At 41.8% G+C, this 144,179-nt stretch overlaps 1 protein-coding gene across 1 annotated transcript; it reads right to left on the reverse strand.

Annotated features, from left to right (window-relative positions):
• Window positions 1–218: 218 nt before the first annotated feature.
• Window positions 219–77,712, reverse strand: LOC126204192 (serine-rich adhesin for platelets-like). Its single transcript, XM_049938594.1, has 3 exons — window positions 77,552–77,712; window positions 68,177–68,367; window positions 219–7,305 (listed from the first exon to the last, which is right to left on the reverse strand). The coding sequence occupies exons 1-3, from the start codon at window positions 77,633–77,635 to the stop codon at window positions 219–221; spliced, it is 7,362 nt and encodes a 2,453-aa protein (XP_049794551.1). The 5' UTR covers window positions 77,636–77,712.
• Window positions 77,713–144,179: the final 66,467 nt, after the last annotated feature.

The following is a 144,179-nucleotide window of genomic DNA, read 5'->3' on the forward strand; positions in this document are numbered from 1 at the left end:
TTTCTCCCAGTCACTTTCTTTCTACTCATGTAGTTTGCAGAGGGCAATAACAAAACCAACTGCTAAAAATGCATTGTCCTGAGTAAAACAGTTCCTGTTATTCCATTTCAACAAATTAGTTATGAAATTAATGATATTTCACAAAATTTACAGTATTTACAAGCAATACAGAAAACACTGAAATACACATATACTTTCAGAAGCTCAGTACAACTGAGCTATCTTTTATTTCTTGGCCTTTTCTTTTTTGATACCCTGGTGTCACTCAACTGTTTCATGATATTTTTTTTAGGATCAAAAGTATCATCAGACGTATTTTCAGATGATGAACTATTCAAAGACATTTCAAGTTCTTGAGGATCTTGATAGTCATTTTGTGGCTTATGAACAGCCATTTGAGATTTCTTTTGATACAATCGCCTTGCAGGTGTGGCACGGAGGCACTTCAACATTTTCGTATTATCATTCTTGTCACTCTCTTCCTGTTTTCCACTGGTGCTACTCTTTGAACTGCCAGACACACTACTTCTGAGACTTGAACTATTACTGCAACTGCTGCTGCAGCTACTTACACTGCTGCTACTGCTGCTACTATCTGAACTGCTGCTAGAGCTACAGCTGTTATCATCATGTTGCAGACACAATGGAACTGAGGGTGTCACACAAACAGGAGAGCTGTTATTGGTATGGGGTTCATCAGCAGTGATGGCAACTGAACTTCCAATTAAACCAGATGGACTGGTATCATCATGTGGCTTAATTGTGATGAATTTCATTGGAGCCTCTTCAAGAATACATTTCCTAGATCGGCGCCGTACAATTATATTCTTTTTATTTGTAGCACTTGGTAAATTTGTACTGGTAATTATTTCAGACTGCTGTGGACATGACATCACAGCATTTTCCAGTTGCAGACTGTCAGATTCCTTTGCTACATTTTCACTCCCACCACTTTCATTTTCAAATGAGCCTTCCAGTATTTTCAGCAGTTCTTCACCAGAGAGGGGTTCCTTTCCTCCTCTACCCTCTGCATAACCGTCAGCAGCCATTTCCATACTATCTTTCCCTAAAGTCTGTCTTCTTTGATTTATAGTCCCCTCCGAAATTTCCTGTAGTCCAGCTTCACCTTTCCTGTTGTCATTTTCTACCTGAAAATTACCACTCTTCAGTTCTCCAAAAGTATGCACACAGGTTGTTTCATTTCCAAGATGTGTACTAACATTAAGATCATCCACAGCAATATAGCTGCATATAAGGTCAGTGTCTTGTAGCTCTGACTGACAAAGCTGTGGTCTCATTTTACATGACCCCTCCTCAAGTTTAATTTGTTCATTTTCAAAATTCATCAATTTTTGCAATTTCTTCTTGGATGATTTTAAACTCTTTTTGGAATTGCAGTTTCTTTCATCTGGCCTGCAGCCAGGAGAAGACAACCTAGTTGTTTTAGATCTTGTGATTCTTTGACTTTTACTGTTGTGTTTATCACCTGACTGCATATTTATTGCACTTTTGCATGAGTTAAAATTTAGTGACTCATTATCATTATCGCAGCTAGCACCACTTGCAATTTCTTCACTGTACTTGGTACTTGAGGGAACACATTCATCATGAATACCAACTTTATAAGGTGAATGAGTCTGCAATAAATTTGCCATTAAAATTTCTGACTGTAGTGAACTTTGTGATGTTGAGATTGTCATTCTCGCATTCTTTTTCCGCCTAGGAGGGGAAACTAGCTTAGAACTCAATGGAGCACCAGTGTCTTGTACACTGGTATGTTTACTTGCCTCACTGGTTTTTTTATTGCTTTCTGAATGTAGTTTCTGATACGACTTAGGCTGAGTGTCTTTGTGCACACTAATGCCACTTACAAGTGAGGTATCAATTTCTGGCTTCTGTCTGTTACTAACATCCACATCCTTCATGACAGTATCACCTCTTGATAATGCTTGAATGCAGCTACTAGCTAGTTTTGTTTTAACTGTTTCATTCTTTTTATCAGATTTTCTCTCGTCAATTTGTTTACAGATCTCTTCAGATTCGACATGCAAAGAAAAATTTACATCTTCTGAGACAGTCGCCTCCTTGTCACACAGAGAAAAACCATCTTTCAAAGATTTAGGATTACTAGAAGATTGTACTTCACCTTTACATTTCATTTCATTTCCATCCGAATGATTGTCTGACTGTTTGTTACTTTCTGTACACTGACAAGCATTACTACATAAACAAACACTTTTTGATACCTCAATAGAAATTACGCTATCAGTAACTTGATGATTTACGAGCTCTCTTTTCTCAAAGAAATCCTTATTATCAGCATTACATGTAATATTATTTGTGCCACAACTTTCTTTTTCAAATTTTGCACCCAAGAGAACTGATTCAATATCCTCTGTCTTTTTGTTCATAGTAACACTATCTTTTACTTCCCTAGCCTTCGTACACTGGGATGATTGTTTCCTAGCTCCACCTGACTCTTCAGAGTCATTATTCTGAAACTTCTCTAAGACTTTATACCTATTGCTGGTCTCAAAGTCAGCAATCTCTTGTCTTTCATATGTATCATGTTGCCGTTCTTTAGCCAACAGATGATCTCCCAGAGAAGGCTTGCTACATGAAGTGGGATTAATATTTCTATGACATGGCGGCTCTGATGTCATGTTGTGCACTGGTTCAGAAAATTTTGACACTGCAGGGGAAGTTTTCACAGGACTACCATCTAAAATTTCTCCTTCCTCTAGTTCTTCCCTCATATCCTCAATTCTTGTTTCCCTTCTGCTCTTTCTTTTACTGACAAGTTCTCTTTTTTCTGGCCGTTCAACTCTCAAATTTGTAAATCTCAGTTCATGGTGATCTGCAAAGTCTTTCATGGAACAGAGCAAGCCTTCTTCATTAGCAGACATCTTAGCCAATGGAACATCCTGCAGGATGCAACCAACTTTACCAGCCACACTGCTTTCTACATTTAATGATGGAGCAGAAACAGTGGTAGAATTATTACAGACTGACACTGGATTTTTAATTTCTGAAACATGTTCTGAATGAAGTGCAGTATTACTAGCTTTTTCCTTGTGAGTTTTAACATCTTCTAGATCAAGTTTACGATCAAGCTTACCTAAATCATTAACTGATGCGTGTTGTTTATCTGTGGTGCAACTAATGTTCTGCACTCTCTCTGTCCTTGATCCACCAATGAAACTTTGTACAGGAGAAATGACATTAGTTTCAACAGAGGCAGTTTTCTCCACAACTGTCTGCTCACTCTTGGTAACAGTGCCATCAAGTACTGTCCTTACTGAATCAGTAGTTGTAGCAACAATTATTTTGTCATTATTATTCAGTCTTTGTCTTTTTTCCTCAGGAGAGTCTACATCACAGGATCCAGAATTTCTCTTAGAACGTATCACAACAGACTTCCTTTTTCGTGATGTACTAAAATCGCATGTTTCACGGAATATGCTAACAGAAACACCATCCGTTTTAAACACTGCTGAATTACAGACTCTCTTCAGTTTCCCTTCAGTGTCATTTGATGCCTGACTAGTGACACTCTGTGCATCAGAGGTTGGCACAATATTTTCTTTCCTTTGTTCTTCAGCGGGACGGAGAGCACTGTCCGAGCTACAAAGTGGATTTGGTTCATTTGTTGCAGCATGAAATAGTTCCGGAGTGTCTGGGATTTTATCCAATTTGGAACTTGAATTAGAAACTAACCTACGGCACAAATCTAAAACAGGTTTTCTACATTCCTTGTTCTCAAATGTAATCTTCTTTAATTTATATTCATATCCCTTGGAAGTATTAAGATCCTCTGTTTCCATTCTTTGTGTTTTCCTTTCATTATAATTTTCCGCTGTCACTTTCCGATATTCAGGTATTATCTGAGAGTGTTTACAATGTTTGTCATCTCCCAGAATAGAATTGGTTGTGCCACTTTTGCCAGTGACTATCTCTCTTCTGTAATCATCCAGTGAGAAATCTACATTTCGAGACTGCTTCTGACAGTGTACAACTTTTTCTGCCTCTACAATGAACATTTTCTTTTTCAACAAATCATTAGCAGTTTCCATTCTAGTTGAATCAGACCTTTTAGATACATTTTGGTGTCTAGTTGCAATATGCCTCTTGTCTTTATCATGAAATTTTGTACTGCCATGTCTTCTTTCGTGCCTGGAATGAGATGAGGACCGCCCTCGAACAGGTGAAGAGTCACGATGCTTATATTTTCGATGGTCTGTGTAATGCTGACTATCTCTAAATGATTGTCTCACACGTGAATGGCTACTGTAAGATGTATAAGATTTATGGCTATTATGGGCTGAATATTGTCTGGAGTATCTTGTTCGCGCACTGTCAGACTCACTGTCAATTTGCTCTAAAACAGAAGATCTCTCAATGCGCACCCTCTGCTTTGATGATAGTTTTGGAATTTTGAAACGTGAGCTGTCAAATGGAGTTTTCGATCTTGATCGTGAATACTTTGATTTTACACTGTTTGCAACTCTTACACTGGGAGATGTCTTAGGCCTAAGTTCCGTTTGTTTCCCTCTAACATGATAATTTGTTTTTACATCCTGTTTTGCATGTTTTGAACTCTCTCTCAGTGAAGACTTCTGTGCATTTTCGCGTTCTTCTGACTGTATCACACAGGAATCAACTGATGAACTTTTTGTAGAAGAGCTTTGAGAGCTTGATCTATGGCAATTTTGAATGACAGGGTTGTGAGATCCAATATCTGATACATGAGAATGGTATTTTTTAGAATGAAAAGTGTAACTACACTGTTCATTAGAAGTTCTTGCATTAACATGTTCAGGTCTTGTATCTTTACTACCATTATCGAGATCTGGATTGCCAAATGATGTTTCTTCTAGGATATTAATTGCATCAGCAAATTTTCTTTCATTTAGAGCTACTTCTTTCACATTTGTGGTATTCTCAAACTTCTGAACAGTCTCATGCTTATCTGTAGCAAAATTTATGTCTTCTTCCCCCTCATTGACGATAATGTTGTCATCGTGACTTCCGGAGCCATCTGGTTGTTTAGTACGTGCATAAGCAAGTGTTTCTTGATCATCCTTCTCTTTGGATGCATTTAAATACTTTTTCAATTGCATAATGGGCACCGTCTCAGTCCCTTCATATTGAACCTCTGGGGTACAATTATGGTCCTGTTTTGCACCCGCAAATTGGAATTCTACAGACTGATAGGAACTTAATTCCTGAGACACACTATCTGCATTAAGAAAAGTTCTTTCATTACGAGACACTTCCTTCAAATTTTCAATGTGCTCAAGTTTTTTATGAGTATTATGCACACTTGAATCATCATTTTCATCTCTTTCTTTTTTACTGCTGTTTACCTTCACATTACAATTCCGAGAGTCACATGGCTGTTTAGCACCAGTACAGACAAGAATATCATTACATTCTACCTCAATGGAAGCACTGAACTGCTTCCTCAATTGTGTACTAAACACAGTCTCGGCCACATTCTTCTGACCATTTGTGGTACAATAATAGTCTTGCTTTGCATCCACAAGATGTACTTCTATAGCTCCAGAGGAATCTGATTCTAGTTTACCAATTATATTACTTGCGTTAACAGAGTCTCTTTCTTTTTGAGTTGCTTCTACCTCCATTTCCTTGGCCCCAAGCGCCTGACAAGCATTATGCCTAGAAGTCTCATCTGTTTCTCTCTCCTCTTTACTGCTATTTATCTTAACCTCATCAGTTTTAGAGGCACATGACTGTTTAGTACCTGTATAGACAAATATGTCTTTATCATCTTTCTCTGTAGAAGTATTCAATTGCTTCTTTCTCACTTGTTCAGTGAAAACAGTCCCAAACACATTCTTCTGAACTTTTGTGGTAGAATTATGATCTTGCTCGGCATCCTCAGAATGGAGTTCCTCAGATTGGGAAGACTTTGATCCTAATTCACCAATTATATTTCCTGCATTAACAGATTTTCTTTCACTTTGGGTTGCTTCTTTCACAACATCTGAGGCCTCAAGCTCTTGAAGAGTATTATGCCTAGCTATTTCATTATTTATGTCTCTCTCCTCTTTACTGCTATTTATCTTCATCTCACCAATTCTAGAGTCATATGACTGCTCAGTACCTGTGCAGACTGGTATTTCTTTATCATTTTTTTCTGCAGAAACATGCAATTGGTTTTTCCTTTGTTCACTGAAAACAGCCTCAATCACATTATTCTGTACATCTGTGGTACAATGATGACCTTGTTTTGCCTCCACAGAATGGAATTCTGCAGATCCAGAGGTACTTGATTCTAATTCATCAATCACATTACCTGCATTCACAGATTTCCTTTCATTTTGTGTTTCTTCTTTCTCAGATTCTGTGGTCTCGAACTTCTGAAGAGTATTAAGTCCAGCTGTGTCATTTTTAGTCTGTCTCTCCTCCTTACTGTTACTTATTTTGGCCTCATCAATTGTGGAATCATATGACTGTTTAGTACCTGTGCAGACAACTATTTCTTTACCAACTTTCTCTGCAGCAGCATTCAGTTGCTTTCTCATTTGTTCACTGGAAACAGCCTCAACCACATTCTTCTGAATGTTTGTGCTACAATGATGATCTTGTTTTGCATCCACAGAATGAAATTCTACAGATCCAGAAGGATTTGATTCTAATTCATCAACTACACTACCTGCTTTAATAGATTTTTTTTCGTTTTGAGCTGCTCCTTTCACAGTTTCTGTGGCCTCAAGTTCTTGAAGATTACTGTGCCTAACTGTCTCATCATTTGGGTGATTCTCCACTTTATTGCTATTTATCTTTTCATCATGACTTCCTGAGACACATAACTGTTTGTTATTGGTAGAATCAAATATTTCTTTCTTATTCTTTTCTGTGGAAGCATTCAGTCGCTTTCTCATTCGTGCACTGAACACAGTCTCAACCACATTCTTCCGAGCCTTCCAAGTACTATAATCGTCTTGAATTGAGTCCACAGGAAGGATTTCTGAAGAGGCAGAGGAGTGTCCTTCTAAACTACTCACATCATTTAATTCATTACTGACGCTTGATGAACAAGTGTTAGTGTCAGGCATTTTGTTGTCTGCTTTTAGTATATCACGTGCATCTTCAACGATATCTGTAACCCTGTTACTTGTGCCAGAAATAAAATGTAATCCTTCTTCATGCCACTGAACATTGGAATAATTATGTGCCAGTTCCTGCTTCTGATGTACTCTGGTGTCATCAGTGTGTTGTTGGCATTCTACTTCTGTTTTGTGTGATATTTTCTTGCGCCGAAAAATCAACTGGTTGTTCCTTGAAAAAGAAAGAAAAAAATTTTTTGAAATAACACTAATATATTTCTTAAATTTAAAAAATTAAGTGATTTCCTAGTGCAGCTAATGCAATTCATTATCTTCATAAAACATGTTCAAAACATTGCAATGAAGTATAAGAGGGCATGAAGAATAGAATGTAGTGTGCATGCCTGATGTTTTTCATGACTGCGGAAACAACCAGTCACTGGATAGCTGTTGAAAAGTGAATATGTGTAAGTGGTAGTCGGCGGGCTTTGCGTCGTGAGTAAGTGGAACAATGTTACTGCATCAAATTTTGTTTTAAACTTGGCGATTCTCAAGCTGAAACAATTCAAAATATTTACAAGTGTTTAGGGATGCAGCAATGGATACCACACAGATGAAGGATGGGTACAACTGCTTCAAATGTGGCTACTCATCAGTTAAGAGTGAAGCACATTCAGGTAGGCCCTCAACATCCGCAAATGAGGTTGTTATTGATCACCTAAGGACTCTGGTGATGCAGGATAGATGAATCACGATCAGAGAATTTGCTGATAAAGTTGGCACTGGATGCATTCATTCCATTTTAACAGAACATCTATACTTCAGGAGGATCCCATCGAAATTTGTGCCAAAGCTGTTAACAACTAAGCAGAAGCAACTATGATCCGAGATCACACAAGGCATGCTGGATACTGTGAACAGTAATCCAAACCTTCTTAAAACATTGATCACTGGTCATGAGTCATGGCTTTATGGGAATGACCCATAAACAAAATTCCAGTCATTGTTATGGAAGCACCCATCACCCTCGAGTCCCAGAAAATCAAAGCAGGTCCACAGCAATGTGAAAGTTATGCTGAACATATATTTTTACTCCAATGATATAATCCATCACAAGCTCACCCCAGAGAATACTAGTGTCAATAAGGTGTACTACTAAGAGGTTGTGCATCATCTTTGTGAAGCAGTGAGATACAAACGGCCAGACTTGTTGGCAGTAAGCAGTTGGCACCTTTACCACGATAATGAATCCACTCATTATTCTCAATTGATTCAGAGATTTTTGGCCAAACACAACAAGACTGTGGTTTATCTGCCCCCCTCTACTCCTGATGTAGCACTGAGTGACTTCTGACTTTTCCTTAAATTGAAAAGGACTCTGAAAGAGATCAAATTTCAGAACAGGGAAGAAATTATGAAGAGTATGACGGAGCAGCTCTGCACCAAGCTAAAGGGGGCTTTCCAATAATGCTTCCAGCAACAGCAGCACCATTGGGAGAGGTCTGTAGAAGCTAAAGGATGACTAGTATAAAACAATGTCTATCTGAATAAAGAATAAAGATTCTTTTCATTAATAAAAGTCGGATACATCATAAACATCCCTCGTACAATCAAGTATTTCACTCTTCTCCGATATAACAGTACACTCTAAAACAGCCTCATAAATAAAAACATGAGCAAATCTTTCAATACTTTCTTACCACTTACTTCTTACATACAGTAGGTTGGTTGGTTGGTTGGTTGGTTGATTCGGGAGAGGCGACCAAACAGTGAGGTCATCGATCCCATCAGAAGAGGGAAGGATAGGGAAGCAAATCGGTCACGCCCTTTCACAGGAACCATCCCGGCATTTACCTGAATCGATTTTATGAAATCACAGAAAACATAAATTGGGACGACCAGATGAGGGTCTGAACTGTCACCCTCCCGAACGCTAAACTCTGCACCACCTTGCTCAGTATGTAAAGTAGATTTTGTTAAGACTGCTAGGAGATTCCTGTATTATCATTAGCAAACATTTCAACAGTATATATCAGCAAAACTCCTTAAAAAACGTTTTGCAAATCTGCAAATGAGTATGGGCTTTAGACTCAAGTAGGGCATTACTTTACTGCAAAATAAAAATAAAGCAATAACCAAAATATATGCAGCCTGTTCAAAAGTGCACAGCTCCGCAAAATCAAAATACACTGTTGGGTAACAGTCAGCATTGTTGTTCCACCCTATGCATTTTGATATGCTTGTATTCTCCTTGGCATCCCATCCAAAAAATGGTCGGAGACACTGCTACTCAAGCTTCTACCTCTCTCTGACAAAAGCCCTTGAAATATAGCTAGTTGGGTAGCTCCCACCTGTTATGTTTCCCTTCCCCAATAATTATAATTATTTTTCCAAATTAATTTGATTTCTACAATAGTCATTTTCATATCGCATAGAAGACGCATGAAAACTTCAACTTCTAGTTTGGCTAGAGACCATGTTAATTAGAAAGCATCATTAACTGAAAATGTAAGTACAATTCTGATGAATTGTATTAGCTAATATATACTTTATAGTATCCTAAAATCTGTTAACACAATATGAAGCTGAGAGGGGCTGCAATTTTTCATGGTAAATTCTGTCATAGCTACTATCAGATACCTAACTTTGACTACACACCTTTGTTACTTCTTTTTTTCTGTAACATATGACATATAGCATTGCTTAATTACCACACTAATTAATGATTTCACAAAACTTACTATGACTGGCAATGTGAAACTCGTGTGTGTAAATGAAGGGATTCACATTGTAAACGAAAAATAGTGTCTATGTATTTTTATAAATTTATAATGCAGAATTCTATTTGTCCTTGTAGTTCACAAATAACAGTAAATTCCAACCTATTCAAATTTTAAGGCAATTGTGTGGTTTTCAAAATAACAGTTTATTCTTATATCACTCTTCGTAAGACCCGCCCTATCACAAAAGAGGTAATCTGCACTCAGACTGTAACTACAGAACTATTGCTGGGTCTAGTAAGTAGCTACCTATTCATCTGTACTGAAATGGCATAAAAAAGAACCAAACTGACCATAAACAATAGTTGGGAACACATCCAAGCGTAATTAAAGTGTCTGATCTTCAAGTTCTGGTGCAGATTACATTACTGACAATAGCGTACTTTCACCACCAACTTTTCAGCCAGTTTTTGAAAGAGGTGCCGGCTACATTCGTACGAGGTTCATTCAAATGAAACCTGATCAGTCCATCTACCTTTGCCTTACACGTGAGGTGGTACCACTTAACTGCGAGTATGGTGGCGTGATCTATTGGTAGAGAGATTGACACGTGTGCACCGTTTGATTTTGCATTGCGCAGTGTGGTTTCACACTGTACAGAAGGTAGTCACACAAGTTATCGTCCACTACCAAACATGCAGGTGACTAAGCAGGAACAACGAGGAGTGATTCGATTTTTGGCAGCAGAGGGAGCTGGAGGTCGTGAAATGTATCGATGGATGAAAGCTGTGTACAGTGAGTACTGTCTGAGTTATTCAAGCATGCTGGAATAGCGCAAACCTTTCCTTGAGGGGTGAGAGTCACTGGAAGACGATGCTCATCCTGGACGGGCTCATGTCATCACACCGGAAATGGTTGCAGAAGTGAATGCTTTAGTCTTGGACAACTGCAGAATCACCATGGATGAGATCCTTCGGTTACTGGGTATGAGTGCGGGCACTGCCCACACCATAATGCATCAACACTTGAACTTTTGAAAAATCTGTGCGCAGTGGGTTCCCCACCAACTGACCATCAAACAGTGCAATACTCAAATGGCGCAGTCTTTGAGTCATCTGCAATGTTATCATGAGGAGGAATATGGTTTTTTGTCACGTATTGTCACAGGTGACAAAACATGGTATCACCATGTTGAACTGGAAAACTAGTGTCAGAGCAAGCAGTGGAAACATGCGACTTCACCACCTCCAAAGGAATCAAAGACCATGCACACCATTTCTGGTAACGTCATGATGTCCTCCTTTTTTGACCACAAGAGCCCACTGGTTGTCGAGTTCCTGGAGCGGGGAACCACCATAAATGCCCAACATTACGTAGTCACTTTACAGAACCTTAGACGAACCATCAAGTTGAAACGCCAAGGCATGTTGTCCAGTGGCATTACCCTCCAGCATGATAATGCCCACCCACACATGGCCAATGTGGTGAAGGCGACATTGCAGCTGTTTTGGTGGGAAATGCTGGAACATCCACCCTACAGTCCTGACCTTTCACTGTGTGACTTTCATGTGTTTGAAACTCTAAAACAAGCTATTCGTGAACATCAATTCGCAACGGACGATGAAGTGTGTGACTGGGTCCAGGCCTCGACCCGACAGCAGCCTCCTAGTATCTTCAAGGATGGAATCGACCGGCTAGTGTCACAAGGGGATACATGTGCCAACAGTTTTGATGACTATTTTTGAGTATATTTACTGTGTATAACTACATTTTTGAGCTAATAAAATCATTACCGTTACTTTACACTAGTGACCAGGTTTCATTTGAATGCCCCTTATAAACTGGGTAGGCTACACACTCCAACAGTCATATAGTGTACGAGGAGGATTACAGTTATGAAAGACTGATAGCTTCAAGCAGTTCCATGCACGTTCTATAGAGTTCATATCAGCAGATATTGCATATCATTAAGTTTCATTGTTTCTCATCTCCTAGAGAAAGATGTTGACAAGGGAGCCGCAGCATACTCATCCATTATCATTTTTTACAATGAACCCATTATCATAACTTTAACTTAGGGCTTGACAACAGGCTGGAGGACCGTGTCCTGAAATTGTTCAAGCCCTCCCACCATCCTTATCAGTGATGAGAAGGATCCAAACATTCATAAATCATATTGGCCCAAACACAAATGACTCAACTACCAACAGAACCCATTGCACTGCGTCCCTGAGATGGGCATTGGTACCTGGCCATCTGCACAAGCTTTACATTGTTCATCAGTTACCGGACAAACACTGCACTTATCCATGACGACAACCCAGTTTCATTGATACAGGTTCCTTTCCAGATGTTCCCTTACTCACCTCCTTCATGCATTATAGTGCTGCGGGGTTTGTACTGTCGTATAGAACTGATGCCTACATGCCAGATTTATCATGTGGAGACACTGCCCAGGTTGACACAGCACTCGAAGCTGCCCCTAAACAGACAGTGAGCACTTGTGTCACACGATCCTCGCAGTATCTGAGGGCAACTGTTTGTAAGTAGTAGTCATCAGTTGGCTACGCAGACGTTTGGCAACCACTGTGAGGCAGATCTGCAACATTTTATCTCTCACGATAATGGCTTAAAGTTTCAATGGTGTTGCTGCGGTGCATGACAATTTGATGGGGAACTTCCCATTCTGATAACCTTTTCTGCTGTAAATCAACACTGCATACATAATCTAAGCCTGAAATGACTTTCAGGGCATGCTGACAGACTCAACAGTGTGCATAAACCACACTGTCCAACTCTCTATTGTAGAAACAGCATGCTCTACTGAACTGCACTGAGAATGCAGCTTTTCTTTCACCTGTATAAAGATATTTCCTTTAGTCAAAAGAGTACTAGGAAAGAGGTTTCCAATTAAAAATAACAAACACAAGCATTGCAAGTCATAAGGAGGCAGCAAATTTTTTTTAGCTTTGTGTGTGTGTGTGTGTGTGTGTGTGTGTGTGTGTGTGTGTGTGTGTGTGTGTGTGTGTGTCCACAGCACAATCCTCCTTTACATGGTGAACAACTGCACTGCTCAACACAGAAAATGTTATGGAGTGAAATGAGCTAAACTTCGTTAATTTGATACCAGTGAATTCAAAACTCATCTTAAAGTTCACGTATTAGCTCCAGTTTTCAACTGCAACCATTACCTGTAACTACAATTTTTTCACGTAATATTGCCCCCATAAGCAGCATCGCCTGAGTATTTAATTCTCAAAGATTGGTGAGATTGGTGTCATTACGGTTGGGTGCCACCTCTGCACATAGTCACCATATGATCAGTAGGGGGGACGTAAGGGTCTTCACTTCCTAAAAGTAATTCTAACAACATGGTTGTGTTTTAACACTTCTCAAACTTCTTTCATGAGAATTGTGAATACCTGGCAATCTACTATTAACATCAATGTTCAATAAACATGTTAACAATGCACATGCTTCCACTATATTTGCAGCAATGTGGCATTTGCTTTGAAGAAGTCTTCGGTTATATTTTCTTTAAAGGGGTGCTTATTGGTTATTGGCTGGACAAAGGAAGAGCTCAAGTATACAAGAGGTGACAGGAAAGGTCTTGGCCGACCCACGAAATGCTTGTCCTAGTCAAACATCAGTTAAGCAACTGATAGTACATTCCTTTGCTAGGTTAAACAACTTTTTCATTAATTTTTTGTTTTAAATATTGGAGTTTGAAGTGTGAAAGGTGTACACATGTTGAAAAATGGATAAAGAGAGCAAGCATGCAGTTATCCACTACCTCCTGAAAACGGGCACGAGCACACGGGAGGTCCATAATGACATGATGGAAACATTAGGAGAGGACCCCCCCCCCCCCCCCCTTCCAACTCCACTTTGCAGTGGAAGACTGGTAATAGCCAGCATGGAGGAAAATGTCACTGCAATTCAGGATACTATCATGGCAAGCCAACATGTGACAGAATGCTACATTGCTGAGAGAGTGGGCATACCTCAGGTGTGTTGGACACATCACAAGAGTTGTACCTGACATAACAAAGTCTCTGGTTGATGTGTCCTAAGAATGTTGACAACAGAAAACAAATGTCAGAGAAATGTCATGCCTGCCAAAAACTTGACCCTTTTTTTATGCAAACGCAAATTCTGTGACATTTCTCAAGCGATTGTGACAACAGATGAAGCATGGACTCACCACTTTCAATCCGAATCCAAGGTTCAATTGAAACAGTGAAAACACTCCTCCTCACAAACCCCTAGAATTTCAAGTCAGTCACATCAGCTGGCAAGGTGATGGTCTCTCTTTTTTGGGATCTGAGAAGTGTAATCCCGGCTCAGTACCTCAAAAAAGGTGAAACAGTGAATGGATCATGTTATGCTGCTCAACTACTGTGTCTGAGGTATGCCATCAAAGTGAAGCACGTCGGGATGTTGACAAAATGTGTGCTCTTTCGTCAGGACAATGTGCCTGTTGCACACATCTGTCATTGCAGCATCTGCCATCAAGTCCTGTGGCTTTGGGTTCCAATCTTATTCACTCGATTTGGTCCCTCTGACTTGCATCTCTTCCCTACACTGATGAAACATCTAGCTGGAACCCATTTTGGATCACATGATGACATCAAGGCCACAGGGGAGAATTTCCATTTTGGATCATTGATGACATCAAGGCCACAGGGGAGAACTTTTTTGCCATACTGGAAGAAACGTTCTACAAGGAGGGTATAAGGACCTGCAGCACCAGGAGGCAAAACTGTGTGGCCCTAAAAGGGGACTATGTTGAGAAATAGCCGGAACTGGCCTAGTGACAAACTTTATTCGGTGGGCTGAGAACATTTCAGTCACCCGATGTACTGTGCTGTGTGTTCATCCTACCTCTGTGTATGGACAGATGGATGGAAAAAGATATTGCACGCCATTAAAGCTGCCGGTGGTGACAAGTAGGATGCCAACTAAAAAACTAAGGTTATTTCTTCACCGAAAGTGTCCCCATACAAAACAGATATGTATATCCCAATATAAGCTCCGCAACTCACCCTATGTGTCACAGCAAAAAAACTCTGTTCCTGAAATAGCAAAGGTTTGTGTGTGTTCTAAAGAATCTGCACCTAAAGATGAAGAACGATTCAGTCTGAGAGATGCAGGCTTCTATCTCTAGCATACATTTGTCGTCTCACAAGATGAAACAAGAGAAGTACAATGTCCTCATCGGGAAACTAAGCATTAAGCAGTATGTTTTAAATTGTGGAAAAATTACATGCCCTTGCAGAGTATGAGTTAAATGATTACAAAGATAAAGAAAATTGTAGCTCACAAGACACGTTCTCGGAATGATTAACCATGAACAAACTATTTGATAAAGACAGTACAGACAGCAGTTGCTTATTGACACATTACAATTGATAATAGGAATGGTGCATGGGAGCATGGATCTGTACATGAATATTCATACACTTTCCTCATGCTTTAATGATACTGTAACATAGTCATGAAGTGAAATCCATACTGAAATATATAGACAGGTCTTTGTTTAAGGTTGTTACCAAACCTCTCGAAAAGTTCTAGTTTGATTTACTTCATATGGGCATAGGCAATACAGCAGAGCAGTTCAGGAACCTGCAATGGAGAGTGCATGCACTGCCTCATATGGGCAGACCCACTGAGGTCAGTGTTTACTTGTGAGGGACAGTAAGCAGGATAGGCCAGTTTTCCTGTGTAGTTAGATCACCTTGGACCTAGCCCAGTGCTTGGGCCGAGAGCTGTTGGGTGCCCAGTCGTTAGCTGCCCCTGCCAGTTGCGTGCTGAACTATAGTCACATACATATCTTTGTAGGTACAGGTGTTCCACTTCCCACAGTTCAGTCCATATGGTGAAGCTAGTCCCATTTATGAGGTACTGTTCCCTGGTTGTTACTGAGTAACCGTCGGCCTGGAGTACCTCCAACCGTATTGAGTAACAGCATCATCATGCCTTCTGAAGATATTAATTTGGCAATGAAGGACATTCTTATGTGCGTGACACTGCTGGTCTTCTCCTCCTCCTCCTCCTCCTCCTCCTCTTGTCCCCCCTTTTCCCCATTTCATAGTGTTCACTTTGGCCAACCATGGACCCAGCATTTCTGCAATGCTGACAGGAACAGTTGCACCAACAGCAGCAACAATAGCAACAGGAGAAGGTGCAGGCACTGATGACTCAGAATGCACACTTGTTTTGCACCCTTGCCTTGCCGAGGGTGCAACTGCCCGCAGGACAGTTTTCTTCACCATCCATGATGCTGAAACGTGGCAGAATTATCTGTGCCAGTTCTTGCTGTGCTGTCAGGTAAGGTGTATCATCAGTCTGGTTGATAGGGCCACCTTGATGTCCAGTAATGTGGGTCTATATGAAGTTGTTCAATTTGAAGTTCTCCACTGAGCCCAAGAAGCTTTCCTTTGACAAGCTTTGTTGGTTGCTTGTGCAGTATTTCAGCCATCAAATCCATTTCATAGAGCTGCGGTTGCAGTTCAACCAGTACCAAAAGCACCCTGGCCGGTCATATGCAGTCTGGATTGCAGATCTGCAAGGCTTCTCATGCAAGTATTGTTTTGAGTGTCCCAAATGTGCCATCTCTTATCAAGACTCACTAATTTGGAACATGATTGTCAGGTTAGCTCCTCATCACAAGGTCCAGGCTAGGATGTTGATCTTGTATGACCCTTCTTTAACCAATACCGCAGAATTGCATGAGCTTACAGCAGCAGCAACGAACATCCTTCCTGGTAATAGGCAGGTGGCTCAATTGCGTATGCATTGTTAACGGCTCTCGATGCTCCATGGGATCCTCCATGTGGCCTCGCCTCCCACTGAGTCATATTGTGTTGTTGCCCTTCAAGAGGCCATTACAGAGGCATCGTGGAATGGCCTCCACTGCTGACATTGTCATAATCCCTGCCAGTGGCTTTTTTTTGGGTCCTCGACATCGTTGCTCCTCTACTCAATGGGCAATCCAGCTGTCCTAGCTCAATTGTCATTTGTTGCATGTTCACAGCAAATGCCTGCAGATGGAGGCCATGTATGAGATGTACTGGGAAAGGGGGGATTGGTCATTTGGAAACTGTTTGCAACACACCTGTAAGCGTGTCATCAGATGCCCCAGTGTGGACACTGGACTCTTGGGCTGCCTTTGAGCCTAAACCCCCATGCATGTCATCCCAGCATATTTTGCCAACATTGATTGTTGTTAAGTGGCTGTTCACATATCAAACCAAAATGGCAATGGCAGTGCCAGTCAGCCTCATTAATTTGGACACGTGCAAGATATTGAGGTGACCAAAGTTGCAACGGCCACTCTGTCAGGGTGTGTCTCACAGTAAACAGAGAATTTCCTTGCGAGGACAATTCTGTGTCTTTCCACTTTACAAGAATGTGGAATGACAACTTACATTGTTAGTCATCAATTCACTGTTAAGGCAAAACATCTTTGGGCTCAATCCCTTTTCTGTTTGCATTGGCAGGACCAGGGTGTCACTTTTCCTATTTCGTGGAATCAGTGGGTCGTACCTTTGGTGGCAATTCAGAAGGTCAATGGTGCCATGTGCTTTTGGGGCAATTTCATACAGACTGTCAATACGCAATGTGTCATGGATGATTTATATACCACTCTACAGCTGGTGAAATTGTTAGTGAAGTAGTTGGGGGGCAAGTGATTTTCCTGCATCAACCTGTGCAATGCTTACCTGCAGTTGCTGTTTGGCATAGTTTTTCAGGCTTTTCTGGTCTCAGCACCCACTTTACCATTTTAATCACTTGCCTTTTGAAATCTTGTCTGCACCAAGAATTTACTACTAATATTTGGAGCAGTTGATTCAGAACATTCCCTGTTGTGTCAGTTACCTGGATGAGATCTGGGTCACAAGCCCTACTCGGGAGAAGCGTTTACGGAACTTCAATCAGTTTTCCAAAGCCTCCTAGAGAAAGGCCCTCATTGCACACTGGGAAAGTACAGCTTTTTATCCTCAAAAGGGCATTTTTGGGCCATGTACTTAGTAAAAATAGTCTCATCCCCCTCAAGGGCACTGTCACCTATCACCGTCCAAGAACCTGAAGACAAGATTTCATATTTTACTAAGTTCATTTCCAAGACTGTGCATGTCTTCCAGTCTCTTAAAAGGCTTCGCCGGAGGGGCATTAAGTCTGTGTGGTCTGCATATTACCAATGGGATTCCCACTTTCTCAAGCAGCATTTGTGCTCTGCTCCCTGTCCACCTTGTTTTACACCAAATAAACCTTTGACCCTATCCTGTGACATCCCAGTATGGCAATGGTGCTGTCCTGTCACAATGAAGTGCAGTTGGCACCGAACAGCCCATTACTTATGCTTTCTGCTGTGCAACAGAACTACTCACCAGTAGAACAGAAGGGGCTAGCTATTATTTTTGGGGTCCAAAAGTTCCATGTCTTCCTGTATGGGGCAAAGTTCCTCTTCATCACTGACCACAAGCTATGAGGTTTCCTTATTTAGCCCTCGTTCCAAGTTGCTGGACAGGACTGCTCGCTGGTAGCAACGGTGAGCCCTCTTTCTCAGTAATTACTCTTATGACATGTTTGTTACTGCTCCACTTCCCAGCATTCCAATGGTGATGCACTTTTGCAACTACAGGTGGAGCCCAATACAGAGTTCGACAAGCAAGAGATTCTCGTGTTTGCATTGGGTGATGCCCTGCAACAGATCCTGTCAGATTTTTCATTGGCAGCACGAGAGGTAGTGACCACCATGGCCGCTGACCCACTTTCCCAGAAAATCATTTCAGCAGTCCAGAGGGGTTGGCTGGAGCATGTCTCATCGGGTGTAGATCCAGTGTGGTGGACACTTTTTCTCCTCTGTGCTTGAATCAACATTATCCGCAGGAGTCCTTATGCTTGCTGCAGAGGAGCTGTGTTGTCAAGTGGTTTAATCTCCAGCATCACATCCTTACATTCTCTAGTTGCTGCATGTGTTGCATTGGGGTATGACTTGGATGAAGACGTTGGCACAACATCATGTCTATTGGTCGGCGACTTATAATGATATTGAACATCTGGTATGGGCTTGCGAGGCACGTGCGCAGAATCAGTTCGATCGGCCTTGCCGGTTCTCTCCTTGGCTGTTCCTGGAGCACCCTTGGTACAGAGTGCACATCAATTTCACCAGTCACTTTTGGGCAGCATATAGTTGTTTGTGGTCGATGCATTGTCAAATTTCCCACAAGTAGCTAAAGCTGTCGTCCATGTCTTCGACTGCCACTGTTAACACATTATTGTTTTTTTACTTTTTTATTTTATTTTATTTTTTTTTTAAATTGAGGGATCCCATAGGAAACTTGTCCAATAACGCTAAGCAACTTTTGTTGAGGGAATGTGAAGACTTTTGCATCCACTACTATATTCAGCATCTGACTAGACCGCTCCATTTCACCCAGCTTCTAACTCAGAGATGGAGCATTTTACGCGTATATTCAAGACCCAGATAAGAAGTCTGTGTCTGCCTCTTCCCATGACAAATGCGCTGTCGACTTTTCTGGCTACGTACCTGGCAGCACCTGTCAACAGGTGCAGTCGGATGGATGTCTGCATGGGTACTAGTCACAGGGTCTTATGGTTTTGTTGCACCCCTAAGTTGTATGCACCAACCACTGTGGCCCACCACATTTTCCTCATCGAGCTGCCACCATTTGGACGTAGTCCTTCGGCCAGCAGCTGGTGTGGTTCCTGGATGTTTTGGTGGGCCACAAAGGTCAGCAATTGTTGGTGGTGGATGTTGATGGGGAGCAATGACTTGTGGTGCCAATCAACTGCATTCACACCCTTTTGGAGCATCACTGCTGCAGCCTCTGAGTTGCCTCAGTGGCAGTGCTGATCACAACATTGTTCCCAGAGCGAGCTCCCACTTGCAGTAGCGTACCTTACTATTACCACCCCTGCCATTCCCTCCATCTTCCTCCTCTCACCTGAGGCCTCAGGCCCCAGTGTGGCTCATGCCTACGATTGCCACGATGGAGCCCATGGTTTTCAACCCACCTCCCTCTCCTTCCTCCTCCTCTCCCCTTTGTTAATGGAGATGGCTCCATCCCCATTACCACCGGTGGACCTGTCTTGGCTGCAGCCTCCATGGCCTTCCACCCTTCCAGCAGAGCTAGCAGCGCCAGTGGTGCTTCATTCAGTGGTCTATCCACTGCTGGGTTCTCCAGTGCTCTCTCCGGTTCTGCACTAGCGGTCTTGACTCAAGCCTGGCCATTTTCAGCCCTACATTGCCTTTTCAGGAGGGGAGGAATTTAGTATCCCCGCCAACAGACATCCCAATGACAGTAGATGAACTGGCATGGGTAGAACAGCAGATTAGTTAAGGAACCTGCCATGGAGGGCACATGCATCACAAAATATGGACAGACATGCTAACTTCAAAGTTTGCTTTTGAGTGGCACTAAGTGGAGTTGGCCAGTGCTCCTGCAGAGTTAGACTGCTGCGGACCTAGCCTAGCACTCGTGCTGAGAGTTACTGTGTGCTCAATCGTTAGTTGCCTGCGCCAGCCGTATGCTAAGTTATAGTTGAGTGCCTATATCAGTGGATATGTAAACTCTGCTTCCCATGGTTCAATTCGCATGGTGAGCTAGTCACATTCACAGAGTTCTGTTCCCCAGAGGTTACCGAGTAACCGGTGGTCTGCAGTACCTCCAATCCTACCGAGTAGTGGCTTTGTCATGTCTGTTGCAGATATTAAAACCAATTTACTTCAAACTCTTACATGATACTATAATAAATGTTTGTACGGACATTTGAGAGATTACAATTTTTACACTAATATATAAAGACAAGTCATTGTTTAACACTGATATTAAAAAATCTCAAAAAGTTGTTGATCGATTTACTTGGAATTTTTAAACAATACTATAAATAAACAATAAATATTCAGATGGACATAGGCTATACATTTTCTTAATGTACAGGTTTTCTTTAAAACTTATTCTGAGAAAGAAAATAGTCTATGTCGCGCTGTGTAAATGTGTGGTTTCATCATTTTCCCACAGTCAGTTTCAACTACAATATCAGAGTATTTAAATGTTATACAAATTGTTTCTCCCACACGTACTCTTTCTCCTTACATGTTATTTTAAACTTGGCTTACGAAGAGAATACTACTACAGAATCTGAATCGTCCAAAATTTGTAATCTTACCCATTCAGAAATTAAAACTATGCGAAATAATGTCAATGAAGCAACTAATCTCACAGATGCAGCAGCAAAGGATATTTGTCATATATGGTATATGATTTACCAATTCATTTCAAGTAACTTTATTTCTCAACCGAGCACTCATCTGTATTAACAATAGACATGGCACAATGTCAGAGAGAGGACAGGAGAGAAAATGGACGGGGGGGGGGGGGGGGGGGGGAGGAAAATATAGAAGGGGGAGGTAGGAGATGGACAGAGAGTGTGGATACGAGGTTATGGACAGAGAGAGGTGGAGGAAGAGGAGATAAAAAAAGAGGGAAGGGGACAGGGGAGGGGGAATGAGGACAGGGGAGGGGGAATGGGGGCAGAGGGAGAAGAGATGGGCAGAGAAATTGGGAGAAGGGTATTAGTGTGTATATCCAATTCCCACACATATTTAGCAATTGCAAAACATTACCGGGTTCACTAGTGCTAAATAAAATGAGAATTAGCTGAAAGAAGTGCTAAAGATTATTCCCTGGTGAATAATGGCTGGCTGATCATTAATAAAAACAGGGAAATAGCCAGCCAGTCTTGGGAGATAGAAAAGTTGATTAACACTTCTATACATGAAGGTTAAAACTGATTAAATAAAAACATGAGTCTCAGTTTAAAAATATAGATATTAAAAAATAAATGGACACTTTGTCAAAATTGTGGAATTATGATTCAGGTAATAATGATAGTTTTAACCACTGACTGTTAAGCGAGGAACAAAGCACTCTGAGACACATTAAAATAAACTAGCCAGTAATTTGAGCAAGAGTGCAGGCAACACACACAACCTTAAAACCTTTCCCACATACATCTCACTCTCATTTAAAACAACAGATAAACCATTACCAAAAATAACTGCATTCTTCTTGGCAAAAATAAAATGCCATCAAGCAGAATGTGTCACACCAACCATGATACATACTGTGCACTGGTGTGTCATCCTGCAGTAGGAGATAACTGCTTTTCAACAAGACAATGCACTACTCTCAGTCATGTTAAAGCCACTTTTTTTCCAAAGGTGTAACTGGAACAATGTTTTTCATGGCAAAACTATGGACTACACCACTCTTTAATTTGTTATTTTGTACCTCCATCCTCTCATTCTCCCACTGACACCAAAAATCAATAACGATGTAATATCATTGAATGTGACGGCATGGGGTAGTTTAGAGCATCCCTCGCTGCTATGTGAGCTCGTTAATTTTCTTGGATTCTCACATCACCCAGCATACAGTAGAATGATACTTCCACCCTTTACTGTTGTAGTATGAGAACAATACTTTGTATGTTTTGAGCTGCTTTTTTTTGCTGTGTCCATTTGCTGAACAGTCTGTAAGACACTCAACAGAATCGGAGCACATGAGATTATTATTCCATCACTTGCATTTCATCTGGTACAGTGCGTTTACAACTGCATAACACTCTATGTGAAAGACTGTAAATTAATCTAGAAGTTGAGTCCTAAAGACACTGTCAGGTTAAACTACTGTGCAATTGACAGTATGGCCTGCCTAGGCCTATCAGTGTAAGTAATTGTTAACTTTCAGCAATAATCCAAAAATCTATAAAAGATTTTGTTTAAAAATTGAAATCCAAAGTCCAAGATTTTGTGTAGTTCCTCAAATTTAACAATTGCCTTGGCCTCACTGTTAACTAGTGTTAAAACATTCAGGTGCACCACACGGAACTCTGCAAGTTCGTTTCTTTGCTCCAACTCCAAACAGTCTTCTTGCTCTTCAAACAATGGAACATCCAGGATGGATAGCGATAGTATTATGGATAGGACAGAATATATTGGTACTCACTATGTAGAGTAAATGTCTCCTCTGTATGCTGAGTTGCGACTGAATTTGCCTAACGGCTTTTCTTTCATCCCACAACCCAACGCTGTATCCGTTTGTTACTTTTCTCTAACGCATTACATTACTCAGGGTCTGCCCTTTCTTTCTCGTCTTCCCTATGTTTTACCTGATGCTTTACAAACTACTTGCCCTCTTACTGAACAGGTCACACTGCATCAACCACCTGGTCTGGGCACAACACACAACTACATGACCACAATGACCAATGGTGCAGCATCTTAAGTCCCACATTATTCCCACTGATATAATTTATCCTAGACCTTCAAACTGACCACTCTTCCTCCCTCACTGTCACATATTTTCGGTAGCGCCGTGAGTCACACGAACTTGGTGCCCCCTTTCTCTTCCCTTATTCTGGCACACAAATACTAACCTCACCCAATTTATTTACATCTGCTGTCCCCTCTCTTCACACACATCCAGGCACTGATGTGCATCCCCGTTACTGCCTTTTAATTTAATAATATTATGAAAAGGATAGTTGCTGCTCACCATATAGCGGAGATATTGAGCCGCAGATTAGCACAGCAAAAAGACTGCCAGAAAGTGACCTTTCGGCTAAAAAGGCCTTGTCAAAAATAGACAACATGCACACAAACACTCAGGCAAATGCAACTCACACACTCATGACCACAGTCTCTGGCTGCTGAGTACAGACTGCAAGCAGCAGTGCATGACTGGAGGGGTAACCATGTGGTGGCAGTAAGGAGGAGGCTCGGACAGGGAGGAATAGCAGGGCAGTGGTGGGGGAAGGTAGGTAAAGTGGTGCTTGTGGGAGCATACAGTGGCAAGGTGGAGAAAGGGAAGGGAAGCTAGGTGCAGTTGGAATGTTAGACAGAGGGTGAGGTGGCAGCAGAAAAGGAGAAATGTAAGAAGACTAAAGATGTATTGGTGGAACAGAGGGCTGTGTAGTGCTGGAACTGGAACAGGGAAGGGGGCCAGATGGGTAATGACAATGACTAACAACGGTTGAGGCCAAGAGGGTTACGGCTAGGTAGGATATATTGCAGGGAGGGTTCCCACCTGTGCAGTTCCGAAAATCTGGTGTTGGTGGGAGGACTCCACATGGCACAGGCTATGAAAGAGTCACTGAAATGAAGAACGTTGTGTTGGGTGGTATGCTCAGTACTGGTGAGGTCCAGCTATTTCTTGACTGCAGTTTGTCGATGGCTATTCATGTCGACAGACAGTTTGTTGTCGTCATGCCAACACAGAAAGCAGTGCAGTCTTTACAGCTTAGTTTGTAGATCACACGACTGGTTTCACAGGTAGCCCTGTCTTTGATGGGATAGGTGATGCTTGTGGCCGGACTGGAGTAGATAATGGAGGGAGGATGTATGGGACAGGTCTTGCATCTAGGTCTAATATAGGGACATGAGCCATGAGGCAAGGGGTTGGGAGCAGAGTCATGTAGGAATAGACAAGGATATTGTGCTGGTTCGGTGAGTGGCAGGGGTGGGAAGGATAGTGGCCAGGACATTCCTTATTTCAAGGCACAATGACAGAAGAAGGTGATTCAGTTGCTCCACCCTGGGGTGGTACTGAGTCACAAGAGGAATGCTCCTCTGTGGCCAGACGGTGAGACTTTGGGAGGTGGTGGGTGACTGGAGAGGAAAAGCACAGGAGATCTGTTTTTGTACAAGGATGGGTCAGTAATTAAGGTGTATGAAGCCCTCAGTGAGACCTTCAGCATATTTCAGGTGGACCTCCTGTCACCACGGAAGCAGTGGCCATGGGTTACTAGGCTGTATGGAAGGGAATTCTTGGTGTGGAATGAGTGGCAGCTAAGTGGAGCTATTGCTGGTGGTTGGTAGGTTTGATATGGATAGAGGTACTGATGTAACCATCTTTGAGGTGGAAATTGACACCAAGGAGGGTGGCTTGTTGGCTTGAGAAGAACCAGGTGAACTGAACTGGGGAGAAGGTGTTGAGGTACTGGACAAATGTGGAAAAGGTTGCCTCACCCTCAATTCAGATCACGAAGATGTCATCAATGAATCTGAAACCAGGTGTGGGGGTTTATGATTCTAGGTGTTTAGGAAGGATTCCTCTAGATGGCCCATGAATAGGTTGGCATAGAATAGTGCCGTGCGGGTACCCACAGTCTTACCCTGGATTTGTTTGTAGGTAATGCCTTCAAAGGAGAGGTAATTGTGGATGGTCATGGAAACTACAAGGAGGTTTTTTGTTTCGAATCTGTTGGGCATTGGGAAAGGTAGAGTTCAACAGCAATAAGGTCATAGACATTAGGGATGGCAGTGTAAATGGAGGTAGCATTACTAGTGATGCGCATGGCACAACATGGTAAAGGAATAGGAACCGTGTAGATTCGGTGGAGGAAATGGTTAGTATCTTTTCTACAGGAGGGAAGGTTGTGGGTAAGAGGCTGAAGGTGTTGGACTAAGAGAGCAGAGATTCTCTCACTATCTTTTCCATAATATTGTTACATTCCTTTCTGGATTTTCCGTTGTTTCTCTTTTAATTTATTTTTCTCTTTGATCTCATTGTATTCTAATGTTAGTTGGTTTTCACATTTCACTATTGGCCTTGCTCCCTCAGGTTCCACCTTTTCCCCCATAACTCATTCATTCCATCCTTTTCATGACCTCCCTACAAATTTTTAAGAGCCTCTTACTACGTTTTGAAATAATTTACATATTTTACACATTTTTTATCCTCCACCATGGATCCTTGCTCCTTCCACCTGTGTCAATAAAGAAAAGTTTCCTTATCCTTAGCCAGGATCCAGTCCTACACACTGTTTCTGTGTTGCTGCCTAGCTCATGGAATCCCCCAAATGGCCTTAGCATGAAATTACCCATCTCTGACTATAACTGCTCCTTCCACAATGATGTCTATCTCTTCAGATTCTGACAATCCATAGCCCTCACCAATATAGTCCTGCAAAACCAGGTAAAATCAGGCAAAAACCTCCTTGCAATACCTCCTCCCCGTATGTAAAATTCTCCTGTTCTGCAATCCCAAAGTCTTGCTTCCCAACTATCACATAGAAACTCTCGCCCTCCAGAAATCAGACCAGTATGCACAATGCCATCCCATAAAACTCTAGAACCTGCTCACCTCTTAATCCCATGTTGGTCTAACACCGTCTAGCACCTCTAGAACAGCCTCCGAACCACCACTATATCAGCTCAAAGCTGACAAACCCTGCCTCACACACCCACTACATTAAGCACATCCTCTGAAACTCCCTTCCACCATCATGCAGAATCCAGAGGGTTCCCAACATAGTCATGAATCTTTCCTCCAAAAGCCTTAGTCTCACAGTAGTAACAGTCTTTTCCAAAGTTCTTACCTTTTGCCCCATTTCCAAATTCAGTTATGCTGTACTTAATTAAGATCTTCTTCTCCCAGTCCCTATAGTGGAAACATTTTTTTGCCACCCACTCTACCAATTAGTTTAAGTCTAGAAGGAATGTAGAGTCCTTTTTGCTCTTCATGATTTACATGCATTTGTTCAGCTGATGGACAGAAAAGAAGATCAAAGGCTGGAACTTATCAGATTTTGTATACTTGAAAAACCAAGAGCAACTTCTGCTGGGTGGTTAAAGGCTGTCCAACCTCCACACAGAGATTATGTACATGGTTTGTCCTAAAGGATCTTGTCACCCTCATGGTGAACAGTGTCCAAGGTCTTTAGATAGTACGGTCGGGCAGAACTACATACTGTACAGATACCAGCAACACAACAAAGGCTCTGTAAAATTACAACAGGGAAAATCTGTCTTCTCTCAGTACCTGCCAGTAATGCACTTTATGTTGTTTAGAGTCTTTAGAGGTCATATCTTGTGAAGCTTCAGGTGTGACAACATTCCTCATTGGAGATTCCCTGAAACTATGCTGCCTTTAAACACAGATTTTTCTGAAAGTTTAAAATATGTTCTCACGTGCATACACACAAATGCCTATCTTGTATTAAAAGCTTTGCTTCCTCAACATGTGTTCCTAACTCTATTGCAGCATAGGAGCCATTAATCAGAACGGGTTTTCTTTCACCCTGTCTTCCTTTTTGGTGGTGTGTAGGACAGTGAATGGAGAAGTAGGACGACCTCCCATTTCATCAGCGTATGTTTCCAATACCATTTCAGAGTTAGAGTAATTTCCTACCCCATGGTTTCATGATGGGTAGCTCTGTATTTGAATTTTTGGGGATGGATTTCACCTTTTGTTGTTATGATGCAGGCTATTTGTAAGAGGTATTGTGCATTTAGCTTTGTGGTTGAAGGTTGTCTTTGCAGTCTGGTAGCAAGTCCTGGTGGAAATGATTTACAAGTAACTTCATGATTGGTAGCAAGGGAGTTACTGCATGTATATTTACATGTACACATGCTTGCACCAATATCTATTGCCTGGATTTGTGTGACTGTATTGAATTCTACTACAGATTTTCACACAGTGGCAGCAAATGAAATAGATAAAACAGGAGGTCACATGCTTTACATTCTCTTTTTTGTCTTAGTATACGAAACTGTCTTGGTAACTTTCATTTATTGACTTTTCTTTTCTTCTTTTAAAGCACTGGCCTTTTCCTGCTCCAAGCAGGCTTATCATCTGAGCAACTTACACAGAAATCTGGTGTTGGAGATGATGACCCTGCCTTGTGGAAGTCTTTCCCACATTTGTTGCATGTTGCCTAGCCATTATACCCTTCTGTGGCATGAACATATCATTGACACTTACAGAACTGTGTCAAAGATATGTTCATGCCACAGAAGGGTATAATGGCAAGGCAACTTACAGAACTGCCCCCCATGAGCCATGGACCTTGCCACTGGTGAGAAGGCTTGCGTGCCTCAGCGATAAAGATGGTCGTACCAGAGGTGCAACCACAACGGAGGGGGCATCTGTTGAGAGGCAAGACAAACGTGTGGTTCCTGAAGAGGGGCAGCAGCCTTTTCAGTAGTTGCAAGGGCAACAGTCTGGATGATTGACTGATCTGGCCTTGTAACACTAACCAAAACGGCCTTGCTGTGCTGGTACTGCGAACGGCTGAAAGCAAGGGGAAACTACAGCCGTAATTTTTCCCGAGGGCATGCAGCTTTACTGTATGGTTAAATGATGATGGCGTCCTCTTGGGTAAAATATTCCGGTGGTAAAATGGTCCCCCATTCGGATCTCCGGGCGGGGGCTACTCAGGAGGACATTATTATCAGGAGAAAGAAAACTGGCGTTCTACGGATTGGAGCAGATCCCTAAATCGGGCAGGTAGGTTAGAGAATTTAAAAAGGGAAATGGATAGGTTAAAGTTAGATACAGTGGGAATTAGTGAAGTTCAGTGACAGGAGGAACAAGACTTTTGGTCAGGTAAATACAGGGTTATAAATACAAAATCAAATAGGGGTAATGCAGGAGTAGGTTTAATAATGAATAAAAAAATTGGAGTGCAGGTAAGATACTACAAACAGTATAGTGAATGCACTATTGTGGCCAAGATATACACGAAGCCCACGCCTACTATAGTAGTACAAGTTTATATGCCAACTAGCTCTGCAGATGATGATGAAATTGATGAAATGTATGATAACAGAAATTATTCAATTAGTGAAGGGAGACAAAAATTTAATAGTCATGGGTGACTGGAATTCGAGAGTAGGAAAAGGGAGAGAAGGAAACATAGTAGGTGAATATGGAATGGGAGTAAGGAATGAAAGAGGAAGCTGCCTGGTAGAATTTTGCACAGAGCATAAGTTAATCATAGCTAACACTTGGTTCAAGGATCATAAAAGAAGGTTGTATAGATGGAAGAATCCTGGAGATACTGGAAGGTATCAGATAGATCATATAATGGTAAGGCAGAGATTTAGGAACCAGGTTTTAAATTGTAAGACATTTCCAGGGGGCAGATGTGGACTCTGATCACAATCTGTTGGTTATGAATTGTAGATTAAAACTGAAGAAACTGCAAAAAGGTGGGAATTTAAGTAGATGGGACCTGGATAAACTGACTAAACCAGAGGTTGTACAGAGTTTCAGCGAGAGCATAAGGGAACAACTGAGAGGGATGGGGGAAAGAAATATAGTAGAAGAAGAATGGGTAGCTCTGAGGGATGAAGTAGTGAAGGCAGCAGAGGATCAAGTAGGTAAAAAGACGAGGGCTAGCAGAAATCCTTGGGTAACAGAAGAAACATTGAATTTAATTGATGAAAGGAGAAAATATAAAAATGCAGTAAATGAAGTATGCAAAAAGGAATACAAACGTCTCAAAAATGAGATCGACAGGAAGTGCAAAATGGCTAAGCAGGGATGGCTAGAGGACAAATTTAAGGATGTAGAGGCTTATCTCACTATGAGTAAGATAGATACTGCCTACAGGAAAATTAAAGAGACCTTTGGAGATAAGAGAACCACTTGTATGAATATCAAGAGCTCGGATGGATTGGTTGGTTGGTTGTTTGGGGGAAGAGACCAAACAGCGAGGTTATCGGTCTCATAGGGTTAGGGAAGGATGGGGAAGGAAGTCGGCCGTGCCCTTTCAAAGGAACCATCCCGGCATTTGCCTGGAGCGATTTAGGGAAATCACGGAAAACCTAAATCAGGATGGCCGGACGCGGGATTGAACCGTCGTCCTTCCGAATGCGAGTCCAGTGTGCTAACCACTGCGCCACCTCGCTCGGTGGCTCGGATGGAAACCCAGTTCTAAGCAAAGAAGGGAAAGCAGAAGGATGGAAGGAGTATATAGAGGAACTATACAAGGGCAACGTACTTGAGGACAATATTATGGAAATGGAAGAGGATGTCGATGAAGATGAAATGGGAGATACGATACTGCATGAAGAGTTTGACAGAGCACTGAAAGAACAGAGTCGTAACAAGGCCCCGGGAGTAGACAACATTCCATTAGAACTACTGACAGCCTTGGGAGAGCCAGTCCTGACAAAACTCTACCATGTGGTGAGCAAGATGTGTGAGACAGGCGAAATACCCTCAGACTTCAAGAAGAATATAATAATTCCAATCCCAAAGAAAGAATGTGTTGCTAGATGTGGAAATTACTGAACTATCAGTTTAATAAGTCACAGCTGCAAAGTACTAACGCGAATTCTTTACAGACGAATGGAAAAACTGGTAGAAGCCGACCTCGGGGAAGATCAGTTTGGATTCCGTAGAAATGTTGGAACACGTGAGGCAATACTGACCTTACGATTTATCTTAGAAGAAAGATTAAGGAAAGGCAAACCTACATTTCTGGCATTTGTAGATTTAGAGAAAGCTTTTGACAATGTTGACTGGAATACTCTCTTTCAAATTGTAAAGGTGGCAGGGGTAAAATACAGGGAGCAAAAGGCTATTTACAATTTGTACAGAAACCAGATGGCAGTTATAAGAGTCGAGGGGCATGAAAGGGAAGCAGTGGTTGGGAAAGGAGTGAGACAGGGTTGTAGCCTATCCCCGATGTTATTCAATCTGTATATTGAGCAAGCTATAAAGGAAACAAAAAAAAAAGTCGGAGTAGGTATTAAAATCCAGAGACAAGAAATAAAAACTTTGAGGTTCGCCGATGACATTGTAATTCTGTCAGAGACAGAAAAGGCCTTGGAAGAGCAGTTGAACCGAATGGACAGCGTCTTGAAAGGAGGATATAAGATGAACATCAACAAAAGCAAAACAAGGATAATGGAATGTAGTCGAATTAAGTTGGGTGAAGCTGAGGGAATTAGATTAGGAACTGAGACACTTAAAGTAGTAAAGGAATTTTGCTATTTGGGAAGCAAAATAACTGATGAAGGTCGAAGTAGAGAGGATATAAAATGTACACTGGCAATGGCAAGGAGAGCGTTTCTGAAGAAGAGAAATTTTTGTTAACATCGAGTATAGATTTAACTGTCAGGAAGTCGTTTCTGAAAGTATTTTTATGGAGTGTAGCCATGTATGGAAGTGAAACATGGGCGATAAATAGTTTGGACAAGAAGAGAATAGAAGCTTTCGAAATGTGGTGCTACAGAAGAATGCTGAAGATTAGATGGGTAGATCACATAACTAATGAGGTGGTATTGAATAGAATTAGGGAGAAGAGGAGTTTGTGGCACAACTTGACACATCCTACCGGTTGGTAGGATATGTTCTGAGGTATCAAGAGATCACAAATTTAGCATTGGAGGGCAGTGTGGAAGGTAAAAATCGTAAAGGGAGACCAAGAGATGAATAAACTAAGTAGATTCAGAAGGATGTAGGTTGCAGTAAGTACTGTGAGACGAAGAAGCTTGCACAGGATAGAGTAGCATGGAGAGCTGCATCAAACTAGTCTCAGGACTGAAGACCACAACAACAACAACAACTTACAGAACTGAATAGAATTAGGTACGTAAGCTCATGTTATCAGCAAAACAGTTGAGATTAGCATTCTCCTGCTGCTCACATTTTACTCCTCATCTTTTTGTTATCTGCTGTTATGCTTCCATTCTTTTTTAAATCCAGCAGTGTCCATATTCATGGTGTGTGTAAAACTTACAGTGCCCTTAATGATGTTTTTCTACTGCTTGGGAGTAATTACAAAATTCCTAGTGTGGAGAAGCATGACTGCTTGATGAGACACAGTAATTCAAACCAAAAGTGTTCCACTGTGAAGTTGTTTGATATACGTTATGAAGTTCTGTTGATTTAGCAGGAGGATGTCTTATCAAAAGACTCCTCTTCTCTCATTCTATACGACAACACAGACATTCTGACACCGTTGTGCTGTTTTACAATTACCAAGGTTTAAGTGTACTGTTCCAGTGGAACTATTCTGTTGAGTCGTCTCAGTTGTGTAGATGCTGATGATCCATAGCATTGAGAGATTTTTTGTGTTCGTGAGATTCCATGATGTTCCCACAAACAACTAGGAATAAATATTGTCTATCCAAGTAGAGCCCCACTTGCCTGGGTAAACCTCATACAACTGAGATGAGGCAAGTTCCCCAGAAGTCGCCAGCTAATGAAAGTTTTGCCAAAACAGTGATGCATCCCATCCGCATGCAACATACCTTGAGACTGATATCTTCGTTTTAACAGACAATTATACCACCTTCAGAATTTGTGCAGTTAAGCCAAGATTCCCTCTCTGCAAAACACACAACATTCAACCATCTGCCTAAAAGAGGTTACAGAAGCACATTCAGAGATAACAGCAATAGGAGACAGGTGGCACTGACCAGCCCACAGTAACCAGTAATCTCCAGGTTTGTTATCCCCCTACCTGCCATCACTTGCTGAGCCCTCACAGATGTACATATGAGGTACCGAGGGAAAGGGAAATGGTACTCCAACGATTCAAGACTCCTCATTTTCTCAATTACATGCTCACGGACGAGTTGTAAGCTTCCCAAGAGGGTTCCCATATTGGAAAGACATAGATTAACTCCTTAGCTGAGTATAGTCTGTGATGAACTTATGTGACATGTTGAAACTGTGTGTCAAACTGGGCCTCAAATGTGTATCCCTGGATTTGAAGAACTCTGTGCACACAGCCCTTGTGAGGCAAATTGAGGAACTACTTGACTGAGAAGTAGTGGCTCCGGTCTCGTAAACTGACAAATGGCTAGGAGAACTGTGTGCTAACCACATGACCCTCCATATCCACATCCAGTGATGCTTGTGGGCTGAGGATGACATAGTGGCCGGTCGGTACCACTGGGCCTTCACAGCCCGTTCAGGCAGAGTTCAGTTTTAGTACTATAATCATATTAACAATGCACACTTCACACACTGAAAACTTCCTAGTTATTGGTGAATACACTAAAATAAAACTAACTACACTCCCTGTAGACATTCCATCTTCAGAAGAGATTAACCAAAAGATGATTGTGCAACTTTCAGGAATTTTTATCAAACATTAACTCAGCTGTTTAGTTGCACGCATCCCACAATGAAATGGTGGAATTTCTAACAGTTACCCAGTGGAACTCGCAAGAAAAATATTTTGCACAATGTTTCATCTGCATGAAAATACGTGATGGACACAACAATCATTTTACCTGCAACGTAAATGTAACTGGTCTTGTCCTAGCGTCACAAAATAGATATCTCACTATAATGGCTACAGGATAAAATGTGGCGAAGGTACATGAAACTGTGATACATGACCAGCAGAATTAAAGAAACTTATATAATATACCAGATGTCTCTCCTAAGAGTCATCAGTCACATTTTCTCTGATGTTTTGACAGATATTTGCAGTTTTGTTTTTGCAATAAGTAACTGGAACTGTCACAAACAAATACTGGTCTTCCTGTCTTTCATGGAACACCGAATGGCAATGGTAAGCGTCAATTTGTATCCTATTCCACACACAATGATTTTTAAAGTTGAATTTTTTGTTTCCATTTGATAGAGTGCGATCAAAATCGTCCCGTTTGATATTTGTTTTGTTGATATATGTTAGCAGGAACAGTGAAACACAAAGAATAGACAGGACTCCAGCAGTGACTGATCAGTGTTGCTGCATGGTGGGAACAGTCAGCACAGACCAGTGCAGCATACAAGTTACTGCCGGAGTGCTGGTTGTTCTTTGTATTGTCCTTGTTAACACATTACAACAAAACTAATATTGTGCTAAATTAAATTGGATCCAATCTACTGAATAGGCACGTAAAATTCTGCTTTTGTTTGTAATGGGAAACAACCGAACCAATTCTGTTGACATTAAACTTTGCATGAAGCATGTGATGAACAGTATTTGTCTGGGTCAACTCCATCTACACACTCCAAAAATGAAACTACAAGCATGTGCTGAAACACCAGAGCAAATACACCTGACAACTCTAAGGAGAGATACCGTGTATAAGGAGGAGTTGTTACCAACTACAGTCTACACTATCAGCCATAATTTAGTTTTTAGTTTGTATTTTAACTCACTAAAGACATGGTTCTACTCTCTTCCCCCTCCCTCTTGTGGATTAGCCAATTGGGGGGAAAAAGTCTGTTGTCTTTATTTTAAAAAAAGACATAATATAAAACCATGAGTTATTTTTGTATGTTCAATTCTGAGATGTCACAAGTTAACAGCTTGTCTTCTTGAGTTTTGTAGGAAAGATTGCCACACTGTGGTTTATTCGAATCTATAGCATCTTGACATGTGCCACTCCATTTCTTCGGGGTGTAGCCTCTAATGTATGTATTTTACTTGGAATGTCTATTTCAAGTGCTTCCAGTGCCATCACTTGTTCGTCTAGTTTGTCATCGAGCTCATTACCCGTAACACCAACATGACTCGGCATCCACAGGAAGACTGTTGATATCTGTACACTGGGTGGTCACGGATGGCAGAAACAAATGGGTGTTTTGGATACTACTTGTTTACTGTTTGAAATGTACTCAAGGGGTCGCTGCATATGACAAAATTATTTTGAGGAAACGTTATTATGTTTTGTAGTGCTCTATGTATGGTTAATAACACCAAGTGTAAACAGTGCACTCTTTTCATGGAGAACCATCTTCTCAAATCTGTTTGTGTATTCAAGCGTAGTTAACTAAATTTGTTGGTGTTCTATTATCAGTAGAGGTACAAGGGGGTACCCAAAAAAACTGGAATAACATTGCCACAGAGCTCGTGTAACACGCATTTTTGCCCACTAGACGTGTATAGCACAATTCATTGCCAGTTCAGTGTCGCCTGTGTTGTTGACAGGGCTTGTTCTGTTCATCTGCAATGATTGTTTCTGGTAGTTCTGTTTTGTTCTTGTTTCATTTTTTAGTATGGTAAGTTTAAGTGACCACATGCAGCTGTGAAATTTTGTTTTCTACTCGGTAGAAACACTGCTGAAACTGTTTTCATGTTGAAAACAGCTTACCAAGTTAATGCTAAGGGAAAAAAATCAAGTGTTAGAGTGGTTTGCTCAATTTAAAAATGGCGACATGTCGAATGATGACAAAGCTCGTTCTGGAAATCTATCAACTGCCCAAGTCAATGAAAATATTGAAAAAATTTGAGAGCTTGTGCTCACAGACAGTCGACAGACAACTGATCAACTGTCAGAGATTAGTGGGTTATCTTGGAGCTCAGTTCAATCATAAAAGACCTGATTTGTGGCAGACAGGAGTCTGGTCTTTCCACCACGACAACGCATCTGCACACACAGCCATTTCTATTAATCAGTTTTTGGCTAAAACTGCCTCACGCACATTACTCACCTGACCTGGTGCCGTGCAACTTTTTCTTATTTCCACACAAGAAAAGGGGCATGAAAGGACATCAATTTGATAACATTGAAGAAGTCAAGAAAAAAATGAGGGAGGAGCTATCAGTCGTCTCTAAAGATGACTACCAAAAATGTTTCAAACAGTAAAAGCACAGGTGGGACCAATGTATTAGTTGTGATGGAGAGTATTTTGAAGTGGATAAGGTTATTTCGTAAACAATTTGAAAATACATAACTTTTAAAAATTAATACTGTTCTTTTATTTTATTTTATTTTTTTTGGGGGGGGGGGTGTATCACCTTGTATTTCCATTTCCACAGGAAGGCTACCAAATGGGCTCCTTTGCAGTGTACAGGGTACAATGGACCAGTATAATACGTCGTGTATGATTCTGTACATTTTGCAGAGTATGATGCTATGGCATGAAATTTGCAAAAAGTTTATACATGCAGAAGTTGGTTATTGTATATATGAAAACTTGTTAACTTGTGAAGAAATTAAACCAACAGTATTCAGTTCTGTTCAATTTATTGGAGGAGTGTATTATAAACAATACTTTGGCAGTCCAAAGCGGTAAAATGAGTACTTTAAAAATTTTAGTGAAACTGTTCAATCAACACCTCTAGGGAACATTATAGAGAAAACAGAGTGTACCAGGTTTCTTCACGCAGGAAGTCTTGAGTTGCACTACATGTGATAACCACGTAACTTTATCATCAAAAAGAAGTCATAGAAAAATATAGTGGTCCACTAACTTCAACGGTTAAGTTTCTAGATATAGTTCTAGATAACAAAAGTGTATGACAAGCAATTTAGTTGGTGAGAGACAGTATTCATGGTTTTGTGCCCATTTCTGTGGCTTCTGTATAGCTAGCTGTAGTTTGCATTCTGTTGAACAGAACTATGTACTAAACAAACATCACTATTGTGGTCTACAGTCTGAAGACTGGTCCAGCTGAGCTCTAAAATTAACTTATCCTCTGCAAGCCTTTCCATCTGTGCATAATTACTGCAACCTACACCCATTTGAACATGCTTCCTGTGGATGGTGGACAAGCACAGATCATCTTCTACAATTTTAACCCACTCTCTTTTGTCCATAACTAAATTAAAGATGTATCAATGTCTGCAAACATGTCATATCAAACAATTGTTTCTGTTATTAAAGTTGTGCCATAATTTTCCCCCCCAATTCAATTTGGTACCTTCTCATTTGTTATTCAGCCTATTCATTTAATCTTTAATATTCTTTTACAGCAGCACACTTGATAAGCTTCTATCCTTGCAAGCCCATATTCCAGACAAATGTCTAACACTTAAATTTATGCTGGATGTTAACAAATTCCTCTTTTGCAGGAATGCTTTTTCTTGCTGTTGCCAATCTCCGTTTCATATCCTCTTTACTTTGATCATCAGCAGTTAAATTGCTGCCCACATAAAAAAACTTGTTTGCTCCTTTTAGTGTCTCATTTCCTAATCCAATGTCCCCAGCATCACCTCATTCAACTCAACTACATTCCATTACCCTTGTTTTGATTTTGTTGATGTTCATCTTATATCCTCCTCTGAAGACACCATCCATGGCATTCAGCTGCTCTTCCAAGTTGCCTCTGACAGAATTACTGTGTAACGGACAATCCTTAAGTTTTTATTTCTTCTTCCTGAACTTAAATTCCCTTTGCAAATGTCTCCTCAGTTGCCTTCACAGCACACTCAACGTACAGATCGAATAACATTGGGGACAGGCTACAAACCTGTCTCACTCACTAGTGTTCTGTACAACTTGTAAAATACCTTTTACTTCCTGGATTTTGTCGTTGCTACCATGAGAATTTCAATGTGTGTAGTCCATTTCACATTAGTAAAAGCTTTTTCTAAATCCACAAATGCTATAAACTTAAGTTTCCCTTCTTCAACCAATCTTCTATGATAAGTCATATCAGTACTGCTTCGCGTTCCTACATTTCTCTGGAACCCAAACTGATTCTCCCCAAGATGGGCTTCTATGTGCTTTTCCATTCTTCTGTAAATAATTTCAGTCATTATTTTACGACCATGACTTATTAAAATAATGATTTGGTAGTATTCACACCAGTCAGAATCTGTCTTCTTTAGAACTGGAATTATTGCATTTTTCATAAAGCTTGACGGTATTTTGCTTGTCCCATATACCTTCCACACCACATGTAATTTTTTCATGGATGGCTCTACCAAGGACATTAATAATTCTATGGGAATTTCACCTACTCGAGGACCCCTGTTTTCACTCGGGTCTTTCAGTGCACATATTGCTGCACATGTTGCTGCTTCATGATAATGCACGTCCTGAGATTCGAAATGTAAAGCAGATGTTATGCTGAATCAAGTGGGAGACACTCAAGCACCCACCATATTGTCCTGATCTCACCCCATATGATTATCATGCCTTCAGTCCCATAAAAAGGGCCTTGAAGGGTCATCAGTTTCTGTAGGACGTGCATCAAGTAGTTACAGACTCCTTCAAGTACCAGGGCAAGGTGTTTTACCACACAAATATCTTCAACCTGGTATGTCAGTGGGATGATTGCCTCAATTCTCATGGCAATTCTGCCAGATTGGCAGCCTTTGAATAGAAATTTTTTGACAACCCTTTAAGATATTTGCAAAGGAAGAAACGTGTGTCCCTTTACCTGTATAAACTGTGAATTGTAGAACTGGAACTGGCTGACTATGGTATAGTGCAAATAAAGTGGAAGAATCCCCTTTCAAACTTCATTTATTGTTTGGTCTACATTTGGCACTACCTTTCATAGCAATAGTTTCTAGTATATCTTTTCAGTACAGCAACATTTGAGACTTCAAGTTTCAGCACAACTAAGTGCAACCTCCAACTACACGTGAGCAAACAGTCGCAAAGTTTGCTCCCCTACATAGACCATCTACACACATTCCACATACCTTCCACCTTTCACTATTTGCTTAGAACTAATTTGTCATTTGAGTTACTGATATTCATACAGTAGCTTTTCTTCCTACAGGTGGTATCTATCCTTCCCCTAGTTATGCATGCTTCTGCATCTTTGTTTTTGTCCTCCATCCCTTCCAGCTTAGCTATTTTGCATTTACTGTCAATTTCCTTTTTGATGTCTGTATTCCATTTAACCTACTTCCTCTGCAGCATTTTTAATTTCTCCTTTTGTCAGTTAAATTCAATCGTACCTGACTTATCCAGCGATTTCCATAGAAATTTTCTTTTTACCTGTATAGTCCACTGTTGTCTTTTCTAAGTCACCTCTCAAAGCTACCCATTTGTCTTCTATTGTATTCCTTAATGTTTCAGTCAAACATTGCCTAATGCCCCTCTGAACTCTCAACCACCACTGGTTTTTTCAACTTATCCAGGTTGCATCTCTCAAATTTCCAACCTTTTTGTAGTCCCTTCAGTTTCAGCCTACAGTTCATCATCAATAAATTATGGTCACAGTCCACATCTCCCCCAGAAAATGTCTTATGGTTCAAATTCTGATTTTAAAATCTCTGTCTTACCATTATATAATCAATGTGAAACCTTCCATGTCTCTTCCACATCTACAACCATGTTTAAAGGTTCTTAAATGAAGTGATAGTAATGATTAGATTAAAAACTCTGCACAATCTTCTATCAGGCAGCTTCTTCCTTCATTCGTCCCCCCACCCCCACCCTGTTCCTGTTCTCCTACTATTTTTCCTTCTTTTCCTATTACCTAATTTGTTTCCCCTCACAATTAAATTTTTGTCATCCTTAACTCTCTCAGTACTTTTCTTCACCTCAGCAAAGATTTTTTCAAGCTCTTCATCATCTGTGAAGATAGTTGGCATATAAACTTGTACAAGTGGTAGATATCGGTTTTGTATATATCTTGGCAACAACGTCTTCACTTGCTGTCAATAGTACCTTATCTCATATTCCTATTCTCTTATTTGTTATTAGACCTACACCTGAGTTACCACTATCTCATTTTGTGTTGATACCCCTGCATGGACCTGGCCTGAAGTCCTCTGGAATATTTTTCCCCAGAGGATGCTACCATAAGTAAACCATACAATACAGCCGTATGCACTTATAAAAAAAAAATTTAAAAAATGCGGGGCCGCAGGGTGGGGGGGATGTAGTTTCCTCTCGTTTCCAGCCATTCCCAGTGCCAGTACAGCAAGACTGTGTTAGGTAATGTGACTAGGTCACAGCAGTCAATCATTCAGACTGTTGCCCACACAATACCACAATGGGAGCTGCCTCTCTGCAGGAATTGAATATTAGCATGGCCTCTCCATAGATACTTCATCATTGTGGTTGTATCTCTACTACTGAGGCATGAAAGCCACTCGACCCTGGCAAGATTCATTGACATAATGCTTGTGTGACAGTATGTCCTACTGCATCTACTTTGTCACTTAATTGCAAAAATTGTGGTGCTCATAACTGATCCCTGTGAGACTCCATTTTCCTGCAAGTATTGTTTACTAAGGGTCGCGTTTACCCCAACTCTAAACAGTCTAACTAAAAAAAATTGTATGAAGCATGTAAATTTCCTCAAAAACCCACACTCATGTTGAGTTGATAAAGCGTGATGCCACCATGTTGTGATATATGTCTTTTGTAAAACCAAAAATACTGAGATCAAATGGTAATCACGAACACCTACTGCATGAAATTACCAGTAGTAGTTCAAAAACTCGAGAATCAAAAATTAAATTAGGAAATGATATTTCTAGATTACAATATCAACAAAGCCATGCATTAACCATCCTTTCTAATAGTTTACCCAAGCTACTTTTTAAATTGATCAGTGTGCAGCTACTTCTGCTTTTTTGGTTTTGTCCCTGTTTTCATATAGGTACTGTGATACTTACTCATCATTGGGAGAGAAATTCGCAGTCTTGCTATATCTTGTTAAAAACTTTTAGAATAAAGTTTTTGTTATTTTTCCAAGATGCTGAGGCATCTGATTAGGGATGTTTCCTGGTCCTGTAGATGAATCTCTACACTGTTTTAAAGCATCATTTAGTTCCTAGACTGTAAAGGGAGCATTGTAGGTGTCCACATCATAGTAGAAATATATCATTCTCAACACTATTTCTGCCATTGTTTTACCTTTCTGCCATTATTTAACTAAGGAAATGATTTTGCCCATGATCTTTTTTCAAATAAAATTTAATTTTTCATAGAGGGCTGGTGTTTACATTGTTGCGGAGCTATTCTTCAGTCTCTGGTGGCACTGGTATCTCTCTGCAGCACTATGGAGCAGATTTCTGAATAACAGGACCAGAAGTGAATGATATTATGGTGTTCTGAGAAGGAAAGTTGCTACTCACCATATAGCGGAGATGCTGAGACACAGATAGGCACAACAAAAAGACTCTCACCATTATAGCCTTTGGCCATTAAGGCCTTCTTCAACAACACACACGCGCGCGCGCGCGCGCGCACACACACACACACACACACACACACACACACACACACACACACACACACACACACACACACAGGCACGCGCGCAAATGCAATTCACACACATAACTGCAGTCTCAGGCAACTGAAACCACACTGCGAGCAGCAGCGCAAGTGTATGATGGGAGTGGCGACTGGATGGGGGTCAGGAGGAGGCTGGGGTGGGAGGGAGAGGGATAGTATGGTGGGGGTGACAGACAGTGAAGTGCTGCAGATTAAACAGAGGGGGGAGGGGGGGAAGGGGGGGAAGGGGCGGAAAAAGAGAGAAATAAAAAGACTGGGTGGGGGTGGTGGAAAGATGGCTGTGTAGTGCTGGAATGGGAACAGGGAAGGGGCTAGATGGGTGAGGACAGTGACTAATGAAGGTTGATGTCAAGAGGGTTATGGGAATGTATGATGTATTGCAGGGACAGTTCCCATCTGTGCATTTCAGAAAAGCTGGTATTGGTGGGAAGGATCCATATGGCACAGGCTGTGAAGCAGTCACTGAAATAAAGGATTTCATGTTTGGCAGCATGTTCAGAAACAGGGTGGTCCACTTGTTTCTTGGCCACAATTTGTTGCTTTGATGGGAAAGGTGATGTTAGTGACCGGGCTGGAGTAGGTGGTGGTGGGAGGATGTATGGGTCAGGTCTTGCATCTAGGTCTATTACAGAGGTATGGGCCATGAGGTAAGGGATTGGGAGCAGGAGTCATGTAAGGATGGACGAGTATATTGTGCAGGTTCAGTGGACAGTGGAATATCACTGTGGGAGGGGTCTGTCTAACCTGCAGCAGTTCACTGTCCACCACTCCCACCATACTGTACCTCCCCCTCCCCATCCCAGCCTCCTCCTTACCCCCCCCCCCCAGTCGCCACTCCCAACATGCACTGATGCTGCTGCTCGCAGTGCGGTTTCAGTTGTCCGAGACTGCAGTCACGTGTGTGTGTGTGTGTGTGTGTGTGTGTTGTTGTTGTTGTTGTTGTTAAAGAAGGCCTTAATGGCCGAAAGCTATGATTAAGAGAGTCATTTTGTTGCATTTATCTGCGACTCAGCATCTCTGCTATACGGTGAGTAGCAACTTCCCTTCTCATCATATTGTTACATTCCATTCTGGATTTTCCATTGTTTGATATTATAGTGTTCGCAATCCGAACGATGGTTCACATTGCATTTTGTAAGTCATCAATTCTCTTCTCTCTATTTCTTGTAGTTCATGCTTCAGCAGTGACAGTATTCACATTGGCTCTTCCAGTGACCAACATCATGAACAATTGCTGTCTTGTAGATTTAGACCAATACAATAACCGGGTAATGGTCGCTTTCGCGAAGGTCATTGTGAACATTCCACTGGATCACAGGTGTGAGGTTAGGACTGCAGATTGTGAAGTCTATAGCCAAAGGCACCTATGAAATGTGTTGGAACTTCTCAATCAATTTGGCTGAGATCAAGGTCTCAGGTTAATCTTCGTAGTAGTTTCCTCTCTAAGAGTCACTATCTCATTGCCTCATATGTCATATGGGCATTAAAATCTCACAATAAAATGGGAAAAGGGGGGGGGGGGGGAGGAGGTTAACTATTAACTGCATATTCCATCTCTTTGTAGGTAATTTCCTAACTAGGAGGATGAACAGATTACAAACTGTCATCATTGGGGTTCATGGAATTCCAATAGCTATTGTTTCGTGTGAAGTCTTCATAGTTATTTGTTCATTGAAGGTGTTTGATATGGCTAGTATGCAACATCTCTAGATACTCAATACACGTTTATTCTATTTTTGTTATACAATGGACTTGGCAATCTTGAAAATAGCGCTTTACATTCGGAATCAGAAAACGAGAGAGGTACTATTTGTAGAGCAAACCTTTTCCATCGTCCGATTCCAATGTTTAGTCGAGATGGCATCGTGGAATGGTGAACAATGTACTGTTTCTGTGAAGGTGTTTCACAAAAATGACAGCTATGTATACACAATGCATGTACTTTGGGCTCATTATTATCTCTCATGTCATGCCACAATGCTATCATCAGCACATGCTACCAAAATGCGAGCACAGAAATGAGTGATACAACACAAAAGAGGGGTGGAAGTGCAAAATGCTTATGCACAGCAGACAATGTTGCAAGAATGGGAGCCTTCAGTCAAAATCCCAGGTGTTCTGTATGCAAGCAAGGGCTGCAACCTGACATGTCCGATCACAGTGTACACGACTATTGCACAAGGAACTGCAATACCACCCATACAAAATTCAGATAATGCAAAAAATTAACACAGAATCAAATCAAATTAAAATACCTTTGAGTAAAGATTTACCAGGGACGTGAGATAGTGTCACATCACAAACCAGTGGCATACAAGATGAGCTGTCCACAGTTAATCAGACAACACATGACACACCGCCCTTCATTGCTGGGATCAGTGGGGAAAATTTTAGTCCTACACCATATGAAGGAATGTATAGAAATATATATCATGCAGGTATATCATTTAACCATGTATCCTATGGTGTGGAGGCAGCCCCTTCCTAACTGTCAGTCTTATCATTTGAATGCTTTTTCTAAAATAAACAACAATGCAGACAAAGTCATGTGGGATGCAAACAGCAGTCTGGAGGGAGTGGGGAGGAGGAAGGGTTTGGTTTGGTTTTGTTTTGCTTTAGAGCACAAAAAACAACTGGGGACATACACGTCCAAGTCAAAACTTTAGTACATGAAGACAGAGAGGATTTAAAAAACAACTATGTCAGTCCCAACTGCTATAAGAGAAGATAGCTAAAAACAGAGACATGGAGAAAGGGCTATACAAGACACCATACAGAAACGGAGGTCCAAAACTAAAAATTAAATGGCCTTTGCCATATTGCTTTGGCGGATAAAAAGTAAAATGTGGTCAACAGCCCGAGCAACATTTGCTAAAATGGCCGATAACTCAGACAGCAAACCCAAGCGGGAGCGTAAATGATTAAAAAATGGGCATTCCGTAAGGAAGTGGTGGACAGTTAAAACTTGGCGCAATGTGTACAAAGTGGTGGGGTAGTGCCACTTATCAAATGATGATGGCTAAAAAGGCAGTGGCCAATACATACCCTAGTTAAAATGACTTCCTCCCAGTGGGAGGGCCGAGAGAAGGTCGTCCAAGCCCTGGGAGAGGCTTAAAAAGCTGGAGCTTATTCCCATGAAGGGACGACCATTGGTGACAGCAAAAGGACACCACCACCTGACAGACAGCAACACAGAGATCATCGGAGGGAATATATGAGCTAGCGGGCTGATGTACGAGGACTGCAACCTCGTTTCCTGGCAGACCGACATGACCATGAACCCACAAAAATTTCACACTGGCTCCACCAAGAGTGTGAAAGTGACAGTTTTCCTGGACTCATTTCACTAAAGGATGGGCAGTGTACAGTGCACATAGACTTAGAAGGGCGCAGAGTGATACTGAGCAGAGAATATAATTGAAAAGTCTGTGTCACCGGATGTACTCCATGGCCTGGTACAGGGCAAAGAGCTCAGCTGTAAATACTGAACAGTGTACTGGAAGCCAATATCGAAAGACATGGGCACCAACGACGAAGGCACACCCAACCCCACGGCCAGTCTGAGAGCCATCAGTGTACACAAAGGTACTATCACGAAGTTCCATGTGAAGGTCATGACACTAAAAGTGATAGTTTGCAGTAGTTTCCTTGGGAAGAAAATGAAGGCCAAGGTTAACATGGGCAGCATCACGAAGCCATGGACAATCGCAACACATGGCAAAATCGTCAACAAAAAGGGTGCCAGAGATGCCCGGCGTGAGACAGGCCTTTATAGGGTTAATGGCAATAGCAAAGAGGACGTTGCTCCAGACAGAACCCTGAGGCACACAGTTATCCTGGATAAAGGTGTCCAACAAGGTAGAACCCACACACACCTTGAAAACTCGGTGATGAGTTCACAACCGGCAGGTAGTTGCAGGTAGTGTGAACTTAAAAGCTGACGTAGCATGTGCCGAAAACGAACTCCAGGAGGTAACAGAGAAGAGGGACATGCCTCATACTGACGATCAAAGGAATCATCAAAGAAGGAGGCATAGGACAGGTGGCCACGCATGGCAGACAAACGCCATGCATAACTGCCAAGGAGAAAGTCACGGCGGTAGGACAGTGGTATTTCAGCAGCTTCAGCATACAGACTCTCAACCGCACTAGTGTAAAAGGCACCAATGGCCAAACAGATGCCACAGATGCCATGATGGTGGATAGTGTTGAGACAGTGTAAGAGGGATGGACATGCAGATGAATTTCGAACAGACAAGGGACCGGTACAAATGGAGGAGGGTGGTTCGATCAGTACCCCAGGAAGTACCATTGAGGACATGCAGAACAGTGGAACCGCATACAACAAGCTGCCACTAAGACACATGGGAGGACCAAGAGAGTTTCCTATCGAGCATGAGCTCGAGGAATTTCATAGTTTCAACGAACGGAAGGGCAACAGGCCCAAGATGTAAAGATGGTGGGAGGAATCATTTATGCTGCCAGAAATTCATACAGAAGGTTTCGTCAGTGGAAAAACAAAAGCCATTGTCAATGTTCAAGGAGTAAAGACGATCAAGACATCCCTGAAGACACTGCTCAGTGAGACAGGTCCATGGACAATCGCAACACATGGCAAAATCGTCAACAAAAAGGGTGCCAGAGATGCCCGGCGTGAGACAGGCCTTTATAGGGTTAATGGCAATAGCAAAGAGGACGTTGCTCCAGACAGAACCCTGAGGCACACAGTTATCCTGGATAAAGGTGTCCAACAAGGTAGAACCCACACACACCTTGAAAACTCGGTCTTCTAAAAATTCTGAAAGAAACAGTGCAGGCGGCCACGGAAGCCCCACGTGTAAAGAATACGGAGGATTCGGCCGACGTTCATCTAATGATTTTTCTGACGTTTCGCCAGCACGAGTGGCTGGCATTGTCAAAGCTTCACCCTTCATTGCCAGTAGTGAACTGGAGCCGAGCTCGCGGGCACAGACTATATGTACCTGGCGCGCCAACGTCCGAGGGCTTCTCCGCGGTCATTTCCGGTGCGGTTCTCCTCTTGCTACCTGCGACAGTCGTTCGCTGCAGTACGGGAAGCCAGGATCCATTGACCTTAAGGCTTTCCTCTTTCTTGTTCAAACTGTTCGCGTGTTGTTCTATTTCTACAGCTTCTCTGAACAAGCGCGTGTGATAATGCTTCTCTACAGCCAGAACTTCCGTGTCGGCGAATTTTATTATGTGGTCGGTCTCATTCAGTGCATGCTCTGCCACGGCCGATTTCTCCACCTGCCCCAACCTGCAATGTCGCTTATGCTCTTTGATCCTGGTGTTGATGGATCGTCCAGTCATTCCGACATAAACTTTTCCGTATGTGCATGGTATACAGTATATTCCCAACATTGCAAGTGGGTCTCTTTTCTCCTTCGCCGATCTAAGACACTCTTTGATCTTCCTTGTCGGTTTGAAAATCGTCTTTACGCCATGTTTGCGCAATATACGGCCGATTCTGTCCGTCACTCTGGGAATGTATGGCAGAAAGGCCGTACCCGACATTTCTTTTTCTGGTTCCTTACTTCGCCGAGTGTTTGGCTCTGTTACACTTCTAATATAATTTGTGGAGTACCCATTGCTCCTCAGGACAGTTTCCAGGTGTTGCATTTCTCGTTTGAGGTGTTGCGGCTCACATATTCATCCTGCTCTCGTTACGAGCGTACTAATCATGCCTCTTTTTTGGCTCGGTGGTGGTTTGACAGTTTGTGCAGGTATCGGTCCGTGTGAGTCGGTTTTCGATACACGCTGTGTCCCAGGGTTTCGCCGTCCCTTGTGACCAGCACATCTAGAAATGGCAGTTTCTTGTCCTTTTCTACTTCCATGGTAAATGTTATGTTGGCATGGAGGCTGTTCAAGTGTCTTAGGAAGTCACCGAGCTGTTCTTCACCATGGCTCCACACCACAAAAGTATCATCGACGTACCTGTACCACACCTTAGGTTTGCAAGTCGCCGAGTCCAGTGCATGTGCTTCGAATTGTTCCATGAAAAAGTTGGCCACCACTGGACTGAGATGACTACCCATGGCGACGCCTTCCAGCTGTTCGTAGAAATCGCCATTCCACGTGAAATAGCTCGTGGTGAGATGCATGGAAGAGCTTTCTGATGTCCTGCGGGAAAATGGAACCGATGTGCTCCAGAGCGTCACTGAGTGGCACTTTCGTAAATAACGAAACAACATCAAAGCTGACCAAGATGTCGTTTGGTGCAAGTTTCAGTTTCTTCAGCTTCTCAATGAAATATCCTGAGTCCTTAATGTATGGTCGGTCTTCCCCAAGTGTGGCTGGAGCAGAGAGGCCAAGTGTTTTGCCAGTTTATATGTCAGTGATCCAGGAGCACTAACGATCGGTCTCAGTGGAACGTTGTTCTTATGGATCTTGGGTAATCCATACAGCCGAGGTGGTAGGGCTTCTGTGTTGTGCAGGTTTCTCTGTATGTCCGCCGGCAGAGAAGACGCCTTGATTAATCGATTCGTATTCTGTGTGATACGCTGCGTTGGATCTGCGCTTAGTTTTCGGTACGTCGTCGGAACTAATAGGTCTCGGATCTTTTGCTCATACTCTCCGGTCTTCATTACGACGGTCGCATTCCCCTTATCGGCAGGCAGTACCAATATACTCTTGTCAGCGTTGAGATTCTTAATGGCTTGTACCTCTCCTTTCTTTAGGTTGCAAGCTGGTGGTTTTGCTCGGCGCAGTATCCTGGCTGTTTCCGTGCGTATTTCCTCTGCCCTTTCACAAGGAAGGGTCCGAATGGCTGCTTCGGTGTTGGCAATGATATCCTCCATAGGTATAGTTCTCGGGGTGATAGCGAAATTCCCTCCTTTTTGAAGAACAGACACTTCCTCTTCGGTCAATTGTCGTTCAGTGAGGTTGACCACTGTGTGTGACATGTGGGGAATCGCCTTGTCGGTCTGCTTCCGGCATCTTTCAAACTTTTCTTCTGTCGCTCGGTGCAGCACTCGAGTTCATTCTGCATGCTCCTGTGAGTGATGCTGTCGATCTTGTCCCAGTCGTCTCGATCCATTCTGCTACTTAGTTGATAGAAAATGTCCAGAAGCTCCTGATCCGTTCTTGCCAAGTCTCTCCGTATTGTATGTATTCGCTCACGAAGAAAAGCTCGTTCCATTCTGTCGTAGATACGATGTGCTTGGGCGGTGGTGAATAGGCGCTTACATCTCAAGAACTTCGGTGTAGCACATTCATCTCGGCACCGTGACAGAAAGGCGAGAGAGGACATCAGTCGCGCGAAGCATGACTCACGCCCGGTCCTCACAGCTTTACTTCTGCCAGTATCTCGTCTCCTACCTTCCAAACTTTACAGAAGCTCTCCTGCGAACCTTGCAGAACTAGCACTCCTGAAAGAAAGGATACTGCGGAGACATGGCTTAGCCACAGCCTGGGGATGTTTCCAGAATGAGATTTTCACTCTGCAGCGGAGTGCGCGCTGATATGAAACTTCCTGTCAGCTCAGATGGTAGAGCACTTGCCCGCGAAAGGCAAAGGTCCCGAGTTCGAGTCTCGGTCGGGCACACAGTTTTAATCTGCCAGGAAGTTTCAATGGTGAGACTGCTCTTACGTCAGCAACAGACACTACAGAACATTCCCAATAACACCCCAGACATGTTCCCCAATGGAAGGGAAAAAGAATAGCAAGAGGATAGGGGAAAAAAGGATAGCAAGAGGATAGACATGCAGCACGGAAGAGAAAAAATGCTGTAAAGGCTGGGGCCCTGTGGTGGTCAAGCACTAACCTGTCTAAGAGTGGCGGGGAAGGGAAGGGGGGAAGGGGAATGTGAAGGGGAAGAGATAGTGTATGGGTGGGGAGAGGCAGCATAAGGAGGTTGTGGCGCAGGGATGTGGGGAAAAAAGGAACACAAAAGGAGAGGAGTTGGTGGAGGCATTGGCAGAAGGCTGCAAATAAGCAGGATGGGAGATGAGAATGGGGAGGAGATGATAGGGCAGAAGGGATGGAAACTGTTGGGTGGAGAGTGTGGGGGCAGTATGTTACCGTAGGTTGAGGCTGGGATAATTCCAGGAGCAGAGAATGTGTGTTAAGGATAACTCCCATCTGTGCAGTTCAGAAAAGCTGGTGGTGGAGGGAAGGATCCAAAGTGTCACCTTCCTAGATGTTGATCTCTTCCTCTCTGGTGGCTCCATCTGCACCTCTGTCTACATTAAACCCACCAAACACCAGCAGTACCTGCATTTTTACAGGTGTCATACCTTTTACACCAAGAAATCCCTCCCATATAGCATGGCTATCCAGGGCAGCATATCTGCAGAGACAAAAACTCCTTTGCTCTGTACGCTGAGGGTCTCACCGTGGCCTTCACAGACAGGCACTATCCCCAGACCTAGACTGCAAACAGATCTCCCGTGCTATTTCCCCTCACAGCTGCAATCCTCCTGCCACTCCCACAAATCAGCCACAAAGGAGTGTCCCCTTCATCACCCAGTACTACCCTGGACTGGAACAACTGAACCACATCCTTCGCCAGGGCTTTGATTACTTACCATCGTGTCCTGAATTGAGCGGCATCCTATCTGAGATACTTCCCACCCCTCCTAAATTGGTGTTTCATTGCCCATCCAACCTCCACAAATCCTAGTCCATTCCTGTGTCACTCCCAATCCCAACTCCTTTTCACAAGGATCATATCCCTGTGGAAGACCCAGGTGCAAAACCTGCCAAATCCATCCACCAGCACTTCCTATTCCATTCCTGTCACAGGTTTATCTTACGCCATCAGCAGCCGGGCCACTTGTGAAGGCAACCACGTCATTTACCAACTCTGCTGCAATCAATGCACAGCCTTTTTATATTGGTATTATTACCAATCAGCTGTCCACCAGGATGAATGGTCACCACCAAACTGTGGCCAAGATCAAAGTAAACCACCCTGTGGCACAACATGCAACTGAACATAACAAATTTGATTTCAATGGCTGCTTCACTATCCGAGCCATCTGGATCCTCCCCTCCACCACCAGTTTTTCTGAACTGCACACACATTCTCCACTCCCATAATTATCCTGGCCTCAACCCTCCACCCAACAGTTTCCACACCCTCTCTCCTATCATCTCCTCCCAATTCTTGTTTCCCGCCCTGTTTATTTGCAGCCCCCTGCCAATGCATCTGCCCATCTTTCCCCACTCCTCTCCTTTAATGTTCCTATTTTCTCCATGTCCCTGCCTCACAAGCCCCTGAAAACTGTGGCTTTCGGCAGTCTAGTCCCTGCACACTCCACCGGACAGCAATCGTCCCTCTCCAAACCCATACACTACTATCCCTTCCCCTTCCCCTTTCCATTCCCCCACCACCACCCCATATTGCTGCTTGCGTCCCATGTGCATTCCAGCCCGAGATACTGGAGTTGGCGGTCGTGTGTGCGTGTGTGGTTGTGTGTCTTTACTGTTGAAGGCTGTGTCTGAAAGCTATAAGTGAGTGTCTTTTAATTGTGCCTGTCTGCACCTCATCGTATCTTCTTTACGGTATGTAGCAATCTGTCTTTTCCTACATTGTTAATATTCCCACCTGGAGTTTCCATTGTTTGATATTCTAAAACAAACAATTTCAGGCGTTTATAGCCACTATAACTAACAAAAACAATAACAATACTGATGCAACTCAGTCCTCTCTGCTGTGGACGATTATTGGCGTGGTAGATCAAAAGACTATCACATCAGTCCTGCAATGCAGTAAATGATGCCTCCACTACACAATGCCTGGGATGCCAAGCATGGTCTTCAAATTTTAAAAGGAGGAGAGGCAATGATACCAGATATCATCCTTGTTACTATGGTAACAGGACAGGGCTGATGCTAAACAATAACAATAGCAATCGCTGGAATCCCCAAATGGGAAACCATAATCAGCTAAACATGACCAATACTCACATGCAAAAACGTCTTGTACGGAACTATAACTAATACAAACTGGCAAACACAAATGGTTCAAATGGCTCTGAGCACTATGCGACTTAACTTCTGAGGTCATCAGTCCCCTAGAACTTAGAACTATTTAAACCTAACTAACCTAAGGACATCACACACATCCATGCCTGAGGCAGGATTCGAACCTGTGACTGTAGCAGTCGTGCGGCTCCACACTGTAGCGCCTAGAACCGCTCGGCCACTCCGGCCGGCTGGCAAACACAAAATCCAGTTGTAAATATTGCTGTGCTGGTGGAACAGCCGTGCCATACAATGTCAAGTTCAACTAACTAAATTCGGCTACATTACACCCTCAAACATTAGTCATGGGATGCAGTGAGGCCAATCTATTGTGATATAACAACAATGGTACAAGCTACTGTACATGCTACTGTAGGAAAAGTGCCAAATACAACTGCTCTGGACATAGGTGCTATAATGAACTGTAAGATTCATGAGATCACAAGTGTTCCAACATTCCTTGTACAGAACTGTAAGATTAATGGATCAACTGGTTTCAGATTCTGGCACGTCCAAGTGCCGATGCAGGTTCAAGTTGTAACAGATTGCCCATTCCTAACTGAAAGTGGTTTAATTGTAATGTGTACTTGGCGTAGAATTCGTAAAGGAAAAGGATGCAATGATTGATTTCTCCTCAGGCAAATGTTTTCTCCATATTGATGGCTAAAATACTGCTGTTGACTTGTTAGTAAACACAAAGAGTGAGCATGGTAAATACTGCCAAGGGTTAAAGGTAAAGTTCATTAGAATGAAAGGCGAATACACCAATAGAACACCTGCCCACTGTAGTTCAGTTGAGAATAATAAAAATGAAATAACAGATAAGATTATAGAGTCTACAACCACAGACTCCTTGCAACAGGCAGAATTAAATAAGCTTTTAAAGTATGTACATACTAAAAAAATGATGTTCTGAGTACGTACCAACATCAAATGGAAATTCACCTCTATGAAATATGCTGTCAGAATACATACGCCATTCCATTGACCAAATGAGCAGCAGTCATGAATGTAATACAGCAAACACTCAAGTGGAAAATTATAGAACCCTTGATGGCAACATATTTCTGCCCCATATTAGTGATAATAAACAAAACCATTATTTCTGTTTGCACTAGAACAGAGAATTTAAATGAACAGCTGCAAAGATTTCATAGTGTTAAATACCTTACCAGCACTGATTTGAGAGATTCGCACTGGCAGGTCAGTCTGCCAAATGAATCCATAAAATATATTGCTTTCATATTTGGTTGAAGGAGTCATCAGTTCTGTGTATTGCTATTCAGATTCAATTTAAGTTCACGTGTATTCATTACCACTTTGGACACAGTCTCAGGGTCTGATTTACTAGGCAAAGTAATCTTATACACTAATTATATGAATATAATAGAGGGAAACATTCCACGTGGGAAATATATATATAAAAACAAAGATGCTGTAACTTACCAAACGACTTACCTTGACGTTGACCTCCATCTGTCCAATGGCCAGCTTCACACATCCGTCCACATCAAACCCACTAACAAGCAACAGTACCTCCATTTTGGCAGCTGCCACCCATTCCGTATCAAACAGTCCCTTCTCTACAGCTTAGGTCTTTGTGGCAAACGAATCTGCTCCAGACCCGAATCCCTGAAGCATTACACCAATAACTTGAAAACAGCTTTCGCATCCCGCAACTACCCTCCCAACCTGGTACAGAAGCAAATAGCTAGAGCAACTTCCTCATCCCCTCAAACCCAGAACCTCTCACAGAAGAACCCCAAAAGTGCCCCACTTGTGACAGGATACTTTCCGGGACTGGATCAGACTCTGAATGTGGCTCTCCATCAGGGATACGACTTCCTCAAATCCTGCCCTGAAATGAGATCAATCCTTCATGAAATCCTCCCTACTCCACCAAGGAGTGTCTTTCTGCCATCCACCTAACCTTCGTAACCTCTTGGTTCATCCCCATGAAATACCCAAACCACCTTCCCTACCCTCTGGCTCCTACCCTTGTAACCGCCCCAGGTGTAAGACCTGTCCCGTGCACCCTGCAACCACCACCTACTCCAGTCCTGTAACCTGGAAGATGTACACAGAGCCACGTGTGAAAGCATCCACATGATTTACCAACTGACATACCTACACTGTGAAGCCTTCTATGTGGGAATGACCAGCAACAAGCTGTCCATTCTCATGAACGGACACAGGCAGACAGTGTTGGTAATGAGGATCACCCTGTGGCTAAACATGCCTTGGTGCATGGCCAGCACATCTTGGCACAGTGTTACGCCGTCCGGGTTATCTGGATACTTCCCACTGACACCAACCTATCAGAACTCCGGAGATGGGAACTTGCCCTTCAATATATTCTTTCTTCCCGTTACCCACCAGGCCTCAACCTCCGCTAATTTCAAGTTGCCGCCGCTCGTACCTCACCTGTCATTCAACAACATCTTGGCCTCTGTACTTCCGCCTCGACTGACATTTCTGCCCAACCTCTTTGTGTTTACATATGCCTGCCTGTCTCTGTGTATATGCAGATGGATATGTGTGTGTGTGTGTGTGTGTGTGTGTGTGTGTGTGTGTGTGTGTGTGTGTGTGTGTGTGTGTGTGTGTGTGTGTGTGTGTGTGTGTGTGTGTGTGTGTGTGTGCGTGTGCGTGCGCGCGCGAGTGTATACCTGTCCTTTTCTCCCCCTAAGGTAAGTCTTTCCGCTCCCGGGATTGGAATGACTCCTTACCCTCTCCCTTAAAACCTACATCCTTTCGTCTTTCCCTCTCCTTCCCTCTTTCCTGAAAGCGAAAGCTTGAAATTTGTGTGTTTTTTATTGTCTCTATCAACATACCAACACTTTCTCATTTGGTAAGTTACAGCATCTTAGTTTTTATACATAATCTTATACATTGACATATTGACAGCTACCCCTACATGGGAAGAGCATTTCAATTTACTGGAAAGAACCTCACAAAAATTTTCAGAAGCAGAAGTTACAGTAAATCTACAGAAGACAAAATTTTGTAAGAGACAAAGTTAAATTTGTAGGCTATACAATTTCTTCCAAAGTGATAACACCAGATCTAGACAAAAATCAGTGCTATAAGGAATTTTCCTTCTCCAAGAGGTGCAAAACAACTTAAGGCACTTTTTGTATTGTACTCATTTTTTTTCAGATGATTTGTGGGTAATCAACTTTTGAATGGCACGGGTTTGTTGAACCTAATACAGAAAAATGCACTGCAGGGACTGCCAGAAAGATTTTGATTCAATGAAATATGCTTTAGCCAACTCCGATAGTTTACAACATCTAGACTTGTCCAACGATTTTTGTGTAATTACTGGTACCTCATTCACTTGTTTGGAAGCACGTTTATCTCAATTTATTGAAGAAAATGGCAAGCATGAAATTCATGTTGTAAGTTTTGCTAGCAACACACTGTTGGAATGTGAATGAGCCTACTCTTCTACCGAGTTGAAAACCCTATCTGTAGTTTGGGCCTTTAAGAAGTTCAGTTACTATATTTATGGTAAAGATGTCAAAAAGTATTCTATGACCATCAAGCATTAAGGTTTCTTATGTCATGTAAACAACTCCATGCACACTTGGTGTGTTGGTCAATTTTTACAAGGCCACAATTCTGAAATAATACATTTTTCTGAAAGAGATTATATAGTAGTAGATGCCTTAACACATTTACCACAAGGTTTACCTGAGTGTTCAGAAGTTACAGAACTAACCACAGATTATCAAGTATTGATAATTAAAGGCAGTAATTACACGTAGTTTTTCTTAGATATATGTGTAAAAATATGGTTGATTTGTAGAATGCCGACCTGTGTTGGTGGAAAGTTGAAACACTGACTTCACGAAATCCTATTGAAAAATTAAACCAATATTACAAAATACATAATGAGATTATGTCCTACAAACAAGATGAATAATATGACACATGGTGTGTTTGTAGTCCAGCTGCATGCGAGGATGTCTTGCTAGAGGTGGAGTTACATATGTAGTAACATTTTTCTTTTTGAAATATGTTAAAACTGTATGCCACAAGGTCTACCACAGGAGGTCCAATCACTAAAAGAACTATAAATGATTATATACCTACAGTTGGCAAGCCTGCTGCCTTGCTGTCTGACAACACATCAACTTTCAATAGGCACGTATAGGAACATTTATTCATGATCACCTGATTAAACTAATACTAATAACAAGACATCAGACCGAGAGTAACCCCATGGGACAATTTTCTGTAAATTTATTAGATTTATCTGCATATATGTTGCTAACGAGCAAACATGTTGGACTGAATATCTCGAACTGTCTGAACAAATAGTAAATAATCTGCACACATACACCACTCCATATACACCAGCTGAGCTTCTGAACAACATAAAAGAACAAAATAAATGGATAGATCCTCTTCCTCGCCTCCCTAGAAAGGAATGTTCCTGGGAGGAAAAAGTAAGACAAACCCTGATCACTCTTACATAACAAGCACAGTTAAGGAAAAGCCAGCATGACAGGGAACTACAATGATATCAGGTATGTGCAAAAATATTATTGAAAACTCATCCTAAATCTTGACCATTAGGCACGGTGCCTACAAAATCGTTAGTATTCCTCACAAATGACGTTAACTGTTGGCCTAACCTAGAACCTACAAGATGAAAGGAAGGTACGCTCACCATGACCTTTAAAAACTCTTCAGTGTTGATCTTGTTTGTCACTCAATGTTTGTAATGAATATAAATGAATAACTGACTGCCTTTTAGTAAGTAGTATAATTTGTGATTCATGTAAAAGCATTGTAATATTGTGTTTGCAATGGAATACACATAACTTCAAGATGTTTGTGTAAGTAATGCTGCTGATGTAACCGTGTGCATTGTGGCCAGGAAAAGGTAGCATGAACTTTGTGCTGCGCTGGAGCTGTCACATTAGCTCAGTGAGACGAGGAAATGCCATGGGGAGCAGATACGCAGACTCTTCAGTGTTACAGTTGGGTTCGTGCCAAACTTACTCAACTTGGTGCAAGAGCCATTCACAAAACTGTCTTTGTTGAATGCAGTCTTCTGGCTGCTGGTGTTGATTTGACATATAATGATATGGCTACAGTTCCTCATTGTGCAACACTTCAACAACCAATCTTTGAGATACCTTGAACTGCCTTGTAATATCATGAGTGCTTCACTGAGATGATTAGTAAATGGTTTCAAGAATCATGTCTTCTGTTTGTGGAGTATGTCTACTGTCCACAAGCAATGGACAGAGGTTATCCAAGGGCTACACGTACTCCACAAACAGAGGACACAATTCTTGAAACCATTTACTAATCATCTCAGTGAAGCACTCATGATATTACAAGGCAGTTCAAGGTATCTCAAAGATTGGTTGTTGAAGTGTTGCACAATGAGGAACTATAGCCATATCATTATATGTCAAATCAACACCAGCAGCCAGAAGACTGCATTCAACAAAGACAGTTTTGTGAATGGCTTTTGCACCAAGTTGAGTAAGTTTGGCATGAACCCAACTCTAACACTGAAGAGTCTGCGTATCTGCTCCCCATGGCATTGCCTCGTCTCACTGAGCTAATGGGACAGCTCCAGCACAGCGCAAAGTTCATGCTTCCTGCTCCTGGCCCCAATGCACACGGTTACAGTTGCCAGACCTTCATTTTTTCCACCACATTCCTGTTAAACCTACTGGTGGGAGTAAGTTTGGCTAGATACACTTTTACCTTGAACTGGGATGAGATGTTGCACACCAACTGAAAAGTGTGACATTTTTTCTTCAGTCTGTATATAAGTGTGTGAAATGTTGCTGTGATATGTATAAAAGGATTTGAGTACATATTAATAGAATTCAAAGCCATGTGAATAATTACATAATTATATATGGGAAAACTTTGAATTATCAAATTTTTTTTGGTGCTTCAGAAATTCTAAGTTCAGAAGTTGTTCTGCTGTGTTTCGAGATTATTTTCTGTTCTTTTCTCTCTTGCTGAGTTTATGGATTTGACTCAATGCAAATACACAATGGCAAATTTTATTCCATAAATAGATAGGTGTTGTCCTGGCCACTACAAATGGTGAAATACGAATATTGAGGTTTCGGTTGCTATGGCCGGTGTTATAAGGAAAATATGTTATCGTATACAATTCTACATATTGTGAACTATGGCTATCAGTCCTAATGAAATGAGTATTTATTTATCCTGTTAATATTTTACTTGTATTCCAAATGCACAAAGTATAGAGATGCATGGTGGTTGCACAAAAGCATATATTGCAAATGTGTACTGAAAATAGACAGTACAGTGAACTCAGTCTGATAAACTTTTTGTGTTAGTGAATATGTGACAAAAATATGGAACACTGATGAATACATAAGGCGCTTTGAGAAGGACAACCAAAACTAATTTACCAATGGAATCTCTGTGAAGCACTCTGCACTTACCTGAGTTTTACTCAGAAAACTGTGATTCACTTATGGCGCTAAATCCAAGGTGAAGGCTATTTTTGAGTAAGATGGAATGATTTTCTGTGCATTCATGATCACTAAGTAGTTAGGATGGACATGTAATGGAAACTGGATACCAGCATTGTGAAGCTGAAAATACTGACAGCCTGCCACAAGACTGACTGTCGCCATGGAACACTGTGCTTGCTGTTGTTATTGATTTCAAACTGTACAAAAAACATGAATAAAAATTATAAACAGACACAATGCCTCAGTGCATGTGCAGACAGATACTATACAAGACTGGTATTGTCCCCAACAGCTAGTTCAAGACGAAACTGATAATCTCAATCGCCATGTTATGAACTCCGAGCAGTGCATATAACATCCTCCCTCCCCAAGCCACACACGGAACGGTTTCATGCATTCAAGTCAAGATATCCTTTGTCATTTCTACTTGTATATTAACAAAGACTTTCTTTCAGTACAACCTATACACGTCGTACATCAAGTAATTCTAATTCCTTTGTACAACTGTTGCATGGATCCTGATAATGACGGACTGTCTGATGACATCTTGAGATACAACCAGAGCTATGCTGATGAATTCCGCCTATTGTCTGGTCATCAGCCATGGTCCAGATACTGGCTACAAAGTTGGGTCCATTGTATGTTGTCATTACCCGTAACACTATCTAGTCATCACCACCATTAACACCATCTAACCATCACCACCATCCAGCATCTCCTGACTTCTGACACTTACTACAAAAAATAAACTAATAGTTACCTTATTGTCCTTATCTTTGTGTATTATATGTCACTCATATGGTGCTATCTGTGAGAAACAATGAACTAAAAAATAATAGGAGCATTCACCAAAAGCTTTTATTTCTAGTTTAGTAAGCCGAAACATTTTCCAACAAATCTCAGCTGGATAAGTAGAGGCTGTACAACACGTACTGAGTGACAATTTTACTCAAAAATATATACCAGTAAGTTGTTTTAGCAGGAACTGTACTTAACAGAATTACCATCTGTAATCTGTTCTGTACAGTTTTCATTGTACAATGCTTCATAACATCTTTAACTCTGTAGAATGTTAACATCTCAACACTGAATCACAGTTTTGTCAGGTTTTCTGTTGACTATGCCCAAATGGGTGGGGAGAGGGCAGGGGAAGGGGGGGATGGGGGTCAAATATTCACTTAAACAGTCCAGAGAATAGAAATAATTCCAGGCTTTACCACTAAATCATGACAAACGCTATTTTACTGCAAAAATCGAATTACCTACATAAATGCCATGACAAGGAAATCAATCCTCTCATGTTAATTACCTGTACTGTCTACAAGAAACTGTTGTATGTCAGATGATAAGCAATGAGTGAAACACACTGAAAGGCATTTCCAAATTCTGTAATAGACATTCTCACTTCCATTCATGGGGGCAGTGAAACAAACCTTTGTATTTCGCTATAACAGCAACAAAATTCTTCTGATAAATAGTGTTTATCTCTATGTAATGCATTAATATCTTTTTCCAGTTTCTGATACTATGCTGTTAAAAAAAAAGGTGAAGCACACCTAGTCTTCTTTACTAATTTTTATGGATCCATTGGACTATCAGATCATCTAATCTGTACACTCTTAATATTGTTTTGCAATAATAAGTAATCATAACTTAATTATGATTCATATAGAAGCAGCATAACTAATCCTATGGTTATCTAACAGATGAAATCTTTTATGTGTCTTTCAACCAGTTAAACTGACTAGAAAAAATCGGTTAGCAATGAAATGATTGCAAGCCATGGGCATGTAATCATTTTCACATTTTTAGATCTATAAGTTGAGCCTACAATCCATGTTTTCAATTAAGTCCGATCATTACTGCTTTTACCATGCAAATCATTTCTTTGTACTGAAACCTAACACAAGACACAGTTTTGTGTCACCAAGCTTGCCACTTTTCAACAACAGCTTCTGAGCCTGATGCTTTAGCTTCACAAAGAGAACGGGTATTTAATTAGTTTAAAGTGGTACACGCCGCAGGAGATTTTTCAATTGTTTTGACTCATTAATTCTAAATCCTTTATCACTAATGTGATGTAACTTTCTTTCCTGAGAATTTTATTTTTTTATTTTAAAACATTTTAAAAAAATCTTCATTGGTACAAGGGAGGGAGCATTACAGTGTGTACCAGCTGGATCTACAAGCACCGATGAACCAACAAAAGGTATAGAATTCTCCATCAAAAGAGACAGTAACAAAAACTGAAGTGCAAAATCCGATCTTTTTCCACACACAAAGGTGATGGAATGAATCCAAGGTCAAGCCAGATAAAAGTTATTCAATGTCCTTCAATTATCAAAATCCAAATTACCAAAGGGCTAAATCTCTTCTTAGGAACACATGAGTAAACTTTTTATGTATCTAGTCACCAGCTAAAAGAAATTTAATGAACAAATCTGCAGACACCTCATCCGAAGTTAAACTACTGTATGTTCTGAGAAAAATAAATCATTATTCACTGCAAGGCTTGCAGTCAAAAACTATTCACTAGATGAAGATTTATGAGGTGTGCGAGATAAGTAATGAGCCTGACAACACTGCAAGCAATCTGGCAACACTGTGTTGTTCTACTTATGTAGACCAGTGGGTTCATCCCTTCCAGATGCTCAGCCCCAGTTTCAGCTCTGTACAGCCATCACACGGTTTTTGAGTGTGCCATGAGTGAAGTTGTGTTTTTGTTGTGTTTTACGAAAATGGAACAGCAAAATTTAGAGTAACATTATGCCATCTAGTTTTGTGTTAAACTTCAGAAATCCACAAGTGTGACCTTTGAAGAGTTGGAACAGATCTATGGGAAACATTCCTTATCAAGAGCAGAAGTTTTTCGCCGACACAAAGCATTTTTGGAAAGCCAAGAACACATCGAAGATGAACCTCACTCAGGGAGACTTTCAACTTCAAAAACTGACACAAACATTGAATTTGTGCATGCTGTTGTGAGATCAGACCAAAGTTTAACAATAAGCGCAACTGTCAGTCAAGTGTTTTACAATGATGTCCTTGAAAGTTTCAGGAAAAGGGTGACTCCAGTGAGATTTCGCATTGCAAACAAGTGGATACTGAATCATGACAACGCCCCAAGAAGTCACATGGCCATTTCAATCACAGAATTTTTTAATTTCAAAAGGCTTTCCTGTTGTTCCATAACACCCCCCCCCCCCCCACCTGGTCCGAGTCCTTGTGGTTTCCCTTTTTCAAACTGAAAAATGTCTTAAAAGAGTTCATTTTGGGACTCTGGAGGACACTGAAAAGAATGTGGCCGACTCGATAAAGGCACTAACAGTTGAAGCCTTTCAACACTGCTATCTAGACTGGGAACAACTCTGCCGAAGTACAGTTGCTGAAGGAAACTAATCTGAAAAAGGCAATACTCTTGTTTGAAAAAAATAAAAACTTTGGTGGATACAAAATCAGTCTCATTATTTTTCTCACGCACCTCACAGCTTCTACCAGATCAACATCACCCATACAATATGCAGACGGCAATAATATTTACGCTCTATCCACAAAATTTCCTCAACTATCTTATTCTCTTGAGCATCACAACAAGACCTGTGTACTACAATAGAGTGCAGCAGTGATAGTTCTGATGCTGACACAGGGCATGTAACTACAAATGCAACACCTATATAATCTGCATACAACATGTCGTGGCTTGTGAGTGTTTTAAAACATTACGGCACAGGTTCACATAAATCAATTACATTTCAACTCCTATTACCCAAAACTACAGATATGAGGAGGAAGGGGAGGCAGGGAGAAGGGAGGGGGGGGGGGATGAAGAGAGATGATGATGATGATTATTATTATTATTTCTTTACTTTCTCAGACGTTAAGTCTGGTTGAGAATGGAAAGTGACGTGGACCTTGATCAAGCGCCACTTCCTATTAACTGTACGGTATGTGTTATATTGCATTTAGGAACTTTCGGGTAATTGAACATGTATCAATAATTACGGATTTCTGTAGTTGTATATATGTGTTTGGATGTAGCTGTATTGCATTGATGTACTGGTGGATATTGTGTGGTATGACTCCTGTAGTTGATACTATAATTGGTATGATGTCAACTTTATCCTGATGCCACATGTCTTTGACTTCCTCAGCCAGTTGGATGTATTTTTCAATTTTTTCTCCTGTTTTCTTTTGTATATTTGTTGTATTGGGTATGGATATTTCGATTAGTTGTGTTAATTTCTTCTTTTTATTGGTGAGTATGATGTCAGGTTTGTTATGTGGCGTTGTTTTATCTGTTATAATGGTTCTGTTCCAGTATAATTTGTATTCATCATTCTCCAGTACATTTTGTGGTGCATACTTGTACGTAGGAACTTGTTGTTTTAAAAGTTTATGTTGTAAGGCAAGCTGTTGATGTATTATTTTTGCGACATTGTCATGTCTTCTGGGGTATTCTGTATTTGCTAGTATTGTACATCCGCTTGTGATGTGATCTACTGTTTCTATTTGTTGTTTACAAAGTCTGCATTTATCTGTTGTGGTATTGGGATCTTTAATAATATGCTTGCTGTAATACCTGGTGTTTATTGTTTGATCCTGTATTGCAATCATGAATCCTTCTGTCTCACTGTATATATTGCCTTTTCTTAGCCATGTGTTGGATGCGTCTTGATCGATGTGTGGCTGTGTTAGATGATACGGGTGCTTGCCATGAAGTGTTTTCTTTTTCCAATTTACTTTCTTCGTATCTGTTGATGTTATGTGGTCTAAAGGGTTGTAGAAGTGGTTATGAAATTGTAGTGGTGTAGCCGATGTATTTATATGAGTGATTGCTTTGTGTATTTTGCTAGTTTCTGCTCGTTATTATTATTATTATTATTATTATTATTATTATTATTATTATTATTATTTATGGTAGAGGGCACTAAACAGCAAGGTCATCAGCGCCCTTGCAGTAATGTTAGACCGAAGGTGATTTTCGCAACCTATGGAGGAAAATCAAGAAACTGGAAACCTACATGTGATCCAACCACAGGCAATGTAAAGCAGCCCCAGGAAGGTGAGGTTCAGAAAAGGCCATAATAAAACCCCAGCGTGACACAGCGGGATAACTAAAATCAATTATGGATAAAATACCTGTAAAGATGCTGTTAAAAAGTGACAAATGACCATGGCTGGATGATGACTTAGAAATAATACGTGATCCAACCACTCGGTGACACATTAAGATCTCACACCAAGGATTGTGGGAAGAATTCCGGACACCACACAAAATCTTAAGACACGAACAACACTCGCCTCGTTATCAGTTAAAATAGGGGCAAAATCATGAAAACAGAGTGCAGAGAAAAGAAAATCATAAGAATATAAAGAGAAGGAGGAGGAACGGTGGTGGTGATAGCTGTACTAGTAGACATAGTAATAGTAGTGAGGGGGGAGGGGTAAGTTAGAAAATGGGAGAGATGTTGCCACAGTTAAATTACTGTACTCACAAACAAGAAGATAAATTACATTATATGATAACCTGGTGCGCTGTAGAAATCCTTGATATAATGTATAGTTTTAGAATACATAAATAACTAAATACAGAAAAATGTTGTAATGTTCCAGTTACCTTAGGTTGAGTCTATAATGTTTCATCATTAAAGCATGAGATAAAAACAAAGGCACCACACTGATTTAATTTAGAACAGAAAAGAAGGTGATATTATCATTTTGTAAAACAACTGTTAAAGATAATGGAGAAATATGATATAAAATAACTACTTGCAGACAACAACAGATAATTTTGACAATATGTACTAACTATTGTTTGAAGTCATAGAACATCTGTCAATAGATTTTTACTCAGTTTCAACAAGAAGTAATGCAAGAGAACACAAATTATAACAACACTACAGCTAGCATAGTCAGGTGCTCAGAAACAGTGTGTGTACATGTGTGTGTGTGTGTGTGTGTGTGTGTGTGTGTGTGTGTGTGTGTGTGTAAAAAAAAATCATGTCACTTCATGGTTCAGTGATAAATTTCCAGAGCATGGCTCCAAAGGTCTCGGGTTCAGTCCTCAGATTTTTATCTGTCACTTTTCACCTCCAGCAATGTTTGTTAAAATGAAACATGTCAAGTTGCACTGTGGTTCAAAAACCTTATTTTAATACATCTGCCAAATGAAATAATCATCCTGCAGCTCAGACACAATAGCCACCTGATACCTGAACTGGCAAACACCTTCGTTGTGTGGAGTTGCAGGCCAAGGTGCAGCACAGAGTGTTCACTCAGCCTCGATTGTATCTCCAAAGAGGTATCGGACCAGTAGCAGACTCAGACCCTTATTGGCTGGCAGGATGAAAGAAGACATTTGAAAATGTTAGGGCAGAGATGATACGTGGATATGTCCACAGGATGTCAATACTTAAAGGATGAGACACAACTTGCCATGCAAGGGAATACCTCCTAGCAACCACTTTCTTGGCAGTTATGTATGGTCACTCTACCAAGAGAGCATACAACATTTAGAAAAGATGTTGCAAAACAATTTGATTGGGCATAAAAATAACAGGAGCTACAGAAAGTACATTAATGAACCATTCCTTCTGAAGTTCACTATCTGTAACGCAAAAATTATTATAGAGGCTCAGCTGTATATGTTACATATCACATGCAGTTAAATTTTAAAAGAGTCATCTAAATATGTACTTTTTGCTATGTAACATTGTACTACAGACCTTAAGGTGACTAACGTATGTCATTTTAATAAAAAAAAAAAAGTCATTTAACATCCACTGTAGAATAAAGGCCTCTTCTAGCATCAAAGTAACACCATAACACAATAAAATTTGAGACAGAAAACAACAACTCAAGAAAATAAAGAAAACTGTTCAAGTGAGTTTTGTAATACAACAGTTACTCATGGAATGAATCTTTTTATGGTGATATTTTCTCAGATGCTGATGTCAATAATGTCAAAAATGAAACATAAAATAATATTAATGAATCGGCAACCATCATCTTATTATCACTGACAGTACTTTCAAAAAAAAAATTTAAGAGCACACACAATATAGTTTATAAATACTTGGTACTGAGAAAAATATTCTCAGCAACAAAAAGTTTGCAATCTGATGTTTACTCGGTGCATTTCTAGCTTGAAGAATTCTCAAATGCTCACCCATATCACGTCTGAAATTCTTTACAATATTTTGGAAAAGAGACTCAATCCTTTATATGTGGTATGTCAAATTCAATAAATTACAATTCATTGAAATGCAAAGATTTTGCATCACGCATCATACAAAAGCAGTGAATTGTAAACGCAACAGATCAAGACTCATACCTTATCTGCACATCGGTTCCTTGTCAAAGAGCAGCAAAAGGAACAATAAATTTGATGGCATGAGATGGGGTATACCACAAACTTTTAGTTTTGGTTCTCTGTTCTCCTTGAAATATGTAAATGATCTTCCACTTTCATAGAAAATATAAATTTTCTGTATTTGACAGTTGATCTATTTTGTTGTTATTTATGATGGTGATGGTCACAAGTTGCAGTTTTCTTGGATTTTTAGGTTTTTTATTGCAGTTGCTTTCTTCCACAGTTTGTCTTTTTTCTGGTTTCCCCATTACCTTCACCATGACGACCTGCACCAAGTAACTTTTGGTGTTGCTGTAGACAAACTGCATAATTAATACTGGTGCAAGCACAAGTGTTTCAGAAGAAACACTGCGAACAAGAGGAATCTGTTGCAGACAACCTCTATGTGATCCCATGTTGGCCTTGCAACAACTGCAATTTATAATTGCACTGGGCATGGAACCACCGAGACTGAACAGTCGATCAATGAAAACATGTCACCTGGTCAGATGAATCACATTTTCAGCTGCACCTGGTCAGTGGCAGTGTCCAGATATGCCATCATCCAGAAAACAGTTGCTCGCAACATGCACTGTCCCAATGGACGCAGGCTGGTGAGGGCATTATTATCCTAGGGGTGACATTCACTTGGGCTTCCGTGCGACCTGTGGTGGTCATCAAACGCAACATGGTAAAAAAGGAAGGCAACACTTTAATGCCCTGCCGACAATGAGCTTAGTAGAGATGAAGTACAAGCCCAGATCAGGGAAGAATGCAGATGGAAATCAGGTGTGTCCTTTCAAAGAAACCAGGCTGGCATTTGACTTAAATAATTTAAGGAAATCATGGAAAGACTAATTCTGGATGGCCAGATGTAAATTGGACCCACCGTCCTCCCAAATGCGAGTCCACTGTGCCACTGTGCCACCTCACTTGGTGGCACCACAACATCTGTGGATTGACCAAGCGAACATTATTGGAAACCATCTGCATACCTTCAAGCTTGATATCTTCCCCAATGATGAATGCATCTTCCAACATCATACTGTTTGCATCAAAAGGTCAGATTGACACTGTTGTGGTTTGAGCAGCTTGGCTGTGTGAAGCACAGGCTCGTAATGTACGACAATTATGTGACCTGTGCATACATATCCGGTACCCCATAACTCCAGAAATCTACCAAGAACTTGTTGAACTCATGTCGCACAGAATTGCTAATGAATTGCAATCCAAATGCGGACCAACGCACTAGTAAACAGATGGTCACAAAATTTTGGCTCATGTGTGGTGGATCAGTGACCAGAAACCCTTTACGGCAATGGGAGAAAATAAATCAAATGTCCTCATCACATGTACAGGAGCCCTGATAACATTCACTAACACACTGCTTATAGAAGTGCCTTAACTATCATTGTACCTACATTGTTAGTACACGAGTGCCAAGTATCTACTGAATCTGAGGTTCGTTGGGAAAAAAAATAATGAATAACAAAACATTGATAATAACCACTGCAACTCTTATGGGAAGGTACTAAATGAATAAACAAGTGCCATCAGTAATGAAGGAGTACTGAGGACCTTAAGAAAATTACAAGAACACAATAAAATTAACCCTGCTGCCATGTTACAAGGTGTCTTATTCCCATATGTAGCCATATAGAGAAATCTCTATTTTAGCTCCGAGGCAGGAGCAAAATTGAAATGTTAACGGAATTCAGAGATCATATGTCTGCAAGATAACTACGGATGGGTAACAAAAAGGATGTTAAGAAAGCATGTTAAGCATATTTTGATACAGCAACAAATACTTTTGGCAATTATACACCAAGATGAGCGTTCCCACAGTCCACATAGTCAAGGTAGCTATGTGTATGGGCAAAATTGGTCACTATAAGCTACTAGCATCAGATTTTGTATCCAAATATCCTCAAAATCTCATAGCCAACTATCTCGTAGCCAGCTAGGAAGATGAATGGATCCCAATGTCACAAATAAGAGGCAGCCAGTATCTTCAGATACACCCACATATTCTGGTAAAGCACTGGAATAAATGTAAAAAGTGCTCCAAAAAGTAATCTGCGTCAGTAGCAAACTGAAGTTTAACCACCAACATTCAAAGAAACATCTGTACAATATATACTTGCCTCAACAGCACTGTGTGAATGTGGTGCTGAAGAAGAGCTAAATCACTTTTCGTTACAGTGTAATTCTGATAAAATATCGGAGCTGCTAACAGACTTGGATAGACACAGGATAACAACTTCATAAGAAATTTATAAATTACTCTGAAACATTGTTACTAAAAATTTTATTATTAAAATTTTATTACTAAAACTGAATGTCTTTGTAATGTTATGATTAGCATTCTATTCCCTGTTTGCAATAAGTAGCAGCAATTACTGTAACTAATGTTTTGTATGACATGTTAGCTATAGGTGTACTTACAGCTTGTAAGTATTAACCCAATGACTAATGAAAACGGTAGCAACAAAAATTGTAACACAAATTTAAGACTAGTAAAAAGTATATTTCAAACTGAAACTCAAATATAACCTGTTGAGTGCCTGTATGTGTAAACTTTCGAAACCAATAATAATAAAAAATGAAAAAACTTAAGCTAAATGTAAAATATCATCATCTGATTCTAGTACATCACTACTAATTTGCATAGTTTGGGAGAGATGATTACCCACTTTTGAAGTCAGTTCATTCTCCTCTTTGCTCAAAATTTAATCCGTTTTAATCCTCGTGACAATTTTATTACTTTTTTTTAATGTGAACATTTTAGTTAGGATTTAACATGACTGTTGCTGATAAGAAATTAAACCAATTTACTGTCACCAGTCACTATTTATTTGCATGATGCATTTTGGAGGTTCCATCAACAAGTGGTTTTGTACAGCATGTATGTGTTGAGTTATGACTTTGGGGTTACATGTGTGATGATAATGATGATGATGATGCTGATGATGATTGGTTTGTGGGACACTCAACTGCGCAGCCATTAGCGCCTGTACAAAGTCCCAATTGTTACACAGTCCAGATTTTTACACAGTCCAATTTAGCCACTGTCGCGAATGATGATGATGAGGAAATGATGAGGACAACATAAACACCCAGTCCCCAGAGAGAGAAAATCTCCAACGCAGCCAGGAATCGAACCCAGAACCCTGTGATCCAGAGGCAGCAACGCTAGCCACTAGACCACAAATTGCGGACATTTTGTGTGATTGTGCATGCCAACAACCAATGAAAACAGTTCCACATGTTACACCAAAGACATAACACAACACATACACACCACACTCCTCTACAAAAATCCACCCGATGAAAATTTTATACCTCCAAAACGTTACGTCCAAAAAAATAAATAGTGACTAGTAACAGTGAACTCGTTTCATTTGATATTTATTACATTCTTTTACAGAGCGGACATAAGGCTATACAGTCTAAAGTTTTTTTTACACCTGGTGTTGCCTTATTACAGCATTGGTCCAGTGTCAAGAAATGTCTTATTCTGAAAAGATTCTTTATACAATTATACACGTTCCTTTTGTGATACTTTTGCTAGAGATTTTCATTCATACTAAAGCACAAACATCTCCTGCTATCTTTGGAGATTAGAAGGTGAGGAAACTAGGGAAATGGATTTATGCCATCAAACATTTAGGACACCAAACAAAATTTACCTTCCAAACTTGCCTGCTTCAACTTTTTAATTAAAGACAGTAAAGTACAGAACATTACAAACCAAATATTGTTAGTACAAAATCACTTTTACTGCGATATAACAAGTGTAACACAAGATGTTAAATTAAATGTTACATTCAGACTTACTCTTTTCTGAGTTCTTCAATAACTCGATCCTTGCGCTTTAATTCATTATTGGCAGTCTTGAGCAGAGATGAAATATTTTCGTGTAACTGGCGATTCTCTTCCTTCAATTTCAAATTTTCTTCTGCTGTTTCATGACACTGCTTCTCTAGATGTCGAACACGATCTTGTAATTCTTTATTGGCATTTTCAAGCTGAAAGTGTTACAGGCATCAGAGTTGCTGTAATTCATGGCCAACTGTTAAGAGGGACCTTTGATGTCAGAAGAGAATAACCAGTACGAGACAATAAACAGCATTAGTAATTATGTAATACAAAATACTCATGGGATTATAAACTAACTGGAATACGAACTGGAGAAACATATTTTGATCTGTCTCACCAAATTGGATATTTTTCATAATTTATGCAAGATATAATTACGCAATGTACATCAAAATATTTGAGATGTAATAACATATTTCAAAAGTTCTCTTTGATTACTTCTAAAGAAAAATGTATACAATGTGGAGGAAATGTAGGTAAATGTTGGATTATATCAAAAATTATGAATGGCTGAAGTAAGGACAAAGATGAGTTCAAATGTAGTTCTAATAACATGTATTAAAAATGGAGCAAATATTGTTACCACACAAAAGAAACATGAATAATGCAAAGCTGTTTTAGCAATGGGTAACTGATATTCTTGTTTCCTTTTCTTCCTCAAGGGGGTCAACAGAGATGTCAGATTCCACATGTCTGCTTTCACCCCTGATGTAAGGGTGTTGTAGTATGTGACGTCATGATGGCTTGGTGTTAGTTTATGAGTTGGTTGTGTTTGCAAATTTCGTCTTGTTGTGTTATGGTGCAGAGTTTAGTTTGAATTGGTTGTGTTTGTAGATGTCGTCTTGTTGCGGTTGGTGGTGTCCGCTTGTGGTGAATGTGTGTATGCTTCGAGTTTTATGTGGTGTATTGGGTTCATCGGAGCGTTGTTGGTCACAGTGGGAAGTATTTTGGATTGCCTATGATTGCATATCGAAGTCGCGGTGTCCAAACAATACATATCGAACGATTTCCCCCCCCCCCCCCCCCCATGGCTGCGATGTCACTGGTGTTATTGGTTTGCTGTTTGTCGTGTGGTAAGGCGTTCAATTTATTTTGTGGCTTCTTTTGTTAGGCATGGATATGAATGTAAAATATAACAGTTCAAGGTTGCGTGCTGAGATGGTGGAGGGGGTGATGTCTCTCATGAAACTTCTGCAGGGAGAATATGCAGTTGGCGACAGTTCTGGCATCTCGGACCAGGGACTGTTATATGAGGCGATGTTGAATCTATAACCTTTGGCGATCCATTTGGCGCGGTACCTGGTTTGAGAAGTCTAGGTTGGCCATGAGAGAGATTGTTTTGCTGACTTATTATTTTTGTTATAGATCCTCTATCAGTTTTTGCACGCATTAGACTGGAGTGAGTGAGAGGACGGTTCTAGATTGGTTTTCTTTTTGTACAGAAGTGTGTTCAGAATATGTGAAGTATAGGAGTAGCTTGGGTGAGCCGTGGGTGGTGGTCGAGATACGGTAGATGAATTGCAATTTGGAAAGATAAAATATGGGAGGGGTAAGCCTCTGGTTGGTTTATGGGTGTGGGGGGCCTTTATTTCAGGGGATGGGTATGCAGATTGTGTTTTCAGGGTTTGGGGGGGGGGGGGGGGCATATGAAGAGGGAACTGGTGGGGTTAATTGAAGAGTATATAGAGGAGGCGAGTACAGTACTGTCAGATGGTTTTTCGTCGTATAGTGGTGTTGAGGAAGAGGAGTTTAGATCATTTAGTTGTAAATCATAGTTTAGAGTTCAAAAATTATGAAACTGGGGCATGTGCTAATACAATTGAGAGATTTTGGGGGGAGGGTGGGAGGGACGAGGGGGGCACTTAAATCAGTCACAGGGAGGGGGAAGAGGCGCTCTTCTAACCTGCAACCTCCTTTAGATGAGTATTGCTGGAAGACGAGTGTCCCTGGGGAGTATTGCATTTTTCTTTAGGACAGTTAGTAAAATGTGTGTGTGTGTGTGTGTGTGTGTGTTCGCGCACGCGCACGTGTGCGTGTGCGAGCGCGCCCATGTAGGGGGGGGGGGGGGGTTTATGATTATGTTGTGGATGATCTGTTTTGTTGCAGTTGTAGTGTGTGATTGAGTTTCATTTATTTTGTGGTTTTTTATTTGCTGGGGTATTTTTGTTTTTGATGGAGGGTGAAGTGTAAGGGGGGAGGGGGGAGGGGGGAGGGGGGATGGGGGTTGTGGGCGGGTTGGGAGTTTTTTTTGGTTGTGTTTTGTTTAGCGTGTGTGTGTGGGGGGGGGGGGGGGGCTGTGTTTGATTGGGGTGGCTAACCTAGTGTGTAGCGATGGAATTTTTTCGTGGTAAGTAGTCATTCTTTTGGGTCTATTGTACGCAAGTTGTGATGTTTTGTGGGGTTTTTCATGTGTTGTTGGTTTCGTGTTATTTATCACGGGTGTAGGGGTTTGATTTTTTGGTACTGTCACCTGTGGTTGACCTATGTAGCTTAAGGGAAGTATCCAATTCCAGTTTATGTAGTTGTAGATGTGTTTTGGTATCATGAGTTGTTGCTGACTTATATAGGTCAAGGGAAGTGTCAAATTCTAAAGTGTGCCATTGCAGATGTATGTGTTTTGGTTTCATCAGTTGTGATTGACCTATATAGGCCAATGGAAGTGTCCGATTCCAATGTGTGTCATTATAGCTCTATGTGTTTTGGTATAGTCAGTTGTAGTTGACCTATACAGGTCAAGGGAATTGTCCAATTCCAATATGTGACGTCATAGCAGTATGTGATTTGGTATCATAGTAGTTGACTTATATAGGTCAAGAGGAGTGTTCAATTTCAATTTTGTTGTTTCAGGTATTGGTTTTGTGGTATCGATAGTTGCGATCTGATTATAAATTTTGTAGTTGTTTGTTTTTATTTTGTGGTACTGACAATTGCAGTTGAGCCATCTAAGTGAAGGGAAGTGACCGATTACTGTGGATATTGTGACTGTAGCAGAATGTAGGAATTTTGTGTTGTTTTTCTGTCGTCGTTTTGTGTGGTTTGGGATTGTGGTGCGTGATTTTGTGTGTCTATTTTTAGTTTGTCCCCATCCAAAAACCCCCAATCTCTTGTGATGGTTCCGTTAGTTTGATTACATTTTTGGAGAGAGGTGTGTTTATTGTTTTTATATGTATTTTCATGTAGTGATATCATAGACACCATATATGAGAAGTTGAAAATGGTAGTTTCTGCCCTATTAATAACGTCATGAGTCAAAGCAGATGGGTGGAATCAGACGCTTCTATAATCCCCCTCAAGGTAAGAACACTTTGTTTTCAAAAATAAATCAGAACTTAAGAAGCAAATGGTTAGATAAAAAAATAGGCGGGAAAGAAAAGAAGAAATTAAATGAAAGAAAAGGTGCAGCATGACATTTTAACAATTAGTAACTGCTCCAAATGGACATAATCTCCATATAACTGTTTGAGTAACAAATGCTTTTCATCTTAATATGACATATGGCCTCCCCTAACTAGAAGACATGAGAATCATACTGATTTCCAAAATATCAGTATTTACATACCCAGACAGTGTTAGAGGGGTTATGTTCTTTCGGAACAGTTGTGAATCATTAAAATTTTATGCTAAACTTATTCTTTCATTTAATTTCTTCTTTTTCTTTCCCTACGACACTATATTTTTCAACCATCTGCATGTAAGTTCTGATTTATTTTTGAAATCAAGTGATCTTACTTTGAGGAAGAGAACAAAGGAAGAGTTGAAGAACAGGTAAAAGAACAATGTTTGCTGCATACATTTTTAGGGGTTGGCAATTATAAAAAAAAGAGTTCTCTAAGAGTTTATATATGAAAAGAATATGTGTGGTCAGTTGTTATAGCAAAGAGTAACTTGTGTAATTTCTTATCTGTGTTGTGTGTCTTACTGTATTTCCAATAAAGTGAACATGAAATTATAGAAAAACTCAACAGGTTATGGGCCTAGTGTTCTGGGGAAAAAGAGAGAGAGAGAAACAAGAGAAAACCCACTTAAAAGATACTTCAAGAAAACAAAAAACTTTGTGACATATAAGCGCTTTAAAGACAGCAGTACATTCAACCCGTAAGATGTTGAAGATCTCTGTGATATGCTGGATGGAACTGGAAAACCAGAAATGCAAACAATGATGAAGGTAGCAAATGCCATTCTGTGATAAATTGTTGGATGAATATTGTGTCTTTTGTTGCAATTTAGCATTGGTTCAATTCATAACATGCAGTATAGTTAGCAGAAACTATCAAACTATCACATTTGATAAATTGGACAAGTGTCAAAGGATGTGTGTGTTGGCATGAATTTTACGTTGTACAGAATAGCTAGCTACAGGGTTCAATAAACTTAAAGCAATTTACAAAAGAGAGACTTATCAAAGAACTCATGCTTCACGAATTTTGTTGTTTGAAGTACAATAAAACCAGGGAAATAGCTAGTAAAATAAGTCCACTGCTGAATATAGCATTTGAACTGAATTGTCTCCAGTCTGAAAAGATGACAGACACTATTATCATACCCTAGATACTGTCTATTTGGTAATTTCCAAGAATGATTGCCTATCGAAGTCGCAGGGTCCAAACGATACATATCGAAGGTGCGATCGTAAATCGATCATGCGGACTTGGTAGCAGGCATTCGGCAATTATTTGTGATCGTCATTTTTATCTGTTTTCCTTCGTTCCCTTAGTTGCTCTAAATTACATGCCTCTGTGAATTAATTGTCAGTTGCTAGGGAATCCCAGACAATTGATGTTGTTAGTGAGTGGGATGTCTGGTGTTCTTGACGTTACTTCGATGGATTCTCTCACATGGAAAAATCTAATTCCATGTTTATCTAGCGTAGAAGATAGTTCGACTTTTTGTCACAAATACTACCGGACGAGGAAAGAAGGGACTGTGTTGACTGTGGTGGTGCGAAGTGTGTAAAACTTCGTAAGAACAGTTTCGATGTTGAAATACCATTTACAGTTCCATTGCGGACAGTGTGAGAAATGAACGAGTATCAGAAAAAATACATGGTTTGACTCCTCCACATTATCCATCCACACCACCGTAATGGACTTTCAGATGATAACAATGCTGACGACGAGCAAGGTAAGTCGTCTCCTTTGCATTTACAAGTATTTTTGTAACTCTCTTCTTTTGTCGTTGTTGTAGCGACCACCATCAACATACTCATAATGCCCGCCACCAGAGTCGCATGATCGATTTACGAACGCACGTTCGATATGTATTGTTTGGACACCGCGACTTCGATATGCAATCATTCTTGGAAATTACTGTCTATTTTGCCAGATGAGTTCAAACACTTTCTCGTCATCCAGTGGTGAGAAGTATGTGGGAAATCTAACTGCAAGGCTCATAAAAGAAGAGGAATGACAGAAAAGTAATAAAGAAGAACAGAGTACTGCCTTTAATGTACATTCAAACAAAAATAAAATAAAAGATACAATTTGTAACAACTGTGGTGGACTGGACATTTTGTAAGAGAATGCAAGATGCTTAAGAAGAAAGAACACTGTTCTATAAGCAAGAAAAAGAATCACAAAGAAGAAGAGTGCTACTTTAAAAATAGAAACCAAATCAGAAACCAAAACTAAGATCTTTCAAGCCATGTTGTCACTGCAAAAGGACAAGTCATAAGGAAGAAAATTGTTATTTTAAGAACAAAGACAACACAAAAATATCCACTACTCAACACTTTAAGAACTAGTCACTCAAGAAAACAATAAACAGTACACCAATAAAAACACTGCATTTGTTGCATATAAATGTAACAAAGATAAGATTTCACATGAAGCCAATGAGAAAGAAAATATGGACATGGTTGTTGATAGTGCACATACAACAGGACATGTGTGTCTAATGAAGTGGGAAAGTTTAACAAATGTGAAACATTGCCACAGTGCTGTGAAAGTTGCCAAACAAGGTGTGTTAATGAAAATAGTATCAACAGGCATATCTGCACGTGATAACTGTGTTCTCAAAGACGTTATGTGTGTTCCTCAAGTGTGTAGAAATCTGATTTCTGTGAACACTATCACTGACAATTGTTGTACAGCTGTGTTTAGTAAACATTCTTTCAAATCTATAAATATAAAATACTAATTTTGAAAGGACACAAAACAAGAGATGCATTATACAAAGTGAACATTAAATCAGGAATGCAATCACTTCCGACACAAGAAGAAAAACAAGAATGGCATAAGGAGCTAGCTCATCCAGACATAAGCTGTACTTCAAAGATGAAGATCATGTGCACTGGAGTTCCTAATAGTTTATGCTCTGCAGAACAATTTTATGAAGCTTGTGTGAGAGCTAAGCTAACAAGAAAGTCATTTTCTACTGTGAGAGAAAGAAGAACAAGGCTACTTGAAATAATACATACTGAAACATGTGGAGAGATAAAATCCCCCGCATTTAATGGATACAGATACTACATGACAGTGTTAGAGCATTTCACTCATTGTTGTGTAACCTATTTGCCAAACGACAAGTCAGACTGTCCAAGATTCATAAGAAAATATGAGCCAGAAAGTGAGAATAAGTTCAATCTCAAAGGGTCAAAAATAATGTGATAAATGTGTTGAATGCAGAAACCATATCTTTAAGAGCTCATGCAAAGAAACGGAATAGTGCTAGACTACAGCATTACTTACAGTCCTCAACTCAATTGGAAAGCAGAGAGACTAAATATGACATCATTAACACAGAAAGAGCTATAAAATTCATTAGCAAATTGAAGATAGAGCCATGGGGAGACTGAGGGCTCACAGCTATGTACTTAATCAACTGAACCCAACTATCAATCAAAGTTCCACACCTGCAGAAAAGTGGTTTGGGAAAAAACAAGATCTGACAAGACTTCAAATTTTTGGATCAGGAGTTTTTGCCAAAAATCTAAACAACTAAAAGAAACTAGATGAAAGAAATAATCCACACATTTGTATTGGTTATGCTCCTGTGTCAAGAGATGCTGAATTTGAACAGAGAGTGAGGAAAAAACTCTACAGAAAATTCTCGTTATTGGTCAACTAACAAATGACACTAACACAAATGAAATTCAGAACCAAGAAAATCAAGATGAAAGAGCATGCAATGAAGACACAAGAAAGTATAATCTTATGGACAGAACCAATTTGAAAAAATCTTCAAACTATCGTAATTATGAAACAGCATTAGTTACATATGAAAAATGTATTAACTGTCAAGATAAGGGAAACCTGACTAAAAGAAAAAGAAGGAAATAACTGTCTTGAACAGAATGAAACATGGAAGTTGATCAATCAAGAGAAGGCAAAAGAGAAAGGGATCTTAGCAAGCAAATGGGTCTTTAAACTCAAATATGATAGTGAATATAAGGTCAGACTGGTTGTCAGAGGTTTTCCACAAGAAAGGGGTATAGATTTAAAGGAAATATTAAGCCCAGTTGTACATATATGTTCACTAAGACTGTTCATTGCTCTGGCAGCAGAGAAAAATTTTGCCATCAGGATTTTTTATGTAAAAACAGCATTTCTATATGGAAAATGGGATGAAGAGATTTTCATGAAGATATTCGAATGATTAAAAAAAGCTGGAAAAAATTTGTTTTGAAGAAAACACTGTGTATGCTTAAATAAGTACCATCTAGATGGAGTAAAGTTCTCACAGATTTTCTAGAAACTGAAGGATTAATTCAGATGAAGTCAGATCAGTGCATATTTAAAGATGTAACTGCAGAAATGTACATGGCTATACATGTTGATGATGGAATCATAATAGGCTACAAATAGGCTAGATACATAAGTAGTATTTTTGAATGGTTGTAGTTCAAAATCCAGATATGTAGCTAGTGATACAAGTAAGAAGATAAGAGGATCAAATAATTCTATATCAAGAACAGCTTGACAAGGAGGTACTTGAAAAATTCAATATGACTTACTACAAAGCCATGACAACTCCATCAGTTCCAGCGGAAAAGGCAAGTGAAGAAAATCAAGAAGATAAACACATTAAATTACCGTATCATAAAGCCATAGTGAGTGTTCTGTATTTCTCATATAAAACCAGACCATATATTACATTTACAAACAATTATAAGAACTGCTTTAGAGAAGACTCTAAGAAAAGGGATTACCAAAATATACAAAAAAACTCTGAGGTACCTACAAGATACGAAGACTTATGACCATTTTTATACGAAGATAGAGTAGTAGTGTGACACTATTCATCTAAATGTCTATTATGATGCTGATCATGTACAAGATTTAAGAGACAGGAAGGATACAATGGTATACATTGTTCTTCAAAAGAGTGCTACCATTAACTGGTGTGCCAAGAAGCAAATTGTGGCAGCTACTTCATAAACTGAAGCAGAACAGATTATAGCAGCAGACTGCACCAAAATAAAATAAAATACATGCTACAAGAGTTATCCAGAAGAGAAGTGAAGCTGATTCTTCATGTACATAAAGTGCTATCCAAATGATCAAACCAGGACAGTTAGGCAAAGCAAACATACAGATGTGAAATTTCACCATGTTAGTGAACAGTATAGAGAAGGTTTGTTTGGGATAAAGTATTGTAGTACAGAAGAACAGCTAGCAGACATGCTGAACAGAGCTCTGCAAAGATCAAAGTTTGAGAAATTTAGAAATGCTATTATGAAAGAATTACATTAACTTATTTTAAGGTTATCCATTATGGAAGTTTTAGAACCAGTGACAGTTTCCTGAATGTAAGTAGGGGCCTACATAAAACTGCAACCAGCCAAAAACGTGACCTGTGGCAGTTTTATGTATTTACATAACTTTTTTGCTTTTCATCTCTGTTGTGTGTCATATTAGATTTCCAATAAAGTGAACAAAACAAAACAAAAAAACTCTACGTATACTACTGGTATAGTCGTTTGATATCTTTCATTTCTGAGATTCGAAAGTAGGTTAAGGTGCCTATATCACCAGTAACGTCAACTTCATAATATTCATATAGCATTTGTTATCAATGACATGCTATATTTTACGGGAAATATTGCAAATGTAAGACCGAAAATAATCTGCTTCTGAATGTAAATATGTAATCAATTATTGGGAACATATATAGTTACTTGCAATTTGAGCTACAGTACAAAAAGCTGTGATCATGGTATTCTGTGAATTGAAGAGCTTTTTCATATTAAAATATTTTTACACATCTGATAACTGTTAATTTGTTTATCTATAAAGTTGCTCAGAGACTAAGCCGCAGTAACAGATCCGGTGTCACCTGCTTACCAGCACAAAAATGGATAATACCACATTACTGTCATCATGAGATGGAAGTTACCTTTTTCAGCGTGTCATCATATTTGAAATCTGGTAAGTTTTTGTAGATCTCGTCTTCTTCCTCATCAGCAATACTTTCAGGCATTTTCAAATTCGACGTATGTTTGCTTTCTTCGCATTTATCGTAATTCTATCCACTTTAACATTTGAACACTGTATACATACACAGCACATTCCATTGTTTTGCCCGCACACTGCGTCTCATGATTGCCAAACCACGAACTAAACAGTTGTTCACTTTGAGTGGAAACTAATCGAAACACTCGATGTAAGATTTTTCAGGATTTTACGCAAATATCTGCGAGAGTAGGTAACAAATATCCGCGAAATAACTGCAGACATGTAAGAAATTATTTATATTCAGATTCTTCTTATTCAGTTTCGGTGGTTAAGTAGAAAACAAAAAGTGATTCATGTTGTAGCGAGTATCCTGCATTTATTGTATAAGAGAAAAATTTAGTATGAGTTGAATTTGTTCAGCTCTGTTTGCCAATTCCTACAAACTTATAGGCTACCACGATAATTGTTAAATTTGTAGACAGCATTGATATTCTCCAATTGGTATAATTTATAGGAAAAAAAGTCTCACAATAACATGTCTTTTCTTGTTTCCTTAAATTACCATGCTGTTATCCCCAATATTACTTCATTCGTCCTGCTAGAAGCCAAAATAAAAATAAAAATTTTAAAAAATTACTACATTCTTTGTTCGCAACTGGTATATCTCGGACCTTTGAAGGCTTTGGTGACGCTTGCGCAGTAGTCCCGTGAGGAGGCGCTCACGCAGTGGATGTTTGGTGTGCGTTGCCGTGGTGCGGGTTGCCGAAGTGAGTTCGAAACTTGTAATTTTTTTTTTTCTTTTTGTGTACGTCTTCGTCATTGGTCATGGAAGTGCCATTGGATACAGGAGGTTAAATCGCAACAATAGTGAAGTGTGGATTGTTTGATTATGTATGAAAGTGGTTTTTTGTTGTGATGGAGTTTAACAAGTGACGTAAACAGGTTTTTCGCAGTGTTGTTTGTCAGCCCTTCGCCTGGATTTTCGTTTCATTGCTTCGTATACTGTCGCTTCAGAAAACAAAAAGGTAAGTGGCTAGTGGAAATCACGTCGTATTAGGTGTTTCTAACGTGTATGCTGACTCACCGTATACCGTTGTAGTGACTTGTTTAGCTCAAAAAACAAAATAACAAGGGAGAAAGCCCATAAAAATTATCCCGTTATTACGGGAACTCATTAAACAATATTTATTGTACTGCGTCTCTTCCAGAAAATAACAATGTTCGACCTAAGATTTCGAAGTATGAATTCTTGCATCCGTTGTCAGCAAATACGTAATTTCTTCACGATGTAACCAACCTAACACCTTGCAGGCTAGTTTCATATTCCACGTCCTAGATGTCAATGTAATGAGTGTTATCCAAGCTCCGCAGAAGTGTTTGTGACAACAGATGGGTCGCCATGGAAACCATACGCACCCCCAAGCAGTAGCTCGTGGGCACTACTGTTTACAAGAACAACAAAGTACTTAACAAGGTAACAGTCATTAAAAACGATTTGTGCTTTCTTCTGTTTTTATCTCAGACGGTTTTTAGAAATGTCATACTCGTAGGTTGAGTAAATCCGTTTGGCTTCTTTCTCATTACGTCCAAAGCACCGTGTTCCGTTTTTCCTTAACACACATACCTAATTTTTGATGCGTCTTATAAACTTGAACTTTGCCTCTTGTCTTTCACGGGAGTGTTGACAGTTCGAAGAGACATACTCAAGCATAAGCACGAAGATATGCGAAATCGGGAAGTGTGTTCGCCAGATATCGTAATTTATTTTAAATGTAAAAACCGCGCTTGTTTTTCAGTTATCTTTGTCATATGGTGCCTCTATTGATAACTGGGCGTGCTTAACGAAGTCCTCAGCTGTCATAACATTGTCATTCTATGCAGTAACATGTTGCCGTTCGTGTGTTACCGGTTACTTCAGTGTATAGACCCATATGTAAAATTGTTTTAAATAGTACAGTGAAATGCCATCTACGGACGAACCACATTTAGACAGATGAATTGATATTAACGTTACGTCCTCGAAAAGTTCCTTTGCTAGACGTTTCTGCTGCATTTCCTGCCTTTCGCCGCCGGCTGTCAAAAGTGTCATGAATACATGAGGTCTAAATAGCAGGGCTGTGTGGTATTATAATGTCACAGATCGCCCCACATTGGGTACTGCTTTCAGGCCTTTATAATGAAATTAGGAAGGTCTTCTCTTAAGAAATCACACGTTGTTGTGTACATGACTACCTGAAGGGGGTCAACGCCACCCTTTGTTCCGTTGGGTGCGTGGTACAGCACGGAATTACTTAGGTAGTGGTGATTAATTAAAAGCGTAATTAGCAAAATATGTCGAAGAATGGTGAAGCACCTGAAAAAATTAAACACTCTGTCGACAGCGAATACATAAAAATTGGAACATGGGATCAGAAGCTCAGTGTCGCTATGAATGGGGGCTTGATATTTATTGCCCGTGCGTCGTAACAAGAAGTGTGGAAACTGACGTATTGAGGGGGAGAATCAAATATATATGACCGGGAGAGAGTGTGAACCCCGCACCTGCCGACTGCGGGTCCAGGGCTTGTAGTAGTTATCAATTGGGAGAGATCAGTGGAGCATTCAATATGGCATTGCATTTTTTTATTTATTTAAAAACATAGTAGGCGTATTATTGTAGAATTATGCAGCAGGTAGGAAAGTTTGCAGACCTGAAGGCGCTATACACACGTAACAACTAGTAGAGGTCTGCAAAGTACATGTCAGCCACCCCACATTATCCCAACAAATGAAAAAAATATTTTACGTTTGTTATCTGACTATATCATTTAAGAGCAGATATAATTACTTAACAGATTTCAATAACAATTTTGGGGTCGACAGAAGCGTCCGATCCCACGCGTCGGCTTTGACCCGTGACGTAAGGGTGTTGTGTGTGACGTCATGACGGCGCGGAGTTTGGTTTGAGTGTGGCTGTCTCCAGTTCTGTTTTATCTTATTTTATTTACTTTTCTGATCTGTTCGTTCTATCTCGTGAGATTTTTTTAAAATTTAAAAACACTTATTACTTATTTTAATTATCTGTGTCCTCCAATTTCTGTTTTAGTATATTATATTTATCTTTCTGATCTGTTCGTTCTATCCCGTGAGATTTTTTTTAAAAAAAGACAAAAAACACTAATCAGCTACTGAAGCATGTTTATCTTCTATGGGTTGCAGGGGTTACGACCCCTGGGGAGGTGGGTGGATGTTCATGCATGGCTGTCTTCACTTACACGTTGCAGCTACGCAAGGCGTCTAAATTTGTTTATATTTAGTTTGCCCCCCACCCAAAACACCCCATTTCCAGCGCTTGTCCCGTTAGTGTCATTAGGCTTCTTGTGGAAAGTGTGTGTGTGTGTTTGTTTTTGTGCCCGCCATATTTGTGACGTCATGGGTCGAAGCAGACGGGCGGGATCGGACGCTTCCGTATTTCCCAATTTTGTTTATTGTGATTCCTGATGTTACAGCATTACACTTCAAGCATTCCAAGGTTACTAAATAATAAGGTTGGGCAGTAAGCGCTCTGCTCTGCCATTGGCTGGCCTAGTGACGTCAGCGTGGAAGCAAGCGCTCACAAGCAGACGACACGGCATGCGCATTTACGTCAAGTTTTTGGCGGAAGATTTTGTTTATAGCAGAATTGAGATTTCTAAACTGCTTTTCTTCTGCTAAAATATTACAGGGTCAACAGAAAGGTCCGATCTTACTCGTCGGCTTTGACCCGTGACGTAAGCGTGTTGTGGTGTGTGACGTCATTACGGCGCGGAAAACCTAATACATGGTTTGATGTACTCTTGTTTAAAGAACATGTATACGTAATATGAAGCAATTTGATGAACATATTGATCTGTAGCGTAGCCCACTTGAGGTTAGGTTGGGAGTTTTTTTTTTGGAATGCGGCCGCGGCAGCGGCCGCCTATGATTCGAAAATATTGATTTGACACTAATGAAGCCTGTGGGGTGATGGGGGGGCACTGCAGACTCCCCCCACCGCATAACGACATATTTAGTTTCTCCCCACCCAAAAACCCCCAATTTCCCACGCTTGTCCCGTTACAGTCATTAGGCTTTTTGTGAAACTTGTGTATTTCAGTGTTTACAATACGTATTCGATGTTTTTATATCCGCCATATTGTTGTTTATGGTCGTTTCCGCGGTATTTGTGACGTCATGGGTCAAAGCCGACGGGTAAGATCGGACGCTTCTGTATTTCCATATTACAGTTAAATCTGATGAGATAAATTCTTTCGCAGGTTATGCCTCACACATTGGTAAAATATCAGATCACAACCACACTGACACACACTTGAAATTCGAAACCTCGGCTCAAATAAATCAGAAACTATTCATTCAATCGCATTGAAATGAATTTACTTAAGAGCTCGAAGTTGCACACACTTGTTTGTAAGAACAGCATTCCTTCTTTCTAATGCCGCTATAGTATTCATCAAAGTAACTTTACCTGTGTGTGAAAAAAAAAACTGTCATCTGTAAATGTGCTCTTATTATGATCTTTCTTATTTGGTGACAGCTTTTCCAGAGTTTCCATAGATCTCTTATGTAGTTCTCGTTTCTTATACCGTTTGGTTCTGTCTTGTGTTGCGGGTGACGCATTGACAGTCGCACTACTGCACGGCAAATTGCACGAAGGAACTGCATCTGGCTTGAGCATTCTTTTTCGGGGCAAATTAAGCAATTCAAACTGTAAATCCCTTAAGTAATCTATTTGTGCGAAATGGCGAGAGCATATTCGTGCATGCGCAACATTTACACTGTCTTTCCTACATTTCGACAACCATAGTTTTTGTAATGTTTCATTACGCGGTAAACTGTGATACATTACGTCAGTTCCCTTTGTGCTCCGGTTGTAGGAAAAACAGCCCGTAACAGCACAGCCTGGCATTGTAAAAATTAATTTTCTCACTCACTTGCAGATTCTCCAATAAGAATTTCACAGGTCGAACCATTAACTACAGAGCTGTAGAACACAATGTTGAATCCCGCTGTCCACTATCGCTAACTATTTCAGTTCCGAATCAAATATCAGTTACAGTAAAAACCGTAACACTCCCGAATTCCGAATGTTTCCACTGTTGACTGAGTATCTTAGAAGAAAGAACTCAATCAAAATACTCCTTCAAACACAACAACAACAATCACACACAATTCGAACTGTGTACTGTTTGGCACAGCTGCTTCCACCGTGACGTCATGCGCACAACTGAGAAAACGCGTTGCTTTGTGCGCATCGCTTTCTGCCCCCGCCACCCCGAAGCATTCGAATGATCTGCCCGTCACCACGAATCTCAAAGTTACTCCTAATCTCGCGTCAGTTGTCATTTCCTCTCTCACTAACGTGTTTTGCCCCTCTGTCGTAAGATGCAGGACTCATCCGAAAACAGTCTGAAATATTTTGGATCCGTGATTATGATTTTTGTAAGTAAATTAACGTCTCATTTTTCAGCCGTTCTTGGACCCTTTCGTTATTTATGTTGTTTACTGACTATAGCAAATACAATTGTGATACGCTTCCTTTTGAATGTTTGACCTTCTAAAATCGTGTTTCCAGCTGACAATATTGATGGTGTGAAAGTCGCTTCAACATATTGAAGATTTGGCATAGTAATGTCAATAAATATTAAACGTGTGCGGACGCCTTTTTAATTTATTGTTGCTGGAAAGACGTTGCGTTTGCACCGTATGTATTATCCTATTTTAATGCCGAGGGACTCTCACTCCCGTTTCCCGGCAGAGTCCGTAAACGTAAAATTCTTGATGAGAAAGTTTTTTTTAATGTACTGATACTTTCAACATGCAGGGACATAGCGAACAGTAATATGCTGTGTCTCAAATAAGAGAAGTGTTGTAATTTCCTAAAAAAAAAAAAAAAAAAAAAAATGAGCTGTTACGTACCGTAACCATTTGTATCCGAGTAGTATAAAGCTGTCCATAGCTCGTGCAATAGTAAACTCATTTCCAATCAGCCCAATTACAGTTTGTAGTACGAAGAAATATATTTATAGACCCTGTGTTGCACGGTGTCATTTTACTTTTACCAAATACAAGTAGACGGCATACAAAGAATACAGCAAGACTGTTTCGTCATCTTAATCTTGTTATTGGTTCACTTAATCGTAAGGGCCCCGCTAATAACTCAGTGTGTCCAGAAACTACTTTTGAAGTATATAGCAGAGGGTTCATCCAAATGCTTCGCATTATGGGTTCTCCCCTTTCATTCAGATACAGAGGGAGGAAAGTCTATGTGATCGCCGTAAGCATAGTGTCAACAGTGCATCCCAATTTAAGTTATACAATATAGCACTGAAGATGGTCACTCAGTGACAGAAAATCGATTTTGCAATAGTAAAAATATACGACCAATGCTGTCTCTTTTTTCAAGTATACCTGTTATCTGGTCGTTGTGCACAAGACAACATGGAGTCGCCAATCAAGAAAGAAAGACCGTTTCAATTCCTCTGTGCGTACTGTAACATTAGTCTCCGCGATCCGTATGGGAGCCATACGGCGAGGGGACATAGTACATACCTAGACTCCTCACTTTTTAACCCAATCTTGGCGCCATGCCTGCTTGGAAGTCAGAGATATTTGGTTTTTTTTTTTTTTTTCAGATATACTTCAGTATAGATAACTGCACCATCTACAGAGACTCTGTGGTTACTGTTAATATTGTCTGCTAAAACGTTTGTGTGCAACACGAACAGCAAGATCCCAGTAGTACACTTCCATGACGACGTGCAGGCCCTCCCTATCAAAAAAATCTTCAACCTGTCCATGAATTTCATTATATACTCCAGATGATCGTACTTTAATAGCTATTTATGTGGTGCTGAATTATAAGCTTCTTGGAAGACAAGAAATATCCACCTGATTGCTATGAACCATGGCGTGTGGTAGATCACATGATAAAAAGACTGGTTTCATTATTACCGATGTTTTAGAAATTTGTTCAGATTTTTCATATTGGAGGTCACCCTGCAATGTATCTTTTTTATAAAATGACTAGCAAATGCAGCAGCAGGCGGGGTTCTTCCGCGAACGATTAAAGTCAAAACGTGGGCGATGGGAAAGGAATGATTATACATCATTTGTATCGATTTTGTTCCTTCGTGAATGAAATATTGATTGTGATTTACGCGAAAAAAGGCAGATGATTTTACACTTGGAATAGTATGTTACATTTACCATACCGTCTAGATTTAGGTGTTTTACTACATGCTTGGAAGTTTCATACGACTTTCGGTTGCACTATTCCAACCAGATGCTACCATTAACCACCTAACTGAGCTTTCTTAGAGAACTTATAGGCCTATGCTATATTTCCTGTTTAATTAATCTTACATGCAATGTTATCTGATGACAGCGCTACTGCGTTCACTAAACAACAGTGACAACGCCCTGCTTCAAGAACGTCACGGTAACGTTTCGTTGTACGGAGTATGAGGGTAAGGATCTGGACTGTCATTTTGGAGTACAGCTACTCAAACCCCGTACGGCCATCGAGATTTAAGTTATCCACCATGTTCCTAAATGTCTGAAGGGAGATGCCGCGTAGTTGCTCTGTAAATCGCGTAGTCGTGATCCTTCCCTTTCGTTCCCCAACCCAAGTTTGTCGGGTTCTGATGACCGCACAGTTGAGCGCCCCACAAACCAAACATCATCCAAGTTTGTTTTCTATCACAAATATCGTCGTTCTCAAAGGAATCGTTAAGACTACTCTTTCTTCTTCGTTTCGTTGTCGGTGTCCCAATGTTGACGATGAATAATTTGCACGGTTTTACTTTGGTGCAAAAGCTAGTGTGTAAAGTGGATTTGGACGGACGGAAACACTTTTTCCGGCCAAACTAGCGAATAAAACCCAGATTTGGCACGGCGCATTGTCGTGATGAAGAAGCCATTGGCCCATTGTTATGGTCTTTTTCTTTGTGCTTCGTTTCGCAAACTTGCACTACGCCATTGTAAAATTCGACATTTACAGTTGTTCCCCCTGGCAAGAACTCGTATTGCATTTTGTCTCAATATGGAAATAAAAATGTACATGACTTTGATATTCGATTTCGACTGACGTGCATTTCTAGGGCGAGGAGATTCACTGGTTTTCCATTGTGAACTCTGAAGTTTCGTCTTAAGGGTTATAGCCATAGGCCCAGGTTTCATCTCCAGCTACAATTCTGAATGAAAACGATCCTTTGCCTACTCATCTGCGTTTTTAAATGGCTCACACCACTTCTATACAGTATTCAGAGCTACAGCATTATCGCCGTACACCATTTTCAACATCTCTCCAGTTTCTTTGTCATTTTTTGCGACTTGAAACATAATTTAGTGATTCGAAATCCATTATGCCCGACGGGCATGGTAAACACAACCTCACTCTAGCGTCTTCGGACGCTGTCTCAACGTAAGAACGTGTACGAACTTGACGCTGCCTGTCTCATTGGACCGGTCTACCTGACAAATTACGTCAAATGGTTGTAGCCTCAGCAGTTGCTGCTAAAAAAAATTTGATTCGCCGTATTTTTTGATCACACTCGATATAAGTGTGCGGTATTTATATATTTCTGTGCGATAAATTTATTACAGTTCTTTTGTGATAACTCCATCTGTACACTTGCAAATTAAATAATGATAATAATAATGTGTTTGAGGCGGGCCCAGAATTCATAACCAACGTACACAGAATAAACAGTCGACACGCGTCCGAGGCACGGTGGACAAATCGTTAACAATCACTCCCTAAAGTGACAACAAGTTTTCGTCACACTAGACTGCATTTTGGACGCTAGTCAGGGATTGATTATGCCATTGCTAGATGCAACTGACCAAAGACTGTTTTGCTTGTCATAACAATAAGCGTAAACGGTCATTTTAGTGGCAGATGTCAGTCTTGAAAACCAAATGGTCGTCGTAGAAGGTTGGTGGGATCATTGCCTTTTGTCAGAAGTGTTTCCGGCCACTTTTGCTACTAGGGGAAGCGGATATTGTTAACAGGGCTTAGGTTTGAATAGGCGACAGACCCTTGGGTGGCAATCTTCTGCAGCTTTTGCGACCAGACAACAATTATTACACAAAAATAAATGGGGATAAGAAATTAAGCTAAATACAATTACTCTCCAACTAGCTATCGGAGACCACGGGCCCCATACGCCAGAGTACTCAAAATAACTCCCTGCGCAACCTCCGAAATTTTGACAGTGCAATTTGGATTTACCCTGTGAATCTGTATTCGTAATCATGAAACCTTTTTAGCTTGTGAAAAACCGCAATACGTGAGATTATTACGTCTCTCGTTATATGCTGGTTTCGATTGCATTGTTGAAATAATTGTTCAAATACTACGGATATATCTCAACTCACGGAGTAGCATAAGCTGAGAATGTTTTTCGTTTTATTAACCAGTGGTTACACCACATATTACGTTTACTCTTATGTTGTGGCCTTTTCCGCGCCGCAACTGGACTCGTCGACCAAGCGTATTATATTGGAAGCACGAACTGCTGCTGGGAGTTGGTTGAGTGGCCGCCGTAACGGGTCCACAGAGGTGAGCGAGACGGCAGCAGCCTCTAGCAGCAACCGCGGCTCCTGCGGTACAGCGAGGCAGCAGCAACGGCAACAGCGCCAGCTCGGGAACCACCTACCTACCTGGCGGGAGAACAAGCCGGAATGCGAATTGCCGCGGCCCGGGTTCGCCGCGGCAACGCCGCCGGACCTGACCCAGTGAAGCAGCCATGCCGGCCAGCCACGCACCTCCAACTCGTGTGACGTCCGAACCTGTCGGCAGCGCATATCCACCGCGCTCCGCAGTTCGGGCCAGATTTGTCGTTCCTAGCAGCCAGAATCTCGGCACGTCGCTCTTAGCACAACACAATCAATCAAACAGGTGAAGGTGATTTCAGTACCTAAAGGAAGTGTCATAGAACTGGCAATAGTAAGAAAAACATTTCTTGAAAAGAGGAAATTGTAGATATCTTACGGCAATTTGAGTACTAGGAAGATTTTTCTGATGATATTTGGAGTGCAGGCTTACACGTAAATGAAACGTGAACAATAAGCACTTTCGACAAGAAGAGAATAGAATCTTTAGAAGTCTGATGATATAGAAAAGTGCTGAAAGTAAGGGATCGAATAACCATTGAGGCGGTACTGAATTGTAGGGTAGCAAAGCAAAAGCAGAAATGCATAACTATTTTCAGACGTTCCTTTACAAAGGAAAACGCGAATTTAATCCTCGTACCGCAGAAAAGATGAACGAATTGTTATTGTCAGTGATGTTGAGGAACAGCTGAAATCGTTAGAATTGAACAAAGCTACAGTGCCCGATGAAATCCCTGTCAAATTCTATATTGGATCTGCGGCTGAGTTAGCTCCACTCCTAACTATTATCTGCCCTACCCCACGAGCAAACCGCACTCAGTTCTCGGAGAAAAGCGTCCAGTATTCTTGACATGATCTGTTGTAGAATCTTAAAGCGTATTCTGAACTCGAAGGTAATGAGGTATTTTGAACAGAATGACTTCCTCAGTGCCAACCAGCGTGGATTCCGGAAACATCGATCATTTGAAGCCAAAGAGGCACTTTTCTCACGTGACGTACTGAAAGCTTTGGATCGAGGCAGGTAAGGATTTCCGAAAAGTATTCGACTCAGTATCGCACCTACGGTTATTGTCAAAAGTACGATCGTATGGCGTATGAAGTGAAATTTCTGAATAGATTGAGAACTTTTTGGCAGGGAAGACGCAGCATTTATCTTGAATTGAGAGTCATCGTCAGATGTAGAAGTAACTAAGGGTGTGCCCCAGGAAAGTGTTCAAAGTACCTCATTATGTTTGAGTTCATGTTGTATATTAATGACCTTTCAGACAGTGATAATTAATTGAAACCCTCAGCTGCCGACAAATGTTGTTGATATACCTCAATGGGGACAGCGGAAAATGTGTGCCCCGACCGGGACTCGAACCCGGGATCTCCTGCTTACATGTCAGGCGCTCTATCCATCTTTTTTTCTTTCTTTACTTAATTTTTTCGATGTTTTTTAATTCTCATTTTCTTCGTGATTGTTTGTTGTATTTGTTCGGAGCGGACGTCCCATGACGCTTGTTCAAGTTCATCGTTGATCCATTAACTCAGTTTTTTTATTGCAGAGAGCAGCTAACCCTCTGACCGAACACGCTGAGCTACCGTGCCGGGTTCGTGTCCCGATCGGGGCACACATTTTCAGCTGTCCCCATTGAGGTATATCAACAACATCTGTCGGCAGCTGAGGGTTTCAATTATCATTTATTCTAGAGAAGCTGCACGGTCATCAATGGTACCTGTTCTTTCGTGAACAGTTACTATCTTCATATATACCTTCAGACGGTGTTAGGCCTAATAGTAATCTCAGGCGTTTTGCAGATGATGTGATGCAGTTACCTGCAGTTTAAAAGAAGCTGCATAAATATTCAGTCATCTTGATAAGATTTCAAAGTGGTGCAAAGATTGGCAACTTGCTTTAAATGTACAGAAATATAAGAATGTCTGCTTCACAAAATGAAGAAACAAATAGTAGTATCCTGTGACTATAATATCAATGAGTCACAACTCACACATATACCTGGGTGTAACACTTTGTAGGGATATTCGTGGTCAAAGCAAAAGGTAGAATTCGGCTTATTGGTAGAACACTGGGAGAGTGCAGTCAAAACAGGTGGTATTGAACGTCTGTAGAGTAGGGCAGCACATATGGTCACAGGTTTGTTTGATCCGCGGGAGTGTCACAGAAATACTGAAGGCACTGGCCTGGAAAATTCTTGAAGATAGAAGTTAAACTACTCCGAGGAAGTTCAAATGGTTCAAATGGCTCTGAGCACTATGGGACTTAACATCTGAGTTCATCAGTCCCCTAGAACTTAAAACTACTTAAACCTAACTAACCTAAGGACATCACACACATCCATGCCCGAGGCAGGATTCGAACCTGCGATTGTAGCGGTCGCGCGATTCCAGACTGTAGCGCCTAGAACCGCTCGGCCGGCACTCCGAGGAAGTCTTATTAACAAAATTTCAAGAGCCTGCTTTAAATAATGACTCTAGGAATATATTACAACCCCCTACGTACCGCTCGCATAGGCATCGAAAGGATAGGATTAGAATAATTACAGTTCGCACGGAGGCATTCAACCAATCATTTTTCTCGCGCTCCATACGTAGCTGGTACAGTGGGACGTACCCTATACCATGCACTTCACGGTGGTTTATAGAGTATAGAAGTAGATGTATGCAGTTATGTAATGGAGGGTAATGTGGTGAGCAAGTTTTGTAGAGGAGACCAGGGCATAAACACAGTAGGTTATACAGTAAGTAGGTGGAGGTGCATTGCAGTAGTCGCGCAGAAATGATGAGATTGCACTGGATAGGCTAGCGTGCAAAGATGTATCAAACAACCCTTCAAACTGAAGTGTAAATGATGTACTGGATAATGTCTGAAGCGCCATGAGGCTGTTCGCAGTTGATGCAGTTGTTTGTAAGTATGTAGCAACGTTAGAAGACAGCGGTGAATTACATATCTGCAGATGATCTGTGATTGATCTAGGGACTAGCAGTTGACTCTCATATTTCTAGATACTGTCAACTATTGTAAAATTCTAGGAGTAAGCGTACGGCGGGGTGCGACGACCACATAAACATAGAGTTGAAAAAGCTGATACTAGGATGATACAGAATCGCATGGAAATGTGATTGATCCACAGATGATTTGACCCTTATTCGACCGATTGTTGCATATTGTTCATTCGTCTGCTACCCTTACCAGATAAAGGCAGGCGAACAGACAGACAGACAGAGAGAGCATCTAGCGAAGAATGGCGCGTTTCGTCACGAAATCTTGTGTTCGATGCCAGAGCGTTGTAGAGGCGCTCAATTACTGTGGTAGACGATGCAAGATAGACGATTTGAGCACGGAGGTTTCTAGTGAAATAGGTACAGTATGTTCCTGGGACAGTCGGACAACACTTCGTCCCACATAAGTATCGAGAAATGACCAAAAAGAGGAAATCAGTTAAATTAAAAACAAAACGGAAATTTAAAGACAGTTATTCTTCCCATGCATCCTTCGCGAATAGGGCAGGGAAGAGATAATAGAACTAATGCAATTTCCGCCACACACCATATGGAGGGCGCGCTGAAGAGTAATGCCTCCGATTTTTTTACGCCAAAACGCCTAAAACTTTATAAACAAAATAAACGTCATCAACAATCTACATCTTCATTTTTCGTGTCTACATATGCCGCTAGATGGCTCCGATTTGTAGTGTATAACAAGGCGGTGCGTACTTCTTCAGCATGGCAATGCCAGACCATACAAGAGCGCTGCGACATCTGCAACAGTCCGACGCCTTGGATTCACTGTCCTCAATCATCGTCCAAACTGTCCCGACTTGGCCCCATCCGATTTTTATCTGTTTCCGTAACTTAAAGAGCACCTTCGAGGATTTCACTTTGATTAATGAAGCGCTGCAAGCAGAGGTGTTATCAATAAATATGTAGACTGTTAATAACATTTGTTTTATTTAAAAACCTTTAAAAGTTTTCACATACAAATTTCGGAGGCAGTACTTTTCAGCACGCCCTCGTAGATGTAGACATCTCTTCTGGATTCCGCGAGCCACCGTATGGCGAAGGGTACATTCCAGTCGCCCTTTCCCCGACCACAAGTAAGGTATTTCAGTTTGTGTCCATGCACTGCAAACCACCGTGAAACGATTTCAGACGGTACTTACCATTGTACTAGAAAAGAATAAAACCCAGATATGAATTTTTTTATTCGTATCAGAAGCAAAAATTGGTGATAAAAATTGCATTACATAATGGTAGTTAATGATAAAACGTATCAATTAGTCTGCCCAGAATTTTGCCAAATCAAGGGCATTACGTGTTGCTGCCATCAGGACCCCCATTGTACATCTTAACGGGCACCCGTTGCAATTCGTGAAGTGGGCTGTGGTTTGATCTTTGCCACACATTCAAAGAGCCCAAGCGGGCTTTGGAAGCCCCACTTCAACATATCGATTCTCAATCTGCTAACACCAATACGAGTAATGCTAAGTGATTTTCAGGTAGACCAGTGTTCCGCGTGGCCTTGCCTGGGGTGGAGGGGGGGATGTTAGATTGGTAGCTGCCATCCAGCGAGGTGAGTTGTTTCTCGTCGTCCATAAGGAGGTAAGATGGAACATTGTGTGGCGATATGTATACAGCAGAAATCTATCCACTTCCTTCCGATATAAGTAGTAACTAATCATACGTGAGAAAATAGCTACAAACGATGCATTGCAAAGATCATATGACGCACACTAATATTTGTGGAGTGTGCAGTTATACAGCGTGTAAGTAAGTTCCCTTTACAGACATTGACGACAGAGTCCTTAAACCAAAGCAAGAAAAAATGTCTAGTAAACATGGGCTATAGAATTCAAGTCTTAAGAGCTGTGAGCACTTGCTCATTTTCTCTGCTGTGAAACACGTCTATTCTACTGAGCAAGTCTGATAGATCTTAAGTTATGCACTTCAGAGACCATGTTTTGCCAGACATTTTTTCTTATTTTGGTGTAGGGAACCTGTCCTCAAAGTCTGTAAAGGGAAATTAATTACACCACATATAAGTACACAGATACACTTGTGGAAATACCAGCTGCATTGCAAAAACCTTTACGCAATGTCTGGGAAAATTAGATAACACATGATGCGATGTAATAAACGTTACTGAATTTATTGTCCCCGAAGATCTGAAACTCTCCGCCGTAAAGAATGCATCAGGAATGTGAGGCACTCAAAGCAACTTACGTAATAGAACTAAACTGTATCCCGGAACACAGCAAGTACATCGAGGCGGATTTAATTAAAGAAACGCGGCACAGATACGAAGAAACGTATGGCAACTGGCTCGGATGGAGGAAAAAAAGGGTGAAATGGAGAAGGCATGGAAGTATGTCTTTCAGCTTAATTTCATCATTCTATACCATTTTATACATTTTTAATTTGTTAGTATAAGTGCTATTAGAAGCCTAACATTCCAATCACAAGAAAGAAAATATAACACCGTGTCCTGAGATAAAATTTGGCGTACCAATGTAAGTGCCAAGTTTTCCTGCCGCGTTAAAGGAAGCCGCTGCAATAGTTAGTACATACTGCAATGTTCAGCAATCTTGTGTTCATACGTACATTACTAAAAATCTAAGTAGGTTACCCACTCCTATTAAAAAAAAAAATGTGACCGAGGTAGAAAACAGTGAAAAGATCTGGTGCCTTTAATCTTCTGATAGGTGTTGAATATTTCCTCCAAAACATTGGCTAAGAGTTCTTGTATTTCCTCATATTTTACAAAAACATAGGTAATCCCTTTTACCAGTTCTTTACAGAATTTAAACATTTCTTGCGGTGTCAGAATCTGGTTCTCTTGCGTCCGCTGCAGACAAGCGTTTGTGACAGTTGACTTTGCTGTACGCACGGCGCCATCACATGCATTCCTCCCAGGGTATGACGCAAAAAAGTGCCATTCTGCACCAAGCCTATGCAGCACCATCAGAGAAATAGATCGACTTGTTTATGGGAGGTGGGTGCTGTTTTATGTAGTTTAAACTGTAGTTGAAAAACGTGCACTACTGTAGCGTTGTATTCAAGATGTCACTTACGACACAAAAACTGTGACTCTTAGTTAATCTTGATCATTATAATAGAACATAAATGGATGAACTGGGCCTGTTAGTTTGCCCAGTGGTGCCCTTGTACTTCAACTTGAATAACAAAGGTATAGTTTTCAGAAAAGTCGACAAGGACTAAGCATTAATCAAGTACCTTCAGAAATTTACCCTGAGGTTTGGCAGTGAAGTGGTGCATTTTCATGTTTTCAAGGTTAGCTACCAACACGTCAAAAATACTTCTTGCGCTTTTGTAATTGTCACTATTTCCATTCTTGCTTGTCATCCATTGTTTGTATGCTACATTTTCAGGCGTCAAATCGTCGTCTTCCAATTCTCAGACATGTCAAGTAAAGCTTGTTTGCGTAGAGAGTCTTTCCATTTTCCCATGATCATATAGTTGCAACCGTCAATATTGCAAACCAGAAATTCTTAAAGGTATTTATAGTCAACTGTAAGATTGGCCCTATCTATCATAAACTTTACATTCTGGTGATACAAACAAACGCAAACATAATGGGTGCCAGATGCCGCTGCAACAATATACCATTTCCGTCTCAACTGGCAAAATTTCGACTTTCCAATTTTGACAGGATTTTCTTTTATGAATTCAGTGAACACCACGTTTGTTCACAAAAGAGTTTCCTCACAAGTAGCTGGAGTTGCTCTCCAGAGGCGCATGTATGGATTGCGTCATTGGTCCGTCTTACCTAGTGGCCCAAATCCCCCACACTTTACCTAATAGTGGAGACTTCAGTTGAACATGTACAGTAACTCCTCAGACATGCAGCCTTCCACATTTTTGTTGAAATTGTTCCAGAAGAGTGCCCAGTAACTTACTTTTTCTTGGAGATGTTACTCAAGGAGTTATTTTCACCTCAGTGTGATGCTGAGGTTGCCACTTACGTAATATTGTTTTGGCCACCCACAAGATGACCATATTTCCACGGAAAAGATAAGTCATAATTCCGCTCTAAACCATGCACTGCTTTCGGTAAGCTATGGGAAATACGCCTTCCTCTCCTTTCTTAGGATTTCTTGCCAGTGATTTTTCAATGCTTGGCCACCTACGCTTCACATCAAGCACAAGTCAGTCTGTGAAACTGTGTGAATACATCCAGGCAATTTTCTGCTCCAATTTTTCTCATACAGTTTTGTGCACACACACACACATAATAAAACGTGCATTCTTGTTAATATCAATTTTAGGTATGGAAATGGAAATGCCGTGTGGCTAGGACCTCCCTTTTGGTAGACCGTTCGCCTGGTGCAAGTATTTCGAGTTGACGCCACTTTGGCGACTTGCATGACGATGGAGATGAAATGATAATGATAAGGACAACACAACACCCAGTCCCTGAGCGGCGAAAATCTCCGACCCAGCCGGGAATCGAACCCGGTCCGTTAGGTATGACATTCCGTCGCGCTGACCACTCAGCTACCAGGGCGGACAATTTTAGGTAATGTAATACATACACATCAATACAAATGATGTGTATACTTCACACAACACAGAAGCAAGATGCGTAAGAAATGTAGACTCAGCTTTCATGCCGACGACGTAGAAGCTTAGTGCACACGCAGAAGAAAGCGACACCCACTGCCCATAAAAAGTAGTTGAACTTTTTTACTTTGGACACTATGGGTAGTGTTCAATCGGCGAACAACAGTTGTACCTTGTGAATGGGCTACAAAAAATATGAAAAGAAAACTACATATATTTTACAGGTTCAGTTGAGTTAACGTTCTTAAATTTGCACCAAGAAAATTTTTGGAATATATCCACGATTTAGATTTTACAATGTGTTATTTATTTACTAAGGCAATAAAAAACGTTGCTACTTAGTTGCAAGTACATACAGGCTTCTTTTGCTTGAATACTTTAGCCCGACGTTTCACGTAGCCTCAATCTCGTATCAAATAACTTCCATTTTATAGGCCTTACAATATTTTGGTTGTTTGGTTTTTCTTAGTTTTTATATTACAACTTTGTTCTTAAACACTCTCTTGGAAGCATTCATTGCATTACGAATAATCGGTAAGCATTAATGTGTATAGGCTTGCCAGCGAAGCACACTGGAATCACTCACGATTCAAAACTGTCTAGGACTATCAACACTTCACGGCTTTTTTTGGAACAGTTTTCGCAGCAACCTTTACTGCAGTTATCAAATAGTTTTCTTCTTCTTTTGTGGAACTCTCACATGACATCAAAAATACTTCGAGCCATTAAAAATAGAAACTCACAAAGCTGCGACTGTGAATGTAATTGTTGTCAGTATTAACGAAACATACATGAGAGTAGTATTGTTTTGTTGTCTGTATGAGCGGATGATTAACTGATTAATAATAGTAATTGCACACGACAACAGACATTGTAACATTTTACATCTTCAGTTACAGAGACAGCAAAGGACTTGGAAGAGCAGTTGAACGGAATGGATGGTGTCTTGAAGGGAGGATATAAGATGAACATCAACAAAAGCAAAACGAGGATAATGGAATGTAGCCGAATTAAGTCGGGTGATGTTGAGGGTATTAGATTAGGAAATGAGACACTTAAAGTAGTAAAGGAGTTTTGCTATTTGGGGAGCAAAATAACTGATGATGGTCGAAGTAGAGAGGATATAAAATGTAGACTGGCAATGGCAAGGAAAGCGTTTCTGAAGAAGAGAAATTTGTTGACATCGAGTATAGATTTAAGTGTCAGGAAGTCATTTCTGAAAGTATTTGTATGGAGTGTAGCCATGTATGGAAGTGAAACATGGACGGTAAATAGTTTGGACAAGAAGAGAATAGAAGCTTTCGAAATGTGGTGCTACAGAAGAATGCTCAAGATTAGATGGGTAGATCACGTAACTAATGAGAAGGTATTGAATGGGGTTGGGGAGAAGAGAAGTTTGTGGCACAACTTGACTAGAAGAAGGGATCGGTTGGTAGGACATGTTCTGAGGCATCAAGGGATCACCAATTTAGTATTGGAGGGCAGCGTGGAGGGTAAAAATCGTAGGGGGAGACCAAGAGATGAATACACTAAGCAGATTCAGAAGGATGTAGGTTGCAGTAGGTACTGGGAGATGAAGAAGCTTGCACAGGATAGAGTAGCATGGAGAGCTGCATCAAACCAGTCTCAGGACTGAAGACCACAACAACAACAACAACATGAGAGTATGTTTTTGAGTAGAACAGAGGTCATCAAGCTCTTTTTGCTTAAGAGCCAATACGAACTTCGGGTCACATGTGTTCTCTGACCAGTCGGAACACTTCATGTCGACTGTTCTCTGTTGTAGGCTGCTGCCACCCTCAGCGACCCCGAAGTTGTGACACTGTAATTTTGACAAGAAGTATTGTTTTGTTGTCTGTATGAGCGGATGATTAACTGATTAATAATAGTAATTGCACACGACAACAGACATTGTAACATTTTACATCTTCAGTTACAGACTGCTAGGAATAGTGAAAATGTACACAAATTATGCGCTATTAGAGTAAAATTTCATTTTTAATACTGATACAGGGTTGCACAGCCATTCAAGTTAACTTTAGACCATTTTTAAAAATAATGTATTTTTCGTGTATCCAACGCTCTGAGCAACTTCAGACTTGTCAAAAGGAACTCTGGTGTTAATAGGAAGCAAAAACAAAATGTTAATTCAGTATTTCAGGTTTACTTTGAAGTGATATTTGTATTGTTTTGTTTCGACCACTATCGTTTGAAGCTCTCTTCACAGCCATCGCAGTTAAAGAATAATCACAAGCTTAAGAGTTTTTAGGAAGGTGAAAAGACAAAATACGAAATAGAAATCACAGTGGTAATAAAACTGTTAGTTTTAGTAGATGGAACAGGAGCCATTTGAAACAAAGGTGGTAAGCGATGCAAAGATACCTTGACTGATGAAAAGTTACCATGATTGACTGCATGAAATACGAGACAGGATCAAAAATGACGACTAATTATTCCGAATGTAATTTTTCTTTTGCTCGTCGTATCGTTTACAACAGCCTTCATCAATTTAATGCGCGTTTACGAATCCGTGTTACTTCCGTGTCAAAATTTGCGCACTAGCAGCCGATCGGTACGAGTCGCGCGCACGTCCATGAATTGGCAGTGATAGCAGCAAAATAAGAAAGATCACCCCTCTCACATCATCCAGCCCTGCAGTGGACGCTCTTCTTACCCCTCTGCGCCTGCAGCAAGCAGCCAGCTCACAACCGAATTCATCAATTTCAATTAAAATTAAGCACATCATAAAATATTACTGTATCTGTAAGTATTTTTGTTAGTCAGTGTCCAGGGAAACTATTCTCTTTGAGAAGCTCGTAATATTAGTTCATGTTTTCGGGTTTGGCTGTTAAGCCGCATGCGGCCGGCGGGCTGCAGTTTGACGATCACTGGTATAGAACAATTAGTCGAAATTTTGAACTAATAGTGGAAAAGTTGGGTGGTTCATTTCATGGCACGCCCTCATACTTACACAACTCATTCCAAGTATTGTTTTCGTGTATTACATACAGGAATGATTTCATTTGTGTGCATGTACGCTCGCACTCTGTTCTCTTATCGTTCCACTTACCTAATTGTCCTCCACCTTTGACGTAAGTTCGCCATAAATATCTTAGCAAATAAAGGGACTGAACTTGCCTTTGTGTCATCCTGTATTTCGCCGCAATCTCCTTTGGACTGTGTGAGCTGAGCAGGGACGAAAAGCGCGAGCCGGAGTAGGGTTTTTTTTCCGTACAGTGCTTGTGTACCTCTGGGCACAGGTGACGAGCGGTGTGTTGCAGTACGTTGCACGCGGCCGCTTGATGAGCACATCCCCCCCATCATCGCACGCTGCTAAGAAAGAAGCCTTCAGGATAAAATGGGGCGTGTACGTAGCTACAATATAATATTCAGTCCAGGGAAAGTACGAAAGACGTGTCATCTTCTCAGGGGCACTTCTTACTCTCCGTTGGCACTGACTGCAAACAAAGCCGATGACTGGTGGAACCGTAAATTGACAGTCACGTTTGTAAACTATTGGACAAAAGCGTCAGTTTCGATCTATGCAAGATAATGCAGTTAAATAACAGAGAAGAAAGGCTTGTGAGATATTGCACTGCATCCGCTACGGAAATCGTATACGAGTGGCGTTTGAAAAGTCCGTGTAAAAATAAAAACTACTTACGTGTTTGGGGTAAACCTTTTTTACTTTTCGACATAGTCTGCTTCTAGACTTATACACTTCGTCCAACGCTGTTCTAATTTGTTGATCCCTTCCGAATAATAGGAATTGCCCGAGTTTGAAAAATAGCTACTAGTTGCTGCAACCGATGCGTCGTTTGCATAAAATCTTTGTCCCGCCAGGCATTTCTTCAAATTGGGCAACAAATAGTAGGCCGAGGGAGACAAGTCTGGAGAATAGGAAGGATGTGAAACGAGTTGGAATCGTATTTCCATTAATTTTGCGACCACAACTGCTGAGGTGTGTGCTGGTGCATTGTCGTGATGCAAAAGCACTTTTTTTGCGGTCAATCGCCGGCGTTTTTCTTGCAGCTTGGTTTTCAAACGGTCCAATAACGATGAATAATATTCAGCTGTAATAGTTGACCCTTTTCCAGATAGTCTATGAGGATTATCCCTTGCGAATCCCAAAAGACAGTCGCCATAAACTTTCCGGTCGAAGGAATAGTCTTCGCCTCTTTTGGTGCAGATTCTGCCTTGGTAACCCATTGTTTAGATTGTTGTTTGGTCTCAGGAGTACAGTAATGTATCCATGTTTCATCCACACTGACGAAACGACGCTTAAAGTCCTGCGGATTCTTCTTGTACATCTGCAAACCATCCTTGCAACACCTCACACGATTCCGTTTTTGGTGAAGTGTGAGCAATCGCGGAACCCATCTTGCGAATAGCTTTCTCATGTCCAAATGTTTATATAAAATATTATGTACCCGTTCATTCAGTATGCCCACAGCACTAGCAATCTCACGCGCCTTAACTCTTCTGTCATCCATCAGCGTATCATGGATTTTATCAATGATTTTTGGAGTCGTGACCTCCACAGGGCACCCAGAACGTTCAGCATCACTAGTGCCCATATGACCACTCCGAAAATTATGAAACCACTTATAAACTGTTATAATCGAAGGCAATGTTTATCAAGCTTCTCTTTAGTCTCCTGAGGCGTTTTGCCTTTCATAGGGTAATGTTAAATCACCACACGAAATTCTTTTTCGTCCATTTTTTGACAATCACTCGACTCCCTTGATTCACACGAATGGCAAACACAAAGAAATAGACCAATGTGGGTGAAACTTGGTGTGAGTTCTTTCCAAAGATGCTAGTCTCCGGCCATCCTGATTTAGGTTTTCCGTGATTTCCCTAAATCGTTTCAGGCAAATGCCGGGATGGTTCCTTTGAAAGGGCACGGCCGATATCCTTCCCTATCCTTCCCTCACCCGAGCTTGCGCTCCGTCTCTAATGACCTCGTTGTCGACGGGACGTTAAACGCTAACCACCACCACCACCAAAGATGCTACTAACTAAACATGACCTAGATACGCGCCGGTGGTGCCATCTCTCGGACTTTTTGCACGAGTAGCAGTATACTTATACGTCAGTACTGCACAAGCCACTTTGCGGTGTGTGACGTTGTGAACTTCTGGTACCATTATTATTCCACGTCCCATTCGCGAATGGCGTATGGGAAGAATGACTGTCAGTGAACCTCCGTACTGGTTCAGATTTGTCAGATTTCCGTTGTAGTCATTTCGCGAGTCGTTTATAGGAGGAAGTAATAAAGGGTAACCCGAAAGTCCTTTATGAAAACGCACTATTTCATGGAATAATGTAGGTAGAGAGGTAACGCTTGACGAACATGCATGAAATGACAATGGGTTTTATTGAAACCAAAAAAGGATGAAAAAACCGGCCTACAGATGGCACAGGACAGCAACACTTAGGTGACGCCGCATGAAAATCGTCAGCGCGACGGGTACGGGCCGCCAATAAGTTCCAGAATTGCATCATCCGTAGCCTGGCTGATACACACCTGCTGGGTGGTGCTACTTTTATGGAGGATGGCGCTCCACCCCATATTGCTTATTGCTACACGTGTGATAGGCGTCTTGCGCACTTAGTTTGGTGAGGATCGCGTACTGTACTGCCACTACCATTATCATGCTTGGCCTCCGAGGTCTCCAGACCTCAATCGGTGTGAAGACAACATCCGACGGCAGTTTCCCACCATATATTCTGATACGCTGTACAGTGCTATTCACAACATTGTTCCTCTGCTACAGGTATCGTCGATGAACGACGACAGATATGTTGCTTTTGTATAGTATGAAGCATCTGTTGGTAATTTAGTGCTCTTTTTTGTAAACTCCCTGTCTTTTCAAGCACGTTTGTCAATCTTCACCTCTCTACCTGTATTATGTCATGAATTACTGAATTTTCAAATGTTAACAGACTTTTGCCTAGATCTTCCCGGAAATACTCTCTCAGGATTTCAGTAGTAAACCTTTCCGTCAGGCACAGCGCTTCTCTTGCAGCGTCTCCGACTGTAGTTTGTTGAGCATCTCCGTAATGCTGTCGCACAAAGTAAACCATCCAGTGACGAAGCGCGTCGCTCTTCGCTGGTTCTCCTGTATATTTTCTATCAATCCATCCTTGTAATGGTTCCAGACTGCTGAACAGTACTCAGGAATCGGTCAAATAAATGTTTCGTAAGCAATTTCATTCGTGAATGAATTAAATTTCCTTAAGATCCTTCCAATGAATCCGAGCATGTACTTTTCTGCTTTGTGTTTTCGGGTCATTTCAGTTTAGATCGCTGTGGACTCTTTTTCCTAAGTGTTGCATGTTAGGCACTTTTTGCAGTAATTTGTCACTAATAATGTAATCGTACAGTTGTGGATGTCTTCTAATATGTATGCACAGCACGATTCATTACTATACATTTAGCCTCTACACCATTGATCGATCCTCTGCAGGTCTTCCTGCAACTCACTAGTCTTCCGACGTTGCTGTCTTCTTGTAGAAAACAGCGTCTTCTGCTAACAACTTCCTGGCGCCTCCGTCGTTACCCACTACCTCATTTATACAGCGATATAACAGAGGCGAGCACTCCAAGCAAAATATTCTGTTAAACAAGAGCTCTAAAATGCATACATTAAAAGGTATGAGCACTTCTTCATCTTCGATATTCTGAAACAAATTTCTTCTACGGCAAGCTCTTTGCTTTCTATATTTTGGCAGGAGGTAGTATGGCCAAAACAAGAAAAAATTGTTCAGTAAGCATGGGCTCTAAAATGCCTAACTTAAAGTGGGACTCCACCTTAAAACTTAATTTTTTTTCGAAAAACATTTATTTCACATCTTCGGAGTGTATACTCTTAGATCCCATAAACGACTTGGCTGTATTCGAATGACAAATACATCTGTATGTGAAATATGGACTGCGCAAGGGGCTGTGGCACACTTATTTACAACAGCTGCCTAAGTGGGCAGGATAGCACCGGCCTATCAGAGACTAGCATCTGTTGCACTGTTGGCAGGATGCACTGATGTCAAGACACAAAACGCAAATGAAACTTTGCACAGCGTCATTTGCTCCAACTGTCCCGAAGGGTAAAAAAGGTGCCCTTGAGTCTTGTAGAAGCTGTTTCTGAGTTCAGTACTGGATGTTTGAAGACTGAAGAAAGCAGGAGACCCCAATACACCTATGTCACCCTCCCTGAAGAAGATCTGCTGGAACTCAACGACTGCCCAGGGGTCTACAAGATGCTGCCAGGTGAGGAAAGCCGGCCGAAGTGGCCGTGCGGTTAAAGGCGCTGCAGTCTGGAACCGCGAGACCGCTACGGTCGCAGGTTCGAATCCTGCCTCGGGCATGGATGTTTGTGATGTCCTTAGGTTAGTTAGGTTTAAGTAGTTCTAAGTTCTAGGGGACTAATGACCTCAGAAGTTGAGTCCCATAGTGCTCAGAGCCATTTGAGCCAGGTGAGGAAAAATTCAAAAAATTGAAATTACAAGAAGTAGAAGAAGCCTTACACGAACAGGAAGGGAAAGCGTACGGTGCTGGTGAATTGTAATGTGCATGTTTCTTGTGAATTGTAATGCGTATGTTTCTTGTAGTGGCATTAACATAAAAAAAAATTGAAATACATTTCTCATAACTTTGTTTTCCCCAGTTCAAAAAATTAACTTATCTCAATGAAACTTTTGCAGGATGTAGTCTTGAGGTATTTGCATACTTCTGTGCATTAATATTATCGAAATGTAGTACTGATAATTTAAGAATGAAGTAAATTAATAACATTTCTCATAAAATAAGTGCGTAGAATTGTTGAACAGTATTTGGCGAATGTACCTAAAAATCTGGCATGTTAAAGTTGAGGTCTGGGTATCGAAAGTTTGTTTTAACAGAACGTATTACAAATTTATAAATAAAACGCCAGTGAAGTTCTGTACTTCAAAGCTAGGGTATTGCTACATCTTTACGTGATAGAAATGATTTTAAAATTCGGTTGAAATCGGTAAAGTAGAAGAAAAGAAAGGTTTTTGGATGGGATCTCCCTTGAAGAGGGATGAGTATTTATTCAGTAGAAGGGCTTTGTGTCACAGGTAACAAAGATGAACAAGTGCTCATAGCTCGTAAGTTTATCACTCTAGAGCCCGTTTTTACAGGTCATGTTTTTCATACTTGGGTCCATACTAACACCTCTCAAAATACAGAAAGCAAAGACCTTGTAGTAGAAGAGATTTATTTCACAATATCGAAAGTAAGGAAGAACTCACAGCTCTTAAGGTGTGGATTTTAGAGCCCATTTTTACCATACTTTTTTGCTTCAAGTGATCGGTCCTGCCATTTCCGTGAATGTTGCCATTCCCCCTGGGACACCCTATATACACAGTGAGGTGACAAAAGTCATGGGATGTCTCCTAATATCTGTCGAACCTGATTTTTCCCGGTGTGGTGCAGCAACTTGCCATGGACTCAACAAGTCCTTTGAAGTCCCTGGCAGAAATATTGAGCCATGTCGCCTCTATAGCCATTCATAATTGGAAAAGTGTTGTCAGTGCAGGATGTTGTGCAGCAGTTGACCTGCGATTATGTCCCATAATGTTCGATGGGATTCCAGTCGGGCGAACTGGTGGGTCAAATCATTTGCTCGAATTGTCCGTAATGTTCTTCAAGCCAGTTGCGAACAGTTGTAACCCGATGACATGACATCGTTGTTTGGGAACGTGAAGTCCATGAGTGGCTGCAAATTGTCTCCAAGTAGCCGAACATAACCATTTACAGTCAGTGATGGCCCAGTTGGACTAGAGGACCCAGTCCATTTCATGTAAACACAGCGCATACCATAAGGACCCACCACCAATTTTCACAGTGCCTTGTTGACAACTTGGACCCATGGCTTCGTGGGGTCTGGGCCACACGCGAATTATACCGTCAGCTCTCACCAGCCGAAACCGGGATTCATCTGACCAGATCACAGTTCTTCAGTCGTCTGAGGTCCAAGCCGTATGGTCACGAGCCCAGGAGAAGCTACTCGCGTCGGCCGTCATCTACCATAGCCCATTAACGCCAAATTTCGCCGCACTGCCCTAATGGATACGTTCGCCGCATTTCCCACGTTGATTTATGCGTTATTTGACGCAGTGTTGCTTCTGGTATTTCGGCACACTCTTGACGCTGTAGACCTCGGAATATTGAATTCCGTAGCGATTTCCGAAATGGAATGTCCCATGTGCCCAATTTCAACTACTATTCGGCATTCAAAGTCTTTCTTTTATACCTTGTGTACGCGACACGACCGCCATCTTTATAAGTGCATATCTCTGTTCCATGACGTTTTTCACCTCAGTGTATTGTAAACATAAGATCATCGATATAAAGATTTGTTTTAAGCATGGTAAAATCACTAAAGAAATGGCCCAAACGTTGAAGCAAGCTTATGTAGACAACATATTTGGTCAGACACAGATTTACAACTGGTATAAGCGTTTCAAAAATGGGGGAATGATGATGACGACCGTTGTGATCGGACGTCAACTGGCACCTCACCAGAAAATGGTTCAGATAGTGAGGTATCAGGATATGCAAGATTGTAGACAGGAAGTCCAAAGCCTTCTCAGTACCTCGGGAATAAAGTGTGGTAAATGTGAACATAATCTGTCAGATGAGAAGGATTGCATCGAAGCTTTTGCCACGATTGCTTCAGTATGATCCGAACTTCCTTTGAAAGATCGCCACTGGTTACGAAAGTTGGGTTTGTGGCTATAATCATGAAAGTAAGTAGCAACTGTCGCGATAGAAGAGTCCTTCTTCACATCGTCCAAAATAAGCTCGACAAGTCAAGAGTAATATTTTTCCTCGTTGGAATTGTCCACAGAAGAAACATACAAGCAATGGGGTACTCTACCATGACAATGCACGATGGCATGAAGCCCACATTTTCTGAATGATTTGACTGAAAACAAGATTAGAGTTGAAACTTCCTAGCAGACCTGACCGAGACTCGAACTCGAGACCTTTATCTTTCGCGGGCAAGTGCTCTACCGTAATCGAAACTTTTGCCCTTCGCGAGTTAGTGCTCTGCCGTGTTCGGCATCTTTGTCTTTCGTGGGTTAGTGCTCTACCGACGGTAGAGCACTTTCCTGCGAAAGGCAAAGGTCTGGAGTTCGTTTTAATCTGCCAGGAAGTTTATATCTTCCTCTTTCTCAAGAGGTAAAAACAAATTGGAAGGGTGACGGCTTGATACCGTGGGGGAACATCAAGAAAAACGAAGAAAAATTCAATTATGCATTTCAATCAAAAGTAGTAGAAGTGTCATAGGTGCGTTCGCTGTCAAAAGGACCAATAAGAAGGCGACGTTTCAGACGATGACTAGGTAAGACATAATAATTTCACTTAATATATTTCTAGAACCTGTGAGTGTCACATCGTGTTAGGATTGAAGAATAAGTGGGCAGCATCACACTGTAATGTAGGAAACGTTATCGTCGACACCTGTGCCAATTGCAGCGGTCTGCGCTATGCAGCATGACCCGGCAGCTGCATGGATTATTCGGCGCATATTTGCTTTGATCGGATCTCAATCAGCTGAAGTCTGTCTGTCTGGGGTCAACCGTTTGTTAGAGGTAGAGGGACAATCGCCGCCACATGATTACAGTCCGTTTAAACGACCCATTCAGAGCCTCGTGTTTGCCTTCCAGACCGAATTAACTTCTGCTTCCATTGCGTGAGCCACCGTGTCAGCTCAATAGTGTAGAGATTAATTGTCCGGAACTCGGCCAAATATTAAAAGCTTTCGTAGCATTTTAAAGCCTTAATAACTCTGAAAGTGAGCGGTATACAAACAGACGCTTCTGTTTAGACAAATGGATATTCCCAGAAAAAAACTAAATTATTTTTCCAGGTAAACACGAAATTGAGATAAAATAATTAATCCCGTTTTCTGGGAGGACCGCAATATACTCATTTGTAGCTACCATAACCACTCTAATTGACTCATAACGATATTCAGTCACAAACTGCTTTAGATCTATGCGTAAGTGGAAGCTAGAAGTAGCCAAATTGCTGAATAGGGCAAATTTTCTAATCCATTCTTAAAATCACCTGGTCTTCGATCACCAAACCACCAATATTGCTTTGAGTTTATTCGCCGGCCGAAGTGGCCGTGCGGTTAAAGGCGCTGCAGTCTGGAACCGCAAGACCGCTACGGTCGCAGGTTCGAATCCTGCCTCGGGCATGGATGTTTGTGATGTCCTTAGGTTAGTTAGGTTTAACTAGTTCTAGGTTCTAGGGGACTAATGACCTCAGAAGTTGAGTCCCATAGTGCTCAGAGCCATTTTTTGAGTTTATTCTTTTGGAATTCTCGCCTCATCTCGGGCATCTTTTTTTTGCGTTCAGTTCGAAGGTAGTATGGCGAAGTGTGTTTTTTAATTTAAGGTAGCCTATAATTAGAATACCTGTGGCGCCCCAAGAAACACTGACGATGACTTCTCCGGTAAATGAAATCGACTGCGATTTCTTGGGTGAGGATACTTTAGTTAGCACCTGAGCCATATCTCAACCATAGAAATAAATGGGCGCATTGTGTTTGCTGAATTCTTTTTAAAACGGTCAATCTTACTGAGGTATTTGTTTTCACATTTGCCTCAGCATTCATCGGCGGAGTACACCTCTCGCACAAAGCTTTCTTATAGACAATTCTTCACGAAAAATGTATGGAAGTATTTCTTTTGATACACCTTTCGTTGCTGGTATCTTTGTGTCGTCGCCATTTGTTGCAGTTATATGACATTTTTCAAGAGCATACAACAACATTTGAGTTCAGCGGCCCATTTCTTAACAATTTCAATTGGTCCTCGATATATGGTAGTAATCGAAAGTGCAGGTATTTTGACACGCAGTTAAACGCTTTCCCAACACCACACGTTCGTAAACATAAACAAACGCGGCTGAATCAGACATAATTGTTATTCGTTCCCAGAGTACACTGAGGTGACAAAAGTCATGGGATAATGGTAGGCGCATACATAAATGGCTAGCATCGCGTACACAGGGTATAAAAGGGCAATTCATTGGTGGAGCTGTCATTTGTACTCAAGTAGTTCATGTGACAGTTTCCTCGGTGCTTATGGCCGCATGACGGAAATTAACAGGCTTTGAAAGCGGAATGGTAGTAGGAGCTACACGCATGGGACATTCCATTTCGGAAATCGTTAGGAAATTCACTATTCCGAGATCTACAGTGCCAAGAATACCAAATTTCAGGAATTTCCTCTCACCACGGACAGCGCAGTGGCCGACGGACTTCATTTAATGACCGCGACCAACTGCGATTGTGTAGCGTTGTCAGTGCTGACAGACCAGCAGCGTTGCATGAATTACCGCAGAAATTAATGTGGGCCGTAAGACGAACGTTTCCCTTACGACAGTGCGGCAAAACTTGGCGTTGAGGGCTGTCGCAGCAGACGATCGACGCGAGTTTCCTTTGTTAACAGCACAACATAGCCTGCAGCGCCTCTCCTGGGCTTGTGCCGTATCGGTTGGACCCTAGACGAATGGAAAATCGTGGCCTTGTCAGATTAATCCCGATTTCACGAGGTAAGAGCTGATACTAGGCTACGAGTGTAAGGGCAGACCCCACGAAGCTGTGTTACCAAGTTACCAACAAGGCACTCTGGAAGCTGGTCGTGGTTCCATAATGGTGTGGGCAGTCTTTACATGGATTGGACTGGGTCCTCTAGTCCAACAGAACCGATCATTGACTACAAATGGTTATGTTCGGCTACTTGGAGATCGCTTGCAGCCATTCGTGGACCTCACGTTTCCAAACAACGATGGAATTTTTATGAATAACAATGCTACATATTACCAGGCCACAGTTGTTCGCTATTGCTTTGAAGAACATTGTGGACAATTCGGGCTAATGGTGTGGCCATCCAGATCGCCCGACATGAATCCACCGAAAATTAATGGGACATAATCCGGAGGTCAGTTCGTGCACAACATCCTGCACCGACAACAATTTTGCAATTATGGATGGCTATAGAGGCAGGCAGCATAGCTCAATACTTCTGCATGGGGCGTCCAACGACTTGGACGGTCCATGCTACGTCGAGTTGCTGCACTACTCCGGGCAAAAGGGGGTCCGAAATTATATTACGAAATATCCCATGACTTCTGTCACCTTGATGTATAAGAGAAATGTAGAGTTTTCGCGTGATACGGCTGATCGCCGTTTCTGCCTTCGTATAATGACTATTACTATGGAATTTGAATAACGATTTCTGTTTACCAGATCATCAATTTGATTGATTGTTATTTGGAAAGGACCGTCCAGTCAGAAGAAGATTGTGCCCTAAATTGATATATTGATTCGTGGTCACGATTAATGATTTTGTTCCCGTTCTGCAGTGAAATACCGACCTAAAGGATTTCACTGAAGTTACTGGAAGTAATATTGACAAATTAGTGCAACTCAAATGATGCAAGTAGCTGACAAAAAAGAAAATTACTCAGATTTTGTTTCATTTTGGACGCGAAAGGACTGTGTGGATGTTACAAGCCTTTGGGAGGGATATATTGCTGGCAGTTCAGCTACGGTGAGTCCGTTTCCTGTGTTGCGTGTGGCTTTGTGCCGCCGAGAGCGCTGCTAACAGCACGACTCGGCGTCCTGTGTCACTTTTCAAGCGATTGTACTCGGGATAATTCATGTAGTTTAGATATTCGTGTACCGTACTTCCGCATTCCATGCCCCCACATTCTCCCTGCACCGTCCTCTCTCTCTACCTCGTTTTCCTTTCAATCCTTGCACTGTTCTCTCCTCTGCAACTTCTGTGCACTTGGCTCTGAGAAGCATTGTCCTCTCCAGTGGACCATTTATCCCTTTGTGCAACATGTAATTCTTGATTTTTCTCGAGGACTGCTCATCCAGGATCGCTGTCTGGTACGTGCTACACAAATTAGTATTACCCGACAAGACGAACAGCAGTTCTCCAGTGTTTACATCCGAATGATGGAGAAGATGCAGCAATAGGATACAACTCGGTATTCTTAAAACTAGGCGGCGACAAACGCTTATTTTTTACGTTGCTCGGTGTTTTTCTACGACAATTATACTCGTACAGTGTAACTTGGACGGCATTTATTATGGATTTAATATGTGCGAATCAATACGGAGCGGGGTAGCGCAGTGGTTTAGCTCACTGGACTCGCATTCGGGAGGACGACGGTTCTAACTCGCGTCCGGCCATCCTTATTTAGGTTTTCCGTGGTTTCCCTAAATTGCTTAAAGCAAATGCCGGGAGGGTTCTTTCGAAAGGGCACAGCCGCTTTTCTTTGCCATCCTTCCCATTTCTGCTTTCACTGCGCGATAATTGTGTATAATGATTTGAACAGGTTCGTGGTAGTATCTAGCCAATGTTACTGAATTAGCTGTCGGTACCGGCGAATCAAAAAGTTTCCTTTGTCAAATAATGACAGCAGTGTGAATATGAAGTTGTCGGGGTTCCAAAATGGTTCAAATGGCTCTGAGCACCATGCGACTTAACTTCTGAGGTCATCAGCCGCCTAGAAATTAGAACTAATGAAACCTAACTAACCTAAGGACATCACACACATCCATGCCCGAGGCAGGATTCGAACCTGGGCTCCAGACTGTAGCGCCTAGAATCGCACGGCCACTCCGGCCGGCTATCGGGTTTCCAGATGCGTAAGTTCGTCGCACTGGCTCGACATTATGTTTGGGCCGTGCACCTTTTCGACACTTCCCTAGTTGACAATAGAATTGACATTCAAGGAAACGTTGCATCATGTGGATGAACTCACTGCATGAAAGCTCGAGAATTTAACCTTAGTTCAACTCGCCATGAAAGAAGCGATAGTAAAATAGAACTTGTATGTGTCTGAGAGCATCACCCCCAGGCTGCAACTTAGCCATTTACGCATACGGTATTCTTCATACTGCACATTTCTGAAAGGTAATAACGAAGTCTTGGATCAACGGATCGTCACAACAGTGACCGTTGAAAACCTCGAAGCCGCTCTGACTGTCATACGGACCAAAAGGATGCATAACCGGTGTCTCCGCACTAGGGATTTATAATACGACACCTACGTTCATCAGATTCCAAGGCAAGCATTGACTATATTAATGGGTTGAAGTGGGTGTGTTGGTTATTACGACTTTTCACGATCGTGGGTTTTATTTTTTGTTATAAGATTCTGCACCGTCCTATCAAATTAATGTGGCCTCCGTCTAGGTTCGACGTTAACGTGAAATAACCACTCACAGGCGGCAGATGGCAGCACCAGCAGTGGAGGGTATATCAAGTGTGTCCGGGGGGGGGGGGGGGGGGGGACGCGGAAAACAGCGCAATCGTTATCGCAATGGGGAATTGGAGCAATTTATCTGACGTCCAAAACGGCATGATCAGTGGCGGAAGCATTTCCGTAAGTTCGTAAAGTGTTCTCATGCCGAGGTGGTGAAGGTGTTCTGTGAATGGCAAAATAGGACTATCCAGTACCGGAACCGAGGCAATTGTGGTAAACCACGTGCCATAAACGACAGGGGTGAACGAACCAAGGGGATACTAACAGTGTCTCCGCAACGACTGTCCAGCGAACGTCGCTGCGTATGGACAACACCGACTCAAAGGAAGGCCTCGGCGCTTGTTCGTGACGTCACGTCAGCTAGGCACCGCGAACGCCAGGTCTGTTGCAGGCATACTCATAATGGTGGTGTCTCCCTCTCTGCCACAGGAAAATGTGAAACTATTGGCGGTAGTTGACCAACACACATTGTTCTGAGAGATTTCTGCAATAAATTAATTGTGCAATTCATTACACTTCTTAACAAATAGTGTACTCCTGAACTTAAATTTTCACATGTTTTAAGGATTGACATACAAAAACAACTTCATGATCCAGTAGTAACAGAATTCGTGCGTCTTTACATTATTTGTAAATCTGAGGAAGTTACGTTTGTACTGGGTTGCTTTTACAAGAAACTGTGAACATATTGGTGCTCTTCTTTAGGTATCTTGGTTGACTATGGGGTGAGGAGCACTGAATGTTAATGAAATATCTTGCGATTGTACACGTTGGGGGAGGGGTGGGGGACAGAAGAAGAGGCAAAAGAGAGATACTTGCTTTATCAAATAAATTTTTTTTATCTTATTAAGTTTCTCCTTTCAGTTGCAAGAGGGGAATATTAATCTTTTCTAATGTGCCTGTTTCAAAAAGTTTAAGCTCAGCAGTATTTTCGATGTATGAAGTTATTTTGTTTCCCGTTTAGAATTCCTTTCGTTGAAAACGACTGTAACTAATGACTGGCAACATTTGGACATTACACATGTAAATTAGTTCACATTTCCAGCGACGATGTCAAACGAAAATAAAGAAGTAAATAAATAAAAGAAACGAGTTCATTGTAAGGAGGTTGGGGTAAGTTTCGATAGCAAAATGGATCAAGTAAATATAGTTACTTGAATGTAAAATTTCCGAAGCTTGCAATGGGGCAAAGCATCTTCTCGTATTGATCTACGTTTGTTTCGACACGATTCAGCAATACAGAACTGTGATCTTCATTTGTAGCTTTACGATAGTAAGAAAATCTTTCATCTAAATAAAACTGCAGAATCCAAAACAATACCAAACATTTTGTCCAAAAATAAGAGATTTATAGTGATACGCACGCCCAGGCGTTTCTGCCTACAACGGACCTGGCGTTCGCCGTGACGTCACCAACAAGCGCCGAGGCCTTCCTTTGAGTCGGTGTCGGTATGGACCGCCGCAACAGGCGCCTGGTTCATGCAACTGCGCTGACTGCTGTTCATCAGCGACTAAGGCTGAAATCTGCACGCCAGTACCAGAACTGGACGTCCACTGAGTGGCGATAAGTGGCATTTTCAGATGAATTACGCGTTGTGCTCCATCAGACGGATGGCCGTCCGCGTCTACGGCGTGAAACATCTGAAACCAAAGGTCCATGCCGGAGGAGGGAGTGTTATATAACGTGGGGATGTTTCCGTGGCATAATGATATCGTCATTCAGGACGGCACATTGGTTCAACAAACGTACGCATCTATCTTTTGGGGGACCATGTCCACCCCTACGTGCACTTGGTTTTTCTTCAGCACGATGGCATCTGCCAGCAGAACAACGCAAGGTGTCACACAGCTCGCAGTGTACATGCGTGGTTCGAAGAGCACCAGGACCAGTTTGCCGTATTGCCGTGGCCACCAAACTCGCTGGATTTAAACGCAATCGAGAATCTGTGGGACCACCTCGATCGGGCTGTTCACGCCGTAATATTAATAATATTGGACGTCGATTACTGCTGTAATCTCCTACCATATTGACGAATTGTTGCAGTTAATTTATCAGCAATCTATACTGTGGCATAAGCCTAGGGAATATTATTGATGAAGACTCCATTAATCTTTGTCTTTATCTGTATCACGAAGTGCTTCCTGAAAAATATCAAAATACTCTAAGTACAAGCTGAATAACATTGATGACAGAATGCAGTCTACAGATATGAACCAAGCCGTTTATCTCATTATCAAACTTAACCTGTCGATGCCCGTTTCCAATATAAATATTCTACACCGCGGATGTCTGTCTGATCTGTCTCCATTCTTTTGAGCATTTCCATAATTTTATGATGTGACTTTTTCATAGTCAATAAAACAAAGGCCTAAATTTTTGTCCTGATCAGAACAGTTTTGCACTAGAATTGTAGTGCAACTACTGTCTCTCTTGTGTGAAAACATTTGCTACATCCACATTGTGTTTCACCAATGTATTTCTCACATTTTTTGTCATATAACCTTTGATGTATGACTTTCAAAAATATTTTCAGCGAATAACTGAAAGACTAATGAGCATGTGACACAAGTGTTGCCAAATGAGGGTGATCAGCCAGAATAAGTTCGAAAGAGGCGACTGCTCCGTCTTTTTTCTTCTGTTTGCTGTATGCTAATGTCTTACGATGACTCTCAAGTCATATGCCGTTTCAAAAGAAGAATCACTATCTGGTTCGCTGCTGCTGGTGTCAGTGGCAGCAGCAAGATTAGTTGCTGATAAACGCCTCGTTGTGGATATTGCCCTAGCACAAACTCTGCGATCCTGAAAATGTCTGTTTTCTACTTTTGGGTCAAACAAGCAGGCTATTGCAGCCAAATGATTATCTTACATTTATCAATATACGCGTTCTGTTTGCTTGTTTAGCTCAATTTTTCTGCCTCTTAGACAGGGTGTTACAAAAAGGTACGGCCAAACTTTCAGGAAACATTCCTCACACACAAACAAACAAAAGATGTTATGTGGACATGTGTCCGGAAACGCTTAATTTCCATGTTAGAGCTCATTTTAGTTTCGTCAGTATGTACTGTACTTCCTCGATTCACCGCCAGTTGGCCCAATTGAAGGAAGGTAATGTTGACTTCGGTGCTTGTGTTGACATGCGACTCATTGCTCTACAGTACTAGCATCAAGCACATCAGTACGTAGCATCAACAGGTTAGTGTTCATTACGAACGTGGTTTTGCAGTCAGTGCAATGTTTACAAATGCGGGGTTGGCAGATGTCCATTTGATGTATGGATTAGCATGGGGCAATAGCCGTGGCGCGGTACGTATGTATCGAGACAGATTTCCAGAACGAAGGTGTCCCGACAGGAAGACGTTCGAAGCAATTGATCGGCGTCTTAGGGAGCACGGAACATTCCAGCCTATGACTCGCGACTGGGGAAGACCTAGAACGACGAGGACACCTGCAATGGACGAGGCAATTCTTCGTGCAGTCGACCATAACCCTAATGTCAGCGTCAGAGAAGTTGCTGCTGTACAAGGTAACGTTGACCACGTCACTGTATGGAGAGTGTTACGGGAGAACCAGTTGTTTCCGCACCATGTACAGCGTGTGCAGGCACTATCAGCAGCTGATTGGCCTCCACGGGTACACTTCTGTGAATGGTTCATCCAACAATGTGTCAATCTTCATTTCACTGCAAATGTTCTCTTTACGGATGAGGCTTCATCCCAACGTGATCAAATTGTGAATTTTCACAATCAACATGTGTGGGCTGACGAGAATCCGCACGCAATTGTGCAATCACGTCATCAACACAGATTTTCTATGAACGTTTAAAGGGCAGGCATTGTTGGTGATGTCTTGATTGGGCCCCATGTTCTTCCACCTATGCTCAATGGAGCACGTTATCATGATTTCATACGGGATACTCTACCTGTGCTGCTAGAACATGTGCCTTTACAAGTACGACACAACATGTGGTTCATGCACGATGGAGCTCCTGCACATTTCAGTCGAAGTGGTCGTACGTTTCTCAACAACAGGTTCGGTGACCGATGGATTGGTAGAGGCGGACCAATTCCATGGCCTCCACGCTCTCCTGACCTCAACCCTCTTGACTTCCATTTATGGGGGCATTTGAAAGCTCTTGTCTACGCAACCCCGGTACCAAGTGTAGAGACTCTTCGTGCTCGTATTGTGGACGGCTGTGATACAATACACCATTCTCCAGGGCTGCATCAGCGCATCAGGGATTCCATGCGACGGAGGGTGGATGCATGTTTCCATTCCATGATTAATGTGATTTGAAGAGAAGTAATAAAATGAGCTCTAACAAGGAATGTAAGCGTTTCCGGACACATGTCCACATAACATCTTTTCTTTCTTTGTGTTTGAGGAATGTTTCCTGAAAGTTTGGCCGTACCTTTTTGTAACACCCTGTATAAGATATATATATAAGTTTTCCCAGAAGACTAAAATACTGTAAGCATGTGCGGGTGTAGGCTTTCGCGACATATACTGTTCATGAAAAGCTTACGCGTTTCAGGTCCAGTGGCAATGTTAAGAAACCCCGAAGAGTTGTAATCATCTTCTGGTGCCACAAGATGATGAGTACGGCACTCTTCGAAAAGTCATCGAATTTTAACACTGCCACCCTGCGGGAAACCCGAGAGCTTTTCATCGAAAATACCATGGATCACGGTTTTTCAAATGGCTCTGAGCACTATGGGACTCAACTGCTGTGGTCATCAGTCCCCTAGAACTTAGAACTACTTAAACCTAACTAACCTAAGGACATCACACACATCCATGCCCGAGGCAGGATTCGAACCTGCGACCGTAGCAGTCGCACGATTCCGGGCTGCGCGCCTAGAACCGCAAGACCACCGCGGCCGGCGATCACGGTTTTTGCTCGCTAAATTCACAATGGAGTCGTGAAGCTTTTTGCATATTTAAAAGGTAAAGCCTATGGCGAAAGCCCGTGACTAGGCGCCTTCGCCGCGCTACTAAACGGGGTAGGGCCCGTCACCCTGAACGCCTTTTACCCCTGGGAAAGAACGCTGGTACTCATTTGATAGCACAGTGAGTACACCCGGGGAGAGATTGGAAAGGAAATATCGCCTCCCCAACCCAGGACCTCCAGAGCTGGAGTCCAGCGCTCTACTCGTTTGACGACCACCGCCACTTTTACATAGTTATCCGGTTTTAATTTCGTGTACCATATCGTGTTATTTTTTTGCTGCCACGTAAAAAGGAAAGTGTTAAAACTGAGTCATGCGATCAAAATTTTGAGTAAATAATAAAGATGTAATAAATTATAACTAGATTAAGTATTAGTTGCAAAGTGTCCTGTATCAAGATAAAAGTACTTGATACCAAGCAATCGAGCACACTGGATTAGCATTCAGGAGGATGGCGGTTTAAATCCGCGCCCGGCCATACAGAACCAGGTTTTCCGTGATTTCCCAAAATCACTCTAGGCAAAGGCCGGAATGGTTCCTTTGAAAGGGCACATCCGATTTCCTTCCTGGTTCTTTCCTCCGATATCAGGAAGTAGTGATACGTTTCCCTAGATATGAGATAGAGGCAGATACTGACGATGCCGCATGTAGTTAATGTAGTAATGTGTAATTTGCGATTTCAAAACAAGCCCATTTGCGCACAGATTTGTGGTGATTGTTGGTGGATATTTGTGGTCGGCAGGTTGGTGTTGGTATTGGGAGGCGAATCGTTAAGGGGGACGCAATGGGAGCTTAGGTTGCTTTGCTACTCGCTGCACAGGTAAGGCTGCCTCCCTCCCTACCGTTACGCAAGAGTCCGGACACCGCTGCCCACGAGCTGCACATCCCTACATTACAACGCTACCACGTGCCATCTGCTTAGTACTGACGCACTTGTTTGCAATTCATCCGCTCTATACGACCCTATTGCACATGTTTTTGGAATATGACACCACTTACGCGAAAAGGCAAACAAAATCTGGCTAGTCATTCTCGTTGCGGCGTTGTTGGCATGTTTGGAGCTAGCATTAGGCATACTGTAAGGAAGTGTAATTTTTGGAAATTTGTGGTAAGTTCCTATTGGACCAAACTTTTGAGGTCATCGGTCCCTGAGCTTACACACTACTTAATCTAACTTTAACTAACGTACGCTAAGGACGACGCACACACCCATGCCCCCGAGGGAGGACTCGAACCTCGACGGGGGGAGCCGCGCGAACGATGGCAAGCCGCCCCAGACCGCACGGCTGCCCCGCGCGGCCGGGAAAGTGCTTTAGCATTCACTCGGGTGCCGCTTCTGAAAGTTACCAGACACCATTTTCCTGGCGCTTCCACATTATTTTTGACTGTGTTTGCCAATAAGTCCGTCAAGTATGTATAAGGTGTTCGGAAACTCCCTTTACAAACGTCCGTTCTGCGACGGTCTCAATTCAGATGTTTAACTTATCCAGTTCTGCTCGAGGAATTGAATTAGGTGTTACGCAGTACAGTTATTAGGTAACAAGCCGAAAAGAACCATAACGAAACATCCACTTATCACTTAACCACATTTGTTTGTATTAACACTTAAACATTACCTGTTGACATTATTCCAAAAGAAAAACGAATGCAGCATACTGCACGTGGAACAGTAATGATGCCTGGCGATAGCGGCTTGATGTGGCGACCACCAACATAGGTGTAGACATTGTACCTACGAAGAATGTTCTGGTACACACTGTCCATCCCAGCTGGTGTTCCTTCAATGTGTAGTGTAGCACAAGTGGATGCGTTACACATCTGAATTGAAACCATCTTAGAAGAGAAACGGTACGTTTCTGGATGTTGGTTTCTATTCAAAATATTATGTTGTAATGGGAATTTCCTAACACACTGTATAAAGAAAGAATACTCCTGGCGTGTTTCATACGTCGTCCATTGTCAGTGAGTAATGTTTTTGTCATTACGAACAAAATGTCCAGAGTGTAAAATTGTGTGTCTAGCAGCCACAAATTACTGTGATGCGAAATAGTTTATGGATATAGATTACCGGTAAAATCAAATAATTGTTGTGCCTGAATATGATGATGATTGGTTTGTGGAGCGCTCAACTGTGCGATCATCAGCGCACGTACAAAGTCTCAATTTTTACACAGTCCAATCTAGCCACTGGCACGAATGATAATGATGATGATGATGACGACAAAAATAGGTATATTAGCTTTTGCTCATTCAAAGTTGTCACTTTTCCCAATAAAAGAGTTATTTGTATTCATTTTGACCCAAGAAGAGCAATTATATTGACAAATTAATTTTCGAAGCGAATGCAAAATGACTCGTTCAACATCACTGCGATTTATCGTGTGAAATTATCCATGGGACATGAAATTGTAATAACAGAATACAGCCATCGCCAGAAAGTCGATGTCAGATAATACATTGTTTACAGTGTGATATCAAAGTATAGCATAGTGTTCAGACTGTGTATATTGAGCCGGCCGGAGTGACCGAGCGGTTCTAGGCGCTGCAGTCCGGAACCGCGCGACCGTTACGGTCGCAGGTTCGAATCCTGCCTCGGGCACGGATGTGTGTGATGTCCTTAGGTTAGTTAGGTTTAAGTAGTTCTAAGTTCTAGGAAACTGATGACCTCAGAAGTTAAGTCCCATAGTGCTCAGAACCTAAGTTCTAGGGAACTGATGACCTCAGAAGTTAAGTCCCATAGTGCTCAGAACCATTTTTTGTGTATATTGATATAGCAATATAAACAACATACGGGAGACTTCATTGTGATATCATGCCCCGAAGAAATCGGTAAAATTGTGAGATACGCGTGTCTGGCGCCTTAATAGCGTAATGAAGTTCCTCACAGAAAGGCTAAATCCCCGTAGATGACTTCGCAATGTACACATCGACATAGTGTAAATGCCGTTGAAAAACAGTAGATTGATTTAATTATTGAGTTTTGCGTAACGTATATTTATGGAAATCCCTCTCGTGAACGGACACTTCGCTCATGGTGAAATTCAATTGCCTGACCACAAATGCAAATCAAGGTTGCGTTATCAGCTATTTCCCGTCATTGAGAGGGTGGACGAATCAGGCAGTGATTGGAGTTCCGTTCATGCGAAGGTGCCGGTTTATTGTATCACCCCCCCCCCCCTCCCTACGATGTTAATAGTAATAATTATAAAAGCTTTTACAGCAATAGTAATTTGTTTATATCAATGCTTAGTACGTTCTTGAGATAACTTCCTGCAAATTGCAGTTATGGGAAACATGTTATATGGAAAGGATTCCTTCGAAAATTTTGGAATTTGACATGTCTGCAGTTGACTTAACAAACAATAGTAATGGCAAGAGACTTTCAGAACTTTGACAACGTCATGATTTACACAATATGAAATCGATTTGTGCATTCACTGTTATCAGTCTTTCATTTAGCACAATGATGTGAACACACAGGTCTGCAGATTACGGCTGTGCCACTGTGTAAATGAACGAAATGATCCAGTAGCAGTGCCCTATTTAACTGTAATTGTAGCTAAGCTACCTCGATTAGGGCGTTTCTCGTATCGTTTTATAGTGTATGGTATCACCAACCCAAAGAACTTTCCCTACAGAAGGAAATAAAGAGCCAAAAACGGTAATGTTTTTTAAATAAATATTTTTAAACCATATTTAGGTCTGGTTGCTGAAATTATAAACGTAATGCTGCCTTTGGTCTGTGCCTGAGAAGAACAGGGAGAATCGAGCGACAAAGGTGAAGTCAAGCGTCGCCGCGAAGCAGTACATTCCGACTAGACGGCGCAGCCAGTCCTGTCCCAAGGCTGCCCCCACCCAAATCACTCTGCTGTTTTCGCGCAGCTACTTCTGCAGGCACGCCGCGCCGCGCCGCGCCGCGCCGGATAACCGGTATCCAGACCGGCTCTCGGCTCTCGCCCGTTGATCGCGAGAGCGGGCCTCTGGGGCACCGACCAGCGCCCGTCTGGCCATTGTGCAACCCACGCCATGACGACTGCGTGACGTCACCGCTTTGAAAGGCCGCTGATTCGTGGACTGCCTGCGTCCGGCACTCGCCGCGCCTCGGCCATTTCATTGTCTTGCTCCTCATTTCTACTGGTCGAGAAACAGGCTGCAGTTTGAAGAGTCGAAGGACGTTTGGAAGCAACAGTCGAGAAGAGAGTGAGACAGGATTGTAGCTTATCCCCGACTTTATTATATTTGCACATAGAGAAGGCAGGGAAGGACACGAGAAAAAGTTTGGAAAGGGAATAAAAATTCGGGAAGAAGAAATAGAAACTTTAAGGTTTGCCTATTACAAAGCAGTTCTCTCGCAAATACAAATGTCTTGTAAAACCAATTGAACACCACTGAAACATACTTTAAAAGAGATTATAAGATGAACATTGACAAAGTGAAACAAGTGTAATTGAATGCACTAAAATTAAATTAGGCGATACTGACACAATTACTTCAGGAAATGAAACAGTACAAGTAGTCAATTAGTTTTGCTGTTTGGCCAGTAAAATAACTGATGGTGGCCGAAGTAGAAAGGATATAAAATGTCAAATTGCAGTAGGAAAGAGAAGGGGCGGGGGGGGGGGGAGATTTGTTCCCATCTGATTTCAGTTTAAGTATTTGGAAGTCTTTAGTGGAGGTATTTGCCTGGAGTGTAGCCTTGTATGGAAATGAAACGAGACCGATAGGGTTCAGATGAATGTTGAATCTAATTGAGGAAAAAAGGAAATTAGTGACACAAGTTGACTAAAAGTCTTCTTACTGAAGGTGACGACTAAAAGAAGAAAAAATGAACTTACTTCGTTTACAATATCCTCTGTCCGTTTTGAAGCATCGTTTGTCAATCTTGGATCCATAAGGTGAAATGGTCAATAATTGGATCACAAAATTCTATTTTATTAATCATATGTGTGTCTCCTTTGATATTTTATGCATAGTTTTGCAGTCGTTCTGTGCTTATACGGTATGTGCAATACATGTTTTTGCAGTGGCTTGTAATCCATCTGCCTCACAGCCTCCTACACTTAGGTGCACTTGAGAAGCCAGGTTACCTTTATTCTCCCATGATAAGATTTATACGTTTCACCAATGTTTCCACCACTGTTTGAATCCATCCATAGTAAGCAGACTGTAACTGTTCGATTGTTAATTCTTTTTTTATTAGCGAGTTTAGTGTATGTTATGAGTGTAAAGCGCATAGAATTGTTGTGGCTTAGCGATAATGAAAAGCGCAAATAGAAGCTCGGTATAAAGCTGTGCCCAACAGGCTCTAACAGCAGATTTCAGTAATGTATGTCTGACAGATATATGAGCACAACCAATCATTGGCAGCTCCGTTATGACTACTTTTAAGTCAGTGTCAGTATTCAGAAATCTTTCAAACCGAGCCGTGTTGATGAAATGCGCTCAAGGAAATTCTCAGAATCTCAATAAAAACAAATTCAGGTCTATTTAAGTTACGAAGCACAAAAATTGGTGTCTGTTACGCTGTTTTATGTTTTAGTGAGAAATTGTCAATAACTGCTAAAGTTTAAGCTGTCTTGGAAGTCAACGCTAATTAGAATACTGTGTAGAGTCTAAGATTCGCTAACAGAGAAAGGGACGAATCGCAGTTAGAATTACAGTTAAAACATGCAGGCAGTTAAAAACATATGATAAAAGGAACATAAAAAATATAGATGACGATGACAGTGTTGAATATGGCGTTGGGCTGTGTTAATGTATGTATTTTTGATTGTCGTATGTATTTCTCTACTTTAAAACCATTCATCTCATAACTTGTTTTTTCCTTGTGGTGCCGTTATCTTCCAAATTTCAAAACCTACGAAGCTGAATATCCTCTATATTGTAACTCCAGCGTTTAATATTTATGGTCATAATAGCAAATAGAGCATATGTTGCAGTGTATGTAAGAGAACATGCAATTTTTGTGCCAAAGTACAGTCGAACAGTATTAAAATTCATTAGTGAACAGAAATAAATGATTGTTCACGTATGTGTCTATAAAGGGCTTTTGAGTAAGTAGATTTGGAAACTGCAACTGTAGATGAACAATTGAAATATTGCCGACATTGGGCTTACAGTGGACCCTTAAGTAAAGTAGCAGTCGACCCGTACGTTATTCGATAAGCCTTTGTGTTACTAGGGATATGCTACTAGAGACGGTATCGTCTTGCCTTGCTCCGGACTTCCAACTGACTTACGCAAGCAGCTCCGTGCGGACCACTAAGCGAGGTGTCGAAGGAGAATTGGGAATGGAGCTCCGAATTACAGTCCGGTCATCCACTTTTACATCTTCCGCGGTTTCACAAAATCGCCAGAGTGCACCTTTACATAAGGACAAGGGCGATATCCTTCTCAATCCTTCCGCAAATCCCAGTTTTTACTCATTCTCTAATAACGTCGTTGTCGCCGGGACTTCGAACCATAATCATCCTTCCTACAATGGAAACTACCGTTCAAGATGTACTCCGAGCTACGGCGCACTTCGCGTTTACAAGTCAAATGGAACATATTGCTCTAAGCACTATGGGACTTAACATCTGAGGTCATGTCCCCTAGACTTACTAAAACCTAACCAACCTAAGGACATCACACACACCCATGCCCGAGGCAGGATTCGAATCTGCGACCGTAGCAGCGGCGCGGTTCCGGGCGAAGCGCCTAGAACCGCTCGGCCACAGCGACCGGCTTTACAAGTCATTACCACAGGTTAACGAGATAAGCGACTCAAAGATTCCCTGGAGTGGTTGAAGATAGAACTCTGAACCGTTGGATTTATATTCGGATGCTTCACGCATTTTATTTCTGTGAAATCATGTAAGGTTGTGCAAGAAAGTTCCAAGTACGTGTAGTTTTCACTTACAGTGTGTGTGTGTGTGTGTGTGTGTGTGTGTGTGTGTGTGTGTTTTGTTAACGACCTTGTCTGTAACGTGTATTTTTAAGCTACTGGTGTCTACGCATCACTGCCAATAGGTTTTTTCCTTCAGATAAAATTATGGTCTTATGTTAAAGAATACCTTTGGAACAAAAAATTTAAAGAATTTAAACTGAAAAACAACACAGTGGAGACAGTAATTATATGAGAGTAAGTGAATATAACGCGAAGATAGGAGGCGTCAAGAAGAGTCACATCGACGGTGAAATAAACACGCACGCGTGCCCATTAGCAACAACTGCAGCCTAGACATGGTGGACCTAGTAAAGATCAACAATCACATAGTCTAACATTATCACCCAAACACAACGAATATGACAGTGTCTTTAATAGAAACTCCACCTAACCTCCCTTGTGACGAAGATTCTCCAGTGGAATCTCGTTTAGTAACATTGACGTAATGTAGATTTACGTGTTTATAAAGTGTATTTTAACATACATAAATAATCAAATAGAATCCTTTGAAATAAAAACAGGCGTGAGGCAGGGTGATGGACTCTCTCCGTTGCTATTTAACTGCGTTCTAGAAAAAGTAATACAAGAGTGGCGCGAACGAAAATTGGAGTTCAAAATTGACCAACCAGTGAAATTAGGACGAACAAATATTCGAATAGACTGTTTGGCCTTTGCAGACGACTTGGTTATTCTAACGCAGGACATCCAAATTGCTCAGAAACAAATAGAAATCCTTAAAGAAACAGCAGAAAGAGTAGGCCTCCAAATCTCATTTGAAAAAACACAGTATATGACTAGCAACAAACTGGCACCCAAACTTTTGGAAACTAAGTATGGAAAAATCAAAAGAGTTTCGCAATTCAAATATTTAGGTGAAACAATCTCAGAGACTGGTCTAGAGAAAATTGGAAATGAAATTCGTTGTCAAAAGATGGAGACAGCTTTTAGACTTACAAAAGACATCTACAACAAAAAATGTCTCTCGAGGTACTCTAAATTGAGACATTACAACACGGTCATAAAACCAGAGTGCCTTTAAGGGGCTGAAACGCTAATTTTAAACAGAAAAAAGGACATTCAAGAAATCCAAAAAAGAGAAAGAAAAGTAATCAGAAAAATTCTAGGTCCAAAATATACTGAAGAAGGAACATACAGGCTAAGAGCAAATAGTGAAATTCAACAATACACCAGCATATATTCAGATATGAAAAAACGCAGATTAAAATTTTATGGGCATATTAAAAGAATGGATGCTACCAGACTAACTAAACAAGTAGTGGAATTCTACGAAAATCGAAGTAAAGCTAAATTTGAGACAATAAAATGGATTGCTGCTATAAAAGAGGACATGAAAGAGGCAGATATAAAACAAGATGAAATTCAAGACAGAAAATTATTTAGGCAAAAAATTCATGACTGGGTAGTTGGTCAAGCTGAAAAACCAAAGAAAACTGGAACCACATGGTCTGATGAAAGGAAAAGAGCTCATTCCGAGAGAATGAAAACAATTTGGGCAGAGAGAAAGTCTAAAAGAAAAAACTGAATGCCCCGTGATTGTACTTCGCGTGGTCCAGTAGGGCCCAAACGTGAATAATAATAATAATAATAATAATAATAATCAAATAGGTAATAATTTTTAAAGGCAATTCACATCTACCTATAAGTGCTGGAAAAACTTATAATCTTCATCCCTGAACTCATCCTTATAACTATTCTGAGTAATAGGGGACAAGATTACTCGATGTCATGTCCTTAAATTTATGACACATGAACGTGGAATATTGCGTTGTTTTGAAACATTTGAACCCCAGAGACAAGCATACTAACAGGTGGAGTTAGTAGCGGCGTGTAAAACTTTCCATCCTAGATCTAGAGGTCTAAAATGTTATCCGTGATCTGAATCGTTCTGCACTTCACCTGTATGGCCTTGCACGTTGGTGTGGTCATTCCTGTTGCTGCCTCCCCACGGTAAACTATATTGGGAATGTACTCGGTGTCCCTAGCGGCGCTCGCTACAGTCTCACTCGTAAATCGCCTCCTCCGTGATTGGGAGGTCAGCTCTAGGTAGCGATAACCATCGCCCTCGTATTTCACGTGCAGCTCGAGAGAGCCTCTAATAAATTTCTCCTGCCTGATTGAGCTTTTCCACAGCGCTGGTGATAGCGGTCGCAGCGCTGGCTGCAGCTCTTTGTCCACTTTGCCCTCCGCGCTTTATGCTCACACTGTACCCTGAGATAAAGTTATAGCACAAAGTGTTTCTCCGATTGCAAAATTTTGTTAATTCTAAGGAACTGTGGTAGATTCAGCTGTACCGTTTGTTGAAAATAGTAGCTTAACTCTTAAAGTTTTTATGGATACAGTTTTACTTCTTCTGACAGCAACAATTACAGTTACCTCAACCATGGGGAGTGTTTCATAATGGTGCACCGCCACGCTGCGGATCATTTGCTCGGCGGTTCTTGGATGAAACGTTTCCTGACAAACGGACCGCTAGAAATGGTCCGTCGTCAAGGCCGCGACATACATCAGACATAACCCCTCTTGACCCTTTTTGCCGGTTTGCATTGGAGATACAGTGCTAAGTTGACAAGTTCTTGATGATGTGCAAACTCTTAGGGCGCGATTATGAGATGTTTTAGAGGGGGTGACCGAAGACACGTTGTCAAAGACTTGGAGGGAAATTGATTAACGCTTAAACGTCCTACGGACAAACAACGGAACGCTTTGGGAAGTGTATCCTTCAAAAGACTGCGACTTATGTCGCCATCTGCAACAAACAGCATTGCTTTATGTAGCATCGTTTCTTAAAAATAACTTTTTGTAATCGGGGGAAAACTTAATACCCACCGAGCACAGCCACTCATCAGACCACCTTCGGCAGATTAACGTGGTACACCTTCATAGTATGTTTATGTAACCCCAAATCGATATCGCCTGCCTAGTAGGTTAAAAGAAAAGTTGTGTCGATATTAATATCGTGAAACGCCACTCGCCTGAAACACAGCTTGCTTTACTGTTACATGACATCTTGCAAACAATGGGAGACTAGGGGAAAATACTGCTATCGGAGTACAAAAAAATGCGAATTCGTTTGCGTTTATGTAAAACACTCTGACAATTGGTACTAGCTGTCTCATTCTACCTTCCTCAGCATCTTTAAAAAATTTCCCAAAAATGTTGGAATGTAAACATATTCGCGCGTCTTTTAACGTACAACTCACCTCAATTCCCACGAGCTCCCATAATTGTATCTCACTCACACCCGTCGGAGGTGCGAGTCCTCCCTCGAGCATGGATGTGTGTGCTGTCCTTAGCGTAATTAGTTTAAGTTAGGTTAAGTAGTGTGTAGGCTTAAGAACCGATGTCGTCAGCAGTTTGGTTCCTTAAGAATTCACACTAACACCCATTAGTCCAACGCTGTAGGTTGCTCGTATCCATCTAAACCTAGTTGCCTTTTCTCATTCACTCATTCAGCCAAACGCATTGTCATTGCCCCCTTGCGTCTCGCTGTCGTTGTCGCCTGGGTCACAGCTCAGCCCCGTGCGTTGTGTCTCCCTCTTGCTCTCTCTCTCTCTCACTGCTACTATCTAATTCCTTCCTTCCTACTGCTGCTGTCTTCCTCACTGTCACTACATCTCTCTTCCTCGTTGCGTTGTAGCAGTAAGAGAGAGCAAGAGGGCGACACAACGTAGCACAGCAGTGCTCTCAGGCTGAGGTCAATAAAGTGTCGAGAATGCGAGAGCTCAATCCAATTCGTGACTTATGCTTCAGTAGTCAATATCATCTAGTAGGACGATGTTAATCGAAGATTCAGTGGAACACGTAACCGTGCTATTGTTGAACGTTGTATTTCAAGAGAACAGTTTGTATTGTGATGCTTTCATAGTCAGTAACACTTGTAATGATTATACTCTCTTCTGTGGCAAAGAACTGTCTCAAATTAAGTAAATCTTTTTATTTGTTCTTGTAATAAAGTGAGCTGATATCTCATCTGATTAGTTAAAAATGAACCATCTCCCAGAGCACTCAAAGAACCCACAGTTGTGGGCGGACGATTGTTGTTACGTCTGGCTACAAAAGTTTTTCCTAGTTTTGTTCCATACTACCACCTGTGAAAGTTCGTCGATGGGGTTCACCATGTGTATACTATGTCCTTAAGAGGGAAAGTGGATTTACGTCCTTGTGTGCCATAGGATTAGTCGTAGTGTTTGGACGTGGGGCCGTTAGTTGTGGCAAAGTTTGTGTAGTGCTGTTTTACTAACATAACTACACTGCTGATAAATAAATTAGTACACCCCTTAGAGGTTTCTAATTCAGTCAGTATATATTGTTGCAATGGTGCATATGGCGTCCATGAAACTATTACATTTACAGATCAATAGTACAATTGGTTCTGAGGTCCCAGGTACCGATTCATGCTGCAACACCGATATTAGTACATGGTGTACCCGCAACAGGTGCTGAGTTCGGCATGCCGTCCATCGTACAGATGGGGATACTTTATGCCACGCCTCCTCGAACTGTTCACACAGTTATTTAAGAGCTGTTGGTTGATGAGTCGCACAAGTCACTTTTCGTCCCATTATATCCCACAGGTGCTGGGTTGGAGACAAGTCCGGAGATCGTGTTGGCCAGGGAAGTTGTTGCATTCCTGCAGAGAACATTGAGTTTCACGGCCAGTATGTTGACGAACATTATCCTGTCGGAAGAGCACATCACATCCCTGTTGCAAGACGGCAGAATAACAGATTTACCAATATTCTGTCCGTATAGAGCGCTGGTTAGTGTCCCCTCCGTAAATAGCAAGGGTGATCGAGGGTTGTAGCTTATCGTGCCCCAGTCCATAAGGTCTGGGGTGGAACTAGTGTGTCTTGGACGAATGCAATCTATGAGACAGCTCTCATTAGGTCTACGTAGCACATGCAAACGATCATCAATTGCGTACAGGCAGAATCTAGTTTCATGACTGAAGACCACGGCGCGCCATTCCGTCTTCCGAGTTACCCTCTGGTGGCACCGCCGAGCCTTACACATCGGTGCTGTGGTGTGAGTGGAGTACGGGCTAGGAGTATGCATAACTGTAGTCCCACTGCTGATAACCGGTTCGCCACGTATCGTGTTGACACGCCTGTGCTCACAAGCCCTCTTATCTGTGCAGTGGTAGCCATATGATCTTCCACTGCAGTCCTGGCGGGCGTCTCTGCTGCGTGGACGTACAGAACCTCTTCTAGGGGTGTGAGAGTGTCTACGTGACCACAGATACCAGCATCGTTGCACGACTGAGGCAGCACGTCCAACCATCTAAAAGGACCATCCACCCACTCAGATGGCCACAATTTGCCCCCTTTCAAACGAGCTCAGGTTGGCTGTAGGAAGCACGAGTGTTTCTCTGTGGCGTGCTTCCCTGCTTGCTTCACACGTTTGCACCACACTGCACCTTCTCTCTGCGAACATTCCTTATGAAAGGGTAGACCCAGATGGTGCTCTGTAAATATGCCACTACGCTATCTGTTGACGGACGACGTTGAAACGATAATTAGTACATCTACTATCGCCCAAGTGGCATTTGCTGTCATCGGATTGATGTCCCATGTGTCTAGCTCCAAATACCATTCTGCATGCAAAGTGTGTTCCCAGGTGTAGTAATTTTTTCCAGTACTGTAGCATATACAAGGTGGTCCATTGATAGCGACCGGGCCAAATATCTCACGAAATAAGCATCAAACGAAAAAACTACAAAGAAGAACGAAACTCGTCTAGCTTGAAGGGGGAAACCAGATGGCGCTATGGTTGGCCCGCTAGATGGCGCTGCCATAGGTCAAACGGATATCAACTGCGTTTTTTAAAACAGGAACCCCCATTTTTATTACATATTCGTGTAGTACGTAACGAAATATTAATGTTTCACTTGGAGACCTTTTTTCGCTTTGTGATAGATGGCGCTGTAATAGTCACAAACGTATAAGTACGTGGTATCACATAACATTCTGCCAGTGCGGACGGTATTTGCTTCGTGATACATTACCCGTGTTAAAATGGACCGTTTACCAATTGCGGAAAAGGTCGATATCGTGTTGATGTATGGCTGTGATCAAAATGTCCAACGGGCGTGTGCTATGTATGCTGCTCGGTATCCTGGACATCATCCAAGTTTCCGGACCGTTCGCCGGATAGTTACTTTATTTAAGGAAACAGGAAGTGTTCAGCCACATGTGAAACGTCACCCACGACCTGCAACAAATGGTGATGCCCAAGTAGGTGTTCAGCTGCTGTCGCGGCTAATCCGCACATCAGTATCAGAGAAATTGCGCGAGAATCGGGAATCTCAAAAACGTCGGCGTTGAGAATGCTACATCAACAGCGATCGCACCCTTACCATATTTCTGTGCACCAGAAATTGCATGGCGACGACTTTGAACGTCGTGTACAGTTCTGCCACTGGGCACAACAGAAATTACGGGACGATGACAAATTTTTTTGCACGCGTTCTATTTAGCGACGAAGCGTCATTCACCAACAGCGGTAACGTAAACCGGCATAATATGCACCATTTGGCAACGGAAAATCCACAATGGCTGCGACAAGTGGAACATCAGCGACCTTGGTGGGTTAATGTATGGTGCGGTATTATGGGAGGAAGGATAATTGGCCCCCATTTTATCGATGGCAATCTAAATGGTGCAATGTATGCTGATTTCCTACGTAATGTTGTACCGATGTTACTACAAGATATTTCACTGCATGACAGAATGTCGATGTACTTCCAACATGATGGATGTCTGGCACATAGCTGGTGTGCGGTTGAAGCAGTATTGAATAGCATATTTCATGACAGGTGTATTGGTCGTCCAAGCACCATACCATGGCCCGCGCGTTCACCGGATCTAATGTCCCCGGATTTCTTTCTGTGTGAAAGTTGAAGGATATTTGCTATCGTGACCCACCAACAACGCTTGACAACATGCGTCAGCGCATTGTCAGTGCATGTGCGAACATTACGGAAGGCCAACTACTCGCTGTTGAGAGGAATGTCGTTACACGTATTGCCAAATGCATTGAGGGTGACGGACATCATTTTGAGCATTTATTGCATTAATGTGGTATTTACAGGTAGTCACGCTGTAACAGCATGCGTTCTCAGAAATGATAATTTTACAAAGGTACATGTATCACATTGGAACAACAGAAATAAAATGTTCAAACGTACCTACGTTCTGTATTTTAATTTTAAAAACCTACCTGTTATGAACTGTTCGTCTAAAATTTTGAGCCATATGTTTGTGACTATTGCAGCGGCATCTTATCACAAAGCGAAAACAGTGGTCCAACTAAAACATCCGTATTTCTTTACGTACTACACGAATGTGTAATAAAAAATGGGGGTTCCTTTTTTAACAAAGCAGTTGATATCCGTTTGACCTACAGCAGCGCCATCTAGCGGGCCAGCCATAGCGCCATCTGGTTTCCCCCTTCAAGCTAGACAAGTTTCGTTCTTTGTAGATTTTTCGTTTGACGCTTGTTTCGTGAGATATTTGCCCCGGTCACGATCAATGGACCACCCTGTGTATGTTTTTCAAAATGGTTTGTTTTGTGTTACCAGAAGAGCCAACACCGTGTTACGAGTGGAGGCCGAAATGCACGCGTTTTAGCTCACGCAGGCTGGCGTGAGGAGGGAAGAACTATACTTACGTGAGGTCTGGAACATGACAAGGAATGAGAATTCAGAAAGCGGACGAAATTAGTTTGATACTTAACTTTAATCCATTAATGATGAACGTCGCTCTTGACGGTACATGAGGCACAATATTATCTGTTCAGAATACATTTTTGAAGATAGTACTTATAGTAACTGAATATGGCGCCTTGCTAGGTCGTAGCAAATGACGTAGCTGAAGGCTACGGTAAACTGTCGTCTCTGCAAATGAGAGCGTATGTAGACAGTGAACCATCGCTACCAAAGTCGGCTGTACAACTGGGGCGAGTGCTAGGGAGTCTCTCTAGACTAGACCTGCCGTGTGGCGGCGCTCGGTCTGCAATCTCTGATAGTGGCGACACGCGGGTCCGACGTATACTAACGTACTGCGGCCGATTTAAAGACTACCACCTAGCAAGTGTGGTGTCTGGCGGTGACACCACAGTTTGTGCGCCAGGATGAATTCCATTGATTCAAATAACTCTACGCTACTACCACTGCAGTGCTATAAACGTTAAATAAGAAATGGGTACCATTTGAAAATGAGTCGCTAGGTGGGCTGAAACTGGTAACTGTGAAGTAAAAGATTTCTACTATCGCAAAAGGCTACTGGATGAAGTCAGTTTTGGAAACGTTTGGACTATTTGAGCGAAATGAGAATTTTCAGTTTATCTGCTGTTCACTTCTGGTTATATTTCGATTAATAATGCAGGGATGCACACTGTGCGGTTGCGACTGGCGTAGTGAGGTCCGGACGAGGTGGGAGATAGACTGAGCTGCTGGCTTCCGTGGTCGTATTGTGCTCGCAGCTGCGGGCCGCGCCTGCCCCAAGGCGGCGGCCGGGCTCCCAGTTTGCCCACTCCCCCATTGTGTCTGCGTCCATTCACGCTGACCTGCTCCGCTCTCGGTGGGGACACACACCTTGCCGCCGGCAGCTGCGCCTCCCCCCGACACTGTTTCCCACCCTTGGTCTCCAGGATAACGTCGCTCCAGCCTCCTGCTGTGTAATAACTATAATTTAACTTGCTGTATCTGTTCAGTGAGTCGCATGTACTGTAGCTGGTGTTACTGTTTCGCAAAGCCCGTCTCTGCGTACTCGTGCAGATGTGTCTCAAATGCAGTGATGTGTAAGCTCACAGGTCAAACTACTAATCATCTACATCTACATTTATACTCCGCAAGCCACCCAGCGGTGTGTGGCGGAGGGCACTTTACGTGCCACTGTCATTACCTTTCCTGTTCCAGTCGCGTATGGTTCGCGGAAACAACGGCTGCCGGAAAGCCTCCGTGCGCGCTCGAATCTCTCTAATTTGACATTCGTGATCTCCTCGGCAGTTATAAGTAGGGGGAAGCAATATATTCGATACCTCATTCAGAAACGCACCCTCTCGAAACCTGGACAGCAAGCTACACCGCGATGCAGAGCGCCTCTCTTGCAGAGTCTGCCACTTGTGTTTGCTAAACATCTCCGTAACGCTATCACGCTTACCAAATAACCCTGTAACGAAACGCGCCGCTCTTCTTTGGATCTTCTCTATCTCCTCTGTCAACCCAACCTGGTACGGATCCCACACTGATGAGCAATACTCAAGTATAGGTCGAAGGAGTGTTTCGTAAGCCACCTCCTTAGTTGATGGACTACATTTTCTAAGGACTCTCCCAATGAATCTCAACCTGGCACCCGCCTTACCAACAATTAATTTTATATGATCATTCCACTTCAAATCATTTGGTACGCATACTCCCAGATATTTTACAGAAGTAACTGCTACCAGTGTTTGTTCTACTATCATATAATCATACAATAAAGGATCTTTCTTTCTATGTATTCGTAATACGTTACATTTGTCTATGTTAAGGGTCAGTTGCCACTCCCTGCACCAAGTGCCTATCCGCTGCAGATCTTCCTGCATTTCGCTGCAGTTTTCTAATGCTGCAACTTCTCTGTATACTACAGCATCATCCGCGAAAAGCCGCATGGAACTTCCGACACAATCTACTAGGTCATTTATATATATTGTGAAAAGCAATCGTCCCATAATACTCCCCTGTGGCACGCCAGAGGCTACTTTAACGTCTGTAGACGTCTCTCCATTGAGAACAACATGCTGTGTTCTGTTTGCTAAAAACTCTTCAATCCAGCCACACAGCTGGTCTGATATTCCGTAGGCTCTTACTTAGTTTATCAGGCGACAGTGCGGAACTGTATCGAACGCCTTCCGGAAGTCAAGGAAAATAGGATCTACCTGGGAGCCTGCATCTAATATTTTCTGGGTCTCATGAACAAATAAAGCGAGTTGGGTCTCACACGATCGCTGTTTCCGGAATCCATGTTGATTCCTACAGAGTAGATTCTGGGTTTCAAGAAACGACATGATACGCGAGCAAAAAACATGTTCTAAAATTCTACAACAAATCGGTGTCAGAGATATAGGCCTATAGTTTTGCGCATCTGCTCGACGACCCTTCTTGAAAACTGGAAACTACCTGTGCTCTTTTCCAATCATTTGGAACCTTCCGTTCCTCTAGAGACTTGCGGTACACGGCTGTTAGAAGGGGGGCAAGTTCTTTCGCGTACTCTGTGTAGAATCGAATTGGTGTCCCGTCAGGTCCAGTGGACTTTCCTCTGTTGAGTGATTTCAGTTACTTTTCTATTCCTTGGACACGTATTTCGATGTCAGCCATTTTTTCGTTCGTGCGAGGATTTAGAGAAGGAACTCCAGTGCGGTCTTCAACAGCTTTTATCATCCCGATAAAAGAGCACACTGGCCGTTTTGCAGTGCAGGAGACGGTGTAGAATTGATACCAGGCGGCCATGTCGCCCTCCACCTGTGATGAATGTCAGTACGGTGAAGTGATGTCTGCTAGTCGCTTGTATGGAACCAGCGTAGTGATATGGGCGGCCGTGGAGACATGACAAAATCATATACACCAAGGTGACAAAAGCCATGGGAAACCTCCTAATATTATGTCGGATCTCGTTTTGCCCGGCTTAATGCAGCAACTCCACATGTAATGCACTCAAGTCGTTAGAAGTCCTCTGCAGAAATGTTGAGTCATGTTGTCGCTATAGCCGTCCATAATTGCGAAAGCGTTGCCGATGCAGGGAAGTGACGCCTTGTTTATGCCCCATGAATTTTAGATAAATGGCCAGATCATTTGCTCGTATTGTCCGGAATGTTTTCAAACAAATCGCAAACAACAGTGGCTCGGATTTTGTATCCCGCCTGGAAGGCGGCCCGTAGGTCTGCTCCTGAAATATGTACACAGGCCGAATATAGGAAGCGAGTAGGAGCAGGCGAGGTAAAGCTTTCGGTACCTCAAGTTAAGTAATGGTGATGAGCACGTAGGTGCGACGTCGTAGACCCGTAGTAACTGGTACACAGTCTCAATAGCAAACTAAGCTAAGCGAAGTTTCTCGGCCGTCTGCTCTTCATGAACTGGGCGAAAGTCGAGCGGCGTTCGTTGAGCTCCACAGCGTCGGCCAGAGGGCGCTGTGGTCGGCGTGCATCGTCCGCTCTCGTAGTGCCAACCTGCGAGCGTGCACTTACGCCGTGGCATCGGAACTATCGATACCACACAGGTGACATACGTATTTTCATCCATAAAAATTCCACGGTTCTACGGGGTCGTGAAGTCCATAGATAGCTGCAAATAGTTGGGAACACAACTATTTCCATTCATTGATCGCTTCAGTTGGACAAGACCCAGTCCATTTCATGTAAACACAGCCCGCACCGTTATTGGGCCACCAGCAGCATGCACATTGCCTCATTGACAACTTGGGTCCAAGGCTTCGCGGAGGCTGTGCCACACTTGAACCCTACCATCAGCTCTTACCGACTGAAATCGGGATTCATATGACCAGGCCACGGTTTTCCAGTCGTCTGGGGTCCAACCAAAAGGGTCCCGAGTCCAGGAGAGGCACAACAGTCGATGTCGTGCCGGTGTCGATCATCTGCTGCCATAGACCATTAACGCCAGATTTCGCTGCAATTTCCTAACGGATACGTTCGTCGTACCACGCACATTGATTTTTACGTTATTTCACGCAGTGTTGCTTATTTGTTAGTACTGACAACTATACGCAAACACCGCTGCTCTCGGTCATTAAGTGAAGGCCGTCGGCCACTGAGTTGTCCAGGGTGATAGGTAATGTCTGAAATTTGACATTATCGGTACACTATTGACACTGAGGATCGCGGAATATTGAATTCCGTAACGATTTCCGAAATGGAATGTCCCATGTGTCTAGCTGCAGCTACCATTCAGCTCGGAAAGTGTGTTAATTGCCGTCGTGCACCCGTAATCTCGTAACCTTTTTACATCAGTCACTTGAATGCAAATGACAGCTCCGCTAATGCCTTGCTCTTCTGTACCTTGCGTACGCGACACTACCGCCATCTCTATATGAGCATATCGCTATCCTATGACTTTTGTCTCGTCCGTATGGAGGACCACCATGTCTGGGACGTGTACATGGCCACACTGTTAATGAAGTTGCCTGGTATGTTGGTGTCAGAACGATGGTATAGTGTACCCCTAGCAGCCGTATAATACAGCAAAAAAAACCTAACCGTCAGGGATCGAAGATGAGTGTGACACCTATATTTCGACGATGGTTTCAAACCCAACAGCGATTGCCGCTGTAAGTTAATGCGGGTCAATCTCTCACAATTTCCGTGCAGACATGGCGAAGGGAACTGGGTACAGTGGACATTTGGAGTTGGGAACGTTCACAGAGATATACAGAGCTGCACGTCTTCAGTCAGCCAAACAACACAGAAACCGGGCAGTCGCGGGTATAGTGCTTGTATCTGTGCGCCCCAACGAGTTGCGATTTTGGCTCTTTTTTTAAAAAAAAAAATAATGCAAGGCGTCGAGGGCACCGATCATTTTCGTACCATTACTGGGGCTCATTGATTCAGGTTAACGCGAACAAGAGCCAAGTGTTGCCCTTTCTTCCACATCTTCATGGTGGGTATGCTGTGGTTACTCCCGTCGTTTTTCTAGATGACAACAGTCGTATTCATAGATCTGCACGCATTCGTTTCTTGTTTTTCGAATACCCCTCTCAAATCTCGATTGGTCCGCAATCTTAATTACACAGGACTTTCTTGGAGTCTTTTTAATCACGGGTGAATCGTGATGTAATCACCAGTGAGCGGCCTCAACTGGATACGGAATATCTGAAGAAATGCGTGGACTGTGTGCCTTGCGCAACTGAGGCCATTGTGGGGACCAGAGGAAGTCTTGCAGGGTAGTAGCGTGATGTCTCCTAGGAGTTTATATATATTGCATGCCTTCTAACAGTCGGTACTGTGAACAATTTGCATGGGATATAAAGTAATTTCACTTTGTACCTCATGTTTATTAGCATATTTTAATAACAGATTTTTTTAGCAAACTCGTGCAAATAATGTAAAACAGTTTAACTTGATCTGTAGAAAATACCAACGGTGGATTCAGTACACTTTTCAACTCATTGAAGGATCAACGTAGCTCCACGGGGAGACTTAATTGGCTCTGAGCACTACGGGACTAAACTTCTAAGGTCATCAGTCCCCTAGAACTTAGAACTACTTAAACCTAACTAACCTAAGGACATCACACACATCCATGCCCGAGGCAGGATTCGAACCTGCGACCGTAGCGGTCGCACGGTTCCAGACTGTAGCGCCTAGAACCGCTCGGCCACCACGGCCGCCCGGAGACTTAATTTTTCACGTTTTTTCCCATTCTCTACTCTTCTCAGTTCTACACACGTAGCACACTAAACAGCCTCGATAATCATTTTACATTATTCAAATCATTGTCTACCCAGTATTAATTCCCCCATCTCTGTACTCCTTCAAGTGCCAAGTGTATTTTCCCTGTTTGAGTTACGCAAATCGGAGCTATTGATATCAACTTTAAGCAGCCGTACGCCCAGTATACATCGTATACGTATTAGTATGAGCTGTTTTACTTGAAATTGTCTACGCAACAGCCTCGTGAAAAATTTGCCATTCACGCTTAAACACACTGTGCTTCTCAGTTGCATCTTGCGCGCATACAAGAACTAGGTTCTATAGAAGAAAACAAAGACGTTGCATTGGAGAATCGCAGTACAGGAGCCAGGAAAGGAAAGCAGCAGCGAAAAATTTCACATCACACTGAACTGTACTAATAAGGTTGTAACTACAGGGGAAAAACTACTAGTTATCGTATGCTACGCAGAGGGTAGCAGAATAAGAATATAGCGGATGAACAACAATGGCGCTGAGTGAATAAAACACTGCACTCGTAACAAGATTACGTTATGCATCAGCTAGTCCAACAATTAAGTCTAGTAAATAATACCTAGTAAGACGGAGACTTTCCCTATGTAGCGTGCAAAAAAAAAAAGGCAGTAAAGCTGAAATGAAAGGGTCGATGGAAGAAATTGCTGCCGCACAGTTTAGTAAGGATCAGTACGAGGGTAGGCTGAAAAGTAATGCACACATACTTGTAGAACGCGACATAAATGACCAGAAACGCGCCAGATGGCATGTGGAAGGTAACTTCCCCTTCTACACGCAGGCGCGGCTTGAATGCGTTGCGTTGATCTAGCGTATTTTGAGAAGCGGAGGTGTGGTAACGTGTCCTAGTGCTACGTCAACGTGAGTTAAACAGCGTGCTGTTATCGAATTAATTGCTGAAAAAGTAACTCCTAGTGATACTCATCGTCGTTTCAAGGCTGTTTATGGTGACGATGCTGTTGATAGGTCTGCTATAAATCGACAGGTAATAAAATTTCTCGGCAGTGAGCCTGGAAAATCCATAACTGCTAATGAAACACACAGTGGACATCTGATCACTGCCACGGACGATAATAATCGCAAACTTGTGGACGATTTGTTTCAAAATGACTGGCGAATCACTCAAAAGTATATCACAAAGCGACTTTCGCAATGGTAACTTGGCCAAAGAGGCGACATTTTTTTGAACATTGTGACGAGGAACGAGTCATGGGTCCATCCTTATGACCCAGTAGAGAAAAAGTAGGGCGCTAAATATCGACATCCGCCTTCTACCCTGGCGAAAATATTCAGACTCAGTTATCCGCAAAGAGAGTCTTATGACTGTGTTTTGGGATGCTCACGGATTTTATGTGATAAATTATGTAGTTCAAGGGACAACGGTAAATTCTGGTACCTAGAGACTTGTGAACACCTCCGAAGTCGAATGTGTCGTGTTAGAGGCAGCAGCCGCCAATAATCGCGCACATGACAACGTTCGCCTACATACTAGAGCCCTGCAACCGCTTGGCCCGCACCCGCCTGTGGTTTGCGAGTGAGAGCTCTAATACTATTCCCAAACTTTGGCGGAAGATTACCGATGCAAATGACAGCGGCTTGAGCGCATGTATACGCGGCTGGCACAGCCGCGTGAGTCACGCGGATTTCACGCGCCTGCAGTCACTTCCACACAGGCTGCGAATTTACAGATGCGCGTGCGCGATGCGCTTCGCTTAGCCCCGGACTTCAACGAAATTTATGCGAATAACGAATACAGATATAAACTGTTATTCTTTATGCGCGAATAACAAAGGTTATCCGAAATATTTCTCACTTACACGAATAAAAACGCTTATTCGTCATCTGTGAATAAAAAGTGTTCAGAATAATAGATAAATTTGAAATCCAGTTGCATTTATAGCTCTAATTCGTTGTCATTAAACGAATGTACCTCTCGTTTCTTTTAAATGAGTTTCCAGAACATCTCACTTTTTAAACGTAAAGAAAATACGTTCTACACTCCTGAATTCGTCTTTAATCATGGCATCGATGTATGACTTCATCATTCTCTTCTTCAACAAAAATTGAGAAATCATCAGTTCGGCTGTAGTTTTTGGCCAATGATTCGTTGTGATTCGACTTAAACTTCGCTTCTCAAATCGCATACCTAGTAAAATCTGCTTTTATGTTACATTGTCATTCGAAACTCTTGACTCGATTTCTTTGACATTTCTTTGGTTATTATATGTTCGAAGTTTGCTGTAAGCCGCCCTTGGCCATGGACAGCAATAGAGGTGAACTACTTGTTTTTAAATTGTGAATAAGGCTTTATTGCAGTAATTGCAGTTGGTATAGAAGGGTGGAAAAAGTCCTGCAATCGTCTCTTGACGCTTCCACGATACACAATTTGCAAGTGTGTTGCTATATTAAGAACTCTTTTACACACTCGAACCCAATGTATCTTTTGAAATTTTTGAATATCAAAGCTCTACGTAATTGCATAGACGAATGTCGGTTCGAAAAACTATTTCATATTCTAACGACAAGTTCACTCAGAGTTAATACTAAAACACTTCAGATTAGTCTGGACGTCCAGCAGCGTTCCACAAACGTTTCAGGAGACTTTTAATAAGTCTTGTGACGTTATGAAACACTGAGTTCTTGGTTCACTCACTTTGTAGCACGCATATCCAATAGTGTTAGCAATCTAAGACAGATTTTGAAGATTGAGAGTTCATGGCGGCTGCATTCTCATCGTTGGCTGCTTAAGGGGAGTTTTTGCGCCGTGTTAGCAGTGGGAGGGGGAGACGTATTGGCAGGTACAGACTACAGAGACAGATGAAGGGGGCCGAGGCGATAGTGAAGTAATGCTGTAATGCACTAGGCAGGCCTTCTGCGGCAGCCAATTAAAAAAAAAGGAATAGTTGTGCATTGTAGCCCGCGTACTGGTGCGCTGCGACAGCCAGTTGGCTCAGCGTTGCCAGTAGTGAGCAGGTTGTCTCTAGGAGAACTTAGATGGCTGCGTTCAGCGTCCGTGCAGTTGTCGAAGCAGCCATACCTCCCTTGCATTCTTCATGATGACTTCCGACAGCTTGTAGCACGTGGGAGAATTTTCAGTTCTGGAGGGACGTACAGTACGTCTTCAAATTTATAGCCATCTCTTTCTGCCACACTGTTTTATAAATCGCAGCATATATTTGTTACGGCTGTTGCAAATTCATCTCTAACATTCACTGGGCGTTGAAAAATTCTCCGTTCTTCATTTATTTGCAAGATTGTATTCTAGTCCGAGACAACCGATTTTTGAAGGTTATTTTATTCCATAAAGAAGCATTAAATAATCAGATACACCAGATTCCTCGTCTGTGACAATGAAGCTTGACATCGGTACTCTCTTGTTTGATATGGGTTTTTTCTCTGATAATTGTAAATTTTTGCCAACGAGATTTTCATGCAAAACGATTCAAGTTAAGACAGCGAACCAATAGCTCTGTACTGACAGGTTACTCTGTAACTGCAATTTATGATCTGAAGATGGGGAGCTAGCCTGAAACCAGTCATTGAAAATAAAAAATAGCGATCAAAGGCTGAAACTGGGCGTATTGAAGAGCAACTGAAAATGATGCACAACGTAGAGACAGGCGCGTGGACGTTTTAGAATAATTGGAGACGTATATTGGAAAAAGAAAGGCGTCAGACGGATTACTAATGAGGAAAATGAATTTGCTTCTAACGCCTACTTTAACATTTATTATGATCAGCTGAGCCATGTGCCTGCTAGAGTTGGCTGGTTCCCGCAGTGAAGTTCTGTGCCCCTTGTCCGAGCCGCATTGACGCCGCCAAGCAAGTTACCAGCAACATAAACATCCTGCTGTGGGAAGAAGGGCGCCCCAGTGGTCGACATAACTTTCTGCACATTACCATCCTACATTATCACTCTTACTCCTAACATGAAACATCATGTTTTGCATTGCCACCTTAAAATTTGTGTTTGTTACTATGTAAGTTATTTAATGATGCATCTCTGTACTTTCAAACTGTATCTTACTTAATGAACAATTTTGTAATGCACAGGCATCTTCCACTTGGCGATAATGACAATGATGTGCCGAATTATAAAGGAAATCATTTTCCTGTTTTGAAGTCATATGGACGTCGTGCATATGTAGTTCCGACTACAGAGGAGAAGCTGTGATCAGCTTATGTCACCTATACATGCGCATTCTCGTGGCCTGTGTGTGTGTGTGTGTGTGTGTGTGTGTGTGCGCGCGCGCGCACAGTGTGTGAACCATATTTAGTTGTAGGTTTATTTTAAAGCATGCTTCATCAATTGGAGGAGGTACGGTGTTTAAATTCCATTTTGTAATTATGTTTTTAGGATTTCCATTGTAGCTTCTGAGATTCGGCCGCAAGTAAAAGTTTGTGATTGCATCAGACAGACAATAAAATAAATTATGATCATTTCCACTTGTAAAAATTTTGGCGATACAATTGTTGTTCAAGCATTTCCAGTCCCCCTGGCCAGTACCTATTATAAAGTGGAAAGTGGCATATTACGCCATCAGCTCTTCTGCCTTCCTGGCATGTTCCGGAGTTCGGACAGAGAGGTTAGTGAACCATCCTTCGACGTTTCTGGCTGCAGTTTACAGGGCACCGTCTCACTGCTTTCCCAAAGCACCGAGCGCACTACAGAATACGAGCGGCGCTGTCGTTTGGCTACTTTAGTGCGCTCATACACGAGGGTTAGGGCCTTCATCCGCGTATTCACGGCCGTTTTGATGGCCCGCTTAAAAGCCGGATCGCCGAACAGTGGCTCTCTGCCCCCAGGCATTCACGTCCCCCCACTAATTTACGAATGACCTGCCGTCGCGCGCCGCTGCCCCCCAGTGGAGACACAATCTCCCCAACCACGCCCCTCTTTTGTGCTGCTGTAATGCGTGAAGTATGGCGCCCGGCATTACTGCTCGTACAGGTGCTGCAAGTTAACCGGGGCAGCGAAAAGTCATTCATTCGTAATGGACCTTTCTGAGGCAGGGGTGACAGACCCAGCAGGGCAAGCGACAATTAACTTACATGTATAGCCACACTCCGCAAACCATCTTACGGCATATTGCGGAGGATACTCCTGGTTCCACTTCCTCTCCTACGCCCCCCCCCCCCCCCCCCGATTTCCCCCACCACTTCGCTGTTCCATTCGCAAATGGTGCACGGGAAGAATGTTTGTCGGCAAACTTAAGTATTACTTGTAAGAATGTTTACCAACCAACTTAAGTATAACCTGTAATTCTCGATTTTTGTAGTTGTCATCATTTCACGAGATCAGGAAGAAGTAATACGAGGGTCACTCCAAAAGAAATGCACACTATTTTTGTAAAAAAAAACAATTCTGCATGTGTGAAAGTTTTACAGTGTGTAGATACATTCTTCCCGCTTGTTTTCAAACTTAGTTCAACCTGTTCCCGTGAGTGGCGCCGTCACAGCATGTCTTCAAGATGGCTGCTACACTTGGCGTTCGTCAGAAGCAACGTGCTGTCATAGAATTCCTGTGCTGTGAAAACGAGACAGTGGGAAACATCCACAAGAGGTTGAAAAAGGTGTATGGAGATGCTGCTGTCGATCGCAGTACAGTTAGTCGGTGAGCAAGCAGGTTACGTGATGAAAGCGGGCACTGCAATATTGAGGATTGTCCTCGCAGCGGCAGGCCTCGCACTGCACACACTCCAGACAATGTGCAGAGAGTTAACGAATTGGTCACTGCTGACAGACGCATCACAGTGGACGAATTGTCGCGCTACGTTGGGCTAGGGGAAGGAAGTGTTTGCAGAATGCTGAAAGTGTTGGAGTTAAAAATGGTTTGTGCCAGGTGGGTTCCCAGGTTGTTGACAGTGGCTCACAAAGAAACAAGAAAAACGGTATGCAGCGAACTTTTGGAACAGTACGAGAATGGTGGGATGAATTTCTTGGAAGAATTGTAACAGGTGATGAAACATGACTCCATCATTTTTCACCAGATACGAAGAGGCAATCAGTGTAGTGGCATCATGCAAATTCACCCAAGAAAAAAAATTCAGAACCGCACCTTCTGCTGGAAAAGTTATGGCTACGGTGTTTTTCGATTCCGAAGGTCTCTTGCTTGTGGACGTCATGCCAAGTGGAACCACCATAAATTCTGATGCATATGTGACGACACTGAAGAAACTTCAAGCTCGACTGAGTCGTGTTCGTGTACATCGGCAAAAGCAGGATGTTTTGCGGTTGCACGACAATGCACGGCCACATGTCAGTCAAAAAACCATGGAAGCGATCACAAAACTCGGATGGACAACACTGAAACACCCGCCTTACAGTCGTGACCTGGCTCCATGTAACTATCATCTCTTTGGGAAACTGAAAGACTCTCTTCGTGGAACAAGGTTTGAAGATGGTGACTGCCTTGTGCAAGCTGCCAAACAGTGGCTCCAACAGGTTGGTCCAGAATTTTACCGTGCGGGTATGCAGGTGCTGATTCTAAGATGGCGTAAGGCAGTTGAGAGGGATGGAAATTATGTGGAGAAATGAAAATATTGTTCCTAAAGGATGTATCTACACACTATAAAACTTTCAAACATTTAGAATAAAAGTTGGATTTTTGGTTCAAATGGCTATGAGCGCTATGGGACTCAACATCTGAGGTCATCAGTCCCCTAGAACTTAGAACTACTTAAACCTAACTAACCTAAGGACATCACACAACACCCAGTCATCACGAGGCAGAGAAAATCCCTGACCCCGCCGGGAATCGAACCTGGGCGCGGGAAGCGAGAACGCTACCGCACGACCACGAGCTGCGGACGATGGATTTTTAAAAAAAATAGTGTGCTTTTCTTTTGGAGTGACCCTCGTACGTTGCAAGATTCTTCGCGGAACGAACTCTCTCGGAGTTCCAGCTGTAAACCTCTTCATGATGCTCAATGCTTCTCCCGTATGGTCTGCCACTGGATTTTGTTGATCACTTCGGTAACTTTCTCCGCCGAGTAAAATATCTCGTGACGGAACGTGCCGTTCTTCGTTGGCTCTTCTATCACTATTTTATTTATTCAGTCTGGTAAGAACAGCAGACTGATGAGCAACTGTTTTCTAACATACTTCTTTCGCGGATGAATTAAATTTCCTTAAGATTCTTCTGATGAATCTGAGACTGGCGCCTCCTTTTCCTCCTGTATATTTTATATGACCATCCCCAATTAGGTGCGGGCCGGGGTGGCCGAGCGGTTCTAGGCGCTTCAGTCTGGAACCGCGTGACCGCTACGGTCGCAGTTTCGAATCCTGCCTCGGGCATGGATGTGTGTGATGTCCTTAGGTTAGTTAGGTTTAAATAGTATTAAGTTCTAGGGGACTGATGACCGCAGCAGTTAAGTCCCATAGTGCTCAGAGCCATTTGAACCCAGATAGGTTGGTAAGTACTTTGCGGTAATTACCGTGTACAGCGAATCGTCATCAATAATATAATTGAACGGAAGTAGATTTCTTCGCTTATTTATGTACAGTATGTTCAGTTTATCACGTTCATAGTCAACTGCCGGTCCCTGCGCCGATTGTCGATCATGCACAGGTATTCCTGCATTTCGTTCCAGAATTTTATTTTTATTTTTTTAATTTTTTGTTTATTGGCGTTTGGCGCTAGTCTTTTATCCGTACAAGTGAGTATTAATAGGATTTTTGTTCAATACCAAATGACAATATGGACATCTGGACGCCTGGGTAGCTAGTGGTCAGCGCAGCTGACTGCCATATGGAGGAACCAGGTTCCATTCCCGGTACTGTAATATATATTTCCGTCTGCGATAACTGGAACGGATTGCACTCAACCCCGTGAGGTCAGTAGAGGAGCTACTTGACACAGTAGTTGTGGTATAAGAAAACTGACAACTGCCGGGAGAACGGTGTGCTGACCACATGCCCCGCCATACTGCATCCAATGACGCCATGGGCAGAGGATAAAACGGCGGTCGGCAGGGTACCGATAAGCCCGCCAAGGCCTATGGACGGAACATTTTAAATTAAACAGAAGTAAGTTACAACTTCATGATACGCTATGCACAGTTGGGAAGGAAAAGAATATTTCTGCAACAGCGAGGAATAAATGTTCACAGGAGCTGTAGACAGTCCTGCGCATGTATTACGTCAGAGCGTTTTGAACATATGAATTTCTATGAAGACTGCACCGACGACAAGACTGCCTCGCCTGTATCCCTCTTGCTGACCAGCGAGTAGGGGAATTCCTGCTTCTGTAAAGTCGTGATTCGATACATTCTTCTGATGTTGCAACCTTCCAATATACAACAGCAGATTCTGCTGATACGTATAAGGCATCAACACTAGAAGACTAGCGAAATTTAGGAAAACATGCAGAGGATCAGCAATTGTTGCAGGTACGGGCAATTGACCCTGGACTTCAATAAATGTAACGAATGTGTAATCCTTTAAGACGTCGTCAGTTTTGGAGTGTAAAACTGCTGTTACTGTCACGCCAATTGAAACGCTGTAATTTTTACGTAACTGGCGGGGGAAAAAAATTAATGACCCCCAGGAAACATTGCGCTAATACCACGTAACGCCCTCACTAGCCTTAACAACAGCTTCAATTGGCCGGCCGGAGTGGCCGAGCGGTTCTAGGCGCTACAGTGTGGAACCGCGCGACAGCTATGGTCGCAGGTTCGA

The sequence above is a fragment of the Schistocerca nitens genome, chromosome 9, assembly GCF_023898315.1.
Source record: "Schistocerca nitens isolate TAMUIC-IGC-003100 chromosome 9, iqSchNite1.1, whole genome shotgun sequence".
NCBI lineage: Eukaryota > Metazoa > Arthropoda > Insecta > Orthoptera > Acrididae > Schistocerca > Schistocerca nitens.

What these genes read in the sequence shown, in the direction of transcription:
- LOC126204192 (XM_049938594.1), bottom strand. Translation starts at nt 77,635, where the DNA reads ATGCCTGAAAGTATTGCTGATGAGGAAGAAGACGAGATCTACAAAAAC. An exon ending in ATGATGACACGCTGAAAAAG is followed by an intron (nt 68,368 to 77,551) that starts GTAACTTCCATC and finishes TAACACTTTCAG; the next exon opens with CTTGAAAATGCCAATAAAGA. An exon ending in ATTGAAGAACTCAGAAAAGA is followed by an intron (nt 7,306 to 68,176) that starts GTAAGTCTGAAT and finishes TTCTTTTTCAAG; the next exon opens with GAACAACCAGTTGATTTTTC.